General features: G+C 42.1%; 2 protein-coding genes across 3 annotated transcripts; one reads left to right on the plus strand and one right to left on the minus strand.

Moving 5' to 3' along the window:
* Positions 1–13,992: 13,992 nt before the first annotated feature.
* On the minus strand, positions 13,993–88,912 carry ZC3H7A (zinc finger CCCH-type containing 7A). Of its 2 annotated transcripts, XM_075830117.1 has the most exons (23): positions 88,856–88,912; positions 73,891–73,995; positions 73,436–73,475; positions 71,979–72,176; positions 68,734–68,892; positions 56,537–56,617; positions 56,419–56,457; positions 55,816–55,849; positions 47,534–47,805; positions 41,075–41,228; positions 40,142–40,209; positions 38,410–38,608; positions 38,058–38,219; positions 36,853–37,049; positions 32,984–33,084; positions 26,272–26,453; positions 25,885–25,958; positions 22,918–23,051; positions 22,703–22,808; positions 22,331–22,439; positions 19,474–19,592; positions 17,076–17,239; positions 13,993–14,971 (listed from the first exon to the last, which is right to left on the minus strand). In XM_075830117.1, the coding sequence occupies exons 2-23, from the start codon at positions 73,956–73,958 to the stop codon at positions 14,782–14,784; spliced, it is 2,850 nt and encodes a 949-aa protein (XP_075686232.1). In that variant the 5' UTR covers positions 73,959–73,995; positions 88,856–88,912; the 3' UTR covers positions 13,993–14,781. The 2 variants fall into 2 exon arrangements, with proteins under 2 accessions (XP_075686232.1, XP_075686233.1); XM_075830118.1 differs by lacking the exon at positions 56,537–56,617.
* Positions 88,913–118,185: 29,273 nt separating this feature from the next.
* On the plus strand, positions 118,186–141,533 carry NAGA (alpha-N-acetylgalactosaminidase). Its single transcript, XM_075830119.1, has 8 exons — positions 118,186–118,257; positions 122,873–123,043; positions 129,866–130,040; positions 131,304–131,481; positions 134,844–134,938; positions 135,020–135,181; positions 135,561–135,758; positions 139,422–141,533. Exons 2-8 carry the CDS (start codon positions 122,889–122,891, stop codon positions 139,698–139,700), a joined length of 1,242 nt encoding a protein of 413 aa, XP_075686234.1. The 5' UTR covers positions 118,186–118,257; positions 122,873–122,888; the 3' UTR covers positions 139,701–141,533.
* The last annotated feature ends 2,646 nt before the right edge of the window (positions 141,534–144,179 follow it).

Below are 144,179 nucleotides of genomic sequence, written 5' to 3' on the forward strand. Positions count from 1 at the left end.
TCCCTCTGGCCAGGCTGTAATAGGTTCTCCCACTCCTAAGCCTCTCAGCCTGAGTGGTAGCAGATCGAGTCATTCTAACAGATCTAGGCACAGATGCAGGCTGATTAACCACGGGTGTCGACAAAGAAGCTGTGTCAGGCAAATCCATTACAGTTTGAAATACGTACAAGAATTTCGGCAGTATATCCATTTTAATAGCATTAATGCGACCAAACCACAACATGCGCCCACCCCCATACACCTCCAAATCTCGCAAAGTGCGCTGTAGGACAGGTGTGTAGTTCAAGTTAATCAAATCAGACAAATGAGTCGGAATATGGATTCCCAAGTATTTCAGAGAAGTGGGCTTCCATTTGAACAGGAAGACCTGAGCGAGATGAGCAGCAAGAGGAGCATCCAGAGATATATTCAAGGCCTCAGATTTAGAGTAATTGGCTTTAAAAATTACTTAAGTGTCCAAATTGCTCAAACTCCCCAGTCAAGGACGGCAAGGAAATCATAGGATCTGTAATGTATAGGAGAAGATCATCAGCATAGAGTGCTAACTTATTATGTTGGGCACCAATACAAATGGCATTAATGACCACAGCCAGGTGCTCCATGACCAGAACATACAGCAGAGGCGAGAGGGGGCACCCCTGTCTTGTACCATTGGTGAAAGGCAAGGAATCAGACAAAATACCATTAACTTGAGCTGTTGGCCTAGGATAAAGTGCCATAATCTCATGCAACATGTTAGAGCCAAGTCCAACCTGAGTCAAGACTACGGAGAAATACCCAATGCACCCTATCAAAGGCCTTTTCGGCATCAACAGAAAGCAAGCACATAGGTACCTTGTGTGTCTGACTATATGATGTTAAAAGAAGGGTCTTATTAGTATTGTCACGTGCTTCTCTGCCATGTACAAAAGCCACCTGGTCATCCCTGACCAAGTCAGGCAAGAACGGAGAGAAGCGAGAGGCAATCAATTTCGCAAAAAGTTTCACGTCCACATTTATCAAAGAGATGGGTCTAAATTTAGCACATCGTGGGGTCTTTACCCGGTTTCGGCAGAAGGTGAGCTTCCAGTGACTGAGGGGCAAAGTGACAGGAGGAAGACACAGAATTAAAGACCTTTGTCAAAAATGGGGCAAGTTGATCTTTAAATGTTTAATAAAATCTATTGTTAAACCCGTCAGGTCCCGGGCTTTTGCCCAAGGGAGAGTCCCTAATTGCCTGGTCCACCTCCGTATCCAAAAACTCCTCCTCGAGTCCCGGAGGCATCCCCAGCCTCCAGAGACGGCAGTGACGTGTTCTGTACATAACGATCAATTTTTTTCGCGTAACGCATCAGCCGGCATATCATGAAAATGTCCCTTAAAATTATATAAGGCAGAATAATATTGTCTGAAGCATTCAGTGATGCCTACCGGGTCCTGAACATCAACACTAGTGGCAGATGTAATGTTAGGAATATAAGACGCTTGTGTACGGGGATGTGGAATCCGCGCTAAGGATTTACCACATTTGTCTGCAAATTCGTAGGAGTGTTTGCGCATCCGATCCCTAAATCTAGCATGTGATTGATCAAGCAGAGAACACAATGATTTTCTTGCCGTGCTAAGTTCCGAAAAGACTTGTGAAGAAGGAATGTGTTTATGACTTGATTCTGGATCTCGTATCTGTGCGAGGAGTCGGGCAATAGCCACCCCCTTTTCCCTCTTCAATCGAGCCCCACTTTGTATAAGGTCACCCCTAACCACACACTTCAGAGCCTCCCACTGTAACGGTAAGGGAGTAGAGTCATGGGTATGGACAGCAAAAAATGTGGTAAGCGTCTCCTTAAGAGCCGACACGCACACCGCGTCACGCAAGAGATTATCATTAATCTTCCAAGATTGGAAGTTTAGGTACGGAATTGGGAAATGTTAATGTCAGAAAGACCGGAGCATGATCCGACCAAAGCATGGATTCCACCTCAGAAGTAGGGTGCCTGATTTAGGGTTTTTACAGGGGTTATTCCAAAACAGCACCACACCTGTTAACCTCTTCCCGCTTTGGCCACTTTTGACCTTCCTGACAGAGCCATATTTTTCATATCTGACATGTGTCAATTTATGTGGTAATAACTTTGGACTGCTTTTACCTATCCAAGCAATTCTGAGATAGTTTTCTCATGACACATTGGACTTTATGTTACTGGCAAAATTTGCTGGATACATTCAGTATTTAATTGTGAAAAACACCAAAATTTGGTTGCGAAAAATTTCAAAAATTTGCGTTTTTCCTAATTTAAATGTATCTGCTTAGAAGACAGGCAGTTATACCACACAAAATTGTTGCTAATTAACATCCCCCATATGTCTACTTTAGATTGGCATCGTTTTTTGAACATTTTTTTATTTTTCTAGGATGTTACAAGGCTTAGAAATTTAGCAGCAATTTCTCACATTTTCAAGAAAATTTCAAAAGGCTATTTTTTCAGGGACCAGTTCAGTTGTGAAGTGGCTTTTAGGGCCTTATATATTAGAAACCCCCAATAAGTCGCCACAATTTAAAAACGTCACCCCTCAAAGTATTCAAAACAGCATTTAAAAAGTTTTGTCATCCTTTGGGGTATGTTCACACAGCAGCGTCCGTAACGGCCGAAATTACGGGGCTGTTTCCAGGAGAAAACAGCCCCGTTATTTCAGCCGTAACGGCATGTGCAGGCGCTTGAACGCCGCGTCCATTACGGACGTAACTGGAGCTGGTTTTCCATGGAGTCCATGGAAAACTGCTCCATTTACGTCTGAAGAAGTGACATGACACTTCTTTGGCGCGGGCGTCTATATACGCGCCGTCTTTTGACAGCGACGAGTAAATATACGCCTCGTGTGAACAGACAAACGTCAGCCCATTGCTTTCAATGGGCAGATGTTTGTCAACGCTTTCAAGCCATAATTTCGGACGTAATTCGGGGCTTAAAACGGGAATTACGTCCGTAAATAGGCCGTGTGAACATACCCTTAGACGTTTCAAAGGAATTAAAGCAAAGTAGAGGTGAAATTTACAAATGAAATTATTTTTTGCAGAAATTCATTTTTAATCCATTTTTTTTGTAACACAGAAAATTTTACCAGAGAAACGCAACTCAATGTTTATTGGCCAGATTCTGCAGTTTTTAGAAATATCCCACATGTGGTCCTAGTGTGTATATGGACTGAAGCACAGGCACTGAAGCAAAGGAGCGCCTAGTGGATTTTTGGCCTCACTATGACAGGTTTGAAGGGCTCCTGCGGTGACCCCATTTGGGAAACTAGACCCCACAAGGAAATTATCTGGGGTATAGTGAGCATTTGGACCACACAGGTTTATTGCATAAATTATTAGAAGTAGGCTGTGAAAATTAAAATCTACATGCTTTCAAAGAAAATGTAGGTTTGGCTTATTTTTTCTCATTTCCACAAGGACTAAAGGAGAAAAAGCACCACAACATTGTAAAGCAATTTCTCCCGAGTAACACAATACCCCACATGTGGTCCTAAATGGCTGTTTGGACACAGGGCAGGGCTTAGAAGGGAAAGAGCGCCATTTAAAGCTTAAATTTAGCAGGAATGATTTGCGGAGGCCATGTCGCATTTGCAAAGCCCCTGAGGGGACAAAACAGAGAAAACACCCAAAAAGTGACTCCATTTAAGAAAATACACCCCTTGAGCAATTCATATAGGGGTGTAATGAGCATTTTGACACAACAGGTGTTTCATAGATTTTATTAGAATTGGGCAGTGAAAATAAAAACTGTTTCTTCAATAAGACGTAGCTTTAGCACAAAATTTAAAATTTTCTCAACAAATAAACAAAAACAACAACCCCAATATTTGTAAAGCAACTTCTCCCGAGTACAGCGATACCCCATATGTGGTCATAAACTGCTGTTTGGGCAAACAGTAGGGCTCAGAAGGGAAGGAGCGCTATTTGGCTTTTGGAGTACAGATTTTGCTGGATTGGTTTCTAGTCGCTATGTCGCATTTGCAAAGCCCCCGTGGTACCAAAACAGTGGAAACCCCCCAGAAGGACCCCATTTTCGAAACTACACCACTCAAGGCATTTATTAAGAGGTGTAGTGAGCATTTTCACCCCACTGGTCTTTTCCATAAATGATTGCGCTGCGGATGGTGCAAATTAAAGTTACATTTTTTCCCTAGATATGCCATTTCAGTGGCAAATATGTTGTGCCCAGCTTTGGGGACACACACCCCAAAAATTGTTAAAAGGGTTCTGCCGGGTATGGCGATGCCATATATGTGGAGTTAAACTGCTATTTGGGCACACTGTAGGGTTCGGAAGGGTGGGAGCGCCATTGGGCTTTTGGAGCGTGGATTTTTCTTGGTAGTAGTTTTTTTTTTAGTTTTACTGGTATTTCAGTTTATAATGTGGGGGTACATGTAAGCTGGGCAGAGTGCATCAGGGGCATGGTCAGGTGGTATAATAATGGGGTAAAAAAAAGAATAAAATAATCTGTAGATGTGTGTTACTTCTGTGAAGCAATCCTTTCTGCACAGGCCAGTGTTGAACTAATAAATGGTCCTTACTTATCTCCCTTTTGGTCCACACTCCGCACCTTTGTAGTTTGGGGAATTTTACTGGGAAAGTGTTGTCCTGGTATAATACAGGCAACCTCACTTTCAGCAGATATGTTTGGGCCCTACCCTTCCTGGTTCCCTAATTTTAGGGCCTTGATAAATCGCCTCTTGAAACAGAAGAAATTTTCCCCTCGGGCTGGCACAACTGCATATTTTTTTATTTCCTGACTTATTGGAGTCTTAGGCCTAATTTACACGAGCGTGTCCAGTCCATGATATACGGTCCGTGTGTCAGCCCCATTTCCTGGACCAAACACACTGCAGGGAGCCGTTGCTCCTAGCATCATAGTTATGTTTGACGCCAGGTGTCACTGCCTCGATGCGTGAAAACTGTCCCGTACTGTAATCATGTTTCCAGTATGGGACAGTAGTTCCACAGAGAGGCAGGGACACCTAGCGTCATAGATAACTATGATACTAGGAGCCCGGCTCCCTGCAGTGTGTTCGGTCCGGGAAATGCGGCCGACACACGGACCGTATATAACACAGACCGAACACGCTCGTGTAAATTAGGCCTTAACTAATTTTATTTTTTCATAGATGTAGCGGTATGAGGGCTTTTTTTTTGCGGGACGAGCTATAGTTATTATTGGTACCATTTTGAGGTACAAGCGACTTTTTGATCACTTTTTAACCTATTTTTTGAGAGGCAAAATTACCAAAAAAACAACACTTCTGGCATATTTTTTAGTTGTTTTTTTTTACCATGCGTTATAAATTACATCAGTACGATTCCGGCGATACCAAATTTATAGCACTGTTTTATGTTTTACAACTTTTTGCACAATAAAATTAAGTTGGTAAAAAGAATATATTTTTTCTGTCGCCATGTTGTGAGAACCATAACTTTTACATTTTTTCATCAACGCAGCTGTATGAGGGCTTGTTTTTTGGGAGACGAGCTATAGTTTTATAGGTACCACTTTTGGATACATGCAAATTTTTTATCGCTTTTTATCTAAATTTTTGTGAGGCGAAGTGACCAAAAACAGAAAATCTGGCATTGTTTGTTACGTTGTTTTTTTTACGCCGTTCACCGTGTGGAATAAATAGCATAATATTTTTATAGTTCAGACCGTTACGGACGCGGCGATACCAAATATGTATGGTTTATTTATTTTTTCAATAATAAAGGACTTGATAAGGGAAAAAGGACGATTGTGTTTTATTTTATTACTTGAAACTTTTATTATATTTTTTTAATTTTTTCACTTTTTTTACACTTTTGTTTACACTTTTCTTTAGTCCCACTTGGGGACTTGAAGGTCCAACTGTCAGATTTTTTTTTCCTAATATATTGCACTACCTATGTAGTGCAATGTATTAGATCTGTCAGTCATTCACTGACGCAAGCCAATTAGGCTTTGCCTCCGGGCGGGGCCTAATCGGCTTCTGTAATGGCAGAGGAGGCCATTGTTAGGAATCCTGTTGCCATAGCAGCAGTCGGCAGCCATGCGATGGCAGGGCTGAGCTGCCGATCTGCTGCCAACCACTGAGATTCAGCGATCACTGCATCTAAGGGGTTAATGGCAGGATCAGAGCTAGCTCAAGTTCCTGCCGTTACAGGTGGATGTCAGCAGTAACATACAGCTGACATCCACCGCTGACGATGTTGGCTCAGCTCCTGAGCTGGTGCCATTTTGCCGACGGCTACGGAAGCCTTTTGGACCCCACCTCTGGGCGGGGCACGGAAGGTTTCCATACTAGGCAGACCGGGAGGCCACTATAAGGCCATCGGTTCCCGTTGCAGCAATCAGCACCCCGGCAATTTCATTGCCGGGGTGCCGATGAGCTGCAAACACCTTAAATGCAGCGATTGCTTTTGACTGCAGCATTTAAGGGGTTAATGGCGGGGTTAAAAGCTAACATAGGTCCCCGCTATTACAGCAGGGTGTCAGCGGTAAGATACTCAGCTTCTGAGCTGGTGCCATCCATTTGTCGTAAGTATACAACAATTTGTGGGAAGTACTGGCTTTCCATGACGTATACTTATGACAAATGTTGAGATGGGGTTAAAGGTACTTTGTTTGCTGGAGTGCTGGTTTCTATCTACCTACCCTCCCTCCCCTTTTATTATTACAGTTGGTACTTACCTGCTAGGTCAAGTTGAGGTCAGCTGTATAGAATGTATGAGCAGGTTCTGGAACTTTACACCTTGTGCTCGTGAAGCCTGCGCTTTTTCCTGATTGGCTGTTCAGTAGCAGTAGCGGGAAGATTTCTCCTTTAAATTCAGGTGTTCGTCTGCGTTCCGGGCCATTTGAAGAAGATTCAGGACAAGCCCCGCCGCAAAAAAAAGTTAGGGGATGGGGGGGGGGTGGCAAGAAGAAGTCTTTTGTGACTGTCTGCTGGGCCCTGTATCTAAGCCTATGATGTGTGATACCATCTGCTGGACTGCTGTATCTAATCTTATCATATGTGATACTGTCTGCTGACTACGAGCTATAGGGCTCGTAGTTATAGATATGCTGTCCCAGATAAATATATATATATATATATATATATATATGTCCCAGATATATATATATATATGTCTGCATAGCTTTCATTCATTGGCTGCTGGTGTGCCCATAGATTATGTCCACAGACAACGAGTAGATGATGTGCTCTGAAATGTTTCCTCTACTCCACCTGCCATCGATTAATATTGTCGGCGGATCTAATTGTTCCATCATGCATTAGTACTAGATTAATGATTTCATTATAGATTATAAAAAATGTCTGCCTTGTTCATGTATATTTATTTATTTCCTCCATGTACATTGTAGAATACAAGGTTTTGCTGCTAATATATTTATGGTAAAAGATTTGTCTTTTTTTTTTTTAAGGTTTTTATGTACAATAAGTAAAACCTAATTACTTTATTATAAAAGTAGTTGGAAATTATTAATTGTTTTATGGCAGTTTTCTGGAATTTAAAAGTTGGAAATGTATCAAAAGTCGCAATTTGCGCAAAAGAAAACAACATTTTGATGCATTTAGGTCACTTTCACCACTTTGTGGGTGGGGTTTAACAGAAGGGGATAAATTATATATTGCTGTAATTTATGTCAGAAACTGGAGTAATTTATGGGGGAAATCTACGTCAACTCAGGCATGTATGGCTTTTCCTGTGAATATGAGATTCCTTCTTGGTTTTTGGGATTATGGGGGGTCGGTGGGGGATGTGCTTTTGGAGGGCTCTGCCCCTCTATGTCTAACAGCTTAGATGATGCGGTCACTATTTACCGCGGCATCTAAGTGGTTAAACGACGAGAATCAAAGTTATCTCTGATTCTAAGGCTGGGTTCAAACGACCTATTTTCAGACGTAATGGAGGCGTTTTATGCCTCGAATTACGTCTGAAAAAAACGGCTCCAATACGTCGGCAAACATCTGCCCATTACTTTCAATGGGCTTTACAATGTACTGTGCCGACGACCTGTCCATTTTACGCGTCGCTGTCAAAAGACGGCTCGTAAAATTACAGCCTCGTCAAAAGAAGTGCAGGACACTTCTTGGGACGTTTTTGGAGCCGTTTTCTCATAGACTGCAACGAAAACAGCTCCAAAAACGGCCGTAAAAAACGCGAGTTGCTCAAAAAACTTCTGAAAATCAGGGGCTGTTTTCCCTTGAAAACAGCTCTGTACCGTATTTTCAGACGTTTTTTGTTAAGCGTGTCAACATACCCTTACTGTTAGTGCGAGCTGTCAGCTGTAATACCGTGAGCCGGCTTCTTACTTCTCCCCACGCACCAGAACTTCAGAACACTGTGGGTGACATCATAATGACTAAGGCGAGCAGTGGAAATAAACACCTGTAGAAATGATGGCAAATCTGCTGAAGTCATAAATATACAAGATTCCATATTAGAAGGTTTTACTGCCACATTCAGTGCCATATTTGATGCGACTGAGGACCTTGAGCTTGACTTGTAATTTGGAGATTCTAGCAAGAGAGCCCTTCACCCAAGACCGCTTCTTCATCACAGTGCTGCCATCCTCTTCATACGGGTTGTCTGTAATAGAGGGGGTTTCCACAAGGAGATCCTCCACTATTAGCCAGAGCGGGGACAACGGCTACAAAGAGGCATCTGGAGGACACGTCTCATCCGTGCATTACATGGATCGCCCACTTATTTCAATGGGTGCCAAAGGAGAAAGAAGACATCCAGCTTGCCAACCATATTAGCCGTATTAAATGTTTTATGTTGTTCGTTGTAATGACATTAATTGTAAATCTGGTAAAATGTACGAATTCTGTTCATACTATACTAAATTATATTTTGGCACCTTCTAGGCCCAGAGGAAGGGCAATCCTCCAGCCATGGCTTCCCTAGAGTTTTCCCCCACAGGGGGTTTTGCCTCTCCTGTGTGCTTGAGGGTTGTAATGGCCGCCATTACTTACCTGCCAGTGGCCGCAGACCTATGAGCACCAGCCAGCGTCTCCCTCCTCGGAGACGCCAGAACTTGCGGACGCTCTGTTTCCCTGCTCTGACTAGGGTGCGCATGCGCTCGTCTTCAGCCTTAAAGGGCCAGTGCACGCACCTACAAAAAGCACCCTACCCAATCCCCTGTATAAAAAGGACTGTCCTCTTCCTCCTTGCCTGAGCATTGTTTTGTCTACCCATGTTCATTAGTAAATGGTGCCTTAGTTGTGTCCTGTTCCCAGAGTTCCTGTATCCCATATCCAGTAATTGTGTTTGTTCCTGAGCGAAGTCTAGTGTTCGAGTCGAGTTCATCCTCTGTGCCAAGCATCATCTGCCAGGCCAAGCGTCATCAGCCACACCAAGTGTCATCAACCATGCCAAGCGTCATCTGCCATACCAAGTGTTATCTGTGCCGGGAAGTCTGCTGCGGCATAGTGTCTGCTACGCCACGTGTCTGTCAGAACTTCTATCCAAGTACTCTTGATCTGAAGACTTACTTTGACTGTGTTTTGGCCAGCTGCTACTCCGCTATGGCGGAGTGGCTTAGTGGGTCCACATACCCCCAGAGTCGTGACCGTACGCTCAGGCCATGGATCCCGCTGGTCAACCTAAAACCCCGATCCAGCTGATGGAAGTGGACATGCGTGACCTCCGGGCACGCCAGGATCAGCTCTTACAGGATGTGAACGGTGTCATTTACTGTTTGGATCGTCCTTTTCCACCTCTGGCTCCTTCCACTGCTCTACCACCTGCTATCCCTCCTGCCTGTCCTGGGTCTACAATTTTGTTGCCTCTACCACCTCGCTACGACGGGGATCCGTGGACGCTTTATCAATCAGTTTACGATCCATTTCAAGTTATGTGCCCATCTCTTCCTCTCTGACGAGGCAAAGGTCGCTTTTAATATTGCTCTCCTCTCTGGCAAAGCCCTGGCATGGGCGAACGCCATCTTGAAGTGAGAGGGTCCGGAGTTTACTGATTTGCTATTGTTTCTTGAGACATTTATACGGTGCTTGAGGAACCGGGTCGAACATCATCTGCTGACTATCAATCAAGGGGAGTCAACTGTTGGGGAGTACACGATCTCCTTTGGTACGCTGGCTTGCCTCTCATATAAAGGGTGACCTGGCAGCGAGCTTCCTGCTACCTTGGATGCCCTAATACTTCTGGCAACCCGGATCGATAGGAGGATCCAAGAGCGCACTTTGGAAGTTCGTCGGGAGAAGACACCTAGTCGACTGGCACCCAAATTTCAAAGGCCTCTACTCCACTGTTCTGCCAACCTGCGTTTATGAAACACAATGTGCATACCTTAAGTCCGAAAGAAAGTAACAGAACACTAATATTATTTAGTGTTCCGAATTCCCTTTGGTTTTCCATTTTCTCAATCTATTGTAAGTAATCACTCACTGCGCCAATCCTTTATTTTATAATTTAATTATCCCCGCAGAAGACAGCCCATCAGTATTCTATATCTGTAAGACTGATGAAATACTGATGTAAAAATCCTCTGTAATATGTCCGTATTATAAATGTTTACAAAAACACTCGTGTGAAAAACCTTAGACTAAGGCTACACCTAGACTTTTTGTAGTAAGATTTTCCAATTTGAAAAGAATCGACATGCAAGTCGATGCATTACTCTGGACTGCAGCTGTCACTCTAGTAATATTGCAAAATCTCACTACAAAATGTCTGGGTGTAGCCCTGGCCTGAGACAAACCTTCTAAATGACATAATAAATCTTACTTTACATAGCATTTATGACTTGCCACTAGGCAAGAAAATAAGTTTCCTCCAGAAAGCAAATACGAAACTATGCTATATGGTGGTAATAATTTTATTTTGGTCAGATCAGATTGACACATACAAGAGTATATTAAAAGGTTAACATATAAAAATAAATTATAACACAGCAACACTTCACATTTTATTAACTATTTGGCAAAAACTTAGAAGATACTAAGGCTTAATGGAAAATGTATAATATTTATTTTTATGTTTGGTCATTCACTAGTCATTTAGAAGGCAATGCATATACTTTTGTGTTGAATTTGTCATTTTGGCAATGTTATTTTTTGGAATGCGCAGAGTTTATGAGTCAACGTAGGGTGTCAAAGTATTCCATATGTTTGTATCCAACTAGTATTACGATTCAAATACAAAAGTGGCATAACATCCAATGTGTAGTATATTAACATGAATGGAATTATCTGAACGGATGTTTAGCTAAAGATACTGTACTGTGCAGCTGAAAGCCCAATATGTTTTTAACATAAGTTAAGTTTCATTCTAGATAAGTTTGTAGTATCGTAGCATACTTGACTGAATGCTATATTAAAGGGGTTCTCAGTTATTTTAAAAAAAAATTGGCCAATGAAGGAGGGATGGCAATAATAAAAAAAAAAAAAAAAGAAAAAAAAATTACTCACCCCACAGATCCCTGTCGATCCAGCGCCCCACTCTGTTCCTCCCCGCCGCTGTGTATTGACATAGTTGCAGCGATGACGTGCCGTATACACACGTGATCGCTGCAGTCAAGCACTGGCCTCAGGGATCATGTGCCGTATACCCACTGGGACCTGGGATTGGTTGCAGCGATCATGTGGCTATACAAAAAACAAAGAAAGGACCCAGGTATCTGGTGGGCTGAGGTACACACAAAAACACATCAGTATCGCCAAAGGCAAAAAGATTAGCCCTTGTTTCCCAGATATCTATTGAATGCTTGCTAGTATTGTGACGTATAACTTTATTATGAATAACTATAAGAATACAAATGAAGACTAAAAACGCAATGTGAACTGAAAAGTCTCCATACAATGATACTAATAATACTCTGTAGTCAGTACCGTCTAAGTGCAGAGTCAAACCACCATCTCTGGTGGCCGCACTACCTATATGAAACAACTAAGATTCGCGGCTGCAGTCTGCTTGAGAAGGGACTTAGAATTGTCAGAACTGATTGATTTTAAAAATGAAAAAGCCCCCCCGACATGTTTCACCACCAAAGTGGCATCCTCAGGGGAAAATGTGGGTATACAAGCACATCATTGCTGAAGCTAGGTCAATACACAACGGCGAGGCGGAACAGAAGCGATGGTGCTGGGTCGACGTGGCTCCGTGAAATGAGCAACTTCTTTTTTTTTTTTTTTGGCATCCCTCCTACCCCTGGCCAATTTTTTAAATGACTCTGAAAACCCCTTTAAGTTCAAATTCTTGTCATTTATAAAACATGGCAATAGATAGAAACTCAGAGCAAGTTCAGATAAAAAGAAATCACAAAAAGTATATGATAAATCTTGATCACATAATTGGTAAGGTGAACACAAACAGGCAAAAAAAAAAAGTTACAATCACAACGCCAACATTAATTAGTTGCATACTGATTTTTCTATAAATGTCTAGTAGAGTGCAAAAATACACAAGTATGAAACACACAATGACTAAATTTAGAATATTCTTCATGCACAAAGGTTGGAACCATAAGCGGAAAGGTCAATAAATAGGTAAAAATAAAACTGATAAACAGTGAATACAAAAGTGACACAAAAGAATGCAAACTGTGTCAGAAGACAGTTACATATTACATAGTCACATAGGTTGAAAAAAAGACACAGGTCCATCAGGTTTAACCTTTCTCAATCAATTACACTTTCATTAGCCCATGAATTAAGAACAAATCAATTATCACAAAACAATTTCAAGTAAAAGTAAATATAATTCACACACACACACATATATATATATATATATGTGTGTGAACGTTCTCAGATCTGGATATAAGCGAGAGAAAGTCGTGATTATGAGGGTAGAGATTTTCCTGGACTTTTTGTCAATTGTCCCATTGAAGAACACTACAGCCGGATATGGATGATAACAATAGATTGTATTCAACGACACAAACCACTCAACTTAAGTGCGCTACGTTTTATAGGCACAAATCAACTAAATTCCAATTAGACATAAGAATATATCCGCTATATCAAACTCAGCATATTCTGTACATATCCTATTAAACATTCAAATGCTTCACCAATATAATCCTAATGTAATGGAAAAAAGATTTTTTACTTAAAGAGGCTCTGTCACCAGATTCTGAAATCCCTATCTCCTATTGCATGTGATTGGCGCTGTAATGTAGATAACAGTAACGTGTTTGTTTTAAAAAAAAAAACGTTCATTTTTGGCCAAGTTATGAGCTATTTTATATATATGCAAATGAGGTTTGAAATGGACAAATGGGCGTTTTTTTTCGTTATGTCCAACTGGGCGTGTATTGTATTTTTAACTGGGCGTGTTTACGTGTATGACACTGACCAATCAGTGACCAGTCCGCATCATACACTCATCTCCATTGATTTACACAGCAGCGATGTGCAGCCACATACACAGAGATTAACGTTACTGCAGTGTCCTGATAATGAATACACATGAAATCCAGCCTGGATGTCATGTGTATTCAGAATCCTGACACTTCTGACTCTTTTCTTTGAGATTTCTAGCACGGGAAACGAAATCTCGCGAGATTTCAGAGATAAACGAGATTTCGTTTCCCTTGCTGGAAATCTCACAGAAAAGATTCAGAAGTGTCAGGATTCGGAGTACACATGACGTCCAGGCTGGATTTCATGTGTATTCATTATCAGGACACTGCAGTAACGTTAATCTCTGTGTATGTGGCTGCACATCGCTGCTGTGTAAATCAATGGAGATGAGTGTATGTTGCGAACTGGTCACTGATTGGTCAGCGTCATACACGTAAACACGCCCAGTTAAAAACACAATACACGCCCAGTTGGACATAACGAAAAAAAACGCCCAGTTGTCCATTTCAAACCTCATTTGCATATATATAAAATAGCTCATAACTTGGCCAAAAATGAACGTTTTAAAAAAAAAAACAACAGGTTACTGTTATCTACATTGCAGCGCCGATCACATGCAATAGGAGATAGGGATTTCAGAATCTGGTGACAGAGCCTCTTTAATCCTTAAAGCTATTAAACCCATGTCGGCGTATGGGCTGCTGGATGTGCGATGATGAACCTGCACACTGCAAGCAACGTACTAACCTGTTTACGGTCACAAAATAGGAATGACAGAAATAACAATAATACTTGGTCCGCATGGAGTCGTATCTAAGAAATAACACACGTTCGGAAACTGTCTGACATTAACACTGGTGCATGACTGGACACAAACCTTACTAATAGTGTCTAAATCACTGCCACAAAGCTTTCCTATGGAGCCTATACCATTAAATTGCCTTGGAGACAGCATATACTTAGGATAAAACAATATTAAGAAGCTTTTCATTTATTGTTATTAATGTGTTAGTTACTATTTAATCATTATTTTTTTTTTGCATTTTCCTATAAAAATAAACACCCTTAAAATTTTTAGATCATAGTGACAGGATCTGGCCAAGGCTGGCATAAAACAGAATATTGAGACTAATCAATAATAACGTATTTTCAAAAACAATCATCCCTTAATCAAACCCGTAAAATCTGACACTATTAATCAACCATTATAACAATGGATCAGTCTGAAATGCTGACTTAAGGACATCTCAGTATTGCTCCCGTACGCCCTTATTTTTTTACTCTCTATCAGTAGGAGATCTACATCCACAAAATGCTTGTTCTGCTTTATATGACTCAGAACATCAAGAGGAGCAGAATCTGATATTCTAACAATATCAGGACCTTTTTAACTCTTACACCAATTTATCCAGATAGTATTTCATTCCCAATGTAATCAGATGCTTAATTGAAATCCTTAATCAAAAAACTATATTTTCCAAAGTCATTATCATCAGGGTTAATGAGCTGATCTTTGCGAGCTTTCTCTAGTTTTTGGCGCAGAACTTTGCTTCTTTCTTCCCATTCCAGGAGTTCAGCATTTCCATGAGCAAAGCTGCACTGGTCTTCCTCCAGACATGAACCAGATAGGAACCTGATTATTAAAAAGTTAGAAGGAAAAAAGTTAATTATAGCTTCTTATATAAAAAAAAAAAAAAAAAAAAAAAGGAAAGTTTTTTTTTTTTAAATAACTTGTATTGGCGATGTTGCATCTAACTACAACACAGACTGTCTATAGTCCGCGTTGCTGGCGGCTCGTAACTCTGCAGCAGGAGTGTCCTGCTGGTCTCCATGACTCCCGTATCCAGAACGGCCGTCAGCGCTGTGGAATGCAATGTCTGGCCATACAAATGTAGTATTAAATGCAGCCATTTAAATGAAGAGGCCTAGTATGAAAGAACCTTGTTGCTCTGTAGTTTGCAAGGCTTAATGGGGGTGTCTTAAATAGGCAATATGGACAGGGGCTGCCTTTTTGAGACACCCCCTTTAAGACTTGCCAGCAACAAAGCCCTTAAAGCTATTTTGTGGTCTCACATAATGTTTTCTCTTACCGAACAAAAGAATGAATGAACAAACAAGGCTGCTCCCCTGGTCATCATGTTTACCACAAGGTGTTTAAGTCCTTAAGGATATGCCACGTACATGTACCTGGCAGCCGTCAAGGAGAAGTGTGGAGCGGGCTCACTGGCTCTGCGCACTCCATACTTCATTCAGCCGCCAGCCTCTCTGCAACGGGTGGAATAAAAGATCACTTTGATTCCACCCGTTAACCCCTTAGATTCTGTGTTCAATCGCGGCTGCAGTATCTAAGGTGTTAGAATGAGGCACCCTCTCCACCATGCCATCTGCATGTATTGCAGTATATAGTGCAAGCGATCCAATGATCGCTGGTTCAAGTCCCCATGGGACTTTTAAAAAAAAAATTATGAAATGTTCAAAACCCCCTTTTTCCCCTAAAGTAATGTTAAAAAAAATAAACATTAACATAACTCGTATCTCCTCGTCCGTAAAAGTCAGAACTATTACAATTTAACATTATTTGCCCTAAAAAATGCAACATTTTTTTTTAAAACGCCCAAATTGCTGTTTTTTGTCATCTTAGCTCCCCAAAAAATGTAACAAAAAGTGATCAAAAAGGTCGTATGTACCGCTAAAATCAACAGAAAAATAAAAACGCTATGGCTCTCAGAATGTGGCAAAAAAACATTATTTTTTTTTATAAAACTGGCAAAAAAAACAAAACAAAAATTACATAAATTGAAAAACGACAACTTGTCCCGCAAGCCTTCATACGGCTGTGTCGACAAAAAACTAAAAAGTTATAGCTTTTGGAAGGGAGGTGGGAGAAAAAAGGAAAATGCTAAAAATATTTATGTGGGGGTTTTGAGCTCCACCGCTCTCCATAGTCCTATATCAATCAGCAGTTATGTTGAAATATACACAAAATAGCTAATATGGCTATACCGCCGCCCTTTCAACCAAAATTGTTGTTGAAATATTTCTTTTGAGGTAGACAATAATATTTTGAATAGATTTAATAAAAAGTCAAGTTTTAATACACCAGTAGTTAGTGGGGATTCTAGATTTGTTAGCTACTGGATTTAGTCAATTGGTGTTCAAAAATAGTGAATCAACCTAAAAACTACACATTTCACTGCTGGTTTGTGAAATAGGCAATGACCATTCTCACTGGGTGACACATCTCAAGTCAGCCAAACCACCCAGAAATACTGTTATTCTATGTATAGTAAGTAGTTGGGATCCAAACTGCATCTTCTGGAGGCTTTTCCCCCTTTAGGGCCCATTCACACGAACGAGAATAACGTCTGTGTGCTGTGCATGGAAATCACGCGCAGAACACGGACCCATTGATTTCAATAGAGCTGTTAACACATACGTGAGTTTTCACGCAGCGAGAGTCAACTGCGTGAAACTCACTGCATGTCCTATATTGGTGCGTTTTCATTTGCGCATCAATTTGATTGAAAATAAGAATAAAACATAACAAAAAGATGTGCTTTGTGAGTGCGTGAATAACGCATGCCACTCGCAAAACACACTGATACATAACGCAACACACACGGACCAGATTCACGCGCGTTAATCTGATATGCTCGTATGAATGTAGCCTTAATTGGGGGATCACGATTTTACTTTTTTTCCACAATTTTAGGAATTAAGAATGAGTGCCAGCCTACCTTTTACATATGCTAAAACAGCCGGTTGGGAAACGGTGCTGCCAGATGTTCTGATCATCTTCAGAGTGGAAAACTTTCTCTTTATGCTTTTCTGATGAGATATGAATCTTCCACTGACGCTCACTATTGCAGTTTTTACCACATAGCCAGCAATGGAAATCAACCTGCAGATGAAAATCAGAGTGAACAACATATAATTCAAAGGATGGATTGAAGATAAAGAATAGAGCACCCAACTTTATTTTTTTTATTGCACCCTCCATTTGTACATTGGTGTTTCAGTGGGGTGCGGTGTGCAAAAATACCTACCAATCCCCACATCTTGTATTTTTCGGGTCCAGCACCGCTCACGTGATCTTCCCTCTGACTTGTCTGGAGTCACTGTGCTTTTGAATAAACCGGTACTCAGGCTCTCAATGCATTCCTATGGGAGCCAGAACGAGGGTCCATAGGAATGCATTGAGAGCCTGACTTCCGGTTTTCTGAAAAGCAGCGATTCCAGAACAGGTCAGAATGAAGATCACGTGAGCGGCGCTGGGTCCGAAGAACAGCAAGATGCGGGGATTGGTAAGTATTTCTGCACACAGCATCCCACTGAAACACATGGAGGGTGCAATAAAAAAATAAAGTGCAGTGCTTCTTTAATGTTTATCTCAACAATGTCAACCTAATAGTAAAAATTTGATGGAAAATTATGTCACATAGTTGTTTTGTATTTTTTTTCTACATATTGCAAGAACTTTAGAAATATAGGAAATAGCTATTTTGAAAAATATCAGGGATTAAACAATTCTATTTTTGTCAAGACTCAAGAGATCTAGTCATTAGTCCTCCGTAAACATTCCTACAAAAGATTTAAGGGGGATCTGACATCAGATTTCATAATACAAACTGCATACATTATCAAAAAAAAATCTCTTAGATCTGATGAGATTGGTGTACTTACTTTGAAAATCCATGTCAGAAGGGATGTATAATAATTTCTTCAAGTGTTTCCATCTGATATTAAAATTCGTATTTTACGAGTCCAGTCTCTAGATCATTTTAATATCAGGCTGAATTTCTTTTTATAAAGGATTATACAGACATTTTGACATGAATTTTCAAAGTAAGTACACCAGCTTTATCAGGTCCTAGACATCAATTTAATAATGTATGCTGTTTGTAGTGTGAAATCTGTGATGTATTATGATGTCAGATCCTGCTTAAATGTGATTTTGGCTGTAGGTTAGTTGGGTGGGCTGAGTTCAGCTTCTGCAGAGACACCCTCAGAAGGTAATGTGTTCAACATATAATTATTGTTTTGAATAAATGTGATGAGCACCAAAGATACTGAAGAAAATTAATTTATCACGCTAATCTGTCCGAGAACCAGCAACAAGAGTTCAATATTCCAGCAGTCTCCAATCTGACTACTAGATAAGCCTCTTTATGGTATTTGAAAACTGGCTTTCTAGACAACCCCGTTAAAGCTTTATTTACATACAGCTCAGTTTTGGAGGTTCTGTGTGAATTACAAACAGCAATTAAATTAACAATAAAGCAGATTGGTCAGATATTTATGCTGCCCTGTTTGAGGGCAGCATAAGGAAGTGACAGACACACAGATTTCATCGTGCTATTACTTAATGTTAAGTAGTTATTGAGTATTTTGAACTTATACTTGTAGTGCGCGGCCAGTGCCGTAAGTATGAGTTCATGTATATTCATATATTAACGCTCCACCCACCCTCCAGCAGTTGATTGACACTTTTCTTCCTATGCACAGTAATAAGCAGAAACCTGTCAATCAGCGGCTGGAGGGCAGGGGAGAACGTGAACATACTTGGTTTAATACTTGCGGCACCAGCCGTGCGATGCCAGTATATGTTCTAAATACTTAAAGCGTACCTCCACTTTCGTTTTTCTTAATTACTTCTATTAGAGATTCTGCTTCCAGCAGCAGCATGGACTGTGTATAGTCTGTGCTGCCGGCGGCTCATAGCTCTAGTCTCCATGACTCCTGTATGCAGAACGCCTGTTTGCGCGATAGAATTCTATAGCTTTAGAAATAAAAGTTACTTTGAAAAACGATTATTGTGCGCACTCCTGTACTATAATGGTATTTCAGTGAAAGTGGAGGTACACTTTAACATTAACAAATAAGTGACAGCAGGCTAAAATCAGCGTGTCTGGGCCGCTCTCAGACAGGGCAGCATAAATATCTCACCGATCCGCTTCATGTAACAGTACCCCCCCCCCCCCCACCAAAAACAATTCTGACAGCCTTGTACTCCTTTGCCTTCATTACATGCAGAACAACTTGCTTTTTGTATGCCAACAGAGTAATAAAAACAAAAAACTGTTTTTATTTTCATATATTACTACCATAAACATTCCCTGTAAAACAAAAACTTACTGCAATTTCTGCATAGTCGGTGGGAAGGTGAATTTGTTTGTTCACTTGACTTGAAACCTCATTCCCTTTTGCAGTCTTCTTGCTGTGCAACTTCTCATGCAATTGTTCCATATCCTGAACTGACCAGAATGTGATAATATTATAATTCAATTCACACATATTTATCCACGGATTCACACAAGCCTAATTTATGAAAACTGGTACACACAAAAAAGACAGAGGTTCTACCTATAGCAACCTGTTACCAGCTCTCATTTCTATAATAATAATAATAATAATAATGATGATGATGATGAAAAATGAAAGCAGCACTTTGACTGGATGCTTTGAGTAAGGCCGTGTTTGGCACTGAGTCTTTGCAGGTATCAGCCTGGAGTATGTTTAGCGCACAGAGGATAGCCTACACTGGATACAATCATATTCGCTTTTCATTTGAGAGCAGGACTAGGCCTGTGCCGGTTTTCACCCTCTTAATGTATACAAGAGAGTTCTCTTCCACTGAGAAATTGAAAAACATATCAGAACATAGCAGAATATTTCATTATACGGTGATTAAGCTTTATTTTCATAAACCTGCAAAACCCCTTTAGATAATCCACACGCTACATAATTAGTGACTTTATGTCTTGACTGAAATTCCTCCATACGAATGCCCTATAAAACGGGCCAATGATCGGGCAAACGAGCATTCACATGAACGCTCGTTCCCGATTATTACCATGTGTATTAAGGGCAACAATCCACTGATGAACGAGCAAACGCCGGTTCATAGGCGGATCTGCTCTTTTATGCAGAATTAAAAATCGTTGTTATCGGCTCTGTGTAATCAGGGAGATGCGCTGCCGACATGATGAAAATGTATGGGGACCAGCGATCGGAGAAAAGAGCACTCGTTCCTATACATATCCAATCATTGCTTCGTGTGATAGGAGCAAACAAGCGCCAATCAACGAGCCGTCTCATTGTTTGGCGCTCACAATAGTTGAAGGTAGCACTTTGAAGGTCTGACTTTATCAGACACATTTGTGGTATAGAGGTTTTTGCACTGTGCACATATCCTCAGATGAACAAAAACTAAACCTGCATAAAGAAAGTGGTGGAAAAACTGCTCTGCGTGAAACTGATGTCTACATGTTAATTATTGTATCGTTAAAACTGGTGGAATTGCACTTTAAACTGGGCCTGCTATAAAATCAGATTTGCCCACACAGCCAGAGATAGTAGAGTGCCTGTCATCAAGCTGCTTTTACTCTTCTGTCAGGACAGTGCCAATCCACCTTTTTTGCTGAAAAGATGAGCCACGTCTAACAACCACAGTCTTTCCTATAGGGTTGTCAAGTAGCAAGGCTCTAGCAACCAGTCTGTCCACATTACGCAGGTCTTCAGCTCAAGACAGAATTTGCATTGTCCTGAGGGAGAAGGACTGCATTCCTAGTCTTATTGCTGAAATGGAAAGCCACTTTAATTTATAAATTATTTTACAGAAGAAAGTGATTTCTCTTTTATCGATCAACATCTTACTGAAAATATTGATTTATTGAAATCAATATTTTTAAAACATTGGTCCTCCAGACCGGCAGCTCTTTGCAGCAGCTGGTTACTGGCATGGAGTGTATATCCAGATTTTAAGGCTATGTTCACACGGAGTATTTTGCAGGAGGAATATCTGCCTCAAAATTCAGTTTGGAACTTTGAGGCAGACTTTCCTCTCCCTGCACGCCGTTTTTCGCGCCGTTTTTCGCCCGCGGCCATTGAGCGCCGCGGGCATAAAACACCGCGAAATATGCTTCCTCTGCCTCCCATTGAAGTCAATGGGAGGTCAGAGGCGTAAACGCCCGGAGATAGGGCATGCCGCTTCTTTTTCTCGCTAGGCAGTTTTACTGCTCGCGGGAAAAAGACGCCGACGCCTCCCATTGAAATCAATGAAAGGCATTTTAGGGCCGTTTTTGCCGAGTTTTGCAAAACTCGGCAAAATACTCCGTGTGAACATAGCCTTAGCCCGATCAGTATTTTCTGGAGAAAGTTGATTGACACACCAGTGGCTTTCCATTTCGATATTAAGAACAGGATGAATTCCCAACTAGAAAAACAGGGAAAAAAAACAACAGTTTAGATCATAATAACTCGGCTCTATGTGTATATATAAAGGGTTCTGTGGGCTCCATGACGTTTAGTATTTGTTATAGAGATCAAACAGAAGTGGTTCTAGATATGTAATGTACGTATAATTGTTGCTGTGAAATGAGGAAAAATATTGTATTCATTTATCATGTACCATGTCATTAAGAGACATGTCTGTAGGCAGCATTATTTTTGGCAAAAAATGTTTCCCATAAAAAAAAAAAAAAAAAAAAAAAGGGCTCTGCGTGTAGTTTGTTCGGGTCCGTATTCTAATGTACATTGAAAGTTCTATTTTATTTAACCAGTGTGGTTCAGTGAAATCGTAATAGATGAGCCGCTCTTACAAGAAGAGCACTATAATAAAAATCCCATTGCACTATTTAATGTTGATAATCGCACACAACTGAGTTTTTTATGGCCATCGGGTAAATAGGCTTAAAAAGTAACAACCACTGCTCAGAGCAGTTGTCACTTCACTTCCCGCACTATCCTAAACAGTTCATACATAGGGGTTATAGTCAGCACGCTTGTGTGAATATGAATATCGGGATAGAACCACTACAGCGTAAAACAATAATACAATGATAGATCAAATGATGACAGGTCTACATTATTATAGTACTAAATATTATTAATTATCGGAAAGCCTGAGCAATGGAAAAAGAATATCAGAAACAGATATTGATGTAGAATAAACTGGAAAGCACAAATACAGGGTGTGCTTAGAAATACTTACTGCTTAGATCCTTCATAAAAGTCCATATCTCTTTCTCCTCTTGGCTGTGAGCAAATGCACAAATTCCTATATATTGACATTTTTTGCCATTCAATATATGATGACACAACTGTGGGAGATAAAATACATAAATGTCAGGTTTATTGCTATCCAATATTTTGATGCATATTCTGCTAAACTGATAGATTTTAGAATTCATCCAAAAACAATGAGCTTGAAGATCTGCTAAAAGTAATATCCGAAACTTCACAATGTAGGAGGCGATTGGTAAGTCTATTAAAAATGATACATAGATTTCAGCAGAAAGAAACCGATCCGCCTCAACATATTAGTCAAGAAACACATAGCTCAAAGAATTAAGCTTAAAATCACCTCAAACTGAACTGGAACTGGCTTCTTTGTGGGACATGGTCGGATAGAAATCCACTTTTTGCGCTCATTGGACATCACAAGAACAACCTGGCGATCTTTAGTCCATCTGAGATAAATACATGCTATTTCATTAGGACTCAATATTTAATGCACGTCCTTTATCTGCTAGGACAATGTACTATATTACTGCAGAGACATTACTCTGATTTACTTACGTGTGTCTCGCCTTTGCGCTACAGTATTTTCTGTTTTTGTCTGCTTCAATCACTTGGCCATTTCTCCAACATTGTCCACAAACAAATTTGATGTTAAAATGTGGATATCCTGGACTATTGGGAATGCTCAACAGCTTAAACCAAATTGATAGAAATAATATTTGTATATATAAATAAAATACAACACAAAAAAGGCACAATTTATGGGTTGTTACAGTTTACAGACTACACAGAGGCAGCAAATATAATTGTTATAATGAAGATATACCTCGGGTTGACTATTTTCACTTGTTTTTCAGTTTGTCGAATGAAAGCAATTAGCTGCACATGAAAGCCATGAAGAAGCAAGCTAGTTGCTGTTGCTGGATCTTATAATGCATCTCTATTTAGTACTTTGAGAGCACAAAGGTATACTGTTCTGAAAGGGCCGGGAGTCTTGTTGGATCATTAACCCCTTCACGACTGCCATATGGCTATAAACGTTGTAATTGCCGATGCCCCGTGCAGTTAGCACGCGTATAGACGTCGACAGCCTGGAAGGGGATTAATGAGTGCAGGGCTGCTTCAGTGTGAGCAGCACTGCACTCATGTGTGCCGGGGCTTCGAGAGCCCCGGAATACACCCCCCACAACCCCCGCAAAAGCCGATAGCGCCACCTAAGCTCCCTCCAGCATTGGAATCCCCGGCCAGCGCTCTGGCCGAAGATTCCCCTCCTAGAGGGATCCCACGCCGTCTTTCCATCCCCGCTGTAGATAGTGCCACTGCCCTGCAGATAGCACCACCCCCCGCTGTAGATAGCATTACATCCCCCCTTTCCACTGTAAATAGCACCACCTGAACGGAGTCTGGGAGCGGAATCCCCGGTGTCAGATTGCACAGACCGGGTATTGCCCACATTGCCCACATAAGTAGTGCCAGTGCCCACATAGATAGTGCCCACTGTAAATAGTGCCATAGTGCCACAGTTCTTCCTGTAGATAGTGCCCACTTAGTGCCCATGTACATAGCACCACAGTGTCCCCTGTAGAGTGCCAATATAATGCCACAGTACCCATGTAGATAGTGCCACACCCCCACGTCTGGGGCTCTGTCTAGAAGCGGAATCCCCGGCCAGTGTGATCTGACAGCGGGGATTCCGCTCCTAGACTCCGTTCAGGTGGCACTATTTGCAGTGGGGGGGTGTGATGCTATCTACAGCAGAGGGTTGCTATCTAGCATCGCACCCCCCACTGTAAATAGCGCCACCTGAACTAACTCTAGGAGCGGAATCACCTGTGTTAGATCACACTGGCCAGGGATTCCGCTTCTAGACAGAGCCCCTGACGTCACTGTCCATTTGCACAGTGACGTTAGTGGCTCTCTCTAGGAGCGGAATCTCCGGCCGACACTCTGGCCTGGGATTCCTCTACTGGAGAAGCCCCTGGTGTCACTATCCATATATGGACAATGATGTCAGCGGCTCTCTCTAGGAGCGGAGTCCCCGGTGTCAGATCGCTCTGTGTCGGGGATTCCTCTACTGGTGAAGCCCCTGGTGTCACTTTCCATATATGGACAGTGAGGTCAGGGGCTACTCCTGGAGCGGAATCCCCACTCTGGCAGGGGATTCCGCTTTAAGAGGTAACCCCTGACGTCACTGTCAATATATGGACAGAGACATCAGGGGCTTCCTGTAGGAGCGAAATCTTTGGCCAGAGGGATTCCGCTCCCACAGGGAGCTACAGTGGTGCTATTTACAGGAAGGGGGTGCCATTTACGAGGGAGGAAGGGGGGGCGCTATCTGCAGCGGGGATATTACTAAATACAGGGGGGTGTGGTGCTATCTACAGGTGGGTGCTATATACAGGGGGTGTGGCACTATCTACATGGGTACTGTGGCATTATATTGGCACTCTACAGGGGACACTGTGGTGCTATGTACATGGGCACTAAGTGGGCACTATCTACAGGAAGAACTGTGGCACTATGGCACTATTTACAGTGGGCACTATCTATGTGGGCACTGGCACTACTTATGTGGGCAATGTGGCAGTATAGTGTTTTCAGGGGGGTTGGGACAAAAATCCCTAACGAATAAAATTCATCCATTTTGTTTAACATCCATGAAAAACGGATGGCAAATGCCGGTTAAAAACGGTCAGACGGCCGGGAAATGGATTCAAATTTTGAGACACATTGATGCAAAACAGCCATGAAATTTGACAGTCGATACGTTGTTACGTGACATTTTTTTCAGTCGGGTGTATATAGCCCCCTTCACTCTCCCCTCACAGCGATCCAAGGTGACGGAGAGAGAAGAGGCCTAATTGTTACAGAGCTCTACAGTGTGTGTGTGTATATATATATATATATATATATATATATATATATATATATATATATATATAAAAATTACAAAAAAGTGTTTTTTCTTTAATTTTTAGTGATTTGTCTGCTCATAATAAAAATTAAGAACACTGAATTATTTAAACTAATCTAGAAAATGAAAGCCTAAAAAGTCTTGTAAAAAAACAAAGTAAAAATAGTTGTGATATTTAAAGCGGTTCCAAAGATATTATCGTTTATAGAAGTGCATATCAAAAATGGAAAATTTGGCCTGGACACACAGGGGCATCAATGACCCTTGGTCATGAAAGGGTTAAAAAAGGGAGAGTCCTCATTATACTAAAAAATATTAGGTGCCCTACGTAAATGGTTTTCGTGGATGATGCAGCACCCACTGAGTAGTAAAACCAAACCCTGGTGGGCTGCTCAAAAATGTTTGTTGACTGACTAAAAAATAAGAACAAAAAAATATATAAAATAAATAAATATATATATATATATATATATATATATACACATATACATACACATACACACACACACACTCACATATATGCTATGTACAACAAAAAAAACTATAGAAACTCAACATATCTTCTTCATGGTAATTTTTGGATTCAATTAAAATAAAAAACTGAATTGTACCTGGGGCTTTAGTGAACTGGACTCTTTTGCCCAATGTGACTCAGACTCCTGTACAATTCTTTCAAAGGAAATTCCTATAGGAACAAAAACAGAGAAGCAATAGAACATTATGCTCTACTAGGCAGTATATTAGACTTTATTCATACGAATGTTCAGAAGATCTCTTCTCCCGTCCATTATTATTCACCAAGAATAGGAATAAATCCAATAATAAAAGATAGCAGGGAAATATTTCAAGCCTTTTTGAAATGTGGCTCTTCCCTACTGTGCTGAGATCCCATTCTTGGTGAATAATAATGGACAGGAGAATAGATCACTTACACGTCAGTCTAAATTCATCCTTCGTTTACGTCCTCTTTCAGCAGACACTACTCATGGCAGGCTCACCTGTCTCTTCTTGTATGACCCAGACTCTAAGTTCCACCAAGCTGTGAGCAAAGAAGCAATCATCATCTCTTAAGCATCCATACCGAACCTCATGTCGACAAAGATCAAGCACAACGTGACTGCTGAATGGACGGATCTTGCAGTACTTTACAACAGAGTCTCTGAACATGTGAACAAGACACCTGTATTACAGGGAAAAAAACACATAATGAATACATGTACATATAGTTCTATGGTATGTACACTAAACTGATAAAATACTACAACACTGGTAAGAATATTTCAATCAGAAAAAGCTCTCCACCTTCATGGCCTCTATATGTTCTTATACAACATCTAGTAAAGCTTGCTTTATTGCCCTACTAAATGCAACATATGGGTCAAGTCCACACACAATGTGTGATCAGGCCTTAATACAGCAGCTATTTTAACAGTTTAAGTGACTGAAATAGGTTTTACTTGTGCTGCTTAATACATTTTACACTAGCAGTCAGAACTGTTCAGAGAATTGCAGCAACAACACATCTGCAATGCTTGAAGGAGTTAACGAAAAAGAAAAAACATCATCCAAAAGGAAAGCAGAAAGAACAATTCTGCAGTTCTTCGGTTTAGAAATAATTTACAAATACCCAATTAGCAACTTTTGAGTCAATAGACGGGGGTCCACCATTCACAACCTTCATTTATCAGCCAGAGCAGGGAGTGCTTAAATGGGAACTGTCATTTCAACAAACTTTGCATAAATGTATAGTACAGGTGATTATAAGAAATTTTGAAATATATCTTATTAGAGAAAAATGCTTCTTTTCTGCCCTTATCTGGCTGTTTTCCTGCTTTCCTGTTAAACTGACTTTCACTCTGAAAATTCAGCTCTATCCGACTCCAGTCGGACTGCAGCTCACATGTATCAGATTACACATGTCTATGGAAGCCTATGGAGAGGGGAGGGGGAAGAGTGAGCAGGAAGTGCAGGAGCAGAACTACAGGAATATAAACTTTCTATCACAACCAAGTACTTTATTCACATTAGTACAGGTCAGTACTTCTCTATATATGTCCTGCACGATTCTGGGGCTGTTTCTGAGCGAGAGAGTAGGTTATGGAGCAGATTCTTCTCTTTTTACTGTGTGTGGAGTGTATGGCTGCTAGTCTCCATCCCCCAGCTCAGAGAGAAATGCAATATTTAATATAGCATGCAAAGGGGAAAATTGCAAAAAATTGCAAAAATCAAAGTCCTATAATGGCCAGAAATAGTGCTGATCCTTAAGTACACCCACTTGGCAGCTTATTCTGAAAAGTCAAATGAAACGACAGGTACGCTTTAAGAAAAGCGTCCCTAATTCTCGAGGGCCCAGCACATCTGTGCATTAACCAGTGTTTCAGATTTCAGCGTGAACGGTCTTGCTTCATTTCCCCTCAGGTGACTCTGCAAGGGAATTAAACAGCTGCTGCTGGGTTCCCCCACAGTTTAAAGTTAATCTCTGGAGGTCTCGGCAGCAGTATTAGTACATCATAAGGAGGCCCTACTAGCAAGAAGGGTTTGTCCAATGTGGACAACACCTTTAACAGGAAAAAGAAAACCATTTTCATGGCTACTTTCTTCCAAATAAAGTGGCACATCTGTCCACAGTTTTAGGCCTTATTCACACGAACGTGTTATACGTCCGTGATACGCGCGTGATTTTCACGCGCGTCGCATGGACCTATGTTAGTGAATGGGGCCGTTCAGACTGTCAGTGATTTTCACACAGCGTATGTGCGCTGCGTAAAACTCGCGACATGTCCTATACTTGCCCGTGTTTCGCGCAGCACGCACCCATTGAAGTCAATGGGTGCGTGCAAATCGCGCACAGCACATGGAAGCACTTCCGGGTGACGCGCGTGATTCGCGCTACAGCTGGTAAAGAAGAGAAGGGGAAAATAAAATCCACTCCTTCTTTACTGTGTCGTCATAAAAAGGGAGTGTCATAATGATGCCGGCTGTGTGAAAATCACGCAGCCACGCACCTTATACACATGTCACAATGAACTTTTGCGCGCGCAAAACGGACACGTTCGTGTGAATAAGGCCTTAGAGCCGAGCTACAATACTAGATATAACCCATAGACAGGAGAGGTGCTGTTTTTATAAGAAATCAGCCATGATTTTCTAATCATGTACAACCCCTTTAACCCCTTCAGGACTGAGCCTGTTTTGGCCTTCAGGACGAAGCCGATTTTTCAAATCGGACATGTGTCACTTTATGTGGTAATAACTCCGGAATGCTTTTGCCTATCCAAGTGATTCTGAGATTGTTTTCTCGTGACATATTGTACTTTATGTTAGGGAAAAAATTTGGTCGATAAATTCAATATTTATTTGTAAAAGACACCAAGATTTAGAGAAAATTAGCAAAAATTTGCATTTTTCTAAATTTAAATGCATCTACTTGTAAAACAGATAGTAATACCACACAAAATAGTTACTAGATTATATTTCCCATATGTCTACTTTATATTTGCATCGTTTTTTGAACATTCTTTTATTTTTCTAGAACGTTACAAGGCTTAGAACTTTAGCAGCAATTTCTCATATTTTCAAGAAAATTTCAAAAGCCTATTTTTTCAGGGACCAGTTCAGTTCTGAAATGGCTTTGAGGGCCTTATATATTAGAAAGTCCCCATAAATCACCCCATTTTGAAAACTGCACCCCTCAAAGTATTCAAAACAGCATTCAGAAAGTGTTTTAACCCTTTTGGCGCTTCACAGGAATGAAAGCAATGTAGAGGTGAAATTTACAAAATTTCATTTTTCTTTTTCGAAAATTAATTTGTAATAAATTTTTTCTGTACCACAGAAGGTTTTACCCAAGAAATGCAACTCAATATTTATTTCCCAGATTCTGCAGTTTTTAGAAATATCCCACATGTGGTCCTAGTGCAGTAATGGACTGAAACACCGGCCTCAGAAGCAAAGGAGCACCTAGTGGATTTTGGGGCCTCCTTTTTTTAGAATATATTTTAGGCACCATGTCAGGTTTGAGGAGGTCTTGTGGTACCAAAACAGTAAAGACCCCCCAAAAGTGACCCCATTTTTTAAACTATACCCCTCAAGGAATTTATCTATGGGTATAGATAGCATTTGAACCCACAGTTTTTTTGCTAAATTTATTTGAATTAGTATGTGAAGATGAAAATCTACTTTTTTTGTGAAAAAATGTAAAAATTGTAAATTTTTACAAGGAATAAAGTAGAAAAAAACACCCCAACATATGTAAAGCAATTTCTTACGATTATAGCAATACCCCATATGTGGTAATAAACTGCTGTTTGGACCCACAGCAGGCCTCAGAAGAGAAGGAGAACCATTTGGATTTTTGATTTTGCTGGAATAGTTTTCAGTGCCGTGTCACGTTTGCAATGCACTGGAGGGATGAAAACCGTGGAAACCCCTTAATAGTGACCCCATTTTGGAAACTACACCCCTCAAGGAATTTTTCTAGGGGTAAAGTTAGCATTTTGACCCCACAGTTGTTTTGCTGAAGTCATTGGAATTAGTCTGTAAAGGTAAAAGTAAGTCTGTAAAGGTTTCTGTAAGAACTTAGAAATTTTTAATTTTTACAAGGAATAAAGGAGAAAAAGCACCCCAACATTTGTAAAACAATTTCTCCTGATTACGTAAATAACCCATATGTGGTAATAAACTGCTGTTTGGACCCACACCGGGGCTTAGAAGGGAAGGGGCACCATTTGGCTTTTGGAGCTCAAATTTAGCTGGAATCGTTTTTGGGTGTCATGTCGAATTTGCAAAGCCCCTGAGAGACCGAAACAGTGGAAGCCCCACAAAAGTAACCCCATTTGGGAAACTACACCACTTAAGGAATCTATCTAGGGTTATAGTGAGCATTTAGGCCCCACACGTCTTTTGCATAATTTATTAGAATTAGGCCGTGAAAATAAATATCAACATTATTTCCACTAAAATGTTGAATTTTTTCAATTTCACAAAGGATAAAGGAGAACATGCACCCCAACATTTGTAAAGCAATTTCTCCCGAGTACGGCTATACCCCACATGTGGTCAGAAATGTTTTTTCATTAGAACTTCTGGACTGATCCATGTTTTGCTTTTTTCTTTTTCGTTTTTCCTCCCCGCTTTCCGAGAGCCACAACGTCTTTATTTTTCCGTCAATAAAGTGGTGTGGGGGCTTATTTTTTGCGGGACGAGCTGTAGTTTTTATTGGTACATAAGACTTTTTGAGCACTTTTTATTAAATTTTTTGGTAGAGCGAAGGTGACCAAAAAACGGCGATTTTGCCATTTAAAATTCTTTATTTTTCACGGCGTTCACCGTGCGAGTTCAATAATGGTATATTGTAATAGCTTGGACTTTTACGGACGCAGCGATACCAATTTTGTATATTTTTTTACATTACTTTAGAGAAAAAATATGAAAAGGGTTTCTTTTTGGACTTTAAATATTTATTAAATTTTTTCCACTAATAATAACTATTTACTTTTGTTTTTACATATTTTATTAGTCCCCATAGGAGACTTGAACCAGCAATCGCTAGATCACTGGTAGAATACACTGCAATACAGCGTATGGCGCGGGCTCAGCGCGTGAGACGCTCCATATATCACCCCCACACCATGACATGCTATTAAGTCATGGTGTGCGAAGGGTTTAATGCGCAGCGGATGGTGCAGAGTGAAAATTACAATTTTCCACTGATGTGGCATTTTAGTGCACTATATGTTGTGCCCAGTTTGTGCCACAAATAAAATATTAACCGGGTTCTCCCGGGTATGGCGATGCCATATCGGTGGACGTAAACGGCTGTTTGGGCACGCTGTAGGGCTCAGAAGGGAGGGACGCCATTTGGCTTTTGGAACGCAGATTTTGCTTGGTAGAAGCTCTGGCGTTTTGCTGGTATTTCAGTTTATAATGTGGGGGCATATGTAGGCTGGGCAGAGTACTTCAGGGGCATAATAAGAGGGTATAATAATGCGGTAAATAAATAATAATCCGCAGATATGTGGCCAGTGTTGCACTTATATTATAAATGGTGCCCGATCTTATCCGCTTTTGGAACACTCTGCACATTTTGCATCGCCATAATCTGGGAGCCGGAACTTTTTTTATTTTTTCACCACCGGAGCTGCGTGAGGACTTATTTGTTGCGGGACAATCTGTATTTTCATTGGTACCATTTTGGGGTACATGCGATTTTGTTGATCACTTTTTATTCCATTTTTCGGCAAGCCAGGCGACCAAAAACCATCAATTCTGACAATGATTTTTATTTATTTTTTACAGCGTTCACCCTGGGCTATAAATGACCATTATATTTTATTCTGCGGGTCGGTACGATTACGGCGATACCATATGTATATAGGTTTTTTATGTTTTGCAGCGTTTGCACAATAAAATAACTTATTTAGAAAATAATTTTTTTTATTTTTCAGTCAAAAAAGCTGTGTAAGGGCTTGTTTTTTGCGGGACGGGTTGCAGTTTGTATCGGTTGAATTTTGGCGTACATGCGACTTTTTGATCACTTTTTACTGTATATTTTGTGAGGGGTGGTGACCAAAAAATAGTGATTCTCACTTTGTTTTTCATTTATTTTTTTTGCGGTGTTCACCGTGCGGGAAAAATAATATTATAGTTTTATAGTTGGGGTCGTTACGAACGCGGTGATACCAAATATGCGTACTTTCTTTTTACGTGTTCATTTTTTTTCCTATAATAAAAGACCTATTATAGGAAAAAAAGCAGTTCATGTTTATGTCACTTATAACTTTTATTTTTACACTTTTTTTAAAACATTTTTAATCTTTTTTTTACTTTTTTCACTTGTCCCACTAGGGGACACTGAGACTTGCAGCTCTGATCGCTGCTGGAATACATTACACTACACACGTAGTGTAATGCATTTCAACTGTCATTGTGACGTGACAGTCACACTGACAGGAAGCCTACGACGACCACCCTCGGGGTGGTCCTCATAGGCTTCTGTACATGGCAACCCGGAAGCCATTGTCTGGCGTCCGGTTGCCATGGGTACGATCGCCAGCCCCCGTGGGGCTGCCAATCGGCGCTAAACACCTTAATTGTGGCGTTCAAATCGAACGCCGCAATTAAGGGGTTAACTGCCGAAATCAGTTGCGATAGGCCGCTGATCGGCAACGGGGAATGCAGGGTAGACACCCTGCACAGTTAACCGCCGCTGCGGTGTAGCGCCGCGCGGCGGTTAACTGTTAAAGCACAGACGTAACTGCACGTCAAGGTGCGCAAACTTACTGCACACATTGACGTGCAGTTACGTCAAGGTGCGGGAAGGGGTTAATAGCTTTGTAAGTGAACTTTATGTTACAGGCTGAGAAGCACACCACACTAATCAAACTTATTCGGGAAAACATATTGATGGCCTATCCTTAGGAAAAGAATTTCAATGTGTGATCAGTTCTGGAGCTCCGTGGCTCCTTTGATGTTAATCTAGGCACAGCAACGCACCCATATGTGCGACTGTGCCTGGTACTGCAGCTCAGACCCATTTATCATAAAGAACAAGCAGGTCATTTGCCTGCTTCACAATTGAATTAATTCAAACATTGTGTCATGAACATAACTGTATCGGCCAAGACCACAAAATAGTAATTTAAATAAAAATCCTGCAATTTAAATCTTTATAACAAATGAAACGCATAGACATCATCCTTTCATACTCACTTATTGTCTTCAAAATGATGTTTTGCAACAGGATGGGAACAGCTAAAAAGGTTATCCTTATTCTTTTCACTAATAATCCTGGGTTTGTGGTCAAAACATTTCTGAAATAAAAATATTATTAATATTATAGTAATATAAAAAAAAACAAATAGTTATTCAATCTGTGAGGGATATTGCTGGTCAGTCACATTACATACTGAGGGGGGAATTTATTAAAAACGTACCCTGGTACACCTAACAAATTAGGCGCATGTCTGGCTGCGCTGTACTTTACGCCAGCTTCTGAAGCAAATTATAGTAAGTTTGTCGGGCCATGGATGGCACTCCCCCTTCCACTAATCCCCACCCACTTTTTGGAAAAAGAGGTGGAGGCGGCATAAAAGTCAAACGTTTTACTAAACAAAACCACTTTTATGGAAAAAAGTGGATTTATTTTTTTACTGTAATTTTTATTTCACATTTATTACTTATTTTATGAGTCCCGCTAGGGGACGTTACTATGCGATCTTCAGATCGCTGCTATAATGCTTTGGTATACTTAGTATACCAAAGCATTATTGCCTGTCAGCGTAAATCTGATAGGCATATGCCCAAGGCAGACCTGGGTGCTTTTATCAGGCACCCGCCTTCCCATGGCACCCCATCGGAGGCCCCCGATTGCATTTGCGGGCTGCCGATAGGTAAGAGAGGGTGCTCCCTCCCTATGTAAACAAGTTAAATGCTGCGTAAGCTTAGATCGCGGTCATTGGGAGCAGGAGTCCGGCCGTCATCAGACAGCCGAGCCCCGGCTCCAGCCTGCACGGGACGCCCGTGCAGGACTTAGACTGGGCCGCCGTGAAAAGGCGTATTGGTGGTCACTAAGGGGTTAATACAGCTTGGTGACCACTGCTCCAGCTTCACGTGTTTGTTTATTTGCTTACATTCATCCAGCGGGCTATATGAACTTGTTTCTTACAGAGATCAATGGTTTTATCAGTACATCCATACAGTTTGCAATATATATCTGTGCTCAGGTCTGCAACTCTAGTATCAAAGACCTAAGATCTCTGCCTTCGCCGTTTTGGCTTTGGACCCCAATTTAGAACCTGGATCCAGATGCTATATCAGTCTCCTAGGACTAATGTTGTGGTAAATGGCATTCCTTCCGACTCCTTCCCCCTTGCCAGGGGAACAAGACAGGGTTGTCGCCGGCCTTATGTGCGATAGCTATAGAGGCTATAGCGATTAGTCTACGGTCTACCCCTATGATAACGGGTGTGAAGTGGTGGGGGGGTTACTAGTGTGGTGGGTCTATATGCAGATGTCATGGTCCTCTTCCTAAGTAATCCTACTTAGTCCTTTGGCCTTGCTGTTAATTTACTTGACACTTTCTCCAGATTTTCAGGGTTAAGGGTAAAAGTCAGCTGTAATGTATACAGCCTCTGCTCCACCGTTAGATCCGATAGTGTCGCAATGTGGTTTGGAAGTGTTTTGCAGGTTCATATTTGGGAATTGAGATGGTTCTGGAACACAATGGGGTGATGGCTGCAACTATAGATCCGTTACTAACTCACATAAATCTGAAGTTGAAGTCTAAATTACCATTGTCGATTGCTGGTCGGATCAACTTGATTAAGATGGTCATCCAACCTAAATGCTTGTATATACTGCAACACGTGCCAGTTCCTGTCCCTCAGTCATATTTTCGTTCAATGCACTCCATATTTATTACACTCATCAGGGGCTCCTCTCATTCTAAACTTAAACTCGCTACCTTACAGCGCCCCAAAGCAGAGGGGGGAATGGCACTGTCTCACTTTCACATTTATTACTTAGGTGGCCAGTTGCGAGGCATTAGAGTTTGGTTTCTAAATGAACCTTTGTTGGATTCCACTAAGTATCTGGCCTCTCTAGCGGCGGGTAACACTCAAATCAGTTACTTAGAGTACCCTCATTTTACGCGACCTGCCGAATTGCTTCCTTTACATAGAATGGCTTTAAAAGTATGGTGTGAGACAAAAAAATGTATTGCATTATACTGATGTTCTCCTGGAACTGCCTCTATGGAACAATCCTACCCTTCCTTCACTACTTAATATAACGGACCCGGGTTTTTGGCAGGACTTAGGTGTAGGGAGGGGTTAGAGACATTTTTGCTGAGGGCTCCTTTGTCACACTCCTGCAGTTGAGAGGCTCATGACTTCCCACACATACAGTGGTATAGATACTTTCAGCTTCGCCATGCCGTCCACTCCCAGTTTCCGCCAAACATTAGTGTTATATCGGACTATTCCCTTATTGGAATCTTGAAGTCACAGGGACCTAAGGGCCTCATATCAGCACTGTACACACATCTACTCTCTTCCAAGCTCACTTCGGTGGTGCCGTTGCCTGTATTTGATCGATGGTTGGTGCAGATTCCAGATCTTACATTGGAAGATAAAGATGTAGTGTTTAGCTCTCATATGTCGGTTTCTCCAGCGATAAATAATAAATTGATACACTTGTATATTGTACACCAGTCTTATTTGACCCCTATTAGACTACATAAAATGGGTAGATTACCCACAACGGAGTGTCACAGATGCCATTGTTTGGATGCAGATTTCTGGCATCTTATGTGGAGCTGTCCATATATATCTGACTTTTGGGCACAAATATTTAACTTCTTATCCTCTCTTTTACCGTCCCCTGTGCCCATTTCCCCTAAGGTGGCTTTATTTGGTATCTTAGAAGAAGAAATTTGGCCACAATACATGCAAATTTTCTTAAAATAAATTTTGTTTTTGGCTAGGAAGTCCATAGCTATTCGCTGGATGGCTGATAACACGCCCTCGGTTGCTCAGTGGAGAGGTCTTGTCAATACTGTCATAACATATGAACGATTAGTATATCAACATAGAGGGTGTCCGGATACATTTTTCAAGGTATGGGCTCCCTGGTTAGATACTCCTAAAACGTTTGATGTAGAGGAACCTTAACATTTGTTTCATGATATATGTCCTTAACCTTGTTGCGTTCTATTGCCTTTTACACACACTCCTCATATATTTGTGATATTTTCACGGCATAGACAACAGGTTTTATTGTTGTTTAAAAGTTATTATTGACAAATTCTATAAAAGTTTTTGAATGTTGCGGATTACCCCTTCCCTTTTTTTTTTCCTTTCTGTATCCCATGTGATGTAACATATTTCTTTTCTTGGTGCACTTGTTTGCCCTTCATCCTGTCTGCAACATTTTAAATAAAACGAATTAAAAAAAAAAAAGATCTAAGATCTGGGACTGAATTCTGACCTAATGTGTATTGTTAACAGAGACCACTTTGTGTTTAGTGAGATGATTTCTACTTTATACAAGACATCTATAAAAATAAACTGTAAACTGCTTAAAAAATCAAAGGTTACCCCTGAGAAGTCAGGTCACACATGAAGAAAACAGATGACATGTCAATGCTGATGGGCCAGAATCTGTTACCAGCAGTTATATTAACCCAATATAACCCAACCCTCATTTATCTATAAAATAAAATAATAAATAAATAGTACACAAACTACTCAAGGTATGTATACGGTCACGGGTGATAGATAGGAGGGGCATTTCTATAAATCCGTTATTTCTTTAGATATTATGTAAGCATGGTGCATTCCGCCTGTCTTTGTGCATGTATCCTAATTTAAAGGCACGATTATCCGGCATACCACAATATATTTTGCCTCTGATTAACAAAAATAAACAGGGTGGGTTTACGATTGTCATGTGATGTCTTCGCTTTTTGCAGTCCAATTTAACAGTGAACATGAGAATCAGACCAAGTGTAAATGGCATTATAGAATATGTAATGCGTCACTGAGTGCAGCTTGTACATATTACATCACATCATAAATTACCTCACAAAGAAAAACAAATGTCCCAGAATACTCCTGTAATAGATGAGGGATGGTCAGGTTGACTTTGCTGCTGCCCCCAAACATTGCTTCTCTGCTAAACATTCCTTTCCTCTCCAGAGTCCACACATCGATTTCTTCTTGACAATATGCAAATGTGCAGCATCCTGGGTATGTGCACTCGATGCCTTGCGCAACATCTAGGAAATATAATAAAACCAACATTAAATAATTGTAATACAAAAGTCAATTCATCAACCTAGAAAATATATATATATATATATATATATATATATATATATATATATAAAAATGCAGTCTATACATACGGACACAAAATATGGTGCATTCTTACTCGCATGGTAACCAGAACTACTGGCAACAAAACAGACCGAAATGTATTTCCTAACTAGTTATGCCAAACTGTGTGTCCAATATCCATCATCTGCAGCTTATTAAACTGGCTAGCCATATAAGCTGCAAAGCAAGCCAACTGCTAGAGGTGGATCCATGATGCAACTGCCAAACACAAAACATAAAAGGCTCTGAACATAGATGTGATCAATAACAGCTGGTCCCGTTGTCATCGCAGCCGCCAATCCCGCTTACCTGACAGATTCGGGTTTTAGCACGAAATACAGCTTCTATGTATCCAGGATACATAAAAGCTGTATCTTAAAAAGTAAAACATTTTTTAATAAAAAAAAACAATTAAAACGTTACATTAAAACACTATAATACATTGTTGTTTTTTGTTTTTTTTAAAAAGTGTTCAAATGTTTACACAGCCTTAAAATAAAAATCATTTACAGTATTTTGTCCATTACCATTGCAATACCTCCTTTTGCAGGCCTATTATTTGCGTAGATCAACCACAAATGTGCAGAAACCATCAGGTACTACACAGACTTAACTTGCGGTCACAAAATTTGGCTACGATCTTGAAGAACTGTTCCACAGCAGCTATATACTATAATAAAAAGTCTCATATAACCACTGTACTACTGGCGCAGTCCTTCTCTGCACCCGGCCTTACGATGGAGTTCTAGAGCTCAATGCCCTGCAGTGACTGTAAAGTCAGGGCTTCTTATTAGTGGGTTATAAATACTTATAACTTTGGTCACTGAACATAAACAAAATTAAAACAGTATGGCTTCGTGGCCACTAAAAGCCATCCACATAACAGGTCTCTGACGATCTTCAGTTACCTTTACATATATAGTATTGACCCGCATAGTGATTTTTTGTCGGTCTTGGTCTTATTCTCTTCCATGTGTCATCTGCAGAACTTTTCATTCTTCCTATAATAATGTCTTTCTTGCATTTATGATCCAAGTTTGGATTATAATTGTAGCTCAAAGACTTTAATCCTAAAGAAATATAGAAGAGAAGTATAGCATATATTATATGAAATAAACATAGGAAATCTTATGATATAATGTTGGTTCCTCTTTGGAATTCAAGTTGACATAATAGTCTGTGTCTGCTGACAGGGAAGCTGTGGACAATAGAAAAACCTAGCAGCTTGCTGGTTCAATAGTCACATATAAATGATCTTACCTGCTTTGGTGAAACACAGCGGACAGGCCTGTGTGAACTCATGAGTATCTTCAAGAGGATTGGTGCTCTTCACAGAGTAACTGATATTGGTCACAGTAGATAGCCCCCCATTAACACATTCTAACAAATGTGCTTTCTCATGTGTCAGAGAAAAATCTATAGGGCTTTCCGATCTGAGAAAGTATGTGGGATCATTTACCTGCATGATATTAAAAATAGATACATAAAAACGATTCAACAGTGCGATAGATACAGGAGGAAAATGTGTAATCTATACAATCGGAAATATGATACAGGATACCAGGAAAACAACAAACTGTCCATTCACGTCATGTGACACAAGTGTTGATCCCCATTTGTTCCTACAGGTATATTTCACTTGAACTCCATACATTATGTATATGTATTAATACGTATTATGGTATTAATTAAAGGAGATTTGTATCAGCTAAAAAGTTTCTTGACAATAGCTTGAATCTGGTCAATGGGGTCAGTCTGGTATAGCAACTCCGCTCCATTCAAATGAAAAGAGTGCTGAAAGGGTAAATAAATACACTAATTGATAAATTATTCACGATGATATGGATAGCTGGGCAAATGGAGGAACTTAGATTATTTTAATTGGTGTGCCGGGCGCCACCTTAATGTAGTTGTCCGTGATTAGAATTGGTCTGCCTTTTTTATCTATGTCTGTTACAGCTGTTTTTGCATTCGAGTCTACAGGGCAGACCCTTTTTTCTAATCCCGGATAACCGGGGAATTTGGAGGCCAAGTTAACATCTTCAACTCTGTCATGTTCCTCAAACCATTCCTGAACAATTTTAGCAGTGTGGCTCCCTGATCCTGCACAAAGAGGCCACTTCTATTAGGCAACACTGTTGCCATAAAGGTGTGCACTTGGTCTACAACAATGTCTAGGTAGGTGGTACATGTCAAAGTATCATCCACATGAATGCCAGGACCCAAGGTTTCCCATCAGAACATTGCCCAGGGCATCACCTGCTTGTCTTTTTCCCCATAGTGTATCATGTTGCCATCTCTTACCCAGGTAAGCGACGAACGCGCACCCAGCCATCTATCTTATGTAAAAGAAAACGTAATTCATCAAACCAAGCCGCCTTCTTTCTTTCTTCCTTAGTCCAGTTCTGATGCCAAAGTGCCCATTGTAGACATTTTCGGTGGTGGACAGGGGTCAGCATGGGCAATTTAACTGGTCTGCAGCAATGCAGCCCCATCCATACACAGCAAGCTGCGATGCCCTGTAGGTTCTCACACCTTTCTATCATAGCCAGTAGTAACTTTTTCGTCAATTTGTGTTACAGTAGCTCTTTTGCAGGATCAGACCAAACAACATAAACTTCGCTCCCAGCGTGCGCCTTGGACGTTTTCCCCAGTTCAGCGGTTGTCCTTCGTGAAATCTCTTTTAGTAGGTACTAACCACTAGATACCAGGGACACCCCACAAGACCTGCTGTTTTGGAGATGCTTTGATACAGTCATATCGCCATCACAATTTGTTGGGCGCTTGTCATAGACGCTCAGATCCTTACAATTGCCCATTTTTCTTTGCTTCCAAAACATAAACTTCAAGAAATGACTGTTCACTCACTACCTAATATATCCCACCCCTTGACAAACGCCATTGCAAAGAGATAATCAATGTTATTCACTTCAACTTTCAGTGGTTTTAATATTATGGCCAAATCGCACATACACACACACAAAATACTCACAGAAAATGGAGTTTTGTCTAATAGACTTGTGTTAGGCATTCCATTTAAGTGATCTAATACGGAAATATCTAAAAAGGCATAGAAAGTAAAGTTATAATATATCCACAACAAGAGAGGCAATGTCCATAGTTATTAAGCCGTTTATTGCTCATAACAGGCGTAGATTTCATTTTCTCAATTTCAGACAATTAGAAAGCTTGTTCCCGATCATTAACCTGTGTGAGCATGGCCGCAATCGGCCGACAAACAAGCAAATTTAATTTTTTAAGCTGCCTTAAAAATAATCATTGTCGGGAGCACATCTGCCTGTGTAAACAGGGGAGATGTGCTACCGACATAATGCAAACTGTATGGGGACTGAACGATGGTATCAACAATTGTTCATCCCCATACAGCTTGCATCAGCTTGTGTAAAAGGGCCTATAAACAAGCGCCGATCAATGGGCAGAAATCTTCCCCCGTAAACTCAGCTTTAGGGCTTGCCCACATGTAACGGAATTGCTGCAGAAATTCCACAGAAACTATCAGGAATTCAGCTGCGGAAAAACTGTACCATTTTCTGCACTTTTGACTGCAGAAAATGGTGTGTATTTTGATGAGTTTTTCTCAATGCTGGGAGATGGTGACGTCTCCTCTGAAAAACGCAGCAATTCAGTCCACATTGCGCAGCAGGAAATGACACGCTGCGGTACAAAAAATAGGCACCGCAGGTCAATATCTGCATGGAAATTTTAAGCAGCATCTGGAAGAGATCTGGTAAATCTCACCCACTGCCGCTACTGTATTCTGCTGCGTATTTTCCGTCCGCAATTCCGCATGGAAAATACACAGCAATTTCGCTACGAGTGGACAAGCCCTTAGACTGGCAAAAAAATACACGTATGTTTATGATCATTACTCACAGTTTAGTTTTCTACAAATGTTTGGAATTACCTCTTTGGGAGCTTGTCATAGTCAGGGGGTTTATGGAAAAACTATCCAGGCTAGATGTTATCATCTGGGGAAATGCATAATTGTGGTATACAAAAGGTGGTTCTAGTCCTGGAAAGTCATTCAATCTGCTGGTACCTCCTACAGCACTCCTAGTCTGAAACAGAACACCACATGTATTTATCAAACCTTTGAACTTTTTTTTCTAGAGCAATTACCTTTGCATTATGGGACGTCACATTCAACATTAAGTCTTGATTCACACGAGCATGTACAGTCCGTAAAGGACGGAACGTATTTCGGCCGCAAGTCCCGGATCGAATGCACTGCAGGGAGCCGGGCTCCTAGCATCATAGATATGTACGACGCTAGGAGTCCCTGCCTCTCCGTGGAACTACTGGCCTGTACTGAAAACATGATTACAGTACGGGACAGTTGTCCCACAGCGAGGCAGGGACTCCTAGCGTCGTACATAACTATGATGCTAGGAGCCCGGCTCCCTGAAGTGTGTTCAATCCGGGACTTGCGGCCGAAATACGTTCTGTCCCTTACAGACCGAACATGCTCATTTGAATCCTGCCTAAAGGGTAACTAAATGTTAAACTAACTTCTGACATGTCAAAGTGACATATCAGAAGTTTTCATTGGTGGGGGTTCGAGCACTGAGACCCCCACCAATCGCTAAAACTGAGCGTCAGAAGTGCTCGTGTGAATGCTGAGCCGCTTTATTTCGGCTTTTTCCAGAAATCAATGTAGCGTGTACGGGCTCAATAGAAAGTGTATAAGTCTGTACTCCGCTACATCGGCTTTCCAGAAAAACCCGAACAGAAACTAATTGGCTGAGTGCGCACACGAGCACTTCTGCCGCTTCGTTCTAGCGATTGGTGGGGGTCTCAGTGCTCGGACCCCCACCAATCAAAACTTCTTAAATGTCACTATGACATGTCAGAAGTTTGTTGAACGTTTAGTTACCCTTTAAGTTACCTGCAGTTTGCATTAATTATATGCGGTCATGGGGTTTTATCAACCGAGGCATTGGAGTCCAAAAGATAATTTTACAAATAAATTCCTGTTGGCTAGTCTTTTGCACGTTATGTTCTATAAAAGACGCATGGTTACGTCTTTACAGTGAAACGGTTTATAAACTGAAAAATCAGCTTTTGACTTTTTGCTTGGAGTTTAGGAGCCCCATCTCAGTTATACTCACATAGTCCCAAGATCCCCTACAGTTTGTCACAGGCCTCTCCTTAAGCCTGCTCCATCACATTGCTGCTGAGCAGCGATTGTCGTAGGCTAGCACAGAAAGTAACTTTCCGTGCTACTCCTGTTAGCTCCCATACAGCGGTTGTGATGGGCAGCCCAGGAGCCAGCAGCAGGAGCAGACTTCCAGAAGCCCAGAAAAAGTCAGAAATCTTCGGAACTAAGGCTGTGCTGGAGTTTCATTGAAAAAAAACAAACAAACAGGAATTGTCAAATCACTTAACATGACAACTCTCTAAATGTAACCAAAGATCCTCAGTACAGTAATAGCAATTATAACCTTGAGTTTTCTCTAACAATCCATCGGTTTTTGTTGTGTCACCTGGAAAATCCACTGGATGTGAAATGTTATTCAAACCAAACACCTCATAGACCATACTTTAAAAGTGATGTACACCCAAATAGAAAACGGAGAATAAACTCTGTTAAATTATAGGTAGACCTACTGAGCTGCCAAGACTTTACAGATATGGAAAAATACTAACTGAAATTTAAGACCATCATTTGGGTGAACATCCACTGCTATTCTATTTTGGTATGTAAGTAGTTTAGACATGGTTCATTTCTAACCTAAAACAGACAAAAAGTCCACTGCAAGAACCGTTAAACCTAAAAAGTTTCCTTAAACATCCAATCAAGTCCAATCTCAAGTTTGTTAATAGTTCTGAGAAGAGTTATTTCAAAGGTTAATTTTTTTTAGAGCTACGTACCTTGAATGTCCTGCAGAGTAGACAATTCTCGGCCACATAAACTACACCCTTGTGTTACATGCTTTATAGAACTAGCAATGTAAGGCTATGTTCACACTTATAAGTTTTCCACTAGATACATTTATGGCATATCGATAGGATACGCCATAAACTTGTGATCGGTTGGAGTCCGTCCCATGGGACCCTATTCCTAAAACAAAGGGGCTGTGATTTGCTTCACTCTGGAGACATAAAGTTGGCTCATTTGCTGTAATAGGTCAACCTCCTGTCTCCTGAGTGAAATCAAGTGCAGCAAACAGGGAGCTGAGACACAGCCCTTGGGAGAGTGCCGTAGTCTCTTTATCTAGCCATGGTGAGGACCCTGTTAGTTGCAACTTCCTCAATTAGATATTTATAGCATGTCCTATAGACTTGGGATCAATGTATTAGGTAGAAATACCCAATAAAGGGTGCAATAGGTGTTGCTGCCTATGCAGCTTTATACTCTAAAGAAAAAGACAGCTAACCATCAGACAGGAATCATTGGTATTCAGAAGTTCATTGAATGTTATACAGGACATTGCGGGACTTTTTCTCATGGTAGGGAGGTAAAGCAGGCTGCATAATAAGGCCATGTTCACACCTTCAGGATTCTGTCTAGATTTACTAGTGGAATTCGCACATCCGAACAGAATCCACTGTAATTCTGCCAACAATGCACATGAATGGGGATTTTATTCACAAGCTATGAAAAAAAAATCAGCGTGTATTAATGGTAAAGATTCCACACTGAAAAGCTGTGGATTTCCCCATTCAACTTAAATAGAGCTAATGCGTTTCTGAATTCATGTATATACAGTTGCAATTCTGCGGCAGAAACTATGACCTTCAGCCTGAAGTCCACGGCCTTATTTGCATTTGAAAAGCTGTAGAAATGTTGACATCTCTACATTTAGGTGTAAATTGAAGTTTAAAAGTGAAGGGTCATCTCTCCTCCTGTACCAGTCAGTCATTCATTAAGCTTATGTTTATTGTACTTATTTTTATTGTCTCATGTTGTTCTTAAACCCTTTTTATATGTACAGCGCCCTGGAATTAAAGGCACTTTAAAACAAATTCTATTAATAATAGCCTACAGGTAAATTACAGACACTATTCATGTTCGGAATGATGCTTTTACATGTGGATATGTAAGATCAATCATAAAAGGCAACGTAAAGTAGGTTTAAATGGTTCTTGCACCTGGAAATTCAGCACAACACTACACCTCATTAAATCACGGCAAGATTCTACAAACTGAATGTTACTTTTGCTAGGTGCCATATTCTGTCTCTTAAACTCCAGGGTTACCTCCAGTTTCTTGGACGAGCCATAAAAGACCAGCCTGAAGAACAGATTGCACACTTTAATTCTCATATTTTTATACTTTCAGCTTCCATTTCATGGTAAGAGGTACTGATTTAATATTAAAAAGTGATAAAGGAATTGAAAAAAGATCCTCAGGAATCTGAAGACACTATCCAGCAATGTGGTTTTGTGACAATTATAAAATGTACAAATGGGTAAACACGTATTCAAAAAAGGAACTCTAAAATGTAATAGAAGAAAAGTACAGATATGTCTGAAGATAAATGTTTTCATATCTGTGGATAAATAAGAGTTATTTTCTTAGACCAAAAAAAAAGTATCATAGATTAAATATAGAAACAAACCACGTTCGTGGATACACAACGGTTATGTCGTTCTAAGGTTGAAAATTCTGTGTGGATTAATTTCTTAATATATCTTTATACCTGAGCTCTGTTTTACTGGTTCAGAACTCCAGATCACCTGCAAAAGTATGTGGACACCCCTCCTAAATGATTGAGTTCAGGAATTTGTCACACCCATTGCAAACAGTTGCATAAAATCATGCACACAGCCATGCCACCTTTGCCACCAGTCAGTTCGTGAAATCTCTGATCTGCCCTGGTGAACTTTAAGTGCTATTATTGCGAAGTAGGAGTTGTCTAGGAGTAAAAACAGGGCAGTCACAAAGCGGTCGACCACGCAAACTCACAGAGCGTGTTGTGTAAAAAGAAATAGTCTATCCTCTGTTTTATCACCAAAGAGTTCCAGATTACCTCAGGAAGTGATATAAGCTCAAGAACTGTGCGTCAAAAACGTAATTAAATAGGTTTTCATGGTCGAGCAGCTGTCACTAGCACAATGCCAAGCGTCAGCTGCAGTGGTGTAAATCACCTCGCCCATGTACACTGGAGCAGTGGAAACATGTTCTCTGGAGTGGTGAATCACATTTCACTATCTGGCAGTCTGATGGAGGAATCTGGGTTTGGCAGATGCCCAGAGAACGCTACCTACCAGAATTCATAGTGCCTTTGGTGGAGGAGGGATAACGTTCTGGGTTTGGATCTTTTAGGGTTTGGGCTAGGCCCCTTATTTCCAGTAAAGGATAATGTTAATGCTACGGCATACAAAGGCATTTTAGACAATTGTTTGCTTCCAACTTTGTGGAAACAGTTTGTGGAAGGCCCTTTCCTGGTCCAGCACAACTGTGCCCCTGTGCACAAAGCGAGGTCCGAGTATGATGTGGAGGAACTCGAGTGGCCTGTACAGAGCCCTGACCTCAACCCCAACCACCACCTTTAGGGAGCATTAGAACACCGATTGCAAGTCAGGCTTTCTCAGAATAGTAGAGGCTGTTAAAATTGCAAATGGGGGCCCAATTACATATCATTGGCCATGGTTTTTGAATGGGATGTCAAATAAGCTCATAAAGGTGTGCTGCTCAGGTGTTCACATACTTTTGTCCAGATAGAGTAGACTTAAAAGATAACGTGTTGGCTAGCAGCCAACACTAGAGGTAGCATAGAAACTTACTGCATACTGTGTTATAATTGAGTCCAATGTATAACAGCATTCAAAAAGCTCCCTCTAGTGGCAGGCAACATGTCATCTTTTAAATCCATATCTCTGTAGGGAATTTGCAGATCTGTATCAGCAAACATGAGCTCCGACCACTAATAAAGATATATTAAGAAATAAATCAGTGCAGAATTTGAAACCTATTTAAATATAAAAAAAAAAAACAACAACAGTAAATGCACATCTTTGAACACCATTATGTTTTTTTTTATGTAATCCCAACTGGCATTAACGCCTTTCCTACGTTTGACATACCTCATAGGAGGGAGGGGGGGTCAGGAGCTGGCTCAGGGGCTGACCCTGCTTCATATGCCACAGGTGTCAGCTGTATATTACAGCTAACATTCTGAACTAACGGCCGGGACAGGAGATGCGATTGCAGGGTGCCGGAACCGGACATGCGATCGCAGGGTGCCGGAGATGCGATTGCATGGCAGCCTGACGGACAAATGAAGGCCCCAGGTCAGCCAGTTTGGGCCTCCTATTAAGCTCTGAAAGAGGCAGGGCTTATTAGGAGACAGCAAAAAGCACTATAGACTGCAATACATACGTATTGCAGTGTATTTTGCAAGCAATCTATTGATCGCATTTTTAAGTCTGCTAGCCGGACTAAAAAATAAATTAAAAAAATATTGGTTTTTAGGAATATTGAAAAATAAATATTAAAAGATCAAAAACCCACTTCCCATTTTTCCTCTAAAGTGATGTTAGCAATAAGGCCCAGTTCAAACGGAGTAATTTGGCGCTGATTTTCTCAGCGGAAACCGCGTCTGAATCAGCGGCAAAAAACTGCCTAAATCACCTCCCTTTGATTTCAACTGTGATGAACTTTCTTGGTGCGATTCCGATCCTGATCTCCCATTGAAATCAATGCAAGGAAAGAAAGTTTTTTTCGCCACGCAAGCAGTTCAAAATCTGCCTCATAATTCTTGAAGGAATAATGAGGCCGATTTTTTTCTGCATGCAAAATACTCCATTTGAACTAGGCCTAAAAGAAAAATCAAGCCCTCACACAGATCCATCAATGAAAAATAAAATAAAAAGTTATGGGTTTAAGAACATGGTGACAAAGAAACTTATTTTTTTAACAAATTAGTTTCATTTTGTTAATGTAGTAAAACATAAAAAAAATTGTATCCCTGTAATCGTATTGTCCAGCAGAATAGAGTTAACCGTTTTTACCGCAGATTGAACACAATAAAAACAAAACCCAAAAAACAATGTAGGAATTGCTGGGGTTTTTTCCATTCCAACCCACAAATACATTTTTAAAGGTTTACCAGTACATTTTATGAGGCATTTAATGCCGTCATTAAAAACTACAACTCGTTCTACAAAAAAAAAAAAAGTTGCATACAATTATGTTGACAGAAATATAAAAAAGTATGGACTTTTGGAAGGCGGGGAGAAAAAAACTAAAAAGGAGAAAAAAAATGGATGGGGCATTTGGTAAAGTTTTAAGAGAACTTTAAAAAAAAAAAAATAATTGAAAAGCCAGCACTGCACAAAGGAAATCTGAAAAGACTATAACGTTTGATAAAAACAAAACAAGTCCATCTGAAATATAGATATTCTTCCATTATCTTACCATGTCTAGCCCATTGCACGATGGCACAGAATCAAGGATGCGGTCCAATTCATCACCAATAATTTCATCACGCAAGTTTGACAGTGGAAATAAAGCAGATGTATCATCACTTATAAGTGCTGAAGGGAATGTTCCAGTCTCAGAAACGGGAGGCAAACTTGGGGAGCCCGAAGGGACTGGAACGGGAGATGTCCCTCTTAATGGTTCATTGTTAAGACTCAGCGCAGAGAAAGCGTTGTGAGGAGATTCATGGCCATCAACTTCAGACAAATCTGAAATACAACAGATATATTAAAAAAGTTTTTTTGTTATAATAAAATCCTTTTCTTTTCACGTTAATTGGGGGATACAGAGATGACCTTGGGTATAGCTGCTACCAGTAGGAGGCGGACACGAAGCAAAAAAAAAAGTGTTAGCTCCTCCTACCAGCTATACCCCACTGGCAGACACTGAGCTACACCAGTTTGGTACATAAGCAGCAGAAGAAGTAAAGAATAAATCTGATGGCAACTATCTCAATGGCACCTAGCAAAAGAACCGAGCTGGAGGCATGAAAGCTAATTATATCTGGCATCCTGTGGAGACGACGTGGGAGAGCTAAACATCTCGGAGCAGAATGTGCCACCCCCCCACCTGTGATGACTCGGGTAGGGACCGTCCTTAATGCAGTACCGTATTTGTTTTGTCAGGGATCATTACCATGTATATTGTTTTCAAAAACATTATTACTTTATATGAACTAAAAATCAGTATATTACACAAAGATTTGTAAATGAAACAAGATGGAGAATGTATGAGAAACATGCCTATGGAAGACACCGCCCCTGGAATGCAAGAGGAGTGTACAGAAGAACTTACAGCTGAGGAGCCAATGGGGCTTAAGCACGTCCCACCTTCCTACAGAGAAGATTTCTTTGTGTTCTTTGTTCAAATAAAGTTAGTTCACTTCCTATCTCTACCAAATTGTCTCGTGGTACATTTTCTACAGGCATGCATTCAGTTTTCAATTTACAGAGGTGGTTATTCGGTGTGGAAGCTACCCTGACATTTTGGCACCCCAGATGGGACCCAAAACCTGAGGGTGATAGCATGGGATTGGTGATAGCATTATATTATTAGTTGAGGCCCTATTGTTTATATTGTCTGAGGTTTATAATTATAATGTGTGTAAATATGCCGCGGTGCTGCAAATTACAATCTGAGGAGTTTGTGAAGGTCACTGGTTGTTGTCACTCATATGTAAGAAGTACATGGCAGCAATGAGAGCCCAGAGGTTATGTTACCCGGGTGTCTTTAGGTTTGGGGAAGATGCTGCCCATGACCTGTTATATCTGCAGGGGTAGAAGTCCCATTAGGACAGTAAGTGACAGTACGACAATTATTGGCATTAATAAAATGTGGACTGGATTAATTATATATATTACAACCAGCAGCGGTTTGTAGATTATACAGAGACAACCATCCTGTATCCTGAGGAGAATAGGGACAGTTAGGACCACTCCGAAACCTTGGAAGTCCAGGTACAAAGGGGGGTCACTCATAAGGAGCAGCTCGTCTCAAGCTGGTGAAGAAATCCAAAACCCCTACCCGCCTGGTTTGAGTGGTCAGTAGTAGGTTGCTAGGCAAGACTCAGGGATAGAGTAATAATATTTTTAGGGGGGACTGTCAGGGATCATTACCATGTATATTGTTTTCAAAAACATTATTACTTTATATGAACTAAAAATCAGTATATTACACAAAGATTTGTAAATGAAACAAGATGGAGAATGTATGAGAAACACGCCTATGGAAGAAACCGCCCCTGGAATGCAAGAGGAGTGTACAGAAGAACTTACAGCTGAGGAGCCAATGGGGCTTAAGCACGTCCCACCTTCCTACAGAGAAGATTTCTTTGTGTTCTTTGTTCAAATAAAGTTAGTTCACTTCCTATCTCACTGAGGTAGAATCTATACCAAATTGTCTCGTGGTACATTTTCTACAGGCATGCATTCGGTTTTCAATTTACAGAGGTGGTTATACGGTGTGAAATAACAGGGAGAAGGAAGCTACCCTGACAGTTTTAGGTGGCCTTATGGGCCTAGGGGATGAGGGCGACAGGAGGGACGTGGTTTAAAGGAAGGCTTCTTCCTTTGACCCTGCGAGGTTTGGTTCTGGTAAGAAAGTTTGCTGGCTGGTAAACCGGTGGAAAATCGAAAATCGAATACTTCCCGTCCTAGCGAACTGACTGACATGTTTTGGGAAAAGGGAGAGGGGATCGCCGGAAAGTATACCTTGGCTGACTTTTATTGCTCATTCGGTAGTGGCTCTGCTTACCCAACAAGACGCAAATATTGGCCGCATTCGGAAGAGGATTTGGCAAAGAATTCTATTATTCTATTGCGCGGATCCTGGAATAAGAAAGCATCTTCCATTACAAGGGTGGCAATGGCCATCTTCAAAGTCATATGGAAATGTGTACATGACGTCCGTGTGCTTAGTCGTTACCTCTCTGAAGTTCCATTCTTTGGAGAGAGTGGGAGGGAAATAACTTTGGAGACTGTCAAGGCTGCCAGAAGGAAAACACCTCTTGTGAGGAGGGTTCCTTGATCCTGAACATGTAGAGTATCCTTGACGGCCGTAATAAGACTTTAAATCATAGAGGAGAGTTTAGATGACTGCTTCTCATTCAGGGTATAATCTTAGTCAGAAACCTTGCCCTCAGCAGGCTCCTCGTCATTGGAGGACATGTCAGAGCACAACTCTCGAGCTGGAGGAGAAGTGGATGAGGTTAAAGAAACTGATGCTTGATGGGTAGATATATTCCTCGCTGCTTAAAGGAAAACCAGCCTAGCACATCCAAAATGAATTTTGATACCCTGGAGAGGTCTGATACTGCTGATGAGAGAGTGCGCCCACTCTGGTACAAGACCTGAGGTGAGGCTACCATGGCAGAAAGTTCAGTGATACGCTGTCTCTGTCCCAAAAAATTGGAGAAGAGAGGTTCACTTAAATTTTGTATTGTACGCACTGAAATTTAGTATTGCAGGGGAAGCAATTAAAATAAAGAACTGTGGCAGTGAGGTCATTTGATGGGGCACAAGCATGAGGTCAACCCTCATATTGAGATTAACCCTAAATAGCGTAGTCGACTGCGCTATTGTTTCCACTGAAAAAAAACTGAAAACCTACGGAACAGAGACAAAAGGAAACCATTTGCATAGGAAGCATTACCATTGAAATCAATGGTAATAGAAACGGAAGCTATGGTTTCGGTTTGTCTTTCCGTTCATGTGTTCCCCCGACGGAAAGGTCTAATGGAACTCATGAACGGAAACAGACGCTGATGTGAACGAGGCCTAATGCTTCTCACAGCTGCTTTTCTAGTTATATCCAGTCTAGGTAATCTTCTGTGAGCTAATTAAAACTCAAAGTATGTAAATTACATATCTTTCCTATACAGTTATTAACCTTTATTTACATAGGACTGGAAAAGTTCGCTATTCAGGTTGCATTAGCCAGTTTGATCATCTTTCATCCGCACTATCACAAAGATCAAGAGTATTTCGAAGTAATCTTTCACCCACATCCTCAAGAGAATCTATATAAATTTTCTCTTATCTTTTTTCCTTCCTTTTTCCTATAACACACATTATTCAATCTCTTTTTTTTGCCTTATGCTCCACTCTCTAGAAACGTCAACTGCTGCTGGTTTGCAACGAGTCCTAGGTGCAGTGATCTTCCTTATGTTAGCACCAGTGATTCACCCACAATCAAGAATTTTACGCTGAGTACTCAAAAAAGGAAGGAACTGTACGTAGCACTGCCTTATCCTGATGCAGGGGTAAAAACGGGGGACGAGATGACACTGCTGTCAGCTTAGAAAACCTCCAAATATAGGTCCGCACCACCTTCCAAGGTGAGGAGACATAAGGAGATCTCCTGTAGAGGTTCGAACTAGGGCAATTGCAGAGCCTCCAGAACAAAAGGTCAAGTCTAATGAAGTGCGTACCGCATGAGCAACCCCTTGCAAGAAAGTTTTAACATCAGACTTGGACGCCAGAGGCCTGTCAAAGAGTAAAGACAATGCAGACATCTACCCTTCTATGTAACTCAAGGCCATGGTCAAGTCTGTAGCGTCCATGGCCGCGGGCCGTCAGGTTTACTCACCTCCCGACGCCCGCAGCCACGGATCTGTGAGCACTGGTCCCCAACTCCTTCCTAGGAGACGCCAGCGCTCACTTCCGCTCCGTTCGGCTGTGTCCCGCGCAAATAGGAGGAAGTCATCATCATAAACTGCCACGATTTCCTGGCTTATAAGAAGGCCCCTGGCCTTCTAATCCTTGCCTGAGCGTTATTAGTTTTCCCAGCCTGTCTTGCAAATGGTCCCTTAGTGTTTCCCGTTCCTGTTGTGACCCGTGCCTTGTTCCCCGTGCTGTTCCTTAGTATCAAGTCGTGCCACGTCCTGTGTCATCCGCCACGTCCGGAGGAATCCGCCGCGTCCGGAAGAATGCGCCACGTCCGGAGGAATCCGCCACGTCTGGAGGGATCCGCCACGTCCTGTGTCATCTGCCACGTCCGGAAGAATCCGCCACGTTCTGTGTCATCTGCCACGTCCGGAGGAATCCGCCACGTCTGGCGCAACTTGCGGCTCCTGTGTCATCCGTTTGGCGCTATCTGCTGCACCCATCTCCATCTGTGCCAGAGCTGCGGCCACCGTCTGGTCTATCCAGGTACCCTTGTGCGGGACATTGTATTTCTGGGGTGTCCTGTTGTTTGGCCAGCTGCCTCCCCGCTACGGCGGTACGGCCTAGTGGGTCCTCTACCCGCTTCGTGACAAAGTCCTTCTTGGAGAAAAGATAGCATCTTGGACACAGAAAAAACGAAGGAAAGAAGATTCCAAAATGTACACCAGCCTCGATAAATCTTCCAAGTACATTGGTAAATTCATGGCCGAGGAAGTCTTTCTAGACTTCAACATGGTGTGGATCACCCACTGTGACAAGCCCCATGCTCTCAAAACTGTGACTTCAACAGCCACACAGTTAAACGTAGCAACTTTAAAGTCGGCCAGCATAGCCTCTACGTCGGCGTACCAATAACAATGTAGCCAATACGGGGTCACGAGTATGGTGGAAATTCCTTGGCCTTGATCCTTCTGAGAAGCCTGGGGAGAAGAGGTAGAGATAAATACAGCTGAATTTGTCCCATGAAGCTACCAGAGCATCAACCACGAATGTTTCAGGATAATGAGCTCGAGATATGAATTGGGGAACCTTGCAATTGAACCTGAACGCCATCAAGTCCACAACCAGCCTGCCCCACATGGCGCAGATCTGGTCGAAAACCTTGTGATTGAGAGACCACTCCACTGAGGTCGACACATTTGCAAGTGAATAAATTTGCAACACAATTGTAGAGCCCTGTGATGTGCGCTGCCGAGAGGGTAGGAATGTTGAGCTTTGCCAACTTCAGGGTCCTCGCGGCTTTCGACATTACAGCTGAACTCTGCATTCCTCCCTAGAGATTTAGAGTTGACATTGTCTGTTTGGACTCGAACCAGGCAACCGGCTAGAAGGTTCGTCCAATGGTGGAGACAATTTAAGAAATTCCAGTAGGTTGATGGAAAGAGAATATTCATGTTGAGACAACAGGCCCTGAGTCATGAGGTTCTGGAAGTTCCTCCCATACTCGGGGACTCGTGTCCGTGGAAAGGATCTCCCTTTGGAGTGGAAGAATGCAGCGGCCCTGGGGGATGAGAGCCACCAGCTGAGGGAAGGTTGTACAGTCAGGGGAAGGAGGATCTGTTGGTCCAAGTTATCCGGAGGATGGTCCCACCGGGAGAGGATCGCTCTTTGAAGCGGATGAGTGTGAAACTGGGCAAAGAGGATGGCCTTGATCTAAGCCACCATGGTGCCCAGGACTCTAATACACAAGCAGAGAGGTGTGAGGGACTGACACCCTCTCTTCAGTAACACCCTTGCCAATAGGGTGTCGAACATCATAGACAGGCAGGACTCAAAGTGGTTGAGTATCTGGCCGAATCAAGTCAGGGTATCCAGAGTAATTTTGATTGTATCAGAATGTTGTTCAAAGTAGGGGATGACTTAAACACCCTATAGCGAAGAAGCACCATCACCACCGAGAAGATTTTGGTGAACGGGAGAACCACAAATTGGAGGACCGCAAAGTGCAGGAAAACGCTGAAGGGATGGGCAAAGGATGTCCACGGAAGAAAGAAACACCCCTGGTCCATGGAAGCTATCACCTATTGAAGGGACTGATCTGGAGGAATGGGGATGATTACTCCTCGACTCAAGAAAGAGTCTGTTAATTGAAAAAAAGTAGTAGCAAAGGAGGAGGCGTGGACTGAATGTACCGGTCGTGTGGCAGGAAGATAAACACAATTTGCACCCGAAGGATACAACTGCCTGCACCCAGGAATCCGATATGTGAAAGAGCGAGACATCCTTGAAGCGCAGTAGCCTACCCACCCCCCGAGATTTGTGTGGGCGTGCACCTTCAGGTCTAGCTGGTATTACCCACTCCAGGTTTCACTGCCTGGAGGGATGGGGCTTGAAGGAGAGATTGTTCTTGGAGTCCTGGTGGGATGTTTTGTGGACTGGTGAATCTACAATGTCTGGGTGCTTGTGGACGGAGGAATCTAGGAAAAAGCCAAAAACGAGATCCCGGTTTATGAGAGGTCGTGTCACGATGGACCTGAGATAGGAGAGAGCTCTTCCCACCCATTGGCTCATCCAGAAGGATCCCGAACAGTTCGGAAATCACAAAAGGGAAAAGAAGCCAAGGACCACGTTGATCCCATCTCGGCAGACCAGCATTTAAGCCAGGCAGTCGTTCAGACAGCAACAATAGAAGCAGAGGCACGGGCCACAAGACATCCTGCACCCAGAGAGGCTTTGCACAAGCATTAAGCAGCAATAGGGAGCTGATGGGTGAGGTCCACTAACTCCTCTTGAGGTGCTCAAGAGAGAATACCGTGACAGAGTTGGCAATTCCATTCAGTGGAGGCTCTGCTAATCCAAAAATAGCAAAAATTGGTCTCAAGGATGAGCTAGTCGATTCAAAACAAGACCTAGAGAAAGACTCTATCCAGTAGTAGGATAGGATTGCAGAATAAGGCTGTATCCTCCTTGGGAATAGTAGTAGTCTTGGCTAGACGAGAGACCGGAGGGTTCACGGCCGGCGATTTTGCTCATTCGGAGGAGATCTCTTCTGGAAAGGGATACATAAGATCCAACTGAGCGGTACGAGGGAATTTCTTTTCAGGGTGTTTCCATTCTTTGGAAAAGAACTCCTCCGGAGTAAGAAGGAAACGACTTGTGGAACCATTTAGGTCAGCGGAAGGAGATAATCTCTGGTGAGGGGGGGAAGGCTCTGCGTCTGTGACCCGTAAGGTCTCTTGGATGGCTTTGATGACACTGTTCACTAAACATGACCGTTGCGAAAGAACGTTCCTTGTCCAGCTCAGAGATGGAATCAGAAATTTCTCCTTCGTAACAAGAACTCCCTGGCAGGGGAGGAGGAGACTATGAATAGGAGATACAGATGGCGGGTGAGAATAAGCAGATCGAACCCATTTTCCGAGCCTGCCACGTGACAAGGACGTGGATGGAGAGTACAGAGAGGGCTGGTTGGGAGAGGTGAACCAGGATGCCTATCATGGACTGGGCAATATTAGCGAGGTCACCAATGGCCTGGGAAAGGGAATTAGCCCATTCCAATTCGGCAACTTCAGCACACATGCTTGGCTTAGAGGCTTACCACATGAGAATTGGAAACTGCATTGGGAGCAAGAATAAGGTGTGATAATGTTTGCCTTTCTGGAGGAGTCTCCTCTGGTGTCTGACATGGCAGTAAAGGGATCACCATGCTCTACTTTAAAAAAATAAAAATAAAAAAAAAGAGAGAGGGAGATGGTGGTGACAAGGAGTCCACTCCTTACGGCAAAAGGCAGGACAGCTACTCCCCTTAATAATGACGGTAATGGCAACCCAGTGTTACCTTCAGACCCTAACTGAAAAGTAATCAGTGCGCTACTAAATGGGTGTCTCTAATAAAATGGCCATTCAGTGTATACCATGGCTAATTTCACAGGAATCCAATTGACTGGCATCTGACATGTTCTCAGCCAATATTTGTAGCTGGAAGATCACAGGTAATTTTGGGCTCATACAGCATAAGGTCAATAACCTGGACCTCGTCTACTATTACCATCAAAATAATAATTTAAAAAAAAAAAAAAAAACAAGGAAAATAAACATGCATCGGAACTCACTTACCTGGCTCTATTTGATCTGCAAAACTATCAGACATCTGCAAATTGAATTAAAATGAATGAATGAAATACTAAAATACTGATAAATAACGTATGCTCTTCCATATAAAACTTTCTCAGTAAAGTAGTAATTTAGTCGATTTTATTTCCTTCTTGCCACAATAAGACAAACAATATAAAAAGCCCTTTCAAATAAATGCAATAAGAAAACTGAAATCAAGTGATACTAATCTGTATTGGCACAATCTAATATAATGGTGGTTAATAAGATCCATGTTGGGACCTCACTCGTTGACACAAATTACAATAATTTAGGCTACGTCTGCATGGAGTTCATTAAGCCAGAGACCTGAGCTAATTACTGGGTAGCCTTTAACAGTACTCAAAGCTTAGAATTATTAGCAATTTACATGGCAGGGGCTGACAGACCACTGAAACCATTTCTTTAATGACAGCTTGTATTCTACTGACTGTTTTGCTGTTGCTCCTGACAGTTTCGCTGTATATTGCTGTACTCACATAAAAGCGTATATTCCCTTATGTTCACCACATATTTACTTCTCGCTTATCTAACCTACACAGCAGTTTGCAAGTAGGGACCACTTACCTTTTCTGATGTGTCCACAACTGTAACCTGGGAACTAGGCTGCAACACAAATAGTATTGTTTTGTCATCAAGGAGAAAAGATCATTTAAAAAAACATAATATAAATAAAAACACTCACCTGTACCCTAACATAGGCTTTCCTAATTTTTAGCCCCAACTTCACAGCTAATTCGCGTGTTAATTTCACCACACACTCATCCTGTGGAAATTTGCTTTTGATTAAATTTGATGTGCAAGTATGAACATTTGTATAAAAATATCTCTAAACGTATATACTCAACAAAATAATTACACGTGCTTTAATTTACATGAGATGTCCAGTACAAAAGAATTGTCAAAAAAGGCTAAGTTCCTCTCGTCTTTAACCCTTTCATGACCAAGGGTCATCGATACCCGTGTCCAGGTCACATTTTCCATTTCTGACATGCACTTCTTTAAACGATAATATCTTTGCAACCGCTTTGAATATCACAGCTATTTTTTACAAGGAGGCTTCCATTTTCTAGATTAGTTTAATTAATTCCGTGCTTTTAATTTTTAATATGAGCAGACACATCACTAAAAACATGAAAACACTTTTGTAACATTTTTTTATATATATTTATCTGTATGTATATAAGTGTGTGCGTGTGTGTACTTTGCAGCTCTGTAACAATTAGCCTTCTTCTCTCTCCTGGATCACTGTGAGGGGAGCGTGAGGAAGGCTAAGGCTGGATTCAGACGAGCACGTTACGTCCGTAATGGACGGAACGTACTTCGGCCGCAAGTCCCGGACCGAACACACTGCAGGGAGCCGGGCTCCTAGCATCATAGTTATGTACGCTGCTAGGAGCCCCTGCCTCTCCATGGAACTACTGTCCCGTACTGAAAACATGATTACAGTACGGGACAGTTGTCCGTCAGCGAGGCAGGGACTCCTAGCATCGTATGTAACTATGATGCTTGGAGCCCGGCTCCCTGCAGTGTGTTCGGTCCGGGACTTGCGGCCGAAATACGATCCGTCCATTACGGACCTAATGTGCTCGTGTGAATCCAACCTAAGAGTTCAGAGCTGCTTGAAAAGTTTGTTAAGCAAACTATTTTATGATCACCATGATTAGACAGTTATGGTTATTATCAGCTCCTTATTTGCCCACATAACAGCACACTGGCTCCGTTATCTCTGGGCAGAAGATGGGGACCAAAGGAGACGGAGGGGGGAGGTGCCAGCACACGGGGAAGACAGCAGGGAGAGATCGCAAAGTGCAGCATTGCTTCAGTGTGAGCAGCGCTGTACTTCTAAACTTGGTTTCATAAAAAAAAAAAAACACTTGGTTATTTTATGAAACTAAGTACTGAAGAGCTGTCCGCACTTGTAGAGAGAGCCGGCACATAGATTAGTGCAGAGCTGCTCACACTAAAGCAGTTCTGCATTCATTAAACCCTGATGCACGCTGAAAACGTCAGTTGGAACGTATATAGCCGTATGGCAGTCGTGAAGGGGTTAATTAAGTTATGGGATAATTAAAGGGATATTATGACGACTGATATTTATGGCAAAGCAATAGGATACAATGCATTCAGAAAGTATTAAGACTCTTACAATTTTTTTCACATTTTTGTTATGTCGATGACTTGTGCTAAAATTTTAAAAAAAATTGTTTTTCCCTGTCATTCTGAACTCAATCCCACATAATGATAAAGTGAAAACAGAATGTTTGTAATCTTTGCTAATTTATTAAAAAGAAAAAACTAAAATATTGCATTGACATAAGTATTCAGACCCTTTATTCAATACTTAGTTGAAGCACCTTTGGCAGCGATCCAGCCTCCAGTCTTCTTCGGTATAATGCAACAAGGTTTGCACAACTGCATTTGGGGATTTTCTGATATTCTTCTCTGCTGAACCTCTCAAGCCTTGTCAGCTTGGATGAGGACCGTCGGTGGACAGTCATTTTCAGGTCTCCCAAGAGATTGGATTCAAGTCAGGGCTCTGGATGGGCCACGCAAGAACATTCACAGAGTTGTCCCTAAGCCACTCCTGTGTTGTCTTGGCTGTGTGCTTAGGGTCATTGTCTTGTTGGAAGGTGAACCTTCGACCCAGTCTTAGGTCCAGAGCACTCTGGATCAGGTTTTCATTAAGAATATTTCTGTACTTTGCTCCATTCATCTTTCCCTCAACCCTGACCAGTCTCGCAGTCCCAGCCGCAGAAAACACCCCCACAGTTTGATGCTACCACCTCTATGCTTCACTGTAGGGATGGTATTGGGCAGGTGATGCGCAGTGCCTGTTTTCCTCCAGACATAATGCTTAGCATTAAAGGTGTTTTACACCCCTTCAAAATTGATGGCCAATCCTCAGGATAGGCCATCAATAGCTGATCAGTCGGGGTGAATGGGAGAAGGCGGATGTAATACCTGTGAATCACCGCTACATGTGTGTCGACGATTCACAGTGTACAAGTAGGAAAGAAGTGGAAGCAGCGCTTGTACGAGCGCTGCACCCCCTTCAAAACAGCAAATCGGCGGGGGCCCCAGGAGTCGGACCCCGACCGATCAACTATTGATAGCCTATTCTGAGGATATGCCATCAATTTTTAGGGACTGGAAAACCTCTTTAGGGCCAAAAAGATCAATCTTGGTTTCATCAGACCACAGAATCTTGTTTCTCACAGTTTGAGAGACATTTAGGTGCTTTTTTTGCAAACTCCAGGCGGGCTTTCATGTGTCTTTTACGAAGGAGAGGATTCTTCCTGGGCATTCTGCCATAGCGCCCAGATTGGGAGTGTTGCAGTGATGGTTGACCTTCTGAAAGTTTCTCCCATCTGCATACACAAGATCTTTAGAGCTCAGCCAGAGTGACCGTTGGGGTTCTTGGTCACCTCTCTTCCAAATGCCCACACCCACACACCCCCCCCCCCCCCCCCCGATTACTTAGTTCGGTTGGGTGATCCGCTCTATGAAGAGTCCTGGTTGTTCAAAAGTTCTTCCATTTAATTATTATGGAGGCCACTGTGATCTTGGGAACTTTCAGTGCAGCAGAAATGTTTTTGTACCCTTCTCCAGATCTGTGCCTCCACACAATCCTGTCTCATTTCTTTCATCCTCATGGCTCGGTTTTTGCTCTGATATGCATTGCCAGCTGTGAGACCTTATATATACAGGGGTATGTCCTTCCAAATCATGTCCAATCAAATGAATTTACCAAACGTGGATCCCAATCAAGATGTAGAAAGATTTCAAAGATGATCTAGAGAAATGGGAGGCCTCCAGAGATAAATTTCAAGTGTCATAGCTAAGAGTCTAATTACTAATGTCCATGCAAGATTTGAGTTTTTGAGTTTTAATAAAATTGCAAAAACTTCTACAATTCTGTTTTCACTTTGTCATTATGGGGTATTGAGTGCAGAATGATGGGGAAAGACTTGAATTCTTTTTTTTTTTACTTTAGCACAAGGCCTCAACATAACAAATTGTGAAAAAAGTGAAAGGGTCTGAAGAATTTACAAATTCACGGTATACCATAAATGTCTGTTAGAGGCAAATCTGCAGAACAGGGGTCCCATATCTCACCATTAATTCTCTAAATTCTGGCAAAAGGGGAGCAGAGAGTCACCAATCCTTTTTCCCCAGATTAAAAAGAGGAGCAGCAATATGCCATGTTAGTCATCAGAACTCGCCTTTAATTAGTAAGCGCCACTAGTCAGTAAACATTATTAACATCAACTCCGGGAAGGAAAAGAGATTTATAGGGAACCGGTCACTAGATTTTAGGGCACAAACCCGACAGCATATCATTATACTGCTGGGGTATAGCATCCTAAACATGCCACCCTAAAAACTGCCCAGAGATGTGCAGGATGCCATTGGACTAATCTCAGAACTCTTCTCTAGTAATTTACATTCAGAACACGCTGTAAAAAATACCTGTTTTGAGAGGGACATGTTTAGGACATAAAGCCCCAGCAGTATAACAACATGCTGGTGGTTTAGTGCCCTAAAACTTAGTGACAGGTTCCATTTAAAGCACTAGTCAAAGTAGATTTTTTTCCTTTAAGGGTGCATTTTTTTCAAACATCCACATAATTCTGACACCAATAGAATAAGGAAAAATGAAGTTAAAGGGGTATTCCAATTTTAAGTGAAGCAAGCTTAAATGTACCTACGATTATAAATAACTTTGCATAAAACAATAGTACAAATGAATGTTTAGAAACTTAGTCATTTATCTTATGAGTGAAAAATGCCTGTTTCTCCACTTATCAGGCTCCTTTACTTCCCCTCCGGTTTTCTTAACCCGTTAGTGACCGCCAATACGCCTTTTAACGGCGGCTTTATTCTGATGCATATGCCTTTTTACGGCACTGCATCAGGATGAGTAAACAGAGCAGGGAGCTGCCAAAGGCAGAGCCAGAGGCAGCTGAGGGCTGGGGGCGTCCCTGCTCTGCCGTGTGAGATCGATATAATTATCGATCTCACCCGTTTAACCCTTCAGATGCGGTGCGCAATAGCGTGCACCGCATCTGAGTGGTTTTGGAGAGAGGGAGGGAGCTCCCTCTCTCTCCAACCGACACCCGGCGATACGATCACCGAGTGTCTGTGTCTCCAATGGCAGCCGGGGGCCTAATAAAGGCCCCCAGGTCTGCCTGGAGCGAATGCCTGCTAGATCATGCCGGAGGCATGACCTAGCAGATGCCTGTCCGTTTTAAACGGACAGGCAGTAATACACTGCAATACAAAAGTATTGCAGTGTATTATAATAGCGATCGGAAAATCGCATATTAAAGTCCCCTAGTGGGACTAGTAAAAAAGTAAAAAAAAAGTTTAATAAAGTTAATTTAAAAAAAAATATGAAAAAAAATGAAAAACCCACCTTTTCCCCTTACAAAATGCTTTACTATTATAAAACCAAAATAAAGTAAAAAAGTTACACATATTTGGTATCGCCGCGTCCGTAACGACCCCGACTATAAATCTATACCATTATTTAACCCGCACGGTGAACGCCGTAAAAAATTGAATAAAAAACTATGGAAAAATTGCTGTTTTCTGTGAATCCTGACTTAAAAAAAATGTGATAAAAAGTGATCAAAAAGTCGCATGTACTCCAAAATGGTACCAATAAAAACTACAAGTCTTCCCTCAAAAAAAAAGCCCTCATACAACTGCATCGGCAAAAAAAGAAAAACGTTACGGCTCTTCAAACATGGAGACACAAAAACAAATAATTTTGAAAAAAAAGCGTTTTTACTGTGTAAAAGTAGTAAAACATACGAAAACTATACAAATTTGGTATCGTTGCAATCGTAACAACCCGCTGAATAAAGTTATTGTGTTATTTATATAACACGGTAAACGGCGTAGATTTAAGACGTGAAAAAGAGTGGCGAAATTTCAGGTTTTTTTCTATTCCCCCCCAAAAAAAAGTTTATAAAAGTTAATCAATAAATAATATGTACCTCAAAATGGTGCTATTAAAAAATACTTGTCCCGCAAAAAACAAGACCTTAACCAGCTATGTCGACGCAAGTTATAGCTCTTGGAATGCGACGATGGAAAAACGTAAAAAATGGCTTGGTCATTAACGTCTAAAATAGGCTGGTCATTAAGGGGTTAACTGTTTACTCGCACAGAATTCACTCATAGAATCCATAGATCAGTGAGGCAGAGAGGATACAGCTTCTAAGCTCCACTGAGACATCAGGTTACAGCTGCCAATATAAGTCTAAGAAAGGGGAGGGAGAGCAGGAGGGAGAGCAGAAGGAGGAGAGAGCAGCAGAGTCTGAGAAGGACACAGACACTGCAGCTGCTAGTAAGCGTAACTGCCTCACCCCAGTGCAGCTTCACTGCTCCTAACTGCTGTATAATCTCCTCCATGCTGCTGCTTCTATTAAGAGTTTTACTACGTTTTTTTTTTTTTTTATAATTAAAAGTTTTTGAGAGAATACAACAATGTACAATCCAATAAGTCAGCCAGGCATAATGGGCTACATCATTAATAAAGGAACGTAAAGCAGAGAACAGAGGACAAAGAAAGAGACCGTGACTGCTGGAGGAGAACTGAGCAAAGTTGATTAGAAATGTTAAGCAGAGAAAGAATAGCAATTCAAATATTAATACTGTCAATAGGGTACACAAACTCTAAGTAAATATAGTACAAATACCAATAAGAGTCTGACTGTGTGACTAGCTGTAGAGGGCAATAATGACCCAGACTAGACCAACTTGTATATAAAACACAGTGGACTATGGTCGAGAAGTAGGGGGTTGATCCATAAAGTCTGACCAAATAGCCCAATGAGACACAAAGCCTGAGTATTTGTTATTCCAGGTGTCTTTTTTACATGATCCAGTCTAGACGAACCTGATTAAGAAGTTCTTCAGTTGTAAGAGGTACCGAAGATTTCCAGGATCTGGCGATCAAGAGCCTGGCAGTCATCAGGATATGAGCCGTACCGGTACGGATAGGTCTCTCAAGATCCAGGATGCCAATAAAGCAAAGGACCAGAGCTGGGAATGGGAGGATTGAGCACCGAGTAACTTTAACTATTAAGATGAATGTCGCCTTCCAGAAATTGTGCACTAAAGGGCAATTTCACCATGCATGGAAGAAATCACTTCTCTCACCACAGCTACGCCAGCATAGGTGGGAATAGGACGGGTTGAATCTAAAAAGTTGTGCTGGGGTTTTGTACCATCTCATTAGCAATTTTCCAATGTGTTGAGCTGTGAGTAGTTTGCTGTGAACCTCTGATGGCCTGCTTCCAATCAGGTAGCGTGGAATTGATGTTCAGGTCTTTTTCCCATACCAAGAAGTGTCCTGGTTTCTGGGATAGTTGAATTTGTTGGGGAGAAGAGTAGAACAGGGAAATGCCTTTGGCCTGTTGAGAGGATCTGTTAAAATACTCAAATGCTGATTTAGGAATAGCTGGAGAGTCTTGTGACCTAGACTGTAACAAGTGTCTGAATCTGAGATATTTATAGAAGTCCCGGTTCGAGATATTGTATGGGTCTCTGATACATCAGAAGCAGATAAGACCAGTAGACTCCAGGAGAAGGTTTAACCCAGATATACCCACGTCTTCCCAATTGTGGAATTAAATATCTGGGAGTTTAGTTAATAAATAGCGGAGTGGTAAGTGCTCCACGGCTGCGGAGATTGTAGATGAACGATATAGAAAACGAGTTGGGTAGTGATCAGTGGAGTTGAGCAGTGAGATTAGCGGGACTCTGGCTAGGTCTCTTTCTAGGGCAACCCACCTCAGGTCCGAGGTGTTATTCCACCATTGTCGGAGATGGGAGAGTATCGTAGTGACATAATACTTTCTTATGTCTGGCACTCCCATCCCCCATCCGACCAAGGGCGAACCATAGTTGAAATACGTATCTTTGGTTTCTTTCCAGCCCAAATAAAATTTTTGAGTAGACTCAGCACGGAAAACATACAAAATAATTGGCACAATCATCATCTTTACAAAAGCCGTGCGACCAGCCCATGATATCATAGGTTTAGAGAACACTACCAGGAGATGGGAAATCTTGGGAAGGAGGGGTAGGTAAGTTTTAGCATACATATGAGAGCTGGGACTCATCAGGGAAATACCTGAATAGGTCAGGGAGCCGTCCTGCCACGAATAAGGCAATTTAGAGGCAAGCAAATTACAGGTACATTGATCTATCCCAATGTTCAAGATGTGAGATTTGTTATCATTAATTTTGTAACAGGATATATTACCGAACTCGGAGAGAACCTCTTATAAGACAGGTAGAGATTAAAGGGGCTTCATACAGGATATTATGACATCATCTGCATACAAACCTATTTTTTGGGAGTAATGACCCAACTGGATTTATTTCTGCGAATTAACAATTTTTTTCGGCCAGTAATATTGAAGGAGTCAGAAAGGAAACTCGGGGATAAGACCTTAGCTAAAGGAGTAGAGATAAGGGCGAAAATGGCAGATTTAATACCTCCAACAAAACCAAATTTATCCAATATATGCAACAAATACCCCCAGTGGCCCCTATCAAACGCCTTCTCCGAATCCAAAGCAAGTAGCAGAGAAGGCGTCAGAGAGGCCACAAACCTTTCAATTAGATTCAGAAAGCTGCAAGTCCCATCAGGGGTCTGTCTACCCGACACGTATCCAACCTGATCTGGGTTAATCAGCCGCGGCATTACCCGAAGGAGTCTGACAGCCAGCAATTTGGCATAGATTTTGACGTCCGTGTTTAAAAGGGATATGGGACGGAAGTTAGCGGGCGTAACCGGGTCCTTGTCTGGCTTTGGTAGGGTCCCTATGGTAGCCGACAGAATTTCCGTCGGGAATTTGCCATCCTCAACTGCCATATTAAACACTCGGGTCAAATACGGAGCCAGTATGGACACATAGTTTTTATAATAAAAGCTGGTATAACCATCAGGTCCCAGGGCCTTATTTGGTTTAAGAGAAGACAAACCTTTGGTAACTCCCTGCCCTGTGAAGGGAGAGGATAACGTCACCACATGTTGGGAAGAGACCGTGGGGGGAGATGGAATTTAGAAACGCTTGAATATCATGACTGTTTGGCTGAATCGTGTTTTTGTCACGATGAGGATTATATAGGGAGGAGTAGTATGAATGAAACTGCTGTGCAATTAGTCTGGGGTCAATAATTTTATTTTGGGCGTCCCTTAGGAATGCTATTCGAGATCTAGATGTCACCTGTCTCATTTTTGAGGCCAATATTGCACCCACTCTATTGTTATGTACATAGGACTGGAGTTGCAGCTTTCTGAGAGCTCTATCATGTTGGGAAACCAACAGGGTTTGCAGCTGAAGCCGAAGTCTACGAAGCTCTGATCTGTGTTGTGGGCACGGGGCAAATTTATTTTTGGCTTCAGTATCCGCTATTGAGGAAAGTAAATCACAGACCTTTTTTCCCTCTTCCGCTTGGCCGTGGAACCCGCCTTAATGAGCATACCTTCCACATATGCATTGTGGGCATTCCACAGAGTATGTGGGTTCTGTACTGATCCACAATTATCTATAAAAAATGGTTGGTTAGACTTGTTTTCAGGGACTGGTGGTGATCGGGGTGTAATAGGATGTAGTCGTTTAGTCCCCATTATAGGGGGGGAATTTTTCGTGCAATGACAGGGAATGTTATATTACTGATGGAAAACGAGTGAGACTGAAGAAGGGCCCTACTAGAAACCAAGAAGAGGTCAATCCTCAAGTATGAATTATGCGGGGCTGAGAAGAAAGTAAAGTCCTTGTCTCCACCGTGCGGATCATACAAACCCTCGTCGTGCAGTAGTGGGGCAATAGCCGGGGGACACCTCACACGCGAGGTGGTATCTAAAGTTGGATCAGGAACTAGGTTGAAATCACCTCCTATAATTACAAGCCCCTGGGCGAAAGCCTTAATTTTGGGGAGCAAGGATCTAAAATAAGGACCCTGTCGTTTATTGGGAATGTATGCATTAAAAATTGTATATGTAATATTGTTAATGTCGCAGATTACGCCTAGCAAGCGGCCCTGTGGGTCCTGTAGAGTAGACCGAAGAGTAAATGCCACCGAGTCTTTGATAGCTAGGAGAACCCCCTTACGTTTGGCTTGACAGGAGGCAGTAAAGATATGGGGATACCACTTATGTGAAAACCAAGGGGTTCTATCAATATGAAAATGCGTCTCCTAGGCTAGGACGACATCGCAATTCAACACCATAGCCTCTTTCCATCGCAGGCTGCGTTTGAAGGGGCTATTTAGACCCCTAACGTTAATAGTGGAGATCTTCAAAACCATTAATGCTCCAGATGAGGTTACGGGGTGGAGGGCGCAGCAGTATCAGCACGGCGGAGCAGATAAAGACGGAAATGACATTTTTACAAAAAGAACATTTCAAACACAGTAAGATGTATAAGAAATTACAGGATAAAACCAAGAACATAAGTAACATAATATAAACGATAAAGCATATGTGCAATCAACAATAGGAATAGTGCTTATTAGCACCGTAAGCTCCGGGCGGGGAGGGGAATACCAAAGTTGTGGTATAAAAAGTGATATTTAAGACATACAAGTCCAAAAGCATGGAGAAAAATGAATCACACTATCTTGTGGTAGTATATACAGTGATCGGGTGTAAGATCAGTATGGCATTGCACGTATCTTACCGCAACTCATTTGGGAGATCTCCGAGAGTTAGCAGGGTGCCATTCCGGGGAAATTCTTGGGGGGTGGGGGAGAACGATCTGCAGATTAGGAAGAGGCGTCAGAAGTGATGATGTTCCATTTGCGCAGTAGAGATATGCATTCCTCCATCCAAGAGACAACATGGGACGTGTCTTTGTAGGAGATAAAGAACTTGGTGGGGAATCGCCAACGGTACTTTATATTATTGTCACGAAGGTTTAGTAATTGGAAGTAGATCCTTGCAAGCTTGCAACGTAAAGGCGGACAAGTCCAGAAAGATGGAAATCGAGGCGTAGGGAGGAGACAGACGACATGGTACCTTGACATGGGAGAAATGAACCCGTACCAGAGAATCCCTGGGAGCTGAATCTGGTGCTTGTTTGGACTTAGGAAGTCTGTGTGCCCGATCAATGGTCAAATTCAGATGTGAAAGCGTTGGTAGCATTGAGAGAAACAATTGCTTGATATATTTTGGGAATTCTGCTGGGAGAACCTCCTCCGAAAACTCACCAAATTTTATATTGTTCCTCCGCGATCCAGAGTTTTACTATCTTAACCCAGTGCTGGATTCTCAGCGACAATGCTCCTTTCTGCTGTATAATGAATCTGGTCTGTTTGCCGTGTATAGGAAACGGTTAGCAAGTCTCCTGCTTCTAATTCCTCCTGCCCCTCCCCTCTCTATAGACTTCTATGGGCAGCTGTAATCTAAACAGTTAAAAGGGTTGTCCAGTTTTTATTTGTGCACTTATGTATAGAACAGAAAATCATACAGTTTTTTAATATACATGTAAATTCTGCCCACATAGTTTTCTTATACCTGTGTAGTTAGCCCTTGTCTAGTCACAGTAGAATGGTATAGCCCACAGATTAGTCCTGTATAATGCATCCACAGGCTAAATAAATAGAACTAAATATGGTGTCAATCATGTGAACTCCCCATCCACACACATCATGTAACCTCTAACACAGTTAGAAATAGGGTTACATGGCCTACATGTGTTGGGGCAATATAGAGGACACATCTATGGATAAAGGACTAATGGTGGAATAATGATTAACAACTACATGACTGTCCGTGTATTTACTGTCTCTAGATAATTTTAAAAATAGCTGCCTGTCTCTAGGTGATATTGTCATGTTGTTAATAAAGTTGACTGACACACACACAAAAATGCGATCCTCCTGCACAGACACGACAAGATTCTGCTGGAGGTAGAAATACTTTATACTCCTCAGTTGAATACTATTAACCTGTTAGATACCTAGATATTGTTACCTAAATACCAGTGTGGGGTGTGCGTCACATGACTAACGTCATATTTTTACACAAAAGCAACTGCACTGGTATAAGAAAGGTATGTGTGCAGAATTTTAAATACATGTATTTAGAAAACTTTATGTTTTCCAATTCTTTAAATAAATTAATAAAAGCAAATAAAAAGCGGACAAGCCCATTAAGAAAACGGCTGGGAAGAGGAATGGAGTCTGATAAGTGGAGAATAAGGCATTTTTCTCTAATAAGATACAAAACTTTGTAACATATCTTCGCTTCTACTACTGATTTATGAAAAATGGTTTTATAATTGTAGGTACGCTTTAATCACTCTATCATGAAAAGTTATGTCAACTTCAAATGTTTCATTGTAATTCTTTATCATTTTCTGGATCTAGGTTTGCTGTCAGTGAATGAAAAGTTTATTTTTCCCATCGAGAGGCTCAAACCTCCTGCTCACAGTGGAGAAGTGGTTACAATTGTATGTAGGATAGGCAAAACTCTTTGAGCCAAATAGATCAGCAACAACACAAATCTTTCTCCAAACCGAAAAGTTTCCCAAAATGTATGAGTGCAAGCAACATGTATCCAAGCGGTTTAGAAATGAGGACCAGAAGTTTATACAATGATGAGCTCTGCAAGCAGACCTGAAGATCTTCAAAGATACTAATAAATTGATATAACTGTGGTGGTAGTAATAATATTCACTCAACCATTGCTTAATATTTTTATGATCAAAAATCAAAGAGGAATTTTAACATTACTTAAAAGATCCACTCTGAATCCTTCTAGAAAGTTTATTGTTTTAATCTTGGCTATTCCACTACAGGACTTCAGTGAAGTAAGCAATTTGAAAGACATGAATCGTCTTTAGCTTTACTTACCTTAGGGGCAATGATTGAGCACTTTGCGACTGCTTCATAAGCCTCCTTGTATCTCTCTAGAGTAAATAAGGCTTTGGACTTGCAATATAGTGCCCTGAGGTTTTTGTCATTAATACATAAAGCATCTTCACAATCTCTCAAAGCATCCTCATGGAAACCCTAGACAGAGAAATAGTATTAGTTTAATTACATTTCGATTACATGACTCTACTAACATATATATGAAACTTATGTCCACATTTGAACAAAAATGAAAATGTTTAAAATAGAATTGTTGTACATAAAAAGTTCAGACACTGAGCCTGTATTATAAACCAGAGCCACGGTGGTTACAGTTCTGAAGGCGTCAGACCTCAAATCTTACAGTATTTCTTGCTGTCTTAATGTTTGCACGGAGCTCTGTTCTGGTGATTTGCACTCCAGGAAGTGTAAAAAGTAATTTGAAAAAGGATAAACTAAAAGGTGCAAATACACTCTAGATAGCTGCCAGCCGCTCATTCGGCTGAAGGCTAATTCTCTTGACTCAACCATTAACATGCACGCTCGACCAAGCCTGCATGCTTATTTTCATGAAGATAAGGGGAATAAACCGCTGTTAGACCACTCTGGCAGCAGCTTATTTCATGCGGGAACAAAAGGATAGGGCAGGTGAAATACCACATCCCAAATTGTCTCTTTTCCCCAAGATATCTGACATGAAGGAAGAATCCGGAGACCCTCATACATGTTAGATAGTTGGCTAGTCTCGATGGCCAACTTTGTTCTTATGTGTATTGAAGCCTTTACTGTCTCACTGTATTAGTATAGCGGTTAGGGATGCGCCTGAGCAGAACTGTAAATGCAGCTACGGGACACAATACAGACTGTAACTCAGGATCAAGATATCTAGTTGGTAAGCTTTTTGTGTAGAAGACTACATTCATATATAAGCTTTAAAATACTGCTCAAAGGTGGACATACAAACGATAGAGTAATCCAGCTTTGAATATGTAAAATATAGGATAGTTAAAGGGGTTTTCCAGCTTCTGACAACTGATGACCTCTCTACCGGATAGGTCATCAGTACATGATCTGTGGGGATCCGACACCCGGGCCCCGCACAGATCAGCTGGTCCGGTGCCTGCGTGCACTGGACGTACAAGCCGGAAGCAGTTGGCTCCGGCCACGGAATAGCGGCCGAGCTGCAGTACTGTTCAAGTGAATAGGAGGAGACCTGCAGTTGGGCAGCATGGCCGCTATGCTATGTACGGAGCCAACTGCTTCCGGGCTCTGTACAGAATTATGTGCCACAACATCTGGTGCCCGCAGGCCATCGGAGCGGCTTATCGGTGCGTGCTCCGGGTGTCTGACACGCACCGATGACATACTGATGACCTATCAGGGTGGACAAGCCTGGGGTGGACAACCCTTTTAAAGAGGACCTGTCACTAGGTCGTATAAGTTGAACTGGTTAACTGACATAAATAGCGCTGTCTCCCTGATTTTAGCCCAGTTTTTTTTCTAGGCCACCGTTCTAGAGATATGGCCCACTGTTGTGTTCGCTCACTATATGCTAATTTGCTGCAGTTAGCCAGCGGAGCGTGAACTACCCTCATTGTCCCGAGGTGGAGCCAGTTTCCCTGCCGTTTATGCTGGCTGATTATTGCAATGAAGCTTGAGAGTAGTTCACGCCCGGTTGGCTAACTTGAGCAAATTAGCATAGAGTTAGTCATCACAACAATGGGCCATATTTCTGGAACGGGGTGTCCAGAAAAAAGACAAACCAAAAAAACAGCACTGGTAATCAGGGAGACATCACCTTTTAGGTCAGTAAACCAATTAGACTCATATGACCTAGTGACAGATCCTCTTTAATATGCTATAATTTGCACCAGAAGACTGGATTGCTGTAATAGACCAATCCCTTTAGTCAAAGGCACATGATAGCATTTGATACATTTCATGGCAATCAACTTTTTTTTTAGACTTAAAATTTGTATGAGATCAGTAAAAAGGGACGGATTTCATTCCAGAAACACATCTGTCCATAAGGCCGGATTCACACGGGCGTTGCGCATCTCGGACGTGAAAAACTGCCGTTTTTCACGTCCGAGGTGCATCCGTGCTCTGCGGGACGCGATATCACGCATCCCCCATAGACTAGAACCTATGGAGGAATGCGTGAAGCGTGAAAAAATAGGACATGTCCTATTTTCTCACGGACCCTTCACACAGTTCGTTGAAACAACGGCCGTGCGAACGGCCCCATTGAATTACTTAGGTCCGCGTGACAGCCGTCACATGGAAAAATTCTAGGAAAAATGCAGATTTTTGTTTTCTTATCTAATACAACAGCTTTAACATGCATAGACTTACATATAGCAAATACCAGGCAACCGAAATTAGGACTTGATTTTCACATTCAAAGCAAACAATGAAGCTGTTGAGATCCACCTCCAACAAGTGTAAAGCAGACTTCTTACAAATATTACGGCACACATAAAAGTTCAATTTCATAGAGGCACACAGAATCATTCATACGATCATTAAAAAAAAAACAACATGCCATGCTTCATCAAATGCCACATTACGAGATATGTATGGAGGAACACAAAGTGTCTACTTCTCTATAGCATGGAATTGTAGGCTCTCGGTGCACACGACCCCCATGTGCAAGTCTTCTTACTCTGCCTGATGGTGCCCATATACACATTAGATGTAATCCTTCTGAAGCAACAGATTTTGCCTAAACCGGCCAACAGTCTATGAATGTGGGTGTCCCAACACTCCCTCGACAGCAGATGTGGGAGAACGAAGGATAGGGCATGCTGGCTATCAACATGCCATATCCTTTGTTACAGCTGGAAATAAGCCACTGCCACAGGTGTCTAGCAGCAGCTTATTCTCCTCTCCCCAATGAAAAGACGTGCACCCTCAGCATGCATGTGTATGGGGGGAGTTGGGAGGAATAGAGTACTGCAGACAGCTATTGTAAGTGTATGGGCAGCCTAAAGTGGTTGTACAGGATTAGAAACTAAAATGGCTGGATTCTCGAGAAACAGCGCCTCACCTGTCCATGGGCTTTGTCAAATCCTGTACAACCCCTTTAAGTATCACCTCAAGCTGAGTGCTGTACTATGATAGATGCCTCAAATGCCCTGCTGTGCTGACACTCTTATATGGCTGGTGATCAGCTCAGAAGCCCTATAATTCAAGCTTATTTTCAATAATAACTGTGCCACATCTGGCATAAATAATGCTGTTACCGCGTCTAAATAACTTGCAGCCCGGTTCACATGCAGCTTCTCCAGTGTCTCGCTGGTAATGGCAATGTCCTCAGACGAAGCATAACTGGCAATGCTAAGGGCTTCAGTATACTGGTTTATTGACTCATTCTTGAGTCCTTCTCTGTACAGGTAATTTCCTTCATTAAAAAGGTTTCTTATTAGCTTCTGAATCAAAATCTAAAAAGATACAATAGAAATACGTCGTTAAATCAAAAAAAAGGCACCAAACTGTGATATACATACACCATACTTTTCTGATATAGGACGCACTATACCATAAGACCCACCAATAATAACAAGCATTAAAAAAAATGTTGTGTTTTTTTTTTTTACTATATATCACCTATGGGTAATGCTCAGGTGATATGGTAGACACAGTACTGTATGAAAGCTAGACTACCTCATTGCCAGCCACACTGTTCTATCATTGTCAGGGGCAGGCTTGCAATAAACACCCTACTCTGAACTTACTAGGTAGCAGAGTTGGATGGGAGTTGATCTTGGTCAGCATGATTGTTAGCGTTATTGCGGCCTCTATTTAAAACCTGGGGAACCGGGGGAGTGGCTAGAAGGTCATTACACAGCATTAACTGCAAAGATTAAGGGCTTATCCACACGTAACGGAATTGCTGCAGAAAACGTATGAACTTTTTCTTTCTATCGCTGCGTTCCGCTGTGGAAAATCTGCCCGAAAGGGCTGCCCCTTCTCTCTATCCAGCACTGATCAGCAGCCTCTTCTCTCTATGAGTTCTGGATAGAGAGAAGGGGCTGCAGATTAGTGCAGTGCAATATCTCTCTCTCTACGTGTAAAGAGAAGCAGAGAAAACGGGTCCGTAAGTACGGGTGGAATACGGGTGACAACGGACCCATATTTACGGGCACGGGTCCGTAAATACGGGTTAAATACGGGTCAAAAACGTGTGACAAAGGACCCATATTTACGGGAGGGAAAAAATACGGTCGTGTGCATGGGGCCTCACATGGAGCTCAGATTCCCCTCCCCTCAATACTGGCAGCTGCATGTATTTGGACTATTAGACACACCAGCATATTGTAAAGTGCATCTCAGGGTGCAGTTACACAGTGTACTTGCCTTCTATTTCTGCAGCGTAACAATACTCTGTGGAAACTTTACAAAGGTAGCCTATGGGAAAAATATTCTGGAACAAAAGAGTTGCAGAATATTTTCCCATAGGACATTAAACAAGGCAAATACGCCACATGTGACGTAAGGATTTATTCCCACATAGCGTCGTCCACAAGAAGCCAAAACCACGCCAACAGGCAGTGGCTAATCAGTGGCAAATTCAGGTGGCAAACGGCACCCACAGGCGAGCGTAGTTTTTGCTGCAAGTGGACGCCGCTATGTGGGACTGTACCCTAATACTCTGAAAAATATGGTAAATGAATCTTGCAAGTTATTTTCAAATATTTACCTCATAATCTTTCTGTGACCCAAGGAATGGCAATGACGATCTGAAATAAAGAAAAGACCTGTAAAAGCATGTCAACATTTTTAATTTAAAAAAAATAAAATAAAATTTTGTTCACATCTGGCTTCTGCAGACAGAACACAAAATACTTGCTACGTGTAAACAAAGCCTATTACACATTAAACATTGTACATATCTAATCTTACAGAGGACATCATTTATAAAGGAAATATAATTTATTGCACAATAAAAATGTGACTACAAGAGAACTCTAATGTGAGAACATAATACTTAGACATAAATTCTACATGCAATGTGACTAAGAAGAGCGTGACTAAATACAATGTGACTAAAAAAAAAAAAAAGTTTTCAAAGGTGTACATAGCCTTTAAGCCTTAAAATGACATTTATTTCTGGAATCTATTTTCTCAAGTAAAAGTAGGCTGTATAAGTCTTACAGAATGAATTCCATTCCACTCTTTATATCTTCCTGACGGCTGCGACGGTCATTTGACTCGTAGGACATGATGTTCTCCTCATCAGATTGTGAAATGGTTACAAATCTGTAATTTAAAAATCAGTTATTTAGTGCTAGCACCTGCTATGAAACGAAACAATAAATTATGTGATGAGAGTATTTAACACACATCAACCAAAGCAGAGTGGCTTCCCAAAAGAAATATTACATAGTTACATAGTACGGTTGAAAAAAGACACATGTCCATCAAGTTCAACCAATATGCTGCAAGCTTACTTTTAATAAAAGAAAGGGTGACGTTTATGAAGAAAAATGTAGCAGAATTATAGCAAAAAGTACGCCAATAAAGTTTATGGCTCTGTTTTTAGCCAAACACATGACGGGACACAAAGGAAAGGAGATCCATCAGTCTTTTCTTTATGGATCCACTTCTGCCTTTGGCAAAAAAAAAAAAACGGAGCCAAAAACTGAGAGAGAGATTCTGGACTGATCAAGAAACTTAGGCCGTTGTTGAAGGGTAACTAAACGTTTGACAAACTGCTGCAAATTTCATAGTGACGTGTCAGAAGTTGATTGGTGGGAGTCCGAGCACTGAGACCCTCACCAATCGCTAAAACGAAGCGGCAGAAGCGCTTAGTCGCTTTGTTTTTGTTCGGCTTTTTCCGGAAAGTCGATGTATCGGAGTACAGGCTCATAGACTTTTTATTGAGCCCGTACTCCGATACATTGATTTCCAGAAAAAGCCGAACAGACACAAAGCGGCTGAGCTCTCACACGAGCACTTCTGAGGATTCGTTTTAGCGATTGGTGGGGGGTCTCAGCGCTCGGACCCCAACCAATCAAAACTTCTGCCATGTCACTATGACATGTCAGAAGTTTGTCAAACGTTTAGTTACCCTTTAAGCACTGTTGATGGGTAACTGGGCCTTTAGACTAGACCTTATAGGCCAGCGCTCCAAGGCAACATATTGCTTGCTATGTCGTATGAGATCGCAGCTTAAAGAGGCTCTGTCACCAGATTCTGAAATCCCTATCTCCTATTGCATGTGATCGGCGCTGCAATGTAGATAACAGTAAAGTTTTTTTTTGTTGTTTTTTTTAAACGTTCATTTCTGGCCAAGTTATGAGCTATTTTATATATATATATATATATATATATATATATATATATATATATATATGCAAATGAGCTTTGAAATGGACAATTGGGAGTTTTTTTTTTTTCGTTATGTCCAACACGCCCAGTGTATTGTGTTTTTAACTGGGCGTGTTTACGTGTATGACGCTGACCAATCAATGACCAGTCAGCGTCATACACTCATCTCCATTGATTTACACAGCAGCGATGTGCAGCCACATACACAGAGATTAACGTTGCTGCAGTGTCCTGATAATGAATACACATGAAATCCAGCCTGGACGTCATGTGTATTCAGAATCCTGATACTTCTGAATCTTTTCTTTGAGATTTCCAGCAAGGGAAACAAAATCTCGTTTACCTCCGTAATCTCGCGAGATTACGCGTGGCTTGCGGGAATCTCACAGAAAAGAGTCAGAAGTGTCAGGATTCTGAATACACATGACGTCCAGGCTGGATTTCATGTGTATTCATTATCAGGACACTTGATTAATGTTAATCTCTGTGTATGTGGCTGCACATCGCTGCTGTGTAAATGAATGGAGATGAGTGTATGACGCTGACTGGTCATTGATTGGTCAGCGTCATACACGTAAACACACCCAGTTAAATACACAATACACGCCCAGTTGGACATAACGAAAAAAAAAAACGCCCAATTGTCCATTTCAAAGCTCATTTGAATATATATAAAATAGCTCATAACTTGGCCAAAAATGAACGTTTAAAAAAAAAACAAAAAAAACGTTACGGTTATCTACATTGCAGCGCCGATCACATGCAATAGGAGATAGGGATTTGAGAATCTGGTGACAGAGCCTCTTTAACCCCTTCAGGACACAGCCTATTTTGGCCTTCAAGACACAGACGATTTTTTCAAATCTGACATGTGTAACTTTATGTGGTAATAACTTTGGAATGCTTTTACCTATCCAAGGGGTCCTGAGATTGTTTTATCGTGGCATATTGTATTTTACGTTAGTGGAAAAATTTGGTCAATAAACTCAGTATTAATTTGTGAAAAATACCGACATTTTGAGAAAATTTGCAAAAATTAGCAATTTTCTAAATTTAAATGTATCTGCTTCTAAGGCCCCATGCACACGAACGTATTTTTTTCCTCCCATAAATACGGGTCCTTTGTCACAAGTATTCGACCCGTATTCCACCAGTATTTACGGACCCGTGCCCGTAAATACAGGTCCGTTGTCACCAGTATTCCACCCGTATTTACGGCCCCTTTTTCTCTGCACTAATCGTCAGCCCCTTCTCTCTATCAGTGCTGGATAGAGAGAAGGGGCAGCCCTTTCGGGCAGAGTTTACACAGCGATTGAAAGTAAAAGAAGTAAAGTAAAAGAAGTTCATACGTACCTCGGCCATTGTCTTGGTGACGCGTTCCTCTTTTGACATCCAGTCCGACCTCCCTGGATGACGCGGCAGTCCATGTGACCGCTGCAGCCTGTGATTGGCTGCAGCGGTCACATGGGATGAAACGTCATCCCGGGAGGCCGGACTGGAGGAAGAAGCAGTGAGTTCTGGGTAAGTTAACTTTTAATACTATTAACTCCAGCGGTAGTCACTGTCCTGGGTGCTGAAAGAGTTAGGGTATGTTCACACGGCCTATTTTCGGCCGAAAAACGGAAGAAAAAATCGGAAGCAGAACGCCAAACATTTGCCCATTGATTTCAATAGGAAAAAGGCGATCTGTTGCAACGGAGCGTTTTTTCGCTGCGTTTTTTTGCGTGTAAAAAAACGGCCGCGATAAAGAAGTGCAGGACACTTCTTGGGACGTTTTTGGAGCGGTTTTCCATAGACTATTGAAAAAAGCTCCAAAAACGGACGTAAAAAACGCCGCGAAAATCGCGAGTGGCACAAAAAAGTCTGAAAATCAGGAGCGGTTTTCTCTTGAAAACAGCTCCGTATTTTGAGACGTTTTTGACTCTGCGTGTGAACATACCCTTACTGCCGATCAGTTAACTCTTTCAGCACCCTGGACAGTGACTATCCGCTAACGTCGCCTAGCAACGCTCCTGTAATTACGGGTGCACACACGTAGCCACCCGTAATTACGGGAGCCCCATAGACTTCTATGTGCCTGTCTGTGCCGTAATTACGGCCTGAAATAGGACATGTTCCATATTTTTCAACGGCCCGGGCACCTTCCCATAAGCAAACAGGAAGGTACCCGTGGCCAATAGATGTCTATGGAGCTGTAATTATGGCCCGTAATTATGGGCGTTTTTACGTTCGTATTCATGGGGCCTAAGACAGGTAGCAATATCACACAAAATAGTTACTAATTAACACTTCCCATATGTCTACTTTATGTTGGCATCGTTTTTTGAACATCCTTTTATTTTTCCATGTGGTTACAAGGCTTAGGCTCCATACACGCGACCGTATTTTTCATCAGTCATTACGGACTCATTCATTTCTATTGGCCATGGACACCTTTCAGTATTTTTACTATTAGAGAGTCCTTTGTTTCAGCACGGACACCCAACAGAAGCCTATGGGAGCTTCTGTAAATACGGACGGCTACGGATGTGCATCCGTATATTGGCCTTACTTACGGAAGCGTTGCTATGCAACATGCTGATGACAATTTGCATCCTCCCCCTTTTTTTACAGATCCGTAAATACGGATGGAATACGGATGCAATATGGACCGTATTTATGGACACCCTTCCGTATATACGGATGAAATACGGATGCCTACAGATCCGTATTTACGGACAGTATTTCGGGATAGATAAAAATACGGTCGTGTACATGGGGCCTTAGAACTTCAGCAGCTATTTCCCACATTTTCCAAAACCTATTCTTTTTGTGGACCAGTTCAGTTCTGAAGTGGCTTTAAGTGCCTTCTATATCAGAAACCCCCATAAGTCACCCAATTTTAAAAACTGAACCCCTCAAAGTTTTCAAAACCGCATTTAGAAAGTTTCTTAACCCTTTGGGTGTTTCACAGGAATTAAAGCAAAGTGGAGGGGAAATTTATGAATTCCATTTTTTTTTTTTTTAGAAAAGCCCTTTTGATCCATTTTTCCTTGTAACACTGAAGGTTTTACCAGAGAAACTGTAATGGCAGGAAGGAGGTGAAGGGAAAGTGAGCCCTAATCTACCCACCGCCCTGTCCCTGCCTACTTGCAACGACCCGCCCTAGGCGACGAGGTACAACTGGGCGGCGGTCCCTACGCTGGCTAAGTGCACAGGAAGACAAACAGGGAACACGCAAGGGAAGGGGCAGTAGCCACGGAACGCCACGAGGAAACGGGGCGGCGAACGAACAGTCAGGACCAGGACGAAGTGAGTACACCCGAGCGGGCACGGAGACAGAAGCAAGCCAGGGCAAGCAAAGCAGGTCAAGCAGAACTGCAGCAAGGCAGAAGCACGGCAGAAGCAGGCTGGAGCAAGCAGCAGTGGGGCCAGGAATCCAAAAGAATTACAAGCACTGAGGGAGAGCACAGGGCAGGTAATAAAGGGCAGGGGGCGGAGCTAACTCCGAGAGACCAGGCCGCGATAGGCTCTCCCACTCCTGAGCCTGCCACCCTGGTTGGTGGGAGAAGGTGTCAGTCGAACAGGTCTGGCCTCAGGTGTGGATTGATTAATCCCAGGAGTGTAGCTAGATGAAGTACCTGGCAGATCCCTAACAGAAACACAACTCAATATTTATTGGCCAGATTCTGCAGTTTTTAGAAATATCCCACATGTGGCCCTAGTGTGGTAATGGACTGAAATACCGGTCTCAGAAGCAAAGGAGCACCTAGTGGATTTTGGGGCCTTCTCTTTTTTAGAATATATTTAAAGGCACCATGTCAGGTTTAAAGAGGTCTCTTTAAGATTGTCATGGATACTAGCCTAGCTTCTGGGTGGCTCTGGTTTGAGTTGCAGATCCATTCTCATTTCTCTGGTCTTCTTCCGATCAGATTCTAGCATGGAGTATTTAAGCCGGGTCAGTTCTATCATTGTTGCTTGTGAATTTGTAAAGGAATCACTAGATGCGTAATTCCCCAGAGTGCAAGTTATGGAATTGCTCTGTAAGCGATTCCCCAAAGGCAGCCGGAGACTGTTTGTATAAAGCGTGCAGGTAATCCACTACCTCAAGTCCGTCTCTACTCTGATGAGCAGAGTCTAAGGCTACTCAATGGTCGTCACCAGATTCCACCACAAGGCAGGTCGGATTTGGCTGCATAGAGCCCAGGTTACATTAATAGAATACAGTGTTGGACAGGAGGTGCAATGTAGGCAATACCAGAACGGAAACAAGACAGACAAAGGGTAAACAGCAAACAGAGTACACAACCAGGAGAGACTGTAAGTCCAAAACAGAAAGCAGACTAATACCAGGAGTTGCAGAGATCAAAACCAGCCAAGAGCAGAATGCCCAAATCAGTGAGCAAAAGGGTTAATCTAAAGACAAAGCGGAGGTCCAGTTCCAATAATTCAAATAGTCAGGTTATACAGGGTGTAGCTAGGAGCTTGATCAGATACTTGCATACACAAAGAAATTCACAAGCAACAATGAAAGAACTGACCAGACTTAAATACTCCACCCTACAATCTGATATGAAGAAGACAGAGAAATTAGATTGGCTCTGCAACTCAAAGCAGAGCCACCCAGAACCTAGGCTAGTAGTCATGACAATCTTAAAGAGACGGACGTTTCCTAACATTGTGGTGCCAATACAGTGGAAACCCCCCAAAGGTGACCCCATTTTGAAACCTCAAGGAATGTATCTAGGGGTATAGTTAGCATTTTGACCCCACAGTTTTTTTGCTGAATTTATTGGAATTAGTCTGCAAAATGAAAATCGAAGTTTTTTTCTGAAAAACAGACATTTTAAATTTTTCCAAGAAATAAAAGGAGAAAATGCACCCCAACATTTGTAAAGCAACTTCTCCCGATTACGGGAATGCCCGATATGTGGTAATAAACGTCTGTTTGGACCGACGACAGGGCTCGGAAGGGAAGGAGCGCCATTTGGAGCGCAGATTTTGCTGGAATTGTTTTCGGTGCCATGTTGTGTTTGCAGCGCTCTGGAGGGAACAAAACAGTCTAAACCCCCCAAAAGTGACCCATTTTGGAAACTACACCCCTCAAGGAATTTTTCTAGGTTAAAGAGGCTCTGTCACCAGATTTTGCAACCCCTATCTGCTATTGCAGCAGATAGGCGCTGCAATGTAGATTACAGTAACGTTTTTATTTTTTAAAAACGAGCATTTTTGGCCAAGTTATGACCATTTTCGTATTTATGCAAATGAGGCTTGCAAAAGTACAACTGGGCGTGTTGAAAAGTAAAAGTACAACTGGGCGTGTATTATGTGCGTACATCGGGGCGTGTTTACTACTATTACTAGCTGGGCGTTGTGTATAGAAGTGTCATCCACTTCTCTTCACAACGCCCAGCTTCTGGCAGTGCAGCACTGTGACGTCACTCACAGGTCCTGCATCGTGTCGGCACCAGAGGCTACACTTGATTCTGCAGCAGCATCAGCATTTGCAGGTAAGTAGCTACATCGACTTACCTGCAAACGCCGATGCTGCTGCAGAATCATCTGTAGCTTCTGGTGCCGACACGATGCAGGACCTGTGAGTGACGTCACAGTGCTGCACTGCCAGAAGCTGGGCGTTGTGAAGAGAAGTGGATGACACTTCTATACACAACGCCCAGCTAGTAATAGTAGTAAATACGCCCCGATGTACGCACATAATACACGCCCAGTTGTACTTTTACTTTTCAACACGCCCAGTTGTACTTTTGCAAGCCTCATTTGCATAAATACGAAAATGGTCATAACTTGGCCAAAAATGCTCGTTTTTTAAAAATAAAAACGTTACTGTAAATCTACATTGCAGCGCCTATCTGCTGCAATAGCAGATAGGGGTTGCAAAATCTGGTGACAGAGCCTCTTTAAGGCCATAGTTACCATTTTGACCCCACATGTTTTTTGCAGAATGTAGTGGGATCAGGTTTATGAAAATGAATATCAACATTTTTGTCCACTAAAGGTGAAAAGGGACCCCAGCATTTGTAAGGCAATTTCTCCGGAGTACGGCTACACCCCACATGTGGTCATAAATGTTTTTTTTCATCAGAAATTAATTAACCCTTTCAGGAAGCTGAACGCCTACAAACATCTGCCCATTGAAACCAGTGGGAAAAACAGTATTTAGTTCATACGGGGCGTATTCTCTGAAAACAGCTCCGTATTTTCAGACGTTTTTGCCTTCGTGTGTGCACATACCCTAAGGCCGGATTCACACGAGCATTGCGCATCTCGGACGTGAAAACGTAAGTTTTTTCACGTCCGAGGTGCATCCGTGCTCTGCGCTGTCGGACGTGATAGATGAGAGCCTATGGAGGGATGCGTGAAGCGTGAAAAAATAGGACATGTCCTATTTTCTCACAGACCCTTCACACAGTCCGTTGAAACAATGGCCGTGTGAACAGCCACATTGAATTACAAAGGTTCGTGGGACGGCCGTTGTTTCAACGGCCGTCACACAGACGTTTAACACACTCGTGTAAATATGGCCTTAGGGATTTTTTTGGGCGGGAGGAGTTGTTCTTTCTGTTGACAACATTTAAAATATCATATGTACTAAGAAACTGAAAATAAAACTCTTTGTGGGCTGAAATTGGAAAAAACTGTGATTCCTCCATTGTGTTTTGGGTTTCGTTTACACGGCTTTCACCGTCCGGTAAAACTTAACTCCTTAGTGACCAACAATACGCCTTTTCAGGTTGGTCACTAAGGGGCTTTAGGCTAAGGCGACGCCTTTTCACGTGATCGCTTTAGCCTAATGTAGCGCCGAAATAAACAATTAAAGCTCCGTTCTCTCAGCTACCGGAGGTAGCTGACTGTTCGCAGCAACAACCAGAGACCATCACGAGTGGTCTCTGATCACGTGATCGCCGTGAATCATTATATCACGGCGTTCACTGCAAAGCGGCAGATCGTTACCATTTCTCTCTCCTCTCATGGAATAACTCCTTAGAGAGGAGAGAGAACAGGTAATCCATGTTCTGCAGCATACCCCAGATAAATCCCCCCCCCTCCCACGTCCGATCTCCCCCCAAAATGGCACACGCATTCGCTGTGCATAACCTGCCTGTGTCAGCAGCTGGCACAGAAACCATCAGGGACCATTGTGACTGGTCCCTGATCAGGTGATCTCTGTGATAAAGCCTATCACAGAGATCACAGACAGTTATTTTCATAACATAGCCAGGACATGGGCTGTGTTTCTCTCTCCTCTCATTGTAATTGTTCTGAGAGGAGAGATCAGTCTGCATCCTGTGCTGTAAAAAAAAAAGTGAAAAAACAAATCACCGCTTTCTAATATATACATATATATCATATATAAAATCTAGATTAGTGTCAGCGCTAGATTAGCGTTAGTGCTAGATTAGCGTTAGTGTTTAGGGCCGTAATACTACATTAGGACTTTATTTTATTGCATTTTTTTACGTCTGTTATATAAAAAAAAATTGTGTCGTCTTTAGGTTTACTTTAGGGTTCTAATAGGACTTATAGGGCATATATAAATATATACATATATATATATATATATACATACATACATACATACATATCTATAAATATAATGTCTCAGAGAATGTACAGCGCGGAGCAAGCCTACGCCTTGCTATGTTCCAACAGTTTTGAAAGTGAAACAGACACCGCTTCAGAATTTGTTCCCGACAGTGACGATTCTAATCCTACCGCTGAACCCCATAGTCCTATGGTGGTAGATACAGCAGTCGCTATAGAGGAGTCAAGTGCAGGGCCGAGTGTTGCAGTCCCTCCAGTGATGTGGGATCCTGCACTATCATTTTCCCCCAAGTACCCCAATTTGAAGCGACTCGAGGAATTAATGTTGATATCCAAAATTTTACCCCTATAATTTTTTTCATTTATTTTTTATGTGATACGGTCCTAGACTTGATAGTCCAGCAGACTAATCTTTATGCTAGGCAGTTTGTTCTGCAAAAGCCTGCATCTATTTACTCAAGAATGTGGAACCCCACAAGTGTCCCAGAAATAAAAAAACATTTAGGCATTACCCTCAATATGGGTTTGGTTAAAAAAACATCTGTCCGGTCCTACTGGACTTCTAGTGCTGTCCACGCTACCCCTGTATTTGCAGCAGTGATGTCCAGAAACCGCTATGAGGCCCTATTGCGATTCATGCATTTTACCGACAATTCCCAAGTCCCCCCAAGAAGTGACCCAGCCTATGATCGGCTTAATAAATTAAGGCCATTAATCACCCTTCTAAATGATTTTTAAAGTTGTACACCAGATAAAAATTTGTCTGTAGATGAATCGCTCATGAGCTTCTATTGGCACCTCTGGCAAAATAGTGTGGAACCTAATGGAGCCATTTCTGCACAAGGGGTACCACGTCTATACAGACAATTTTTATACTGGTGTTCCCCTTTATAAAGCCCTCCATGCTGCAAATACAGGGGCCTGTGGGACAGTACGGAAGAACAGAGTGGGATTCCCACAACAGTTGGTGTCCAGGCGTTTGGGAAAAGGAACATCCATGGCCCTTGCAAGTGAGGAATTACTTGCAGTGAAGTGGGCCGACAAGAAGGATGTCTACATGCTGTCCACCGTACACACGGACACTACTGTGGCAATTACGGAGAGGGGGCTACCACTGCAAAGCAGAAACCTGTCTGTGTAACAGACTACAACAAATTTATAGGGGGTGTAGACCTTTCCGACCAGGTGCTTCAGCCTTACCTGGTGAAGCGCAAAATTAAGGCCTAGTACAAAAAGGTAGCAATCTATCTCATCCAGGTTGCTACCTATAACAGTTTTGTTATTTTCAAAAAAAGCCCAAGGAATGCTCACTTTTCTTCAATTTCAGGAGAAGGTCATTGAGCATCTCCTTTTTGAGTCCACTATACCTGCAGAATCCTGCGAATCTGAGGATGTGCGCAGGCTTTCAGAGCGCCACTTTTTACACCCTATTCCTTCCACTGAGACCCAAAAATATCCCCAAAGAAGGTGTCGGGTATGTAGCAAGCATGGCAGGAGGAGGGATACCCGCTTTTATTGCCCCATGTGTCCATCAAAACCAGCCCTTTGTAACTACCCCTGTTTCGAAACCTTTCACACGGTTGCAAATTACTAGAATTTAACACACAAAAAAAAAATGGGGGGGGGGGGTCTTTTTAGGGAGTCAATTTATTTATATTTTCTTTCATTTGTGGGCTTTCCAAGTACGGATGATTTCTTGTGGGAGAGGTTGTAGAGCACATTTTTTTCAGACCGTGAAACTAATTTTACCCCGTATAATTTTTTTTTTTTATTTGTGGGTGATCAAGTGCTGGAATTAATTGTCCAGTACAAAATCCCACATCCACAATTTTTTTATTTTGACTGTTCTTATGACTATGTCCTGCCACATACAGCTGTTACATTCCTAATTCTGCACCGTGATACGGGTATGATCTTTTTTTATTTGGAGGATCTCTAATAATTGAGCTGTTCCTTATCAATACACCATGGGCTTTGTTACAGTTCTTCTGGAAATACTGACATCATTTTGGGGATTAGTGATCCTTTACTGTTCCTATAGATGGTTTTGGACACTGTCCCTTTATATATTCTGTAGGTGATTGGTTGTTTTGTGCACATAGCGGTTCCTACCTTGCCGGGCAGGGGCCTGTTATGGTGTACCGCGTCACTTGGCACGTTCGTCCCTCATATAGGGATTGATAGAGCTAAAGAGACGTTGTACAACCAGTCACTGAAAAAAAAAATCCTTGTCATGACAGCCCTGCAGGTGTTCTTCTATCTAGTGAACAGACTCGAGTTTGCAACATAGTTGGATACATTTTCCTCCATTTGTATATATTGCCCTTCACTCCAGTACAGTTTATTTTTTCTGCTATTATTTGTTACACATCAGACCAGAACGCTGTTGACAACGGCATCAGAATGATACAAATGTGGGACAAACTGCTTTGTTAGCAAGAGATAGTCACATAGACAGTCAAATGCAGTTCTAGGCACGTGCCTCCCTTATTAGAAAATAGCATCGCTTTTCTTCTGTACGGATCTATATTTCTAACACAGCAGCCGATTTACACAGATATATTTTCTATCACTTCACTTGAAAATGTATTAAAAATTTGCATAAAACAATATCTAGCTATATTTATCTGAGAATTCCCATTAATTCCTCCTTTTTACATTTTTGCGTTGTGTATCTCTACACCCCTAGATAAATACCTTAAGGGGTCTAGTTTTCTAAATGGGGTAATTTATGGGGGATTTCTATCGTTCTGGCAACTCAAAGCCTCTCCAAATGTACAGTGGGGCCTAGAACATTTTCAAGCAAAATATGTGTCCTGAAAGCCTCCGGGTTCTCCCTTCCTTTCGGGCCCTGCCGTGTGTCCGGGCAATGCACTAGGGTCACAATGGGGGCATTTTTGAAAACAGGAGAAACAGGGTGATAGATTTTGGGGTGTGTTTCTTAATTCTCATGGTCGCTTTACAAAGAAATCGGTCTTCAAAGTGATACTTTTATGAAAAAAGTGAAATTATATTTTTTTACGCCTGCTTTGCATGAATTCTTACAAAAAAACTGTGGGGTCAAAATACTTACAACACCCCTTAATAAATACCTTAAAGGGTGTAGTTTTCAAAATGGGGTCACTTGTGGGGGTTTCCACCATTCTGACACCTATGAGCCTCTGAAAACCTGGCTTGGTGCAGGAAAACAAAATGTACTTCAAAATTTATAAAATTATTACTAAATTTGTAAGTCTTCTAAATTGCTCAAAAATTATTTATTTTTTTCAAAAGTGCTGCCGAAATAGAGTAAAGAGATGGAAATATATATTTAATAAAAAACATTGTACAGTATGTGTGTACATATGTGACATATTGCTGTTAAAAATAGGGAAAAATGATACTTTTTACAAAATTTCTTACATTTTTCTATTTTTTAATTAATTTCTGCAAATCGTATCAGTCTACTTTTACCACTAAAATAAAGTACAACATGTGACGAAAAAACAATGTCAGAATTACTTGGATATTCAAAACTTTCCCAGAGTTATTCTCTGATAAAGTCAGACATACCAGATTTGACAAATCTGGCTTGGTCATTAAGGTCCAAACAAGCTTGGTCACTAAGGGGTTAATGAATCAGAGGTGGTTAGCATAGGCAATCCCGCCCGCACATAAGTCGCAGCCATCAGAGCGCGTAAAGAAGACCGAGGAAACATATCATTTTCTAACTGGGACCAAAGAGACGAAGCTGGGGAGGTTGTTTGTTCTTTTTTTAAATAATTATTTGAATAAACCTTACGCTGGGTTCAGACAGTGCAGTCAAAATGCGGTCACGGAAAAAAAAAAAAAACATTATGTCCGTATGTTGTGAACCCAGCCTCAAGGAGACATTTACTTTGTTTCATTTTTTGATTATGCATTGGAACACCTTTATAAGTGATCATTTAAGATTATGGAAAAACCCCTTTAAAACAGTCAGCCCCAGTGAGCGGCCAATCTGGTGGCAAAGAGAGTCCCCCTTCTTTTGTGATACTGCGATAATTTTTGATCGTTGCATCACAAGGGCTTAACGGCCAGGATCATAGTTTTCTCTGGTCCCGGCCATTGTCGCAGGGTGGCGGATGCCATACACAACAGCTGTGCCCCTGTGATCATAATTCTGTGAATGTACGGCGCTCGGAGTTAAAGGGGTCATCCCACCACAACAACTTATGACCTCTTCACAGGATAGATGATAAGGGTTTGATCACTGGGGCTCCTAGCAATCAAGAGAACGGGGGTCCCGAGTCCCCTTACGTCTAGAGCGACAGGTCACGCATGCATACTGCCACTCTTCATTCCCTACAGGACTGCTGGAGATAGTAGGGAACACCACTCAGCTATCTCCGCTACTCCAATAGAGAATGAATGGAGCGCCAGCGTGACCTGCCACTCCGTTCATAAGAGGACTAGGAACCCTCGTTCTCTTGATAGGTGGGACCCTCATTCTCTTGATAGGTGGGACCCCCCAGGGATCAAACACTTATCCTGTGAATAGGTGATAAGTTGTGGTGGGACAAACCCTTTAAGCATAGGGTAGGAAGGCGGTAAAGAACAGATGCCATGACGCTAGTGTGAAGAAAGCCTTATTAATGTATGGATGCTGTTTAAATACCAGAAGTAAACACATATTATGCTCTAGTTCAGAATCATGTGCCAAACAGGGGCCCAGAAGGTGGTGTGTGCTGTGTGTCCAGAGGGTGGTATGTGCTGTGTGTCCAGAGGGTGGTATGTGCTGCGTGCCCAGAAGGTGGTATGTGCTACGTGCCCGGACGGTGGTATGTGCTGCGTGCCCGGACGGTGGTATGTGCTGCGTGCCCGGACGGTGGTATGTGCTGCGTGCCCGGAGGGTGGTATGTGCTGCGTGCCCGGAGGGTGGTATGTGCTGCGTGCCCGGAGGGTGGTATGTGCTGCGTGCCCAGAGGGTGCTATGTGCTGCGTGCCCAGAGGGTGCTATGTGCTGCGTGCCCAGAGGGTGCTATGTGCTGCGTGCCCAGAGGGTGCTATGTGCTGCGTGCCCAGAGGGTGCTATGTGCTGCGTGCCCAGAGGGTGCTATGTGCTGCGTGCCCAGAGGGTGCTATGTGCTGCGTGCCCAGAGGGTGCTATGTGCTGCGTGCCCAGAGGGTGCTATGTGCTGCGTGCCCAGAGGGTGCTATGTGCTGCGTGCCCAGAGGGTGCTATGTGCTGCGTGCCCAGAGGGTGCTATGTGCTGCGTGCCCAGAGGGTGCTATGTGCTGCGTGCCCAGAGGGTGCTATGTGCTATGTGCCCAGAGGGTGCTATGTGCTGCGTGCCCAGAGGGTGCTATGTGCTGCGTGCCCAGAGGGTGCTATGTGCTGCGTGCCCAGAGGGTGCTATGTGCTGCGTGCCCAGAGGGTGCTATGTGCTGCGTGCCCAGAGGGTGCTATGTGCTGCGTGCCCAGAGGGTGCTATGTGCACATAGTACACACAGCTTCTAAGCCGATGAGATGCACATATAGGGATCATGGGTGCACGATTCCCCACTCCCTAAAAGACACACTGGAAGAAGGAATTCCGTTGAATACGTTTTAGGCTCATACGTGTTCATACTAGCACTCCATCAGGTTTCCAGCAAAAAAAAAAAAAATGCATCAGACATATTAAATGTCAATGGAATGTAAACCTGATCAACACAGACACATCGTGGATCCTTTAAAAACGGAAGTGTTGAACATACGGATGTATAGGCGCATTGTATTACGATCAGGCAGGTTTAGGAGCCGGCATTGTTATGAGTGATCACTTCCTTTATGCGGTGCCCCCGGCTGACGGACATGAAGTATACAAGATCTGGGAAGCTTCAGCTGACGAGGAACTTCAACTCCCAGAGGCGGTGGGGGAATGATGAGAGTTGTCATTCCACAGCATCAAGGGGGGCTTCAGACCAGACTGCCCACCGCACAATAAGCACTTTATTACATTCTTCCTGCCCCCTCCTGTATTCTGCTTCCTTTATACCATATGTAGTGGGCACCACCAGGACCACAACACACCTCAGTGTCGCCCGGCCGGGTGTCTTCTCATAGGGAAACCAACCAGCACACGTTGTCCAGGAATACCATACTACCTAATGCGGGGTCATATGGCGGGAGCTGTCATAGGCTGTGACGGCTCCCGCCATATAACCGCGTACATAATAATAAACACCCGCATAAAGCCCATACTTAGGGGGAAAGCCATAACTACCCGGAATACCCGCTCGTTACCTGCTGGTTAGGCGCCGTTTCTGCGGGGTGTAAAACCAGTAAGCCGGAGCCGCCAATACTCACAGCTCCACCTACAGGTAGAAGGACCGAAGAGCAACAAACACAACTCAAGTGCTGGCATCTTGGGTGCCAACATGGCATAAGTAAGAAGTGTATGACATCGTGACTTATGATGCCTGTGTGTGCACATGTGTGTACATGTCCCTTCATTTGCTTTAGTACTTACTAAAGCAAATGAAGGCACATTTACACACAAAAAAATATTAATAATTACAGTGATAATAAGAGATGAGTTCAGGCACACATTGAGGTTTATCGAGACTGGCATACGACTCAAGTGTAAACCAGTCGGAATTTGTAGTGTAGTGTGTGGCATATCTCGTGCAATATGGTGGAGGATGGTGAACAACTCTTTTTATCACCACATAGAAAACTTTAATAGATCAGTCACACTTATTGTGCCTCATGACACTGCTGTGTGCATTAACCCTTTCCCACCGCAGCCATTTTTCGGATTTTCACTTTCGTTTTTTGCTCCCCACATTTCAAAAGCCATAACTTTTTTATTTTTCCAACAATATTGCAGTAATGGGGGCTTGTTTTTTTGTGGGACGAGTTGTAGAATGTAGTGGATAACAGTAAAAAAAATATTTGTGGGGTGGAATAGGAAAAAAAGAACGATTCCTTAATCTTTTGCGGGGTTTGTTTTTACGGCGTTCACCATGTGGGAAAAACGGCATGTTGACTTTATTCTGCGGGTCAATACGATTACGGTGATACCAAATTGAAAGAGTTTTTTTTTTATGTTTTACCACTTTTACAAGGAAAAAACTGATTATTAAAAATAAAAAATAAATTTGTCACCATATTCTGAGCCATAACTTTTTTATTTTTCCGTCAATTGAGCGGTATGAGGGCTTTTATTACTTTTTTTGACTTGTCCCCTAGGGGTCTTGAACCAGCGATTGTTGGATCGCTTGCATGATATACTGCTAATGTATTGCAGTATATCGTGATACTGACACTCTCCTATGAAGCACTGCCGGAGTACAAAGAAGTACTTCTTCAGGACTCTAGGCTGCGATGACAACCAACGGCACCCCACGATCACGTTGAGGGGGGCCATTGCAACGTTTCTAGTCATTTAAATGCCGCGGTCACAACTGACCATGGCATTTAACGGTTAAACGAGCGGGATTGCGCTCAAGCAGGATGCCGTTCATTTCCCTGAAATGTCGGCTGTAACACACAGCTGACACACTCGTTCTTTGGAGTGTTCGAAACGCGTAAGCATCTACACACCCAACCTATGCTCCACTATGGATTTTAACCTGGATTAACGAATAAATTTATATATTTTACGGATGTGCCGGAAGATTTTTCTTTTTTTCTCCTTTACATATGGATGTGGCTTGTTATTCTGCAAGCTCTCCTCCGCTGCACTCCAATATTGAGGGATCACAAGCAATACAAGACGCATATGGTGAGCACATATTGGCTTTTGATTTTTCTTTATATCCTGTGAATAGATCATCAGTATAAAAAAAAACGCCCCCATCCTGGACAACCCCTTTTAGACCTGATCTTGGGGACCACATCTAGAGGGAGCCATTGTATGTTTACTTATGTCCTTGTATATTTTTATGTTTCACAACATCCATGGATGAAGGGTACCTGCATAGATTCCGATGGAAGAGGGGATACATACATAAGTAGTATAACATGGTTTCTTATGTCTAAAGCTGGCATATGTATCTAGATCCATATCCTTATGGTCATATTCAATATAGATAACTGTACAATACCTGAACATCGAGAACCCTGGTTATCCGGAGAAATAACATTTCCTCAGAATAGGCCATCAATACCGGATTGGTTGGGGTCTGCCTGTCGGGACATCTGCCGACCAGCTGTTTGAAGGGGCCTGGCCCTTGTGCGAGCGCTGCTTCCCCTTTACTCCTCTCACTGCTCGTATTGTAAAATGCCGACACACTTGTAGCGGCGGTTCACAGTATTACGCCTTCTTCCATTTACTTGATTTACTATCATTTATGCCAGAAATTGGTGTAAATTTTGGCACAAATCTACACCTGCTCATAGATTTTAATTTCTGGCGCACGGACAGCCAAAAATGCTCCAAATTTATTTTTCGTTTAAAAAAACACCACAGAAAACAAAGGAAACAATATGTGTGATTTCAGCCAAAAGTAAAGATTTGTTCATACACATACCCTAAGGGCCTGTTCACATCAGCATTGCCCTCCTGTTAAGGGGCTCCGTCAGAGGTTTCCGTCGGGTTAACCCCTTAACGGAAAGGCAAACTGAAACCTTAGCTTCCGTTTCCTTCACTATTGATTTCACCGGTGACGGAAACGTTGCTAATGGTTTCCGTTTGTCATTGTTGTGACAGGGTTCCGTTGTTTTTGACGGAATCAATAGCGCAGACGACTGCGCTTCGTGGGACCGTACCCTTATGTTTTTATACACCATCATCAGTTATCTCATTTTAATCAGTTACCGATGTAAAATATGTGGAGAATTTTCTTATCAAGTACTTTGCACAATGTTGAGTAATACACAATTTTTCCCAAATCTTTTTGAGGCTGGATTCAAATAGGGGAGTTAGGCCTCATGCACATGATCGTAATAGGTTTCACTGTCCACAAATACGGATCTGACGACTACGGATACATATCCGTAGCCTTCCGCAATTGTGAAAGCGTCCATAGACTTCTATGGGCGAGTCCGTGCCGCAATTACGGACAAGAATAGGACAGGTTCTATATTTTGCAGATCTTTTCTACGGCCTGGACACACGTTCGTAAATATACGGAAAGGTTTGTGTGGCCAATGGAATGAATGGGTCCGCAATTTCATCCGTAATTACGGATGAAAATTACGATTGTGTGCATGGGGTCTTACTGATCCAATCATGAACTGTACTGTAGTTCTATCATGTGGAAAAAAAAACAATGCTGCAATTTCACAACTTTGTGCATGTGTTTTTGTATTGTCATAGGGTGTGCAATCTCTGTTTTTTAAAAGAAATAGTTCTGCCAAAGCTACTGTAAAATCTAAAACAAACTCAAGATTAAAAACAATTAAAATGTCTTTGTTTCTGCTATGCCTGCTATTTTCTCTATTTACTCCTTAATGACAGCTCATACGCCTTTTCACGGCGGTCATTAAGGGTACTTATGTACTTATTCAGTGCCTTGAAAAGGTGGTGCTGTGACATAAGCCGGCACAGGACAGCCATGCCAGCTAGAGCGGGTGGCAGGCTGTCTAAAGACAGCTGGGCTCCTGCTCTAACAGGTGTGATTGACGTTTGTTTCAATCCCGTCTGTTTAACCGCTTATATGCTGCAGTCAGTAACAACTGCGGCATCTATGTGGTTTCAGAGGGAGGGGGCAACTACCCTGCAACGCCATACCGGGGTGCCGATCGTTTTTATGGCAGTCAGGGGTCTAACAAAAGCTCCCAGGTTTGCCTTCAGTGTATGCCTTTTAGTCCCTGCCAAAGGCCCCATGCACACGACCGTGCCCGCAATCACGGCCCATGATAGATAGATAGATAGATAGATAGATAGATAGATAGATAGATAGATAGATAGATAGATAGATAGATAGATAGATAGATAGATAGATAGATAGATACTTTATTTATCCCCAAGGGTAAATTGGTTTACAGTTGTAACTCCCATTTTCAGCACATATTATACAAAACAATACAACATAAAACTACAACATATAATAAAATATATATTAAAAAGCATCATGACACACTATAAAGACATATTATAAAGTGCAAAGCTTTTGGCATAAAAGATCTTTTAAATCGTTCTTTCCTACAATGAAATTGTAGCAATTGATCACTAAAACAGCTTTGTTTATCGATTAAAATGCTATGTAACGGATGCAATTCCTCTACTTTAATTTCACTAATCTTCCTTAATAACCTTTTCTCTAATACCTCCTCAAATAACGGCACCTCACTGACCATGATCGCTTTTCCCTTTTTGATCACCTTATTCAATTCATTATTTTCTGCTTCTCTGATATTACCTCCCCAACAAACAGCACCATAAAATATAACGCTAGCGACCACAGAGTTATAAAACATTACCATCATTTTATCACACACATTAAACAAGCGCAAATTACGTAAAAAATACAACCGGCTCATTGCCTTTTTGTACACCTTTTCTGTATTCTCGATCCAATCCAGATTCTGGTCCAAATATATACCCAAATATTTGTACGATCTGACCCTCTCCACTTCCTGATTTAGAATAGACACCGGCACCACTATCTCTATTTTTCTGCGTAAATCAATAATCATTTCTTTTGTTTTCCCAATATTTAATTCCAACCCATTATCCAAACTCCATTTAACAAATTTAGATATCACATCCCTATATTCTTTATCACATCCTCCCTTTACTGCTCCCATAATTACGGAATCATCAGAGAATTTCTGCAGATGACAACTTCCAGTATTGTACCTAAAATCTGCCGTATATAGCGCAAATAAAAACAGCGATAAAACAGTCCCCTGTGGTGCTCCAATGTCACTTATTTCTATCCTCGATGTACATTCCCCACTCCGCAGACACTGGGGGCGTCCCCTTAAATAATCAAATATCCAGTTAGACACTCTAGAATTAATTTGCATTCCTTCCAATTTATATTTCATTAGGTCCGGCCTTATCAAGTTAAAAGCACTGGAAAAATCAAAAAACATGACTCTCACTGTCACCCCCTGCGTCTCCAAATAAGAGTACGCCCTATGTAAAAAATATAAAACTGCGTCCTCCACCCCAATTCTACGTTTATAAGCAAACTGTAGCGAATCCTCGTATTCTACCACAGCTGCTTTAAGGTACCCTAACATCAGCCTTTCAAACACCTTCATCATATGAGAAGTTCTCACCACCGGTCGATAATCATGCACCCTCAAGGGTTTGCTATTTTAGGAATTGGGACTATACAAGATGTTTTCCATACCTTTGGCACTTTTTCCATCATCAAACTCCAATTATATAAATCCGCTGTTATTTCACACAATGCATCAGCACAAGTTTTAAGTGCCCTGGTACTAATCCTATCCGGGCCTGGTGCCTTCGTTACACTTAATTTTTTTAACTGTTCTCTCACATCGTCCTCTGACACAATAAAAAACCCTGTACCACATCCATCTCTATTAATTGCATCATCTTTTCCCATCATATTAGATTTAATCATAGGATCCACGACCGTAGTTTTGCAGCCGTATACTATCCGCAATTGCGGAATCGCAATAGCCGATAGTATAAAACACATGCTAACCTATGGATCAATGCACACGAATGTGGTTTCCACGGTCCGGGCAAAAAAAATAGAAGATGTAATTATACGGTCCGCAATTGCGGTGCGGGCTCTTTGAAATAAATGCACATCTTGTGTGTGCACGGCCCATGATTGTGGGAGGCCTGCGGATGACACTCTGCGGCCCGTACGTGCCATAATCATGGACTGTGCACACAGCTATGGTCAAGTGCAGGAGGCCTAATAGAATGTAAAGAAGTATTGCAGTATAATATAAAGGCGATTACATGATCGCATAGTAAAGTCCCTTATTGGGACAAAAAAAAAAGGAAAAAATAGGTATATAATAGTTAAAGGGATTGTCCACTACTAAACAACTGATGACCTATCTTCAGTATTTCATTGGTGCGGGTCCGACAGCCAGACCCCGCACCGTTAAGCCGCTCCGGCTGCCTCGGGCATTGGAGGTTATGGCCCATTATGCGATGTACGGAGCCGGAAACAGTTGGCTCTGTACATAGCATAGCGGCCGTGCGGCCGAACTGCAGATCTGCTCCTATTCACTTGAATAGGAGCAGAGTTGCAGTACTGCAGCTTGGCCCCTATTCAGTGGCCGGAGCCAGTGGCCTAACTACAGCTGTAGCAGCACAATTGCATGCATTAGCGCTGAAAGGATAGGCACGTTCCGTGCCCGACCATTCAGCACAATGACGCCGATTGGCAGGGCAAAATTACTTACCTTGCCAATCAGTGCCTTTCAATGACGCTAGCGGCGCAAAGACGCCATCGCGCCGCTACCGTTGTTGAAAGACGCTGATTGACGGGGCAAGTCATTCTACCCTTCCAATCAGCGCCTTTCAATGTCGCTAGCGGCGCGATTACATCATTGTGCCGCTTTCGCCATTCAGACCCAGCAGACCTGCTCAGAAGACGGCTCGGGAAACGGATCAGTGGCATTGGCATGAGTGGCATTATCTCCAACGGGGCTCTATCTACAGGGGGTTCTATATGTGGGGATGTGGAGCACTATATACAGGGGGAGCTATATGTAGGGCACTATCTACAGGGGTGGGTTATATGTAGAACACTATATATACAGGGGTGGGCTATATGTGGAGCACTATAGGGGGAGCTATTTGTAGGGCACTATCTACAGGGGGGCTATATGTAGGGCACTGTCTACAGGGGTGGGTTATATGTGGGACACTATATACAGGGGGAGTTAAATGCGAGGCACTATCTACAGAGGTGGGCTATATGTGGAGCACTAACTAAAGGGGAGCTATATGTGGTTCAGTGGTTAGCACTATTGCCTTGCAGCTCTGGAGTCCATATGTGGGCACTATCCGCAGGGGGCTGTACATGGGGCACTATCTACAGGGGCTTCTACGTAGGATACTATCTACAGAGGCTCTATGGGGGTCACTATCTATAAGGGGGCTATGGGGGCAATATCTACAGGGGGCACGGTGTGTGTGTGTGGGACACAGTGTATGGTACTATTACAATGAGGGACATAGTGTATGGTGCTATTATAATTAAAGGTGCAGTGCATGGCGCTATTATATTTAGAGGTGTTGAGAATTTTATCTTCGTTTATAGGTACAGAAATGTTTTAAAAGTGAGAAGCTGAAGACATCTGAGCGGAAAACTGCAGAAATGGGCTGTGGCCGGGAGAAGTCATCATAGAGGACTGGACCAGATGGAAAAGAAAAGAGAACAAGATCTAGAGTCTGAGACGTCACCGGTGAGTCACTTAATGTAAATATTTATTCTGCCTCTAATAAGTAATGTAGTCACTGTATGATCTGCAGCAAGATCATGGATGGTTTGATTATGATATGATTTTTTTTTTGTGAAACAGCATCTCCCAGCATATCCTTACCATTGTTCGGGCCATGCTGGGAGTTGTAATTGTACTCCGTACAAACCTATATGGCAGGGGTTGCACTAAATTGAGCTGTATTTCTTCTGGTGCTGTATATATGTACTGAGCTTGGTTCTTGTGCTGTATTTATGTACTGAACTTTGTTCTGGGGCTGTAAATATGTACTGAGCTTGGTTCTGGGGCTGTAAATATGTACTGAGCTTGGTTCTGGGGCTGTAAATATGCACTGAGCTTTGTTCTTGTGCTGTATTTATGTACTGAGCTTGGTTCTGGTGCTGTATTTATGTATTGAGCTTTGTTCTGGTTCTGTATATATGTATTGGGCTTTATTCTGGTGCTGTTTATATATGTATAGAGCTTGGTTCTGGTGTTGTATATATGTATTGAGCTTGGTTCTGAAGCAGTATATGTCAGAGCTTGGTTCTTGAGCTGTAATTATATAGGATATATTTATAACAACAAAATTGTAGGGCAGATGGAACTGTTTTAAATTCATTGTATATTTAATGGGAACCTGTCTGGTAGTTTTAACCCCTTGAACCGCCACCATACATGACCTGACGATATTTCCAAATGTATGTTGCCTTCGACTACTTGGGCAATCAATGTACAGCGCGGTGTACTCTGCCCAGCTTCAACGCTGCACCACGCATGCCAGGGGAGTACAAGTCAACGGTGCATCCGCAAGAGTTTGAGGAGGCTGGTAGTGATGTAGAATAGCCAGGGGGATGTCAATCAAAATCTGGGGGGCGCCATTTCGATTTTCGTGTCAGGCAACAGAAACGCTCGAATCGGTCCTGAGGCGGCATGCCAGGTGCTAGGAAGGCTCCTTGCACAGGCCGGCGTGATGACATCACTGAATCACGCTGGTCTGTGCATGTGTCCCGACCGGAGCCTGTGCAGCGCAACGTCCGTCGCAAGAATCGGGCAAGGTAAGTATAATATATATTTGGGGGGGTTTGCGGCACTATATACAAGGGGGGCAGGGTGGCACTATTTACAAGGGGGAGCAGGGTGGCACTATATACAAGGGGGGAAGCAGTGTAGCACTATATACAAGAGGAGAGCAGTGTGGCACTATATATAAGGGGGGAGCAGGGTAGCCCTATATACTAGGGGGGCTGTGTGGCACTATATACAAAGGGGGCTGTGTGGCACTATATACAAGGGGCTGTGTGGCACTACTAAGGGGGGCTGTGTGGCACTATCTACTATTGGGGCTGTATGGCGCTATTTACAGGGGAGGGCTGTGGCGCTATCTACAGGGGGCTGTGTGTGACACTATCTTCTAGGGGGCTGTGTGGCACTATCTACTAACGGGGGCTGTGTGGCACTATATACAAGGGAGGGGCGCTGTGTGGCACTATATACAGGGGGAGCTATATGGCGCTATCTACAGGGGGGCTTTATGATGATATCTACAGTGGGACTGTATGGCACTATCTAGAGGAGGGAAGTGGGGGTGCTATCTACAAGTGGGGTGTAACTGTCTATAGGGTGGCTGTATAGCACTATCTACAGGGGAGCTGTATGGCACAATCTACAGGGGGCACTATCTATAAGGGGGGCTGCGTGTGGCATCTAGGGGGGGCCAGTCAAAAGTTTGCTATGGGGCCCAATCTTTCCTAGTTACGCCTTTGGCCAGAGCCAGAGCCAACTGCTTCCGGAATGTAAGTCCGGTGTTTGGAGGCAGCCGGAGCGGCTTAATGGTGGGGAGTCTGGGTGTCAGACCTCCACAGATCATATACTGATGACCTATCCGGTGGATAGTTTTTCTGTAGTGGACAACCCCTTTAATAATAAATAAATGAAAAATCCCTAAATTCCTGTAATGCCGGGGTAGGGAGACAGACAGGTGAGCCCTAATCTACCCGCCACTCAGTCCCTGCCTACTTGCAACGGCCCGTCCTAGGCGACTGCGTACAACTGGGCGACGGTCCCTACACTCACTATGCGCACGACAGACAAACAGACAGGGGTACACAGAAGCTAGGGGAACGGGGCAGTTGCCCACGGCCACACCGAGAGCAACAAGAGAAGTGAACGAGCCGAGTCAAACCAGGAGTGTACGAGGTACCAAACGCAGAGCAGGAGAGTAGTCTATATGGAGCAGAGGACAAAAGTACAAGCAGCAGCAGCAGAGCCAGGAAACCGACTGAATCACAGGCAAAGGAGAAGCAGGAAGTGAAGGTATAAATAGACAGAGGCCAGGCTGTGATAGGCTCTCCCACTCCTCAGCCTCCCAGCCTGATTGGTAGAAGGAGGGGTCACTTGATCAGACTTAGGAGCAGGTGCAGACTGACTAACCACGGGCGTCGACACAGAAGCTGTGTCTGGCAGATCCTTTACAATTCCACTTACAAAATGTTTTTTATGAAAAAACTAAAACTAAAATGCTAGACATAATTGGTATTGCTTTGTCTGTAATCACCCGAATTACGCTATTTAACTCGCACGGTGAACGCAGTGAAAAATAAAATAAAAAACTTTGCCTGAATTGCTGTTTACTGTTCATCCTGCCTTAGTGATCAAAAAGTCATATATACCCCAAAATACTACCAATAAAAACTACAAGTCGTCCCGTAAAACAAAAGCCCTCATACAGCTACATCGGCCGAAAAATAAAAAAAAGTTCTAGCCCTTAGAATAGGGTGACAAAAACTAATACTTTTTTTTTTTAAATAGTGTTTTTATTGTGCAAAAGTAGTAAACCATAAAAATAACCTATATAAATTTGGCATTCCCGTAATCGTAATGAACCGCAAAATAAAGTTGTTTTTTTTTTTTTTAATTCTTTTATTTTACGTTTTCAGAACACAAATATAATGGTGCAGACATAAACAGCACTGACATCGGCCCACAGGCCAGCATATGGAATTACAAGGAGTGCAAAGAACACAAAGAATAACAACGTACAATTGAAATTAATATTGATAGAAAAACTCTTGTATGCACCCTGAACCCGCAGCCATGCATAATAACCTGTAAGAGAACAGGAAAGAGCTAAGGAGAAACAAAAGAGAAGAGGGAACAGAAAGGAAAAGGGAAGGAGAGAGAACTGACCTGACGTAATGGGCCTAGGGATTATGCTCAAGAGGCCATGATGGTCCTATACTCCACAGATGATTGAAACCGAATCCAGACACGCCATATTTTAAGAAAGTTGGCGTGGGATCCTCTCATTGATGCCGTGAGGTCCTCCATTCTCATAATCTCCTGGATTTTGCTGAACCACATGCCCACCGATGCGGGGTAATATTGTCTCCACAGCGCGGGCACGCACGCTCTAGCTGCATTCACCAGGTGGCGAACCACTGAGCGTCGATACGTGGATAATGGCACATCACACAGATGGAGCAGGAAAACGCCCGGAGATCTCGGAAGGAGGAAATCCACGAATTTCGAGGAAATGCGCCACACCTCAGACCAAAAATCAGTCAAGAGCGGGCAATCCCAAAAAATGTGCAGAATTGTACCCACATAGTCACCACATCTCCAACACAACGGCGAGACCGCAGGTATCATCGCATGCAATCTGGAAGGCACTCTATACCATCTCGACAGGATCTTAAACCCCACCTCCTGAAATCTGCTAGCCATAGAGGATATATGCGTCATAGTGACAAGCGATCCTTATGCTCCGTAGTTAATGTTAGACCCAAGTCCCTCTCCTAGCTTAACGAGTAGGCAGGAGTGGACAAATTGGATGGAGAGATCAGGAGTGTATAAAGTCTGGACAACGAGTGACGCACCGTGCCCGTGCCTGTGCAAAGGAGTTAGAAAGGGGAACTATCTCGTGAGTATGCCGATGAGTTAGTTAGGGACGCGAGGAAGTGTCTCAACTGGGTGACCTGCCATGCAGTAAATGGAACAGGATCACACAAAGACTCCAACTGTGCGTTAGTCATCCACGTCTCATCCTGCATAAAGTGTGTGGCACGTCTCTTACCTGCCTTCAACCAGAGCTGAAAGGGCCCCCCTTCCCGCCCCGGTAGGAATGCAGGATTGCCCAAGATAGGAAACAAGGGAGAGGGAGACTGAGAAATCTCTTTTCGGGGAAATGAGCCGTGACGCAACCGCCAGGGTGGGCCCGATAGTCGGGTGCGTCCGCGCCGACAGGGGAACGTGGTTGCCCAACTAAGGTAAGGCCTACAAAGGGACTTCAAGAAAGGCCTGCTCCATGGACACCCACACTTTAATCTCAGTGTGCCTAAACCAGTCCAAAGTTTGTGTCAAGTGGGAGGCCTGATGATAGGAAACAAAGTCCGGGAGACCAACGCCACCCTCACACTTAGCACGAAAAAGCATAGATCGCGCAATACGCGCGGGTTTCCCCACCCATATGAACTTGTGGAGTAGCGACAGCAGAGCTTGAAAGAATGGGTGTGGGATGTGTACCGGCAGCACCTGAAAGAGATACAAGATCCGTGGCAAAATATTCAGTAGCGGAGGGTAGTTCGCAGAATAAAGTGATTATCTTATTTATACCACACGCTAAACACTATCACAAAAAAATTCTGGGGACTTTCTACTCTGCATATTTTACTTATATCAACATGTCCTTGCATGCCACGGCAACTCCCATTCACTAAGATAGCTAGATATATATATATATATATATATATATATATATATATATATTGTAGTAGTGCAGCTACTGGACAGTGTAGAAACTGTCAGGTTTTAAGCAACCAGGGAACATGTACAGCAGAGAGGGTTTTCTCTGCTGTTGCTTGGGTGTAAAGCCCGGAATAGGGCCTGGTTTGCTGGAGTGTGAAGGAGAAGGGCGGCTTCCACTCCATACAGAAAGTCCATGTATTGGGCTGTCTGATGAGCCTAGGTAGGCTTCACCTGAGGTGGCTCTTTAATTGAGGTGTGTGCTGTTCACACAGGGCTCTCAGTCTGGGGAAGACAGGCATGCTAGTCTGTGAGAGTCACCAACGTCTAAGGTAAAACTGCCTATGGTTTTGAGGTACTGGGCACAAGGCTCAGGGTCTCTTAGTGAGGGACAATTAATGTTTAGTTAGAGGCTGGACGGCCTAGGGTTGATTTTGTATGTTTTTTTGTTGTAACACTGCTTGCTGTGGTGAAGACAATAAAGCTAGCTGCGGCTGGTATAAACCTTTATTCCATGAGTTGGAGTGAACTTTATATGTGTGCCAACCATCTCACCCTGGAGATGGCGATCCTGTGAGCTAAGTGGTCCCCAAGATGTCACAATATATATACACACACACACACACAGTACATACATATTATGGCCATCCGGTCATATTCCTTTTCACTCTGCAATTTATGTAGACTGATTCAAAAACTGATTAAAAAATGCATTCGTGTTTAAGTTTTCAAATCCATCACCCATGGACCTCCGTGATAAAAAAATAAAATAAAACTAAAAATGATAGGGTTACGCGGCGACTTTAGCCGTGACACAGGGTGCGTGTCCATAGATCACTGTGTTGTATTGCGTACAATGCAGAAAAGTGAATTGATTTGGACGCGTTGCGACCCATAAAATGGGAGTGCATTTTAGAGCTTCATTTAAAGGAACACCTATCATTCAACATCATTTGGGCGTTGGTCACTAATCGTAATTTACAATATCATCTTAAAAGCTAAGCAAAGTATGCATACATTACTAGTATGATACACCCAGAAGCATAGCTCCCAAAGTATCGCAAAAGAGGGACAATTTTTTTTTCCTTTTAAGCCACGCCTGTAACACTGCCCAATCCTCGCCCATGCACACCCGGTTCAGCACTAACAGTATCATGCTCCCATAGTGCCTCACCACAGTATAATGCCCCCATAGTACCCACACACAGCACAATGTCCCTATAGCTACCCCCACACAGTATAATTCCACTAGACTTCCCACAGAAACAAACACAATTACTGGAAATGGAATACCTGATACGGGATATGGGAAAACAGGATACAACTAAGGGACCACTTGCAATAATGAACATAGGCAGACACAACAACGCTCAGGCAAGGAGGAAGAAGCAGAGTCCGTTATATAGTCCAGGGTGCAAAGGGATTGGGTAGGGAACATTTACATTGGTGCACATGCTGGCCCTTTAAGGCTGGGACGAGCGCGCACGCACCCTACTGGCAGCAGTGGGGAACTGCAGCCGCGTGTGCTGGCGTCTCTGGGGAGGGAGACGCCGGCAAGAAGACAGTGTCCTGTAGTTGCGGCTGCCGGAGATAAGTAGCACGTGCCGGCGGTCAGCAACTGTAGGTCCAGAGCGTAAGAGGAACTTTTTGATTAGAGTTGGGGCATCAATGTTCTCTTCAGGCTCCCATGACCTCTCCTCAGGACCAAACCTTTTCCAGTCCACCAGATGGAAAGTCCTCCCTCCTACCCTCCTGAAGTCCAGGATTTCCTTTACCTCAAAGATGTCAGAAAACCCACTGGGGGTGATTGCAGAACCAGGGGATTTGCAAAATTCCATTTGGAAGTTTGAGGCAGATTTTCCTCTCCCTGCAAACCGATTTTCGTGGCGTTTTTCGCCCGCGGCCATTGAGCACCGCGGGCATAAAACGCAGCGAAATACGCTTTCTCTGCCTCCTATTGAAGTCAATGGGAGATCAGAGGCGTAAACGCCCGAAGATAGGGCATGTCGCTTCATTTTCCCGCGAGGCGGTTTGACCACTCGCAGGAAAAAGACGCCTCCGTCTCCCATTGAAATCAATAGGAAGCATTTTCGGGCCATTTTTGACGAGTTTTGCGACACGGTTTCCGCGTCAAAAATCTCGTAAAAAAACTCTGTGTGAACATAGCCTTAAGGTTCAGGACCAGAAGCTTTAGGAGAGATACATGGAACCATATGGGGATTTTGAGAGTAGGGGGCAGCTGAAGCTTATAGGACACAGGGTTTATTTGTTGTAACACCTTGAAGGGGCCGAGGAACTTGGAAGCAAACTTGTGAGATGGGATCTTAAGACAAATGTTTTTAGAAGACAGCCAGACCTTGACTAAGGAGGAACTCTTCTTTTCCTATCAGCACACTTTTTCATGCGATCAACTGCCATAAGAATTGCGGACTTGGTTTGCTGCCAGATGTGAAGCAAAGACCCAAAGGAAGAATTTTCTGCAGGTACTTGAGTCATAGCTGGTACAGGAAGAGGAACGCGTGGATGCTGACTGTGGAATGGAGAAGAAGCAGTAGACTCACTTGTATGATTATTAAATGAGAATTCCGCCCAAGGCAGAAGATGTACCCAGTTGTCATGTTGAAGCGAAACAAAATGATGAAGATAATTTTCTAAAATTTGATTGGCCCTTTCCACTTGACCATATGACTGTGGATGATAGGCAGCTTACACAGGGCTCTCGTGAAATTGGACGTGAACTGTACACCCCGGTCAGACACAATATGGAGGGGTAGTCCATGTAAACTAAAAATGTGCTGGATGAACAGATTTGCCAGACGAGGAGCTGAGGGAAGGACAGTTAAAGGAACGAAATGTGCCATTTTGGAGAAACTGTCCACTACTACCCAGACAGTAGTACATCCAGCAAAGGAGATAGGTCTGTAATAAAGTCCATAGCGATGCGCTGCCAGGGGGCATCAGGCACAGGCAGAGGTAGGAGCACCCAGCAGGTTTGTAATGGGTAGATATATTTAAGGCACAGTTCGTACAGGAAGAAACATAGTCCAAGACATCTTTCAGAAGCATGGGCAACCAGTACTGATGAGCAATAAAGTCCCGGGTATTACAGACACCAGAGTGCCCAGCCAGTTTGGAACTATGTCCCCAGCGGAGAATTCTTTTCTTGTCAGCTGGTCGAAGGAAGATTTTTCCAGGAAGGATATTCTTAATCTGTAGAGGGTTTACAGCAATAATCCAGGAAGATAAAATGATGTGTTGAGGTCTTTCTTTAGAGTCGTCTGTCTCGAACGACTGGCACAGGGCAACGGCCTTAATGTTTTTGTCCGCAGGGAGGAAGTGAAGAGGAAATTGAAATCTGGTGAAGAATAGCGACCAATTGGCTTGACGAGGATTTAGTCGCTGTGCAGAGTGCAAATATGTGAGATTTTTATGATTCGTAAAGATGATGATGGGATGAGCAGCCCCCTCCAGCAGGTGTCTCCACTGTTCCAACTTGACAGCAAGTAATTCTCAGTCTCCAATGGAGTAGTTGCGCTCAGCAGGAGAAAAGAGTTTGGAGAAGAATCCACACAATACTGATTTTCCTTTGGAATTCCTCTGAAACAGGAGTGCTCCTGCACCGATGGAAGAGGCATCAACCTCCAAGGAAAACTGTTGAGTCACATCAGGATGATGAAGAACGGAGGCAGACATGAAGGCATTCTTGAGGTTGGAGAATGCCAACTCTGCCACAGGGGACCAGTCCTTAGCGTTCACTCACTTCTTGACAAGAGCTGAGATGGGAGCAGTAAGGGACGAGAAAGTTGTGATGAACTGTCTATAAAAGTTGGCGAATCCAAGAAATCTCTGGATAGCTTGGAGACCTTGAGGGCGTGGCCACTCCAAGACAGACTTCACCTTTACTGGATCCATTTGAGAACCACGATCAAAAATAATATACCACAGGAAGGACAAGGAGTTTTTCTCAAACAAACACTTCTCGAGTTTCGTGTACAGGCTATTCCCCCTTAACCGCAACAAGACTTGGCGTACATGCTTCAGATGCGTCATCAGATCAGGTGAGTAGATCAAGAAGTTATCCAAATACACCACCACGCAGACATACAGAAGATCACGGAATATGTAGTTTATGAATTCTTGGAACACTGCTGGAGCATTGAATTGTCCAAAGGGCATTACGAAATACTTGTAGTGACCGTCCCGGGTGTCAAATGCGGTTTTCCATTCGCCACACTTGCGGATACGGATCAGGTTATAGGCCAAGCGAAGATCAAGCTTAGTGAAATCCTTGGCTCCCAGAATTCTGTCAAAGAGCTCGGCGATAAGCGGCAAGGGGTACTTGTTCTTGACCGTGATTTCATTTAACCCACAGTAGTCAATGCACAGTCGAAGAGATCCATGGTTTTCCACAAAGAAAAATCCAGCTCTGGCTGGAGATGTAGACTTCCTGAGGAACCCACTCTCTATAGGTTCTCCTTACTCCGACATGGCCTGGGTTTCTGGCAAGGAGAAAGGATAAACCCGTCCACAAGGGGGAGAGGCTTCCGGAAGCAGCTCGATAGGACAGTCATAGGGATGATGAGGGGAACAGACCTCTGCCTAATTTTTGCTGAAAACATCTGCATAATGGGTATATTGTGGAGGTAGTCCAGAGAGAGAGATTGAGGCAGAGGAGAAACAACAGGTCGAACCTTAGGCAGACATCGGTGAAGACATCGGGGTCCCCATTGGAGGACCACTCTGGAATTCCAATCAAGGACTGGGGCGTACTGGCGAAGCCATGGCAATCCCAGCAGGAGGGGTTTAATAGCTTTGGTTAAGACGTAGAAGGCTATTAGCTCAGAATGAAAGACTCCTAACTGTAGTCTCAGTGGCTTAGTGACAGACAGGATAGGGTGCGGCAGAGGCTGTCCATGAACTAAAGCGACTGCCAGAGGTTTCTCCAGAGGAACGGTGGCCAAGTGGGGATGGTAAACTAGGTCTTGCTGGATAAAATCTGCAGCTGCTCCGGAATCCAAGTAAGCAGGCACACAGTGCGATCCTTTATTGGTGACAATTGACACAGGAATAGACAATCTGGAAGGGAATTTAGTAGCAGGGTAGAATTTAGGTAGATACACCTAGGGTTTTCTCTCCAATCAACCCTAGATGCTGGAGTTTACCGGCTTCTGAGAGCATTGGCGCATGAAATGTCCCTTGTGACCACAGTATAGACACAATCCAGATGAACATCTGTGTTGCCGCTCTTGGTCGGTGTAACATTGGGTTCGTGGACCCACAGGGCTGTACCGCCTTGGCGGTATGGCAGCTGGCCGACAGGGCGCAGGTTACAGTCTATAGTTCGTATGGGGTAACTGTGGCAGCTCGGACAGTAGCAAGGCAGGCTCTGCTGGGACTAGGCAGCAGGCAAACATCAGGTGTGGTGTAGCAGGACAGGCGTGGTGTACAGCACAGCACAACTTCAGCTGAGCACGGCACTTGACCAGGATAGCACGGGATACAGGATACAGGAGCAGGGAACACTGGGAACTGGGAAACACTAGGAGAACATTTGCATAGACAAATTTAGGGTAAGACAACAACGCTCAGGCGTGGAAGGAAGGGGCTGAGCCCTTCTTATAGTCCAGCGTGCTATGCGCTAATTAAACACGAAAGTCCGGTGCGCGTGCTGCCCCTTTAAGAGCAAGCACGAACGTGCGCGTGCACCCTACGGGACCCGGCCGAGGTGAGCGGAAGTGAGCGCTGGCGTCTCCTGAGGATGAGACTGGGGCCAGCGCTCGAAGATCTATGGCTGCGGGCGTCAGGAGGAGAGTGAGCCTGGCGGTCTGCGGCCATGGGCATGACAGTATCCCCCCTCTTACGCCCTCTCTTCTTGGGGCCAGAGCGAGAGAGAAACTTCTTCAGAAGCGTAGGAGCATTGAGGTTCTCCTCCCAGGTCCAAACCCCCTCCAATCCACCAAATAAAAAGTCTTTCCTCTTACTTTCTTTGTGTCCAAGATCTCCTTAACTTTGAAGGTGTCTGAAGGGCCGCTGGAGGCAACCGCAGGGCTAGGAGTCCTGGTAAAGCGGTTCAGAACCACCGGTTTCAGGAGGGAGACATGGAAGGAGTTGGGAATCTTGAGGGTAGGAGGCAGCCGATGCTTGTAGGCGACAGGGTTGATCTGCTGCAGGATCTCAAAGCATCCGAGGAACCTGGGAGCAAATTTGCCAGATGGCACCCTCAGTCGGATATTCCTGGAGGATAGCCAGACCTTCGTGCCAGGGAGAAACTGAGGCGGTTCTCTTCTCCTAGTGTCTGCCTTCCGTTTCATGCGGTCGACCGCCAGCAGGATGGAGGATCGAGTCTGCTGCCAGATCTGCAAAAAGTCCCTAAATGCAGTGTCAGCAGCTGGTACCTCAGACGTATCAGGCACCGGGAGAGAAATTCGTGGGTGTTGGCCATAGACAATAAAGAACAGTGTCTTCCCTGTAGACTCGCTGGTATGATTATTGTAAGAAAACTCAGCCCACGGGAGCAACTGCACCCAGTCATCATGCTGCTTGGAGATGAAATGGCGTAGGTAGTTCTCCAAGATCTGATTGATCCTCTCGACCTGATCATTGGACTGAGGATGGTAGACTGAGGAAAAGTTCAACTTTACACCTTAGAATCCTCCTCCAACGAGAACTGTAGGGAAACATCTGGATGATGGAGGATAGAGGCTGACGTGAAGGCATTCTTCAGGCTATTGAATGCGGACTCTACCTCAGTCCACACCTTGGCGTTCATGCCCTTCTTGGTGAGGTTAGAGATGGAAGAAGTCAGTGAGGAGAATATTGGGATGAACTGTCTGTAAAAATTGGCGAATCCCAGAAAGCGCTGTATGGCCCTCAAGCCTTTAGGGCGTGGCCATTCCAGGACGGACTTTACCTTTTCAGGATCCATCTCGAGACATCGATTAGAGACGATCTAGCCCAGGAAGGATAGAGCATCTTTTTCAAACACACACTTCTCCAACTTAGCGTACAGACGATTCTCCCTTAACCGCAGCAAAACTTGACGGACATGTCTCTGATGAGTCATAGGATCTGGAGAAAAAAATCAAGATGTCATCAAGATAGACCACAACACAAACATAGAGGAGGTCATGGAAGATGTCATTAACAAACTCCTGGAAGACCGCGGGAGCATTACACAGGCCGAAGGGCATTACTAGATATTCATAGTGTCCATCACGGGTGTTAAATGCAGTCTTACATTCGTCACCCCGGCGAATCTGGATTAGGCTGTAAGCCCCATGCAGGTCTAGTTTGGAAAAAAACTTGGCACCACGTATACAATCAAACAGTTCTGAGATCAGTGGCAACGGTCCCATGCTCGGCTTCCACATGTGGCTGAAGGGAGAGGCCAATGGCCGCACAATTTTGCCAATATACCCGGCAAAACCGTGCAGCCATTGGTCCCTGCTTGTGGGTGGTGTTTTGGCTGCATGCGGACGTCATATCGTGAGACCGCACACTAAAGCTTGCCCATATACTTATGATAGCTGTCGGCAAAATGCTCGTTACGCTGACAGCTATCTTTCCCGACGCATGCTCGGTCGAGCATGAATACAACCTGAAGCAATTGACCTACACTATTTATGATCCCGTCTTTGTCACAATTAATGAATCTTAAATAAAATCTCATCCAGCTCCTCATTGTCTCTGTCATAAACGGAAACAACGACGCAGATGTGAACAGACCTTACTATATATAATGTAACTATACACATTTAGGGCTTATTTAGATAAACGTGTAATACGTCCGTGCGACGCGCGTGATTTTCACGCGCCTCGCACGGACCTATGTTAGTCTATGGGGCCGTGCATACTGTCCGTGAGTTTCACGCAGTGTGTGTCCGCTGCGTAAAACTCACGACATGTCCATTATGTGTGCGTTGTTCGCACAACATCACGCACCCATTGAAGTCAATGGGTGCGTGAAAATCACGCGCAGCACACGGAAGCACTTCCATGGGACGCGCGTGATTCGCACAACAGCAGTAAAAAGTATGAATGAAAACAGAAAAGCACCACGTGCTTTTCTGTTTAGAAACATACAAACAGTGTCATAATGATGGCGGCTGTGCGAAAATCACGCAGCCACGCATCATATGGTAATGACACACGAAGCTGTTAAGTGCCTTTTGCGCGCGCAAAACGCACACGCTCGTGTAAATCTGGCCTTAAAATGTGACCCACATTATGGAATGGCATGATCCAAATCATTAGGTTGTGTCATCACTTATTTATCATGTGATGTGGACAGTTTTTACGCCTCATCAGACAGTTTTGAAAAGGGCGCAAGGCTAAGCAATGTTGTAAAATGCAACAGATTTGTGAAAGTATTGGTGTAAAATAAGTCATTCTATAGGTGGCTAAAGGAAAAGTCCCTAACATGTCTACCAATATATCACACAAGGCTCTAATATGATAAATTGGTCTCGTTTGTACGCAAATTTCCGTTCCATTCATAGAACAATAAAAAAAAGTTCTGGCTCTCAGAATGTGGCAAAACAAAACAAATGTTTTGTTTTTTTAAAATAAATTTTTCTTTGTAGAAGTAGGATGACAATATAAATTTGGTGTCGCTGTAATCGTACTGACCCACAGAATAAGGTTAACGTGTTGTTTTTACAGCACAGTGAATGCTGTAAAAAATCGACACCCAAAAAGCTAAGGAGGAATCTCTATTTTTCTCCCCACAAAGATGTGTTTTTTTTTTTCTAGTACAACATAAAGGTATGGTATCCTATTTCCTGAATGGTTAAAAGAGTTGTATGTACACTGAAACTTTCTTCCAGAAACAGCGCTACTCTTGTCCATAGGCAGTCTCTGGTATTGCAGCTCAGCCCCAAGTTAATGCAATGCCAGAGGCTGCCGATAGACAGGAGTGGTGCTGTTTTTTAATCTTATACAACTACATTAATGTTATTTTATTACATTTATTACCAAACTCCAAATCAATATGTGAAGAAAAGACATATAAAGTTATTAACCCCTTAACGACCCAGACATTTTATTTTTACATTTTCGTTATTCACTCCCCGCCTTCCATGAGCCATACTTTTTTTATTTTTCCGTCAATAGAGTGGTGTGAGGGAATATTTTTTGCGGGAGGAGTTGTAGTTTCTATTGTCACCATTTAAAATACCATATAATGTACTGGGAAACGGAAAAAAAAATCTTTGTGGGGTGGAATTGGAAAAAAAACCCTCAATTCCTCCATTGTGTTTTAGTTTTTGTTTTTACGGCTTTCACCGTGCAGTAAAAATGACAAATTAACTTTATTCTGCGGCTCAATACGATTTCGGCGATACCAAATTTATATTGTATTTTTTATATTGTGCTACTTGGTAAAAAAAAATAGTTCTGTTTCACCACATTCTGAGACTTCTGATAACTTTTTTATTTTTTGGGTCGATTGAGCAATGTGAGCGCTTATTTTTTGTGGGACGAGCTATAGTTTATATTGGTACCATTTTTTGTTACATTTTTTTTTAGCATTAAGGTGACCAAAAAAACAACAATTCTGTTCTGGTGTTTTAACATATTTTTTTTTTACGCCGTTCACTGTGCAAGTTAAATAATGGTATATTGTATTGTTTTTACATTGTGCTTGGAGAAAAGTGGGAAAAGGTTTATTTTTTTTACACTCCTGAAAAATGTAATTAACTTTTTTTTACACTTTTATTAGTCGTCGTCCCCCCCCCCTCCCCCTTGCGATTGCTGGTACAATACACTGCAATACAAATGTATTGCATTTGGAGGGGACTGGTTTAAATGCCACGGTCGCTATTTAAATGCCCCCTTGTAGGTACTGCGACACAGCCCCCTCGTAGGTACTGCCACACAGCCCCACTCATAGGTACTTCCGCATAGCCCCGCTTGTAGGTACTGCCACACAGCCCCCCCTCCCAGGTAGTGCCACATAGCCCCCCTCCCAGGTAGTGCCAAACAGCCCCTCTCTTAGGTAGTGCCACACAGCCCCTCTCTTAGGTAGTGCCACACAGCCCCTCTCCCAGGTAGTGCCACACAGCCCCACAAAACCAATATTGTCTAATGAAACTAATCAATAATAAATAGCTAAAAAATATAAAAATAAACTCTATTAGTCCCCTTCCTGGAGACAAAATAAACCCCCTACAATTATTAGACAAAACATAGTACAAAAACAGTTAAAAAAAACATAAGTAAAACCGGTCTCAGGTGAATACAAGCCACACCATTCCAAAAGTTAATGCCAAAGTCACTACTGTAGTACCTAATTAATAGCACATCAGAGGGCAGGAAATACCTAGGATTGTTCTACTGGTTGTACCATGGTTCCAAACAATCAAAAGTGACAAAGTGCAAAAGTAGAAAATGTTGATGAGATGAAAGGTATGCACCTAGGGAGACACCTCAACGCGTGTTTCGCAACCTTTGTCAGGAGAAGGTAAATGCTAGCCTCAAACAGAGGTTTAAATACTGAGCCCAATAAAGCGGCTTTGATCGGCGCATAGCGCCTCCCCAGCACATCTGGTCCCATACTTTCCGCGCCACATTCGCCCATCGAGGTAGACTCAAATGCCCACATTCAATGACCGATGACAACTTCCGGTACAGCACTCAGATAGACTCGCAAGGCGCATGCGCACAGACCGCAGGTAAAGTATATATCAAAACAGAAGGATTCACCCATTCAAAAATACCTATTGGTCAAGTGAAAAGAGCAGAATATCCCCATCCTGTCCAACACGGCAAACACAATGAAAATTTAACAATCATTAGAATATACCATTATAAATAATATTGTCGGATCATGTTAGTAATATAATATGGCATTCATTATGACCAAAAAAAAAATCTATACACATATCACAATGTCCACCATCAAATAAAGTATATAAAAAAAATGTATATAAATCTCATATACAGAGAAGTAACAAAAAATTGATATATACACTACCATTCAAAAGTTTGGGGTCACCCAGACAATTTTGTGTTTTCCATGAAAACTCACACTTATATTTATCAAATGAGTTGCAAAATGACTAGAAAATATAGTCAAGACATTGACAAGGTTAGAAATAATGATTTTTATTTGAAATAAGAATTTTCTCCATCAAACTTTGCTTTTGTCAAAGAATGCTCCATTTGCAGCAATTACAGCATTGCAGACCTTTGGCATTCTAGCTGTTAATTTGCTGAGGTAATCGGGAGAAATTTCACCCCATGCTTCCAGAAGCCCCTCCCACAAGTTGGATTGGCTTGATGGGCACTTCTTGCATACCATACGGTCAAGCTGCTCCCACAACAGCTCTATGGGGTTGAGATCTGGTGACTGCGCTGGCCACTCCATTACAGATAGAATACCAGCTGCCTGCTTCTTCCCTAAATAGTTCTTGCATAATTTGGAGGTGTGCTTTGGGTCATTGTCCTGTTGTAGGACGAAATTGGCTCCAATCAAGCGCTGTCCACAGGGTATGGCATGGCGTTGCAAAATGGAGTGATAGCCTTCCTTATTCAAAATCCCTTTTACCTTGTACAAATCTCCCACTTTACCAGCACCAAAGCAACCCCAGACCATCACATTACCTCCACCATGCTTGACAGATGGCGTCAGGCACTCTTCCAGCATCTTTTCAGTTGTTCTGCGTCTCACAAATGTTCTTCTGTGTGATCCAAACACCTCAAACTTCGATTCGTCTGTCCATAACACTTTTTTCCAATCTTCCTCTGTCCAATGTCTGTGTGCTTTTGCCCATATTAATCTTTTCCTTTTATTAGCCAGTCTCAGATATGGCTTTTCTTTGCCACTCTGCCCTGAAGGCCAGCATCCCGGAGTTGCCTCTTCACTGTAGACGTTGACACTGGCGTTTTGCGGGTACTATTTAATGAAGCTGCCACTTGAGGACCTGTGAGGCGTCTATTTCTCAAAATAGAGACGCTAATGTACTTGTCTTGTTGCTCAGTTGTGCAACGGGGCCTCCCACTTCTCTTTCTACTCTGGTTAGAGCCTGTTTGTGCTGTCCTCTGAAGGGAGTAGTACACACCGTTGTAGGAAATCTTCCGTTTCTTGGCAATTTCTCGCATGGAATAGCCTTCATTTCTAAGAACAAGAATAGACTGTCGAGTTTCACATGAAAGCTCTCTTTTTCTAGCCATTTTGAGAGTTTAATCGAACCCACAAATGTAATGCTCCAGATTCTCAACTAGCTCAAAGGAAGGTCAGTTTTATAGCTCCTCTAAACAGCAAATCTGTTTACAGCGGTTCTAACATAATTGCACAAGGGTTTTCAAGTGTTTTCTAATCATCCATTAGCCTTCTAATACAGTTAGCAAACACAATGTACCATTAGAACACTGGAGTGATGGTTGCTGGAAATGGGCCTCTATGTAGATATTGCATTAAAAACCAGACGTTTGCAGCTAGAATAGTCATTTAGCACATTAACAATGTATAGAGTGTATTTTTCATTAATTTAATGTTATCTTCAATGAAGAAAAAAACTGTGCTTTTGTTTCAAAAATTAGGAAATTTCGAAGTGATCCTAAACTTTTGAACGGTAGTGTATATATGGGGCGTTACACAATTGGGACCATGAGAGGGAGAACACCGTCCACGCTCAGCACGAACGGTGTATATCCCTAACAAAGACGCAGCAGTTATCTAGCTATTAGCTGAGAAGGTTTATACATACCACACATGTGAACAAAAACAAAAAAAATATATAAATAAAGAATCAAGAAGATCCTCAGTACAACAGATAGATATAAAGAATGTATAACAATCTAAATATAAATATAAGGTTACTCAGTTGTTTACTGTACTGCAGCTCACATATGTGGTTACATAGGGAGAGGGAAGAGCATATAGTGAAAGGAACCACAAGAGGAAGAGTATCGCCGGCGTACAACGCGGGCGGTTCGAATTCGCCATCCGGACCCCGTCACAAAGATAATTTTTATTTAAAAATTAAATAAAGTGGAAAAACCCAATAAACCAAGTGTTGATATAAATATATAAGTGTATAATTGAAAGAGCGTCCGAGCAAAAAACGGAGTGGGTTAGCCGACAGAGTGAATCACCGTGAACCATCACAGCGATGCAAATCGGTTCAATCCGCCCACTTCAAAAAACGGACACACACATATAAAGTGATATTATGATTAATGGAAAAGTATTAATAAATGTGAGTGAAATCAAACAAAAAATGAAAACAAAATAAATAAACCGTGAAAAATATGAAAATGAAGTTCTAAGAGTGTAGGCTCCAGTCGTATGTGTCAGCAGAAAACTGGGGGGCATAAATCGCCCACAAGTCCAAACAGAGAGACCGACGACTCAAGGCCCACAGTATGTGAAAAAAGATATTAATGTAATATATTAATAAAGAAGAAAAGGTATATATAGTTATTATACCCACGTGATATACTGTATGTGTACAGAGACATAATGATTAATCCACAATACCCCATATCATATAATTTATGTTATGCAATCTTAGTGTCTCAATTAAATACATGATCCTCCATAACCTATGCAGTTACAAAAAACGAAATATATATAGTTATATAGGGTTCAACAAATACACCATTAGCAGTAATATAGACACGTGATATGGGTAAGAGATGTATGTATATCTGTTAGTCGATGATAAACGGAAAATTTAGGTGGATAGTCACATCCCCATACTTCGAGTTATGATCCTCAAAAATCCCAGAGATCTGGTAATCCATAGAACAGGTTCAGCATTAAAAAAAACTGTCAAAAAGAGATAAAACATATATCAATACCTACATAGCAAGAATAACAATTATAGAAAGGATGCAAAGCACTGTGTTTTATTTAGACCCTTTGGAGATAAAGTATCAAGTGTCACGATCCATTTTATCTCTCTACGTAACAGGCTTTTAAAGATGTCTCCCCCATGGTTACCCTGGTATATACGGTGAATCCCCTTAACTTTAAGGAGCCTCCAATTACTACCATGGTGATCCCTGAAATGTCTGGCGAGGGGTTTACTTCTATCACCAAATCCTGCTCATGATCTCCACTCTTAATGCCTTTTATGTCTCAGATGTGTTCCATCAAACGCACACTTCAGTTCTCTCGATGTCATCCCCACATAGATTTTATTGCGGGGACAGTGTGCATTATAGATCACATTCCTGACATTACAGTTTATGAAATGCCACACAGCCCCCCTACCAGGTAGCTACACCAATCAGCACTGTACTAACCAGGGGCGTAACTAGGAAAGACTGGGCCCCATAGCAAACTATTGACCGGGACCCCTCCCCCCCGGGTGCCACAAGCAGCCCCCCTTATAAATAGTCCCCCCTGCAGAATGTGCCATACAGCCCCCCTGTAGACAGTGCTATATAGCCCCGCCTATACACAGGGCCCCCCCCCTTTGTAGATAGCACCCCCACCTTTCCCTTGTAGATAGTGCTGTACAGCCCCCCTGTAGATATCGCCATAAAGCCCCCATTGTATATAGCTCTATACAGCTCCCACTGTATATAGTGCCACACAGCCCCCCTAGTAGATAGTGCAGCACAGCCCCACTTAAGAGATAGTGCCACACACACACCCCTGTAGATAGAGCCACAGCCCTCCCCCTTGTATATAGTGCCATACAGTTCCTCCATGTGTATAGTGCCACACAGCTCCCCCTTGTGTATAGTGCCACACAGCTCCCCCTTGTGTATAGTGCCACACAGCTCCCCCTTGTGTACAGTGCCACACAGCCCCCTTTGTATATAGTGCCACACAGCCCCCCCCCCCCCTTGTGTATGGTGCCACAAGGCAATGGTGCGCCGAGAAAGTTGTATCAGCCAGGGAGATGTCACTCAAACATGTAAAGGTAGGTTTGGAGGCAGGACTATGTGATTCTTCAAGATAGCGGCACCGCCCCATGACCCTTTAATGAGTAATTAGCATATAGTATGCGCCGTTTTAAAAGTGGATTTTAAAGATTTTGCTGCATCTGAAAACATACAAGGGAATGTTTGGAAATATTGGCAGGTCATGTATTACCGCATGGTGGTGGTTCAAGAAATTAAAATTACCAGACAAGTTCCCATTAAATATACAATGAATTGAGAAAAATTCCATCTGCCCTGCACCTTTGTTATTATAAATATATCCTATATAATTACAGATCCAGAACCAAGCTTATATATATATATATATATATATATATATATATATATATATATATATATATATTTAAAAAAAGCAAAGCAAAAGCAGCACCGTTCTTCCAGTATAGGGTGCACAAGTGCCTGTTCAGACACACGACCAGTGTACCATATAAACAGCGAAATCCAATACACAGGACAGCCCATTGAGTAGGGCTGAAACGTACAAGCATGTGGTGATTAAAGAGATCCGATTTTTTTCACTGAATTTGGAGTGCTGTCCTGTGTATTGGATTTTGCTATATATATATATATATATATATATATCCAGTACCACAACCAAGTTCAGTACATAAATACAGCACTAGAACCAAGCTCTGACATATATACAGCACCAGAACCAAGATCAATAGATATATACAGCACTAGAACAAAGCTCAGTATATAAATACAGCACTAGAACAAAGCCCATACATATATATAGCACCAGAACCAACCTCAGTACATAAATACAGCACTAGAACCAAGCTCAGTAAATATGTACAATACCAGAACCAAGCTCAGTACATAAATACATCCCCAGAACCAATCTCAGTACATATATACATCCCCAGAACCAAGATCATTACATATATACAGAACCAAAACTAATTTCATACGTATATACAGCACCAGAACAAAGCTCAGTACTTACATACAGCATCAGAACCAAGATCAGTACATATATACAACACCATAACCAAGCTCAGTACTTACATACAGCATCAGAACCAAGATCAGTACATATATACAACACCATAACCAAGCTCAGTACTTACATACAGCATCAGAACCAAGATCAGTACATATATACAACACCAGAACAAATACAGCTCAATTTAGTGCAACCCCTGCAGGTTTGTACGGCATAAAACTACAGCTCCCAGCATGGCCCGAACAATGGTGAGGATATGCTGGGAGATGCTGTTTCACCAAAAAAAATCATACCTCCATCATCTCGCTGCAGATCATACAGCGACTACAGTACTGATTAGAGGTAGAATAAACATTTACATTGTGACTCACCGGTGACGTCTCAGATTCTAGTTCTTTTCTTCTCCCTCTGGTCCAGACATCTATGATGGATTTCTTCCGGCCACGACCCATTTCTGCAGTTTTTCGCTCAGATGTCTTCAGCTTCTCACTTTTAAAACATTTCTGTATCTATAAACTTTAAAATTCTCAATACCTCTAAATATAATAAATAATATAATAAAGCTATAGACGCAGGTACAATTACTGCAAGACGGGGTGGCTGTCTCTAGCATCAGGGCCCCCTCCGGTGCTAGTGACGCCTACAGGCATGAGAGGGCCTGTGTTGCCTGGCCCATAGTTGTTGGAGGCTCGGCAGCGCGGGCCCCTTAGTAGCTGCGCTACTGCTGTAACAGCCATAACGGCTACTAGAGGTGTCACCGGGCATATGGGGGGCATGTCTGCTGGTGGTACAGGCCCCCTCAAGCCGCGGGCCCTGTAGCAGGCGCTACGGCTGCTACCGCGGTAGTTACGCCACTGGTACTAACTGAACCCTGTACTGAGATTGCCATGAGTCCAGCATATACAGGACGAACCCGCACGTCGCCATCGTACCCTCCCCTCACCACGCAAAAAACGCAGAATTTAGGGCGAACAGCAGGGGAGCATGTTAAAAAAATAAATACCGTAAGTAAAAAACTTATGTTGTCTGGCACCACCCCACAAGTAGCTGCCCTAGGCACTGGACCCCCAGTGCCTAGTGGCAAATACGGCCCTGGGTGCAGCTAAAGGGGCATTATACTGTATGGTGACATCTATGGGGCATTATACTGTATAAGGGAAGCTATAGGGGCCGCTATACTGTGACCGGAACCATCTGCTGCTGACACCGGCCACTGCATAACATCCGGTGCCCAGAGGCAGCCTGAACAGCTGATCTATTCAGTATTTGGTGTCGGAACCCAACCGAACATATACGGATGACCTATCCTATGGATAGGTCATCAGTATGAAAAACCGCCCCGTGCCGAACAACCCCTTTAAGGTGAGGTTCACACAGTGCAGTTTTCAGTCCAAACAGACTCCTTATTTTGGCTAAAATAACGTATGACAAACTGAAGTGTGTGCACCTGCCCTTTAAGCCAAAGATAAAAAATTACGGTTGTGTGCATGGGGCCTAAGAGTTGCATAAATTCCTAAACAATCTCTATATTTTCTTACTGACCAAAAAGAGTGAATGGGTGTTATTGCATAAAATGAACAGCAGATGGCAGTAATGATTTGCAATAAGAAATAAAGCTTGCACATGTAACTAGGAAGTGTCCATCAGTCTTGTGATCTCTGCCTGTATTTCCTGCTTCCTGCCACAGTTCAAAATTGTTTGTATCACTAGGACTTGCAGGAGCAGCAGAGAGCAGTGGGCACAGGTTGGTCTTGCTGCCATAAAACGTCTTCTTTTTTTTGCATATTGTACTGACTTGGTTAGAATGATTAGTTTTGCTTGCTGGGAAGCAATATCAACACTATGTAAAGCATAGCATAGAAATCTAAAAAAAAAAGAGCAATTGAAGATGTTTTTTTTATTTAAAGGGTTAAAGTGTTCAAATTTACAGACTCCGCTTTACTCTGTGCTTAAAATTCAGAAATCTGACCGCAACGTGCAGTAATTTAGTATGGACAATCATATAAACTTATATATTTATGTTCTAGTTAATGCAAGCATTGGGTCTATAGCAGTCTATATGGATAGTATGGCTACGTTCACACAAGGTGGATACGCTGTGTAAAAATACACAGTGTATCCATCCTGGAACCCGCAGGGAATACCGCACCAAATTGTGGTGCAGTTTTTCGGGCGGAATGTCCACTGCTGAAAAGTGGTTTAAAAAAAAAAGAAGTTTCTACTTACCCTGGTCTCTGTAGTCATGGCGACGCGTCCCTCAGTTGTCTGTGCAGTGCGGCCACCTGGGATGACGCTGCAGCCCATTTGACTGCTGCATCCTGTGATTGGCTGCAGTAGTCACATGGGATGAAACGTCCGAGGAGGAGGACGACCTGGACGGAGAACAGAAAAACCTGTCGCTTTGACGATGGCCAGGTGGTAAGTAAAAACCTTTTCATTCATTTTAAATGACAAGCTTTTTTTTTTCTGAGTTGCGATTTTTGTGGCAAACACGCGGTGCAAAAACTGCAACATTTTGTTATTTGTTTCAAGTTTTACCTCCCAATTGAATTCAATGGGGAAAACCCGCAACAGAAAAGCAGCGATTCCAAAGGCATAAGGCTACATGCACACATTGCGTAATTTGGTGCAGAAAAACTGCAGGTAAAATCCGCACCTAAGGCCGGGTTCCCACGTAGCGTAAATGCTGCGAAATTTCCACAACAGAATTGTGTGCGGAAATTTCGCAGCATTTACAGTAGCAGCAAAGTGGATAGGATGTAGAAAATCTCATGCCCACACTATGGAAAAAACCCTCAGCGTAAGCGGTAATTTTAACTGCGTTGCGGAATTAAATTCCGTAGCATGTCAATTTATGCTCCGTTTTTGTTGCTTTTCTGTTGCAGGTTTTCACCCTTGAATTCAATGGGGATGCAAAACCCGCAACAGAAAGCCAAGTGTTGCGACTTTTACGGCGTAATCGCAGCGAAAAATCATACTTACCCAGAACACTCTTCTTCCTGCAGTCCGGCCTCCTGGGATGACGTTTCATCCCATGTGAACACTGCAGCCAATCACCGGCTGCAGTGTCACATGCCCTGCAACGTCATCGTAGGACGCAGGACTACGCGCAGAGAAGACGGAGGGGGTAAGTATACTTTTTTCCGCTGTGGAAATGCTGTTCGAAGCACCGCACCGCACCTTTTTTCAGACGGAATGTACTGCGGGTTCCAGGTCGGATACGCTGCGTGATTTTTACGCAGCGTATCAAACCCGTGGAAACATGGCCTTGTAGTACTTTTTTTTTTTTTTTAGGTGCTGTTTCTACATTTTGATGCGGCAATAGATGCAATTTTATTCTGCGGATTTTGGTGCATTTTTTAAAAATAAACTAGCCAGATACGATTCGCAAGCGGAAACACAAGATAAATTAACATGCTGCAGATTTTAAAATACATACCGCAGGTCAATTTACATGCAGAAAAAATCTGCACCATGTAGATGAGATTACTTAAAATCTAATTTACTCTGCTGGTACTGTATTACGCTGCGGAATAGCCGCAGAAAAATAGGTACGGCAAACGCACTTAAAGCGCATCATGTGCATTTGCCCAAAATGTACTTGCTGCAGATTTTAAAAAAAGCACTGAAGGTCAATTTATAAGCAATTTTTGGTGGACTTTATTTGCTGCGGATTTTCCGCAATGAAATCCGTTGTGGAAAATCTGCAGTGTTTTTACGCTACGTGTGAACATACCCTAAATGTAAATAACCACTGCAGCCAGAGAGAGCAGCACTTAGTGATCTAATTGTAATAAAGACCCCATGTACTACTTGATCCATATTTACCATATGAGTTATATTAACCCATTAAAGACACGGCCTGTTTTGAACTTCAAGACGCAGCCCAATTTTTCACTTTATGTGGTAGTAAATCTGAAATGCTTCACTTATTCAAGTGATTCTGAGATTTTCTTGTGACACACTGTACTTTATGTTAGTGGTACATTTTGGTCAATATGCTTATAGCTACAGGGGGGCTGTGTGGCTCTACAGGGAGTAGTGCGTGGCAATATCTACAGGGGGCATGTGGCATTATCTACAGGGAGCAGTGCGTGGCAGTATCTACTGGGGCAGTGTGGAGCACCATCTACAATAGGCACGGAGTGTGGCAATATCTACACTGGTTTTTACACTACCAGTAGTGGTCAGCACATATCACCTAACCCTAGTCATGAAGTGAGACATCACCTGCGTGTATACAACCGGAAAACCAGAGAGAGATACTGGCTACCAAAATAGTTGTCAGACAAAATAGTGCAGAAATTTTGTTTGTTTATTTATATGCAGAAATTCTGGAAAGCCACGCCCCATTAGATAAACCATACCCCCATAAGACACACCCACCAAAGACGCTACACACCCTAAGTGTCCCTGGAAAAAATATTCAAATGTTGGCAACTATAATATAGTAAATCGGGCCATTGTACAAAATATCTGTGCTCCAGTATTGCCGGTTCTTTGGCTTCTAGCCCCATATGTAGAACAAGGCCCCAATACTTCATCATCTCCGCTGCATCTACAGGGTCCACCTCTGGAGTCTATAAAATGATGACGTGTGTTTTTGGGGCAAAAAACTGCTGGATGAATAAATTAGTATGGGCCAAAAAGGTGCAACTTAGGCCAGAATTCTGCCGCAGCACCAATAGTAAATCTGCCCAAATGACTGCAATGAAACATTACGCAGTGCTCACCCTGCAATCCGCTTATCGGTGGGCCCTCTCTTTCAAAAAGCAGACAAGCCCTTTAGGGTATGGGAACACTGTGGATTTTCCACAATGGAATTCATTGCGGAAAATCCGGAGCATAATACAGTAGAAGCAGTGTGAGTGATATTTGAACAAATGTCATCCACATATAGCGGAAAATATCTGGCGAAAAAAAAATATTAATAAATTGACCTGATGTGCAGTTTTTGATGCAGCAGCATGTCAATTTAACCTGCGGAATCGCTGCTCTTCTGTTGTGAATTTTCCCCATTGAATTAAATGGGGGGGGGGTAAAACCCGCAACAAAGAGCTATGTGTTGCGACTTTTGCCATGGAAACGCTGCGATTGCGCCGTAAAAATCGCAAATGGGAAAAAAAAAGGTATTTTTCATTTGAAATTAATAAAAACTTCATGCTTACCTCCCAGCCGTAGTCCTAGCGATTCTATTCTCCCTCCTGAGCGCAGCCAGGCCTCCTGGGTTGACGTTTCATCCCATGTGACTGCTGCAGCCAATCAAAGGCTGCAGCAGTCACATGGACTACATCGTCATCTGCGCACAGGAGAGAGAGACATGTTGCCATGACTATGCCTGGGTAAGTATAAACTTTTTTTTTTTCCTTTTATTGCTGCAGTATTTCTGCAGCGGACATGCCTCCCGAAAAACCGCACCACAATTTGGAGCGTTTTTTTGTGCGAATTTCCCTGCGGCTACCTGGACGGATACACTGTAGGTTTGTGCGGCGTATCTGCCTAGTGTGTTCCTACCCTTAAAGTGTTGTTAGACAAATTTAAAGCCGTAAAGCAGCTTATTGATGCATTCCCTTCAGCAACAGATTTTATTTTATTTTTCACCATTGTAAAAAGCAACTAAAATATAAATAAAAGCACCAAAAAGGGATATAAATACAAATCACGTAGATGCTAAATTGTACATTTGATAACTATATAGTCTATATTAATCAAAGGCGTAGCTTCATTTTAACGCTTAGACATTCCTTAGAAAGTTTGAAGATCTCAAATTTGCACGTGCCACACCTTGTCCACAGCCCAACTGAGGTCAGTCAACATCCGACAATACAGGAACCAGAGTAGAACATGTGATTACTCGTCTTGTGACTGTAGCAGCTGTATTAGTATATTTTAGATTGATTGCTGAATGGTGAAGTTACCGCACTAATTCTAGGTGTCATACCTGTAAATCAGGTTTTCCAACAAAATAGCATTTTGCTAATGTAAATATATTTTTGTAAGAATCTAGGTGGTTTTGTGAGAGGCCAGTTGTTGTCATTCTAAACTAACATCTAAAAAAATGTAAATATACTATTCCATCTTTGTTTGACCAAGAAAACTAAAGTGTTGCTCCACATTCGGGGTTAATTTAAAGGGATTTTCCCATCAGGACAGCCACTCCCACGTGCCCTATTAGGCTGTCCCAGTGCTTAATAATAGTCTTGCCGATGCAGCAGGTGGGCACAGTTTTGTGACGTCACTCACCAGCGTTTGTCTGCCCTGCAGTGGTGGATAGAAAGGAGAGCACCAAACCATGGAGGCTAGGTATGTATTTTTATTTTTTAATTTTTATAACAAACATTTGTTCTTAATTTTTAAAGGTTACAAGTGGGAAAAATGAACCTGGTACCTGTGGGCATTGTCCTTGCCCTCTCAACACTCTGCTCATCATTGGACAATGGATTGGTCAGGACACCTCCCATGGGCTGGATGACTTGGGAGCGGTATAGGTGCAATATTGATTGTAAAACTGACCCAGAGAATTGTATTGGGTAAGTCTGATTGTAAACTTTGTGATTTGACTATTTCTTTACTACAGTTCTTATTAAAGAGGCTCTCTCACCACATTATAAGTGCCCTATCTTCTACATAGTGTGATCGGCGCTGTAATGTAGATCCCAGCAGTGGTTTTTATTTCGAAAAATGATCAATTTTGACTGAGTTATGACCTATTTGAGATTTATGCTAATGACTTTCTTAATAGACAACTGGGCGTGTTTTTACTTTTTGACCAAGTGGGCGCTGACCAATCCGCTTCATACACTTCTCTCCATTCATTTAATCAGCACATAGTGATCTTACGTTGTTCACTATGTGCTGTCACTTACGCACACATTAACGTTACTGAAGTGCCTTGAGTGTGAATAGACATCACCTCCAGCCAGGACGCGATGTCTATTCACAATCCCAACACTTCGGTAACGTTTGTCTGGGACTTACAGCACAGCACATTGAGATCACGCTTGCTGTCATTAAGTCCCACACAAACGTTACCGAAGTGTTGGGATTGTGAATAGACATCGCGTCCTGGCTGGAGGTGATGTCTATTCACACTCAAGGCACTTCAGTAACGTTAATGTATGAGTAAGTGACAGATTACGATGTCTGAGTACATGAATGGGGAGAAGTGTATGACGCTGATTTGTCACTGATTGATGGGTGGAGATCAAATATCAAAACTACCTCAGAGAAAAAAGTGGCCTTGATACTCATGGCCAACAGCCAGTCCATTTTGATTGGTCATGGAGTTGTAATCCGTTTTTTGTTTGCGCTGATTATTTAAAAAAATATCTAGAAAATTAAGGGTTTGTTATTACATTTTCCAATTATAATATTCAGACCCCAGTGTAAAACTAAATAAATTCAGATCCCAGATCAGACCTCTAAATAAATCCAGACAATAGAGTAGACCCCTAAATTATTACAACCCATACCCCTAAATTAAGTATTACTTAAATAAATAAAGTATTACCGGACATTATCTGTTGGATTAATCCAATACATAATGGCCAATAAAATAATTAAAAAAAGTGCAGTTGTGGCAGATTAGATGATGGGTGGTTTGAGCCCTTTGTCCTGGTGGCCAGCCAAATTGCGAATATTATAATCCGCCAGTGCGGTAATAGCTAAGAGAACGTCTGTGAAAGGTTTTCAAACAATATTATATTGTATTTTTCTATTCAGTTTCAAACTGTGTGCTTTGGGCAGTTTTGTGTAGCTGCCTAGACAAGTTGACATATTAATAAGCATATCCTACGCATACATGCTTATTATTAGTTACTATCTTCTATATGTGCAAATATCTACTTATTGATACCAGGTCTACTACAACGTTTTTTTTGTGTACTGCATACTACGTCATATACAGTAGGTAGAAAGCAATCCCTACTCTATTTTGAAAGTCATTATACTGTGCTGAAAAAAGTCTACCAAGAATACATGGAAGCATTTCATACATCTCACTTTTATGCGTTACGTGAGGCATAACCATTTCTGGCCATTTCTATGGCATTTTTTTTTTTAGCAGCTTTCCACTCTGCAGGCTCTATCTCTAATTCTTAGATTTCTGAGTGGATGGAGCCTAACAGACTAACGGCTATCAGGTCTTCTATACACTACATACATAGATGAGGAGAATGCCGCTCTCTTATCTCTATCAAATAAATATATATATATATATATATATATATATATATATATATATATATGTGTGTGTTCAACCAAGGGACGCTAAAAGGGAAGGGAAAAATTTCTACACATAGGAGCTAATATTTTTTTATTGTAGGAAATTATCTTTGCCTTTTTTGCAGCCATCTCCTGTCCCTGCTGTGACGGCTCCTGCGGTGACTATTCCATAGATTCACAGTTCTCACAGTAATGAAGGCTTGTCGCCTCTGCAGCTTGAACCTTTTTTTTCTCCAGACCGAGGGAGTGCCCCTTGTTTTTTGAGGTGGTTTTACATGGAACAGGATTTCACTATATTTTTTGTATGTGCCATTAATATATTTATATAAATTAATCATGTCCCCCCTTAGTCGTCATTTTTTTCAAGGCTAAATAGGTTTAGTTCTTTTAATCTTTCCTCATAACTTAGATTCACCATGCCCCTTATTAGCTTCGTTGCTCTTCTTTGTATTTTTCCTCCTTTCTATGAACTGGAGCCCAGAACTGAACTGCATATTCTATATGAGGCCTCACTAATGCTTTGTAAAGTGGTAATATTACATCCCTGTCCCGCGAGTCCATGCCTCTTTTAATACACGACAATATCCTGCTGGCCTTTGAAGCAGCTGATTGACACTGCATGCTGTTATTGAGTTTATGATTTACAAGTACACCCAGATCCTTCTCAACAAGTGACTCCCCCAGTGTAGCTCCCCCTAGGACATATGATGCATGCAGGTTGTTGGTACCCAGATGCATAATTTTACATTTATCTACATTAAACCTCATTTGCCAACTGGATGCCCAAACACTTAGTTTATTTAAATCCGCTTGCAATTCACGAAACATCTTCCGTAGTCTGAACTATATTACATAGCTTGTTGTCATCTGCAAAAATAGAAATAGTGCTATTAATCCCATCCTCTATATCATTAATAAATAAGTTGAATAATAGTGGTCCCAGCACTGAACCCTGGGGTACACCACTTTTATAACCGGGGACCATTCAGAGTAGGAATCATTTACCACAACTCTCTGGATAAAGGTCCTTGAGCCAATTCTCAATACAATTACAAACTATATTTTCTAAACCTATAGTCCTTAATTTACCCATTAGACGTCTGAGGGACAGTGTCAAATGCCTTTGCAGTCCAAAAACACTATATTCACAGCGGCCCCTCTGTCTAGGCTTCTGCTCACCTCTTCATAAAAACAAATCAGGTCAGTTTGACAACTTCTGTCCTTCGTAAAACCGTGCTGGCTGTCACTTGTAATACTATTTTTTGTCACATAATCCTGTATATAGTCCCTCAATAGCCCCTCAAACATTTTCCCCACGATGGATGTTAAGCTTACTGGTCTATAATTACCCGGGGAAGACCTAGAGCCCTTTTTGAAAATAGGCACCACATTTGCCCTGCGCCAGTCCCTTGGCACTATACCAGTCACTAGAGCATCTGAATATTATGAAGAGGAGGACTGAAATAACTGGACTAAGCTCTTTAAGAACTCTAGGGTGTAACCCATCTGGTCCCGGGGCCTTGTGCACATTTATTTTATTTAGCTTGGACCATATCTACATTCATCCAATTCCGTATATCAACTGATCTATTACCAGCACTGACACCGGCTATATCAGCGCTCTTTCTTCTGTTGTATATACAGAGGTAAATAACCCATTTAGTAACTCTGCCTTCTTTTGATCCCCTTTGAGGGGTTATATACACACTGCAGCAGCATGGAGGAGATTGTACAGAAGTAATCAGCAGTGTAGCTGAATCTAGCACTGGGGTGAGATAAAACACTTAACAGGATGCTGCAGCATGTCTGTGTCTTCCTCTACTCCTGCTCACTAGTCCTTTGCCCCTCTCCATAGTCTTCTATTGACAGGCATTGAAGAGACACCCCCTTCCACTTCCCGTAGTCCGTCTCCTCTGCTCTGTAACTAGGGACGGACAATTCTTGACGGCAGATTTCAGGAAGGGAGACAACTAGTGGCAGTAACTTCACAGTAAGTACATTACAAAGTTGTTTTATGTCAGGTATACAATTAGATATCCATAAGTTGTTTGAAAAGTTAGTGTCCATTTAGGCCCCATGCACACGGCCGTGCCCGTAATCAGGGGCCATGATTGTGGCCGATCACAGTCCATCGCATTTTTGGCCCGTGCTCCCAGACCATGGGAGCACGGACCGTAAAAAGCCAAAGATAAGACATGTCCAGTCTTTTGCGGTACACTTCTACGTCCTGAACAACTTCCTGTAAATAAACGAGAAGATATCCATGGACAATAGAAGTGAATGCGTCTGTAATTGTGGACCGTAATTGCAGTCTGCAGTTACGGACGATTTTTACGGTCGTGTGCACGGGGCCTTAAATGAGGTCCATGTATTTCATGCCCTGTAGATGTGCCAGGATGACCCCTGCGAACCTAGTTAAGCAGATAGTGTCTAGAGTCTCCAGTAGCATATTGTGTTCCTCCTCTGTTATTTACTGGCTAAGAGGAGATGAAAGCCACCACATATGTTCATTAGCTGTATGGACAGTTTATACTGGACTCCACTTGGAGATGTGAAATTCTCAACAAGGTCTTCCATTTCGGAAAGAAATCTCAGTTTACCTATGATATATAAACTGTGTGTGTGTGTGTATATATATATATATATATTTTATTGACTGTATCTAATATCTTTTATTGTAAGATATTTAACTGTTCTAGAGAATTCAAATAAAGGAGACAGTATCAGTTCTCCATTTTTGGTTTTCCTGTCATTGTTTTAGAGAACTGTGACAGCCATTGGCAGGAAGCCCAGGAGCGCCTTAAAGGGGTTCACCCTCGAAAAACATTTAGAACTTATACAGAGGTACTCGGCTTTCTCCATCAGTCCAATAGACCGTAAATGGAGCGGTAGTGCACACGCGTGACCGCCGCACTATTTATACGGAGAACTTGGGGCCTTAGTTCTCGCGATCATTGGAGGTCCCAACAATCATACATTTATCACCCAATCTATAATTTTTATTGACAAAAAATGTTTTAGTAAAAAAAGAAACAAAGAACAAAAAATACAGAACAGTGGTAGCATAGAGCACAGTAAAACAGAGAATAAACTCAATAGTGGGAATTTTATTATGACCGTAAAAAAAGTCTCCAATTTTGGCGCACACCATATTTGCGCAAATAGTTGCAACTTTACTCGCCTCATCGCTTTTGAAAAGTGGCGAATAGTGGGCAGGGGTTAACAAGAAGGGTGCAGTGCCACCACCAGACCTTCAGATTTATGATTGCTAACGACCTTCTTTTCTTTCTTTCTTACTTCATTTCTATTTTGCAGCAAGAGGCTCACTTAATCCTGGAATCAGAGGGGACACTACCGTAACAACAAAAATAAATTTTCCAGCTTTAGTTCTCTATATTCTGATTCTTTGACCACAATTTAGAGAAACATTTTTGTTTATGTTGAAAAATAAAAAGTGGTAAATCACTATTTGGAAATCCCCAGCACTCTTTCCATTAAGTGCATACTTTGGAGCTACTGTTATCATTTACATTTGAACCCTTCCTGCCCCGTAACATACTATTAATTTGCGGGAACTATATAGTAATCCCGAACTGAAGCAATACAAGTACAAGAGCCTAATAGGCTGTAGGACTTAATAGGCTTCCTGTCAGACAGGCATAATACATTGTAACACTGAAGTATTATTGAAGTGATGAGGAGATTAGATGTTTACGTCCCATTGAGGGACTTAAAAAAAAAAAAAGGTTAAAAAAAGTTTCTAGAAAAAAAAAATATTAAAGAGGCTCTGTCACCAGATTATAAATGCCCTATCTCCTACATAATCTGATCGGCGCTGTAATGTAGATAACAGCAGTGGTTTTGATTTTGAAAAACGATCATTTTTTAGCAAGTTATGAGCAATTTTAGATTTATGCTAATTTGTTTCTTAAAGACCAACTGGGTGTGTTTTTACTTTTGACCTAGTGGGTGTTGTACAGAGGAGTGTATGACGCTGACCAATCAGTGTCATACACTTCTCATTGTTCCAGCCCAGCATGATCCACAGCACAGTGGGATTGTGCAGTGAAAGAAGCTGGGCCGGAACAATGAGAAGTGTATGACACTGATTGGTCACTGATTGGTCAGCCTCATAAACTTCTTTACAACACCCACTTGGTCAAAAGTAAAAACACGCCCAGTTCGTCTTTAAGAAACTAATTAGCATAAATCTAAAATTGCTCAAAAATGATCGTTTTTCAAAATAAAAACCACTGCGGTTATCTACATTACAGCGCCGATCAGATTATGTAGGAGATAGGGCACTTATAATCTGGTGACAGAGCCTCTTTAAAGGCGATTTCCAGCTAATAACATGTTTTTGCTCATTTAAATGTAAAGAGACAGTCCCTTACATATAGATGGCCGATCTGGCGGTCAGCTGCACCATTCTGCTCTGTTCCACTGTTATCCGTGCCAGTCACGTGATTCATTCAGCTCCGCCTCTTCATTGCTAGTCAGTGGTTCCGATCAGCGTTCTCTGTGCTAAACATGCATGTCAGGCCATACCAAATACATCTTCCTGCTTGCGAGCAGCAATATATAGAGGAGGAAAGGGAGGGGTACAGGCTGCGCGTAATGTAATTGACCCTCCAATTGGAATACCCCCTGAAAGAAGAACAGAATTCCATGATCACGTGACTGGAGCTGATAACGGTGTATTCATGTTTTCAGTACGGGACAGTTGTCCGGCAGCGAGGCAGGGACTCCTAGCGTCGTACATAAGTATGATGTTAGGAGACCGGCTCCCTGCACTGTGTTCTGTCCGGTACTTGCGGCCTAAATAAGTCCGTCAATTACGGACGTAATGACCTCGTGTGTACATACCCTAAGTGAGCAAACACTTCTTTCAAATTTAGAATGGGAAAAATAAAAAAAAACTTTAAAAACTTACCTGACTTAAAAAATGTTTTTAAGACCCTATAGGTACTGACCGAATAGTCAATCTGCCCCTGCATCCAGAATTCTCTGAAATAAAACCGTTTGACAGCATTATTAGCCAATAGGATTTTTTATTTTTTTTTAAATAACAATAAATATACTTTCCAGTACTATTTACATATAATGCTTTTTGTTGTAATATTTTCTAGTGAATATTTGATTAAGAGTATTGCGGACAAAATGGTTGACAGTGGATGGCGGGATCTTGGGTACATTTACATTAGCATTGATGATTGCTGGACCTTGAAGAAGAGAGATTCTAATGGACGACTCCAACCTGACCCAGACAGGTTTCCAAGTGGCATTAAGGTCCTTGCTGACTATGTGAGTAATGTAAAAAAGTATAAAAATGTTTTATGACCGTTTTCTTTCAAGACTCCCTACCAGCTGGATCTCCACCTTCTGAGAGGCATTACACACGGCATATCACTCAGTCAACCAAAAGCCCCTTTACAGTTTCAGGGTTTCTACTCCTTGTCTGAACTGTCTGCTGATAGGTGTCTTTGGTTTGGCTGATAACACGACTAATGTTTCCAGACTCTTTAAAGGGTCAGACATTGACTTATAAGGTCGCCACCTATAGTTTGCACTTTTGGGAGTTTTCCTTCTGGAGGAGAGCTATTTCCCATCAAACATATACTAATGTATATTGGAAGTGAAATTGATGTAAAATTACAGGAATTGATCATTAAAATGGGATTCTGGTTTCAGCAACTGTTTTTCTAATGTATTTACCGTATCCATTCTTCAAATTTTTCAAGATCTCTGCTTGCTATCATTTAGTAGTAACCTTGCTAACTTCCAGTGGATAAAAATCTGTCCTGGTCATGTGATGGACACACAGGTGCGGAACTGATTACACTATGTGTATCAGAATTGTGTCTTCTAAGGAGCCGATCACCTGTGTGTCCACATGACCAGGACAGATATTTATCCATTGGAAGTAAACAAGAACATCAGCTGATCGCTGCTGTGGCAAATTAGGGCTAGTTCACACGGCAGATTTTGTGTGGCGGGCCCCGCCGCGAAAACCCGCTGTGGAACTATTCCTGCCAACGGCAGGAAGATTCCTCCCTCCTTTTGGCATCAACGGGAGGTTCGGGTGCAATCCGCCCGAAGATCGAGCAGGACGCTTCTTTGTTCCAGCTAGCGGGAAAAAGAAGTGTCCGATTTCCCATTGAAATTAATGGGAGGCCGAATTTTGTGGGGAATCCGCCTGCAAAATTCCTCAGTGTGGATGTACCCTAAGATAGATGTCCTCCGAACGCTCGTTTAGCCGACACATAGCTCAGCGAACTACGCTGTTTCCGTAATTCATGGTCGGGAATCACACGCGTCAGCCACAACACAAAGCGTTAGAACGGGGTTTAGGGGACCCCATTCTAGAGATACGTGCGGGTCTTAGAGGTGGGACATGTATCTATCTGACATTTATGACATATCCTGTGGATATGTCATAAATGTCTCTGATGGGAAAACCCCTTAAAGTTCTAAAGAATATTGGTTAACGGCTTCTGTCATTATAGGAGTGGATTCCTGCTGGTCCAGCTGTATATGATTTGTGATGTATTCCTTCTACTTTTTCAGCTCCATGCCAGAGGTCTAAAGCTGGGCATATATGCCGACATGGGGAATTATACTTGTGGTGGCTACCCCGGAACTACATTGGATACTATCAAGATTGATGCTGAGACCTTTGCATCATGGGAAGTTGACATGTTAAAATTTGATGGCTGTTACTCAAACTCCTCAGAAAAAGCATTAGGTCTGTTCCAGGTTTATGTTTTTATTTTTTTTTACAATAACTTTGAATTATAAGGGTGGAATCGCCTGCGGCAGATTTTGTTGTAGAAATTTCTGCGACTGAAAATCTGTTCCAGTCAACTTGCAGAAATTCATACAACTGCTGCAGAAACAACCCCAATTTCTGCAACAATATCTGCCACGCGTGAATCCACCCCAATTCCACCCTTCCGTAAATGGCTGCATTATTCTGTTGATGGCATTTGCTGAGCAGTAGCAGAAAATTACTATTAGGCCTCATGCACACGGCCGTGCCCGTAATCGTGGTCGGCCACCGCGGACCGTAGCCTGCATTTTCGACCTGTGCTCCCATACAAAGTATGGGAGCATGGCCGGTAAAACGCAAAAGATAGGACATGTTCTATCTTTTGCGGTACAGTTATACGGCACGTACACCTATCCGTAGTGATACGGAAAGGCGTCTGCGGCCAATAGAAGTGAATGGGTCAACGGTCAGCAATTCACATGATTTTTGACGGAATATTTAACATTAAATAATGAGAACATTTATGATATTTATTAGAGGTATCATTAAAGAATATGTCCACTTTTAAGCATCTACTTTTGTCAAAATCCTGTCAGCAGATGTTTTTGTTGGATGTCTTGGCTTGCAGAGGGAGTGCATGCTACTTCAGTTTTATCAGCTCAACTCAGAAATTTGGCCATTAAAGGGAACCTGCCATTGACGGTATGCTGCCCTCACTGAACGCAGCATAATCTAGTGGCAGACTTGCTGATTTCAGTGGTCTGTCACATATTTGCTTAAATTAAGCAGTTTATGGGCAGCCCTGCCAGAGATGAGTCTGACGTATTCATGAGCTGCCGCTGGCTCTGCCCACTCTACACTGATTGACAGATGTCTCTCTATTCAAAGTAATAGGGAGACCTCTATCAATCAGTGAAGAGGGTAAAGCTAGCGGCAGCTCATGCATACGCCGGACACATCTCTAACCGTACTGCCTGTGCTCTGCAGGTAAGTTCTCATAAATGGCTTCATTTAAGCAAGTAAGTGACCTACCGCTGAAATTACCGTGGCTGTCACTACATTATGCTGCTCTCAGTGAGCGCAGCATAACGTCAATAATAGGTTTCCTTTTAAAGGCTTTGTACACCTTTTGAAAAAAAATTTTTTTTATAAAAATGTGCATCAGTGTGTTTGGTGCAACTTTCTAAATACTTTTTATTAAAACAAAATGTTTTACTTTTTGAGATGCAGCTGCTTTTTATTCTGTATACAGAGCAGCTGCATCTTGCGTGGAGACCTGAATCCGTCGGGTCAGCGGCACTGACTGGTCCAGTGTCAGAGGGTCCGGCGTGTCTCTGACATGCAGAATCGAGCTGACCGATCACATCTAAGTTCATAACTTAGATGTGATAGATTACAGGTGGATCCTGTGTGACCCGCTGTCACTGAACTAGTCCGTGCCGCTGACCTGACGGATTCAGGTCTCCGCGCAAGATGCAGCTGCTCTGTATACAGGATAAAAAAAGCTGTAAAAGTAAAAATAATTTTATATAAAAAGTATTTAGAAAGCTTCACCAAATACATTTTTATAAAAAAAATTAAAAAAAAAAAGGTGTACATATCCTTTAGAGTCCCAATTGAAATCAATGGTTTGAAAATACCACTTCAACATCCTGTTTATAAGGTTGCTCAGAGTCCAAGTAAGAATGCTCTTTAGTGGCAAAGAGGTGCATACTCCAAAACTGGCTGGTAGCTGAAGTACCGACTCAGAACATGGTGGTCCAGGGGTTGAGGAAACTGTTTTATCTAGACCGCATTGGTATATTACAGAATAAAGACACGCAGAGCAAAAAATTCTTTGAGAAATGGAAGCTTTTCCTCACAAAATATTTCACCAGTGAAGAACGAAGGGACATCATAGATCCGTTTACGGGAACGTCATGGTACTTGATTGAAGATCTTAAGGGCACTTTAGGGGCACTGAAAATATCACGGGAGTAAAGCATATATATCCACTGGGATTTCTTTATTCTTGCGGACTAGCTGCCTGAGTTGGTGAACTGCTTCACGAAGCTCCAATTGTTATGTATGCTCCAATTTCTTATTTGTTCTGTGTATTGTTTAGTTATGTAAGTTAGGCAGATATGCAAAGTTATGTAACAATGTTTACAGGAATACCCGACATGTGGGGTTAAAGGAAGGGAAGGATAGAGGAGATAGAGGAGATGAAGGAGGGCTGATAGCCCATGGGGAATAACTTCCAAGATCAAACCTAGTTTGCTGGGAAGCATTCACTATCACATGTTCATTTATACATTTTTTGTAATGTTTATTATTATGGCAATGCATTACTGTATGATTTGTGTTTTTTTTGTGTGGTGAAAAAATTCAATAAAAATATGTTTTAAAAAAAAAAAAGAATGCTCTTATACTTCAAAGTACAATACGGAAATATTTAGTTCATGCCATTAAAATCCATAATGATTCAAAGAGCAGCTTAACCAGTTAATAATGCAACAACCATCGTATACTTTTTGTGTGATGTGTATGGTAAACCCCATATAAGCAAAATCAAATTGTCAGGTTTTACTTTATTAGCACTGGTGGCAAATCTCTGCTCATCCATGTGAGCGGGTACGGAATTTCACGCACCCGACAGCAGCTGAATCGCAAGATTAATCGTCGATTTTTTTCGTTTTAACTTATGGCGTTCTTGTCCAAAACGACAACCTTCACAGAGCAACACTGAGCGACAAGTTGTACAGAAAACGACGGTCACTGGCAAACACCAAAGGAAGTGTCCTGCACCACCCTTTCAGGCTCTGCACTGGGCATAACACAGTGGGCAGATTTACTATTCAAATTGACTCAGAATTCTGGCGTTCATGCTGTGCGCCATATTTATTAACTGTTTTAGACACTTTTTGCGTTTCACTTGACAAGGGTGGTGGCTGAGTTGTAAATGAGGCGTAGACTTTTGAAAAATGGCATAGCTTCAAAATACGCCGCTGTGTGTCAAACTTGCGCAAAAAAACTGCTATAAACTTAGCTAACGAAGAGCTTGTATAAGGAAGAGAAGTGTCGAACGTTTCTAGCAGGATGAGCAAAATTTATCATACAACAAGCACCACTTGGAGTATGTTAATGAGTGTGGCAACCCCTATGGGCTATGTAATGGCTGCCATTGGCGGCTGTCACCTTTTGGAAATCCATTATCTTTTAGACTGAGAAACAAAAATAATGAATTCAATATTTATTGACTTTAAATGGGGAAGGGGGGATCTTTGAGTTGAAATGAAACCCTGGATTGTGCAATTCTATAGGTTCAGTTCTATAATAATTAGTATTCTTTCCTGCAGGATATCCTAAAATGAGCGCAGCATTAAATGCAACTGGGAGGCCAATCCTGTATTCCTGCAGCTGGCCTGCGTATGAAGGTGGCCTTCCTCCAAAAGTGAGCATTACCACACAATCCCATATTTGTCTTTTCTATGGCTTGCCCTGATTCTCAAGCCTTATGGTTACATTCTGACAGGTGAACTACACATTTTTGGGCGAAATCTGTAACATGTGGAGAAACTATGATGATGTAGAAGACTCATGGGACAGTGTGCTGAGCATCATAGAATGGTACGCTGTGAACCAGGATATGCTGCAACCGACTGCAGGCCCAGGCAGGTGGAATGATCCAGATATGGTGAGCAGAACCGGAACACAGGCTTGACTTTCTTAATATTCACGTTCTCTGCAAATGAGCTGTCCCACTACAAACTGCTGTAAAATTTCTGAAAGAGGGCCTATTGATGGAATTTTTACATTCTTCAACAGATGTAAATGTGGTTATATAGCTATGGTTCCTATGGTGTATTATGAATGTCATATATGTTAGCAATTCCCTTTAAAATATGCGTAGTGTATGCCCAAAGTTAGGTTGAACTTCAAAGTAAATAATGTATTTGGTCGCACGCAATCAGTTCGGTCAGCCTTGACTTAAGTAAGATCTTATATTTAATTACTATCATCCGAGTCTAGTATTTTTTCATTAATTAAATTTCTTTACTCCTTTTCCATTGTAGCTGATCGTTGGGGATTTTGGACTGAGTTATGAACAATCTAAATCGCAGCTGGCCATTTGGGCAATTCTGGCAGCACCACTAATCATGTCCAATGACTTGAGGACAATCTGCCAAGATGCAAAGGACCTCCTCCAAAATCGTCTTATGATATATATAAACCAGGATCCTCTTGGAAAGCAAGGGAAAAGAATTGTAAAGGTGTGTTGGGAAAAAAACATGTGTATGTGTTTATAAGATACAATGTTCAAATTCAAGGAAAATTCAAAATTGAGCCTCAAAAACACTTCAGAGAAGAAATAGCGTAGAGCGCACCATTCTGCAGTAAATATGGTGATGCAAGGCAGTAAATGGTACAATGATGCTCACCAGATTATGTTGTGCAGCAGGCACAACACTGAAATACTTTTGTCATACAATGGAATCCGTGACTGCTGCTCTAACCTGCAGGCCTCGGGTATCGTGTGAAACATCAAAGATACAGGAATCAGGTGGACGCTGTCAACGTTATATGAGAGAAAAAAAAGATTTAATGAGAACGCATAACGCGTTTCAAAGTCGGTCTGACCTCTTTCTCAGGTACCATAACAAGCGTTCAGTCAGTAGTAAAATTTTAATGAAATGTCCGGTTGCAAACCGGACCTGACACCAATTGCAAACCCCAATCTTATTTCACAATTGGTTATGACAATTGGCTACAAACAGATTTACAGGCTGTAGATTACTCCAATGTGCGTACAAGTATAGATACAAAGACGAGTATACCTCAGTACAGTAGAGTTCTTTCTAATTCTTTTATATTGTCCATAAGGGACTTTCAATATCCAAAAGGGAGGTGAAAGCTATTAAACGCGATGTAGCTATTAATATCCACACCCTTAAAGTGGGTTCTAGTGGCTAAAATCCCATTAGTATCCTTAAAGATCTCTAGATCCAAGAATTCAATGTTCGTATCGGAGAAATTTAATGTGAAATTTAAGCTCCAACTGTTCACATTTTTTTGTATGGAAAACTCATCCTGGAAGATCCCTGGCATTTTTACTTTTATATTTTTATATATTTTTGCTTTAGTCTTACCCATCTTTTTCATTTTTAATAATTCCATACAGACTTGTATGTATATTTACATCTATAATCTATTGACCTATATTATATTATCTTTGCATCTATACTTGTACGCAAATTAGAGTAATCTAATGCCTGTCAATCTGTTTGAACCAATTGTGAAATGAAATTGGTGTTTACAAGATTGTGTCATGTCCGGTTTGTAACTGGAACTTTGTTTAAATTCTACTACTGATGAAACACTTGTTACATACCTGAAGAAGAGGTCAGACCGACCTTGAACGGGCTGTATATTCGCATTAAATCTTATCTTATCCAGAGACGTAGCTAGGTTCTCCAGCGCCCATGGCAAAGATTCAGTTTAGCGCCTCCCCAACCTCTTTTCCGACATCTCCTTTCCCCTCGCCATGTTTGTTTTCTCTACCAATCAATGAGGTGTATTTTTTTTTTTTCTGTAACTAGAGCATAAAGCCATTAGTACATTTTACAAGCAATATAGTTCTATATACAGCACCAGAACCAAGCTCATTACATATATTCAGCACCAGAACAAAGCTCATTACATTTATACAGCACCAGAACAACTCCTTACATATGTACAGCACCAGAACAAAGCTCATTACATATATACAACACAAGAACCAAGCTCATTACATATATACAACACCAGAACAAAGCTCAGTACATATATACAGCACCAGAACAAAGCTCATGAATATATGCAGCACCAGAACAAAGCTCAGTACATAAATACAGCGCCAGAACCAAGCTCAGTACATATATGCAGCGCTAGAACAAAGCTAGGTACATATATACAGCATCAGAACCAATCTCAGTACATTATATACAGTGCTAGAACCAAGCTCTGTACATATGTAGAGCACCAGGACCAAGCTCCGTACGTATATAGAGCACCAGGACCACGCTCCGTACGTATATAGAGCACCAGGACCACGCTCCGTACGTATATAGAGCACCAGGACCACGCTCCGTACGTATATAGAGCACCAGGACCAAGCTCCGTACATAAATACAACCCCAGCACAAATACAGCTCAATTTAGTGCAACCTCTGCGGTATAGGTTTGCACTAAAATGTATGCAACTCCCAGCATGGCCGAAACAATGGTAAGGATATGCTGGGAGATGCTGTTTCACCAAAAAATATTATACCACCCATCATCTCGCTGCAGATCATACAGTGACTACAGTGCTGATTAGAGGCAGAATAAACATTTACATGAAGTGACTCACAGGTGACTATCTCAGATTCTAGTTGTTCGTTTTTCTCTCTTCTTCTCCATCTGGTCCAGACCTCTATGATCAGGCAACTCCGATGTCTTCAGCTTCTCACTTTTCAACCATTTCTGCACCTATAAACGAAGATAAAATTCTCATGGTGCCAGACTCTGTGCCCCTAAATACATTGCACCTCTAATTATAATAGGACCATACACGGTGTCCCACATACACACACACACACACACCGTGCTCCCTTGTAGATAGTGCCCCCCATACAGCCCCCTGTAGATAGTGCCTTACATATAGCCACCCCTGTAGATAGTGCCCCACGACCGGTGGCAATGCAGACCTGCTCTCTTCTGAGCAGGTCTGCTGGGGTTGAACGACGCAAGCGGCGCAATGACGTCATCGCGCCACCTATGTCTTTGAAAGGCGCTGATTGGGATGGCACTTTGGCATGGCAAGTCAATCAGCGCCTTTCAATCACGCAAGCGGCGCAAAGAAGTAATCGCGCCACTTGAGTCATTGAAAGGCGCTGAATGGCCAGGCACAGAACGTACCCGGCCATTTATCGCCTGTAGCTCAGGAGGGGGTGGTGGCGGCTGGTTTCAGTGGTGCCGCCGCCCCTTCAGAGAGGCTCGCAGGCCGCCGTCATGGAAAGTGTGGCCCTGGCGCCCCCCACCTTACCTCTTAGTTGCGCCCAGGGCACATGCCCCGCCTGCCCCCCCCCCCCATATCTACGCCCCTGTCTTATCATTCAATTTTACATTAGTGAGGAAAAACCGTAATCTGTACACCTCCCAAACCCCGAATTTTGGGATTGGATGTCCAATCTTGTATTTCCATCAATGTTATCTTCTATGTGTATGTCTATGTGGTAAAAAACAGAAGGTAAAAATTTGGTGGAATAAGTTTGCACAATGTAGATTTTGATTCTCTTTAGAACATGTCTGCATTACAGGACATATCAATTAGAAATTAAAGGTTTATTTCGAGGGGTATTAAGAAAATAAACTCTGAAATGGCCCAAAATAGAAAAATAATAAACTGTTCAATAGAAGTACCTCTTCTTCTTCAATTCTCCTTCGTTCCCCTACCTTTCCCGTTTTCATGAACCTTTATAGTGACACACTGTCAGATCTTGAAGAACAACCCCTATAAAGGAATATTCCAGGCAAATATTTAGTCTAAGGGAGTCGTACAGTACATGATTCTAGGATTCAAAGTACAACAACGAGAGAAGTCATTCACTGCCCCTTCATGTCCTGCACTAGGTATAACAACATATTTGTTTTGTCAGGAGTGTTCCTTTAAGAATGTGGTGGCCAATATTTTTGTAACTGATTTTTTTTTTTTCTCTTTCGGAGCGGTGGTCAGGATTGGATTGCTAAAAATAATTGGACAACTTTTTGATGTATTGTTTTATATTTTCTGGTGGCCAAATAAACTGTTCTTGGACTATGATCAAGCGTTGAGTCTGAAGCCATAACCATTATTTGGCAGTAAATGTGTGATCTTCTGATTGATAGTTCTTACCTTGCATTTGTTCTTTATGCAGGTTGGCTGTTTGGAGGTATGGGTGAGAGAGCTGGAGCAGGAACAGTATGCCGTGGCTGTGCTAAATAAAGGAACAGATGGTCTGCCAAGACGCTTTTATACAAGCCTTGCCCAACTGAATATAACCAAGAGCATTCTAGGCTATAAACTTTATGATGTGTTTGAAAAAGAATTCTTGGGAAATGTTAAACCAGAAGCAGCAATTAAAATGAGCGTCAACCCCACTGGTGCAGTCATGTTGTTCGTTCGTCCAGCTGCTATTCGATATCACCCTTTATAATGCCAACCTTGTCTACAGCATAATTGAATATGTATTAAAAGTGAAGCCAGTGTCACTGAATGTTGCATTGTTTTATACCAGAGGCTTATGGGCCTTTTTCTATACTTGAAATCGGTGGCAGGAAAAAGTAATGCAGTGCATGCTTGAATTAAATGCTAACGAATACTACCTTTTTGTAAAATGATGTGAATGCTGTTTCTTTTCTCATATTAAATTGTGCCTCCGATCAAGTCTCCACAATAATCGTTTTACTACCAAAGACGTCTATTACGTTTACTTGGGTATTGTGATTGATTGATTGATAAATTAAAGAAAAAGCCTTGCCAATACATAACTTTACTTACACCCATGTACTGTAGATCTCCATATATGATAGGTCTTGACATTTTCAGAATAGAAAATCTTAGGATGGCCATACAGTTTTTTTTCTCCAGAGTCCCCAATAATTATGCTTGCTCGGCCAGGCATGCATCTTTATTTCAATGGCTAGAGCAAAGTAAGCCGCTGCCAAACATTTCCAGCAGAGGCTTCCATCCTGTGGGAACAAAGGATCGGGTATGTTGAAATCCAACATGCCCGATCCTTCTAGCGTTGGTAGGCCTCCGTTCACATTAGATCGGCAGCTGATCCTGTCAAAAACAGCAGGTTTGGACAATTTCTGTCTAATGTATAGGGACACTTTAAAATACTAAACTATTTTTTAAACTCCCTTTACTATGGGCAAAGCTTAGTGTCACATGCCGGTGTACGTATAAACTGACACATAAGATGGTGAAGTGTGACCGGTATTTATTATAAAAATAAAAGACCCTTAATGTATCAATGTAGAAGCCCCAATGTAACAACATAAACAGGAAGGTAATTAATTGGTCTACTGCATTTTCACTGGTCCACCTAATCTTTTGTATTTTATAAAGGAAAAATACATGTTTAAAGGAATTGTCCATGATTAGAAAAATTTGTCTGCTTTTTCTTTTTTCAGAAACTGCGTGACTCTTGTCCTGTCTTGGGTTGTTTCTGGTATTGCATCTCAGCTCGATTCACTTGAATGAGAATGAGCTGCAATATCACACACAGTCCATGGACCAGAGTTCACATTTTCTGGAAAAAAAAGATAGCAGACCCATTTTTTTTTTTTTTTTTTTTTGTTATCCAGGACAACTTCTTTATGGCTATGTTTCGCTAATGTAATATCAAATTTCTTTGCTTTAGGGCGGAAGTATCAAATGAATTATTCCCATACTGTATACTTGTCTGTTTCCATCATGAAGAAAGCTTAATTTATCACATTGCTGTTTTGTCTTTTTTTTTCCCAATCTGTGAAATAATATTTATTCCATTAACACTGCAGTGAACCTGCTCTTACTATGAGGACAAATCTGAAATATAATAAAGCCGGATAAGAGGAGCAATATTAATGTGAACACTATGTATTATTGTATGTTCTGCTTCAGAGATTGTGTAGTGTTTGTGTTCTACTTGGAGATCGATTATGTGACAATCCTGAAGGTCACACGGCAATGAAAAATATGATTTAATCTGCAAACCAATAAGCCACTGCTGTGTTTCTGTACAGATTTACCAAAGCATGATTGTATATAAATGCAATACACATGATAAATATCCGTTAAACTCACAGAAACATATGTGAGACGATACAGTTTTAAGTGTATGTATAAACAATTGCTACACAATTATACTTTCACTCCAAATGTCATCTAATTCTGTTGAAAAATGGGTTTCATAAATAGTCATCCACAATATGTTGATCTTTTCCGAACTGTATTTTATTGTTCCAATGCATCTAAAATAAAAAAATGAATAAACGTAACAAATAGTCAAAAAATATCCTACTGTTTTTGTGTATTTAACTCCTGTGCAAATCTATGTGCAACATATCGGTTATTTCCACCATACAGGCGGTCTGCAGAGTATCACTATGCGGCAGACCATACAAATAAATATGTTGCTGAACTACGGTGGAGAATATCTTTGGCCCATCACTTCTGCTGCTCATTTACACCTTCTATAGCAACACAAATTCTGACCCCTAAATAAATTCCCACTTGAGACGAGACCTCCTATATAAACTCAGTCCCCTATATAAAATTTAGACCCCATTCCAGACCCCTAAATAAATTCCCACTTCAGACGAGACCCCTACATAAATTCAGACCTCTAAAATAATTCAGACCACAGGAAAGACCCTGAAATTCAGACCTTATACCGAACCACTAAATAAACTCGGATCCAAGACGAGACCTCTAAATAAATTAATTCGCTAGACCAGTCCCCTTTAATTGATGGTATTTCTTTGGAAGCAGATATGATACTGGTCACAGTAGACGTAGAATCTCTGTATACCTGCATTAGACACCAAGATGGCATCAGGGCGGTCCGCTTCTTCCTTGGGATGAGCAACCGGGACAGCCAATTATGTGAGCTGATAATTGACCTATTGGAATTTATTTTGACTCATAATATGTTTGTCTTCAAAGACACTTTTTATGTCCAGAAGCAAGGCACTGCCATGGGGGCGGCGTGCATGCCGTCATATGCCAACCTGTTTCTGGGCCTCTGGGAGAGGCAGGTTGTGCATGGCGACGGCGCCTATGCCGCCAACCATGTGCAGTGCTGGTTACGTTACATTGATGACGTCCTGATCATCTGGCAGGGTACTGAGTCACAGCTTATTGATTTTATGTACAATTTAAACATCAATACCTGGAACATAAAATTGACATTCACCCATGATAGACAAAGGGTGGACTTTTTGGACATAATCATTGAAGCCGATAATGATGGGAGATTACAGACCGACGTCTTTAGGAAAGAGACGTCGGTCAACTCCCTACTACATGCGACATCTGCGCGTACATATTCTACTGTAAAAGCTGTCCCGGTTGGTCAATTTCTGAGGATGAGGCGGATCTGCTCCTCAGAGATCAGGTTTGAAAACCAAGCATCAGATCTGAAGGAACGATTTAGGGAAAGGGGTTATAGCCACCGTTGCATTAAACGGGGCTATAACAGGGCTAGGAGAGTGGAAAGGAAGCACTTACTCAACCCCTTACCGCCAGAACAAACAGATGAGACGCCTGGGGTGATTAGGTTCATCTCTACCCACAACAATCAATGGCAGACTATAAGAGATATCCTACAAAAGCATTGGCCACTTTTACAACTAGAGCCAACATTTACCCCAGTTTTATCATCTCGTCCACAAATGACAGCCAAAAGAAGTCTGAATCTGAGAGACTTTCTGGTTCAGAGCCACTATGTCCCAAAACGAGGAAACCCTTTCTCAACTAGAGGTCCAGCCCAGGGATGCTTTCCCTGCGGTGACTGTGTGGCATGCCCTAATGTCCTACGTACCACAACCTTTGACTCGGTCAGGACTGACAGATGTTTCAGAATCCTGCAATATATCTCGTGTAGTACTACTCACGTGATATATTATGCCACTTGCGACTGTCCTAAGGTGTATGTGGGTCTAACCTCTCGACAATTAAGGTTGCGGGTCCGAGAACATGTACGGGACATAATTGCAGCTAGAGATATAGACGATCTGACAACCCTAAAAACCATCCCTAGACACTTTAAACTAAAACATGGATGTGACCCTAAAACCTTCCGTGTATGGGGGATTGATCGAATCCATTGCGGTGTCAGAGGTGGTGATGTCAAGAAGACACTTGCACAAAAAGTGTGCAGGTGGATCGTTACTTTGGGCACAATGACCCCTTTTGGTCTTAATGAAAACCTGAGTTTCTCAGCATTTCTATGAGAACCCTTTTCTGTGATAGAATCTCTTATATTTTCTTAGTTTCTCTCTTTTTATCTGTACTCCCTTTACTTTTTAGAATTTTTAGCTGTTGCTAATGCCTGTTTTTTGTCACATTGTTATACCTAGATGACTGGGTGACTCCATTTTGCTGCTCCTGGAATAGGCATCGATATCCCTTATATACCAACCAATCCCACCAGACAAGATAAAAATCAATCGAGTCTATTATTGTTAATTATTTGTTAATAATGCTGATACTGTAATGTCCCCTCCTCTTCCCCCCCCCCTTTCCCTCCCCCCTTTTCCCCCCCCCTTTTTTTCTCATATCATGGGGGCAACTTGTTCTTGCCTCATTGTCACTTATCGCCAACACTTATAGTGGCTCGTGTCCTCTATTCATGATTGTTCATGATCTTTCATTTCACTCTTTATGTGGTCAATTATGTTCAGTTTTTCTTTCCCTTTTCCTCCCCCCTCCTTTTTTCTCCCCCTCTTCCATTGTTCTTTTTCTGTCTTTTTGTCCCCCCCTTTTTGGTCTCATTTTTTATTCTACTAACACTTTGTTTCTAATTAATACTATAGATTAAATTAATTTTTGTCATGTCACTCATTGCCAGTAACCAATCTGGCATGTATTTCTTAATCATGTATTTATCATGTCTTAATATTTTCTCATGATCTCACCTACTTAA

Source organism: Rhinoderma darwinii, chromosome 6, assembly GCF_050947455.1.
Source record: "Rhinoderma darwinii isolate aRhiDar2 chromosome 6, aRhiDar2.hap1, whole genome shotgun sequence".
Lineage (NCBI taxonomy): Eukaryota > Metazoa > Chordata > Amphibia > Anura > Rhinodermatidae > Rhinoderma > Rhinoderma darwinii.

Bases quoted from the DNA above. Each gene is read 5' to 3' on its own strand.
- ZC3H7A (XM_075830117.1), bottom strand. From the start codon at position 73,958: ATGTCCTACGAGTCAAATGACCGTCGCAGCCGTCAGGAAGATATAAAG. The intron at 38,220-38,409 runs GTAAGATCATTT...ATATTTCTTTAG, and splicing joins GCTGTGTTTCACCAAAGCAG to GATTAAAGTCTTTGAGCTAC. The intron at 19,593-22,330 runs GTAAGTATTTCT...CATTCTGGTCAG, and splicing joins TTTTATGAAGGATCTAAGCA to TTCAGGATATGGAACAATTG.
- NAGA (XM_075830119.1), top strand. From the start codon at position 122,889: ATGAACCTGGTACCTGTGGGCATTGTCCTTGCCCTCTCAACACTCTGC. The intron at 123,044-129,865 runs GTAAGTCTGATT...AATATTTTCTAG, and splicing joins GACCCAGAGAATTGTATTGG to TGAATATTTGATTAAGAGTA. The intron at 135,182-135,560 runs GTGAGCAGAACC...TTTCCATTGTAG, and splicing joins GGTGGAATGATCCAGATATG to CTGATCGTTGGGGATTTTGG.